Source organism: Talpa occidentalis, unplaced genomic scaffold (assembly GCF_014898055.3).
Source record: "Talpa occidentalis isolate TD23 unplaced genomic scaffold, MPIMG_talOcc4v2.1 talOcc4.15, whole genome shotgun sequence".
Classification (NCBI taxonomy): domain Eukaryota; kingdom Metazoa; phylum Chordata; class Mammalia; order Eulipotyphla; family Talpidae; genus Talpa; species Talpa occidentalis.
The window spans coordinates 10518449-10655778 of record NW_023601543.1 but is presented as its reverse complement, the minus strand read 5'-3'; the positions used below and the strand labels follow the sequence as shown (position 1 = coordinate 10655778).

General features: G+C 42.3%; 2 protein-coding genes and 1 non-coding gene across 3 annotated transcripts; 2 read left to right on the top strand and 1 right to left on the bottom strand.

Moving 5' to 3' along the window:
* Window positions 1-16079: 16079 nt before the first annotated feature.
* On the top strand, window positions 16080-96512 carry ADGRG4 (adhesion G protein-coupled receptor G4). The gene is made up of 21 exons (XM_037512802.1): window positions 16080-16194; window positions 19256-19870; window positions 34042-40008; window positions 44562-44656; window positions 46724-46788; window positions 54023-54171; window positions 55563-55695; window positions 57556-57674; window positions 64291-64507; window positions 65679-65841; window positions 70766-70900; window positions 75586-75705; window positions 76842-76887; window positions 79134-79237; window positions 81815-81936; window positions 84146-84414; window positions 86224-86302; window positions 88542-88819; window positions 93214-93315; window positions 94223-94390; window positions 96385-96512. Exons 1-21 carry the CDS (start codon window positions 16080-16082, stop codon window positions 96510-96512), a joined length of 9189 nt encoding a protein of 3062 aa, XP_037368699.1.
* A 14653-nt stretch (window positions 96513-111165) lies between these two features.
* LOC119246805 (U6 spliceosomal RNA) lies at window positions 111166-111272 on the bottom strand. Its single transcript, XR_005125560.1, has one exon. It is a non-coding gene; the product is annotated as a U6 spliceosomal RNA (small nuclear RNA).
* Window positions 111273-130040: 18768 nt separating this feature from the next.
* On the top strand, window positions 130041-134290 carry BRS3 (bombesin receptor subtype 3). Its single transcript, XM_037512884.1, has 3 exons — window positions 130041-130623; window positions 132214-132565; window positions 133819-134290. Exons 1-3 carry the CDS (start codon window positions 130187-130189, stop codon window positions 134230-134232), a joined length of 1203 nt encoding a protein of 400 aa, XP_037368781.1. The 5' UTR covers window positions 130041-130186; the 3' UTR covers window positions 134233-134290.
* The last annotated feature ends 3040 nt before the right edge of the window (window positions 134291-137330 follow it).

Here is a 137330-nt window from a genome sequence, read left to right as displayed (position 1 = left end):
AGAGGATTCACTAGAGACAGTGGGGAACAGAATAGGCAGATCGACTGAAATACACTGCTGAGGGGAGCAGCAGGGAGACAGGAGAGGTCGGCTGCACCATGTGTGTTAGCTCCCTGCCTGGGGATGGAACTCATGTTGCAGTGGCTGGCAACAGCTTGATAGCACTGTGTCTTTAACCCCTGCGCCACCAGGGAGGCCCCCAGCACTCTTTTTTGTGCCTTTACTCTTGTAATGTTGCCTATTCTTCTACTTTGATGCCCTTTCGAACACTAATGTGATGTCCTTTATCTCCATCCGATTGTCTTTGTCTCCTTATGCTTCCCTCTACCACTTAAGAAAAAACCAGACTCTCTTATGTGCTTTTTTCCCGTAAGCACTGCTCGGAGTTTCACTGGCTGCTGTACCTGTTACCCCCTACCTAACTCAGCTGACAAAAATTTAATAGCTGTTCCTTTAAACACTTCAGGAGGTAGATTCCCTTTTACAGGTCGCTTCTGGTACTTGTTTCCCTCACAGCATTCACCCCAACCCTTAGTCTTGTAAAAATTGGACCTCAGCTTCACATCAGCAAAATGTTTCTGCTAAAGTCATTATAATCCCGTCAGCAAGGCCTGGTCATCAGAAGTGGACTTTAATATGGGGAATATCTTAGTTGCAATGATCTCCTCGACCTGCTTAGTGGGTACTGTTTAACCCCACTAAAGGGATTTGTCCATTTGAGAGACATAAATAAGCCCACTCTTACTGTTGTAGATGAGTTATACTCTTGATACTTGAGTACTAGTTCTCATGTGGACAGCAGCCTTAGGGGACTAAGAAGGACACCCAGAAGACTCCAAAATAAAGTAGACACAGGTGATTCAAGAGAACTTCCCGGGAGACGACTGATTTCTTCTTTATGCCTACACTGTGAGCGGTGATTCCTATAACACGGACAATCACGTAGCCCTTGATTTCCTCTTAGCCAGCCAAGGGACAGTGTGCGTGGCACAGCAAATACTACTTGTTGCACTTATGTAAATACTGCAGGACAAGCTGAAGAGTTCATGATTAGGCTAAAAGTGTGGAGGGTGTGTCCCTCTGTCAGGACTGCTCTTTCCTCAGGTATCCCCACAACTCACCCCCTGGTTTCCTTAGGTCTCTATTCAGTTATCACTTTATCAGTGATCACCCTATTTAAAATTGCTTTCCCCTCCTCCTTGTAGAAAGGCTATATCCCTTTCCCACTTCATTTTTCCCTATGGCCTTCGTCACCTAATATATTGTATGCTTTACTTATTTTTCTTGTTTTGGCCTGGCTACTCCCATTGGAAGTAGACTTTATGAAGAGGGAGAGAGAGAGAGTTCAGCGTGGCTCACTGGTGAATACTCAGCATCTTAGAATTCCCAATGTTTCTTTTATTATTATTTTTTTATTTTTTAAATTTTTAAAAGATTTATTTATTTATTTATACAAGCACAGGGTACAGTCAGAAGCGCGGGAGGATGAGAGAATTCACCAGAGCCAGAGCGGGGACTAGAACAGGCAGACTGATGAAATACACTGCTGAGGGGAGCAGCAGGCGCGGCAGGAGAGGTCTGTTGTGCCATGTGGGACACTCGCCGGTGGCTGGGGATCGAACTGGCACTGCAGAGGCTCCGAGCAGCTTCGCAGCCCAGCGCTCAACCGCTGCACCACCAGGGGAGGCCCTCCCAATGTTTCTTGATTACATGAATACAGTAGAGCTTGAAAAATAAGTTGTAGTAGAATAGCAGATACTAGCTCACACTTGCACATTTATTATATACCAAGCAGTATTTGGAGTGCTTTACATTATTATCTCACTTAGGCCATAAAATCCCTTGAGGAGAATATCATCATCATCCCCATTTTGCACATGAAGAGGCAGAGGCAGTGAGACATGAGGGTTTCAGAGTCTATTTTATTAGCGATCCTGTGGGATATACCTTTAATACCATGTTTGAAAATGTGCACTTTTATGTGATGTTTAAAAATATGTACAAGATAATGCTCATGATGCTTAGGGACGCCTGCATATGTAACAAAAATGTGAAGGTCTGCATGGGGCTGATGACCAGCAGGGATTCAGTGGCATAGTAGTGCTAAAGGTGGCAATCAAACATAATCAAAACTGTCCTTGAAACTCTCCTAGGAGTCACCAACACAGATGACTTTTACTCCAACATTAGACCCTTTTGCTGTTTCTATGGCCAAGCCCCGAATTCAATAGTGGCCTTGCAGCTGGGAAATCAACAGACTCCTGACAAGCTTGGGGGGACGTTTGCAGCAGGCCGGGGAGGAGGGAACAATGACAGCCCAGACCTTCAGCAGATAGCGGGTCTCAGTGTCAGAAATGGGAGCAGAGTCTCAGCAAACTCAGCTCCTCTGTCTCTGGGAGGACACGTAAATGAGCAGAGCCATATGGCTATCTAGACCTTCGAGTTTCTAGGGATGGATGGCGCATGACTTCCTATGATAGCCTTTTCTGGTGGTTATCAACTCCTATCATCAATAATGGCTAATTTATGTTTGTCTCCCATGCAATTTCAGTCCATTTCTTATTACTCTGTAGATACAGAGAACAGATGGTGAGCATTCTCCTTATGACCTTCTAGAGAATGGAAGACAGCCTTTCCTTCCTCCTTCCTCAGCTGGTTTTGTTCTCTTTGACCAGAGTTCCAACCTCTTCATTTTTCTACACAAGTTTCATTTTTAGTCAATTATTTTATTTGCATTACACTGGATTTTTAACCAAATAAATAGTACTTTTCTTGGCAAAAGGAACACATGCAGGTAGTTAAGATTCTAACAGTACAAAAACACATGTGGTTTTCCTTCCATCCAAGATTTCTCAGGCACTATCTCTTGATTCAGCTCTTCTCTCGCCAGCAGGTTTTTCCAGAGCATTTTCTTAACATGTCCAAGTATAGAAGAATATATTTTCTTCTACATCCATCTTCAATTCAACACATTCATTAAGGACCTGCTATGTGCCAGGTACTGTGCCACTCCTGCGCCGGGCCACACACAGAAGAGATGCGTCTCCCTGTCCTCTGTGCATGCGCTTCTGGGAGACAAAGGAGAAAGGCAGAGCCACTCATTCATCAAAGGCTGGTTCATCGAGCGCTTGCTATGTGTCAGGCAGTGCAGAAATCACCGAATAACAGGAGTTCTTGCCCTTCCAGATCTTGTAGCCTTATGGGTGGGAGGACAGACTAATGAGCTGGCATGCTGTGAAATGTCAACCAATGCCAGGGAAATGCCAAGATGACCCTTGACAATTGTCCTAGATCTTATAAGTTGCATGGCCTCATGTGGGAAGCAGTCACCAAGGTCAAGTCCTGTGCCTAGTGGAAGGGGGGAAACATGGCAGGAACAGCAGCTCCAAATCCAGTGGCAGGCCCCGAGCTGAGCACTTTCCACACACTCTTACAGGTGTGCTTGGGAGGTACGAGGTGAGTGCTATTATCCACATCTAACAGGTGAGGATTACGGGGCTCCACGGATGTTAGGAAACTGACCCCAGAGCACAAAAATGAAATTCAAATTAAAGTGTCTTTCTGCAAAGCCACCTTCCTGATCACTGTTTCTGGGCATGGGTGTGAAGGGTGGGTGATTCTGATGCTCCTCCTGCCCTCGTGGAGAGCTACTGGACTACACATAAAAGGTTGACTCAGTCTCTCACTAGACTGGCTTTTTTCAATATAAGCTGTGAAATGCAGAGGAAGATTCACTGGTCTAGGAGTCAGGAGATCCTGGTTCTGTTCCTGCTCTACCTCTCACAAGCTCCATGTTCTTGAGCAAGACATTCTACCCTCTGGACCCCAAGATCCTGATCTAGGAAATGCAGTGGCTGGTGGGGTCACCTCTGTATGCTTGATGGGCTTTGATGATATTTTGATCTTCCTCAAAGGCTGTAATGATGCCTTCTGGGGCAAAATCTGCATTTCCCCCTGGAGAATGACACCCAACTAGTTCAGTCGATCTGTTTCTTTTCAAGGCGATTTGAGGACTCTGCGGTGATCACCTTACTGAGCGTGCTGTGTGTGAACGTGCTAGTAATACGTCCTTGGCCTCTGCTGTTGCTCGTAGTTCTGAACACTATCTTCCCCCCACCTTTTTTCTCCATAAAGAGGAAGGAGCCTTAGTTAAGTGAGCAAGTACCCATTTAATATAGCCAGCTTAATTAAAGTGACAATCAACCAGCAACAGGAGATAATCCATAGGGAAACTGGGAAAGCGCCCCCAAAGTGATGACTGATTGCAGGTATGTAATAACCTGAGAACTTTGCTCTCGCTGATTTCATGCTTGGGAGAGCAGCCCCATGACGTGCTGTAAGCCACAAAAAGAGGATCTGCCCTGGTCAATAAGCCCCATAAAGCTCAGGGGAGAGAGGCTGGTGTGATCCAGAAAAGAAGGTGGCCAAGGCACGGCCAGCAGATAACAAGTCTCTGGGTTTTTGCTCCTTTTATTTCACATGAAACGTGGGTATTTAGAAACCAGATCTGGTCATTTGTAAAGCAGACGGTTTCAGACTCCCACAGTGAAGTCAAAGGAGCCCCTCCGTTCCTCGGTAAGTGTCTCCCTCTCTTCTTCCCTCCTTTCCTTCTTAAAAAACTTAATTATAAAAATAATACAGTCATAACAGTACTTAATACCTATCATGAGGTGAAATATATAAAAGTCCTTAAACCCCAACCTCTCTTTCTCACTTCCTCTTTCCCTTCTTTCCTTTTGTCTTTCATTTAAAAAAAATTATTATCTTTTTTAGATTTATTTATTTTTATGCAAGAGCTGGGGTACAGGCCAGAGGCGCAGGAGAGTGAGAAAATTCACCAGAGGCAGAGCAGGGAGAAGAGCAGGCAGAGGACAGAAATACACTGCTGAGGGGAGCAGCGGGCAAGACAGGAGAGGTCTGCGCGCCATGTGGGACCCTCACCGGCTGGCTGGGATCGAACCCACACTGCAGAGGCTGCTGACAGCTTCGCAGCGCGGTGCTCAACCTGCTGCGCCATGGGGGAGGCCCTAAAAAAATTATTAAAATAATGCATGCTCATTATTAAAAACAGCACAGAATGGCTGTTTTTAGGTATAAAGGAAACCTCTTTCTTCCTTCATATTTCTTTTCTTCTTTGCTGTCTTCCCTCTCTCCTTTCCTCCAATTATAAAAATGATATAAGTAACATAATGATAATTGCAAAAGAATCAAGCAGTACAGAGCTGTATGTTATATGAAGGAACAGTCCTGTGTCCCCACCCCCCAAACCCCTCTTTTCATGCCTGACAGACATATGGACTTGCCTTATTCCTTTAAATGGCTGCATAGTGTTCTGTCTTGGCACCTGTTTACCAAGCAAGTTTCTGAACCGTAGCAGTTCTTGTCCCAAGATTGTCCTCCTGCGTCTATGCAGGTGCCTTCTTCTCCTTTTTTCTTTTTCCTAATAAACCTGTTCTTTTACAATGCAAAAAAAAAAGTTTTTGAAACCTACCATGGAATTATTATGCAAGCTTAGAGGAAATGCAAGAAAGATATTGTTTGCTGTTGAAAATGCCATTTTCTAAAGAGCGATCACATCCATTTCTATAGCACTTGATACCTTGAAAATTGCCCTCAAAATATCACCTCATTTGGTTTTCTTCTAGAACAGCTCTGGGAAATAGGCAGATTTTTATCTCCATTTTTACAGATAAGGAAACTGAGGCCCAGAGAAATGAAGGAACAGCAATATAGTCCACAGCTAGTTACAGATGCTCAGCCTGGTCCTCTTGTAGCAATGCCAAATTAAGCTGCATTTCATCTTGCAAGCCATAAAAAATTTAGACACCCCCTTACTTCTAATTAGGCACACAGTTTAGAAAATGCATCCAAACCATACAAATTCCCTTATTATCTTAATGAGAATGGCAGTAGCATACTTGGTAAATATGAAGAGCCTTATTAATGGCTGGCACTCATTGCAAGCCCAAGTTCATTTGGTTTCCTAATTGGCTTCTGTTACTTTAAATGTAAAGTGAGTCTATTCATGCCAAATCCCACTTAGAAGTGGAGAGAAATATAATATATCGCAATAACCTATAGGAAAAAAATTATAAATCATTTGAAAGTATGTTTTATTTAAAGAAGAACATGCCCATCATGTTACTATCAAGCTTCTGTAATATGTTTCTGCAGGATTTGTAGTTTTAATACCATTTTGGGGGGAGAAAGGATTTCCAGTGATTCCCAAATAGGCAACTTTAGTTCTGATTACTGCAGGAGAGAAGCCGGGTGACTATAACGGGATGTTCAAGTTTCTGTTGACAAATCTACTTAAAAAATACAAATGGGGGGCCACCCCGGTGGCGCAGCGGTTGAGCGCTGGGTTGCGAGGCTGCCCGCAGCCTCTGCAGCACCGGTTCGATCCCCGGCTGCTCCCCGGCCACCGGAGGAGGGTCCCACATGGCGCGCAGACCTCTCCTGCCGCCCGCTGCTCCCCTCAGCATTGTACTTGGGTCCTTCTGCCTGCTCTGCTCCCCGCTCTGGCTCTGGTGAATTCTCTCACCCTCCCGCACCTCTGACTGTACCCAGTGCTTTTACAAATAAATAAATAAATAACTCTTAAAAAAAAATACAAATGATTTGATGAATTGCTCTTGGCCCTCCCCCCTTCTTACAGAGCTTCCTTCAAAAAGTTTAGGATCATTAAAACTGCAAGTTGTTTGGTTGAAGTTGTGTGCATTAAGGTTGTAGTTAAGGTTAGTTACATTTTCTATTTATGCATTTAATGTCCGTCTTTCCTGCTGAGCTAACTGACCCATGAATGGAGAGACCGCTCTCTGTCTTTCCTTCTCAAGTCTCATTTGCAGTGTGTAACACAGTGTCTGGCACATAGTAGGCACTCTGTACAATTTGTTGAACTGATAGCTAGAGAAATCAACTGGTGAGGTTTCAGCCAGGCTGCATAAGTCTATCTGGCTGATATGGCTTTAAGCAATAAGAAAGACCCTTGTGTGGGGTATGAGGAAGAAGTGGGGTCACACACTCAGATGCTGTTTGTTCTGAACCTGAGTTGGCATATTTCTGACTTTTTTGAACACAGGTTTCAACAATGAAAGAACACATCGTTTACCAGAGGCTTTATGGATTGATTCTCATGTCCGGTTTTATCTCTTTCTCAGGTGAGAAAATGTATTATTATCTCTTTCAGTGTCTCATATACAGTAGATTATAGAAATAAGCCATTTGAAAACTTGCTGGGCTATCTCTCAATGGCTTCCTTTTGGCCAATATGCTCTAGGATGAGCTGGAGCTTCAGTAAATGCATCCATTCATTCAGAATCATGTATGACCGATGGAGAACTGGCCTCAAGTAGACAGTAGCCTACTGTCTTTGACATTTCTTAATGCAACTCTGAAATGCCATTTGGCAGCTAATGCACACCTAACAGAAGCTTTAGATTTTCTTTTGGGCTGTTTTCTCTCAAGCATAATGCTTTATTTCAAGCTCCCTGGAGCATTCTGATATCTTTCTGTCTCCATTATATGTATATGGCAACAATCATAGAATTGAAACGGGGAAACTGAGGTATGCCCAAAACTGGTAACTGATTCACAGTGACAAGCAGCCTCAGACACAAAACCATTATTTTAGTTTCAGGTGCACAACATAATCATTCAGCATTTGTTTATGTTGTAAAATAATCATCTCAGTAAGTCTATTTACCATCTTTTCTTAGCAGCTTTCAAATTTGCAACATCATGTCATTAGAGTCCCCATGTTATACGTTACATCACCTTGACTTACTCATTTTATAACTATAACTAAAAGTTTGTACCTCCTGCTACCTGCTACTGTTCACCCATTTTGCCCACCTCCCCTCCCAACTCTCCTCTCCCCTGGAGATAGATTGTTTTCTGCTATTTTGTAGCCAATTGATGATTAAGACAGTACAAGCGAAGTAGCTGGTAATTTGGAGACTTAAGGAAAAGGTTATCTTGGAATACTATCATCTTGTCCATATTAAATAAATGTAGTTGATAGCATTGCTCATTTAGTGCATCAGTCTAGCTAAAAGGTCATACATGCCAGTGACTGACAATTCCCAATGAAATAGACCTCAGGTTTAATTTGAACAGCCCTCAGATTTGAGAGCTAATCTTCTGGAAAAATACCAAATCATCATCACCATCAACAACAAACACTGGTTTCCTGTTGTGTGCAGAGCCTGACGGGAAATCATATTTCTTATAATAAAGGTTGCAATGGGACCTATGGGGCACAGTGACAATTCTGTCGCCTGGCCTTGACTACCTGCTAAGATGTTGATTTATCTTTTCCCAACCTGTTTCCTCAAACACAAGAAGCTGTGCTTTTCTATTTCTTTCTCCAAAACATCCAACACAGAGTTTGACGCTTGGTTAGGCACTCAGTACTTATCTGTTGATTTAATAAATTAATGCAACTTGAAAGGATAAAAGTTAGAACACCCGTATTGTGGTGGTGGGTTTTTGGTGAGGGGTCATAGAACATGGACTAGAGGGAGCTAGGAAGAGAAGGAGCTGAGGGTCTCTAGTGCAGACAAGGAAGAAAAAGTGGAAGTGTGTGGCACTGGAGAGTTCAAGTGGATTTTGTGAGGAATGTCAGTTGGTCAATGAAAATAATGATAGATGCGAAGATTTTAAATCTGCACAGGTCACTTTAAAACAGCCATGGGGGGCCTCCCCGGTGGCGCAGCGGTTGAGCGCTGGGTTGCGAAGCTGCGCGCGGCCTCTGTGGCGCCGGTTCGATCCCCAGCTGCTCCCCGGACACCGGAGGAGGGTCCCGCATGGCGCGCAGACCTCTCCTGCCGCCCGCTGCTCCCCTCAGCAGTGTACTTCGGTCCTTCTGCCTGCTCTGCTCCCCGCTCTGGCTCTGGTGAATTCTCTCACCCTCCCGCGCTTCTGACTGTACCCAGTGCATGTATAAACAAAACAAACAAAAACAAACCAGCAAACAAATAAATAAAAAGCATGCCTCTATTAAAAAAAAAAATAAAATAAAACAGCCATGGGGTTTTCCAGACTGTTTGAAATCCATGAGTCAAGGTTATGATTCTTTTCGGATTGTCAAACAATGAGGTACAATTGTTCTTCAACTGGTGAGAAAGTCATTATCTTCTTCCTGGGACTAAAAGGCTCTGTCCTTGAAACAATGTATAACTAAGATTTGGGGCCCTTTAGGTTCCAGAAGAGTCACCAGCCTCCCAACTGGGGAGAGAGTTGGGACCAGATCAGGTAAAGGGTGACTCAGAGGCTCTAACTGAAAAAGAAAGAGATGGATGGGGTTACTGTGTCCATGCAAGATACCAAAGGTCAAGAACACAAAAAAATCTGTCAGAAGGTTTGAGGGGTGAGATCAGGACCAGCAAGAAGAGATGAAGACTGAGGTCAGGAGTTGAATAGTTGCAGAATGGAGCAGGGAGGAATAAAGCAGAGATGAGAGAGGAGGGCCCAGGACATATTCCTACTCAGAGCTTTTTTTTTTTTTTTTTAAGATTTATTTATTTACACAAGAACTGGGGTATAGACCAGATATGCAGGAGGGTGAGAGGATTCACCAGAGACAGAGCAGGGAACAGAACAGGCAGACTGATGAAATACACTGCTGAGGGGAGCAGCGGGCGAGACAGGAGAGGTCTGCCTGCCATGTGGGACCCTCGCTGGCTGGCCTGGATCGAAACAGCACTGCAGAGGCTGCGGACAGCTTCACAGCGTGGCACTCAACCCCCTGCGCCACCAGGGGAGGCCCCCCTGCTCAGAGCTTTTGACCTGAAAAATTATACCTGTCAGACTCTAAAGCATACATTTCTTTGAAATAATTGTCAGGTATATATTTCCCTGAGTTGTCATAGCCAAGGTGCTTTTATAGCCAGTGTAGGACAAATTAGAAAAGCTCAAATGATATTTTTTTAAGATTTATTTTACTTATGCATGCACACAAGAACTGGGGTGCAGGCCAGAGGTGTGGGGGGTGTGTGTGAGTGTGTGTGCGTGTGTGTGTGAAGATTCACCAGAGACAGAGTGGGGAGCAGAACAAGCGGATCTGCTGAAATACACTGCTGAGGGGAGCAGCTGGCGGCACAGGAGAGGTCTACTGCGCCATGTGGGTTAGCTCCCAGCCAGGGGATCGAACTCATGCTGCAGTGACTGGCAATAGCTTGAGAGTGCTGAGACTTTAACCCCTGCACCACCAGGGAGGCCCTGTTACTTGTTTATTGACTGTGTTTCTCTCTGGGACATAAGCTGACTAAAACCAGGGACCCAGTGAGCTATGGAACTCAAGGTACTACAATGGCTGTGAGAGCTGAACCTCCTTTTGTTAACTACTCCCAAGACAGTGTGGGGCAGTGCCCCTAGACTTGCAAAATGACTGTATTGATTGCTGTTGGGAGTCTGATAGGGGTGGGAATCCCTTTTGATCTTTTGTCAAACGTTCTCTTAACCAGTGGGGTAGGGCACAGTTTCACTCTGCAGTTCAGAACTTCTCATTCTGTGCCAGATGCTTCACCCATATTCCTGATACCTTCACCCAAGACATAGTCCTCCATCTGTTCACCCATTGACCTCTAACTTGGAGCCATAAGCCAAGGCACAATCATTTATTCACTAAATAGCTATAAAGGACCCATTATGTGCCAACCATTATGCTGGGCAATGGCAACTGACTGTAGGAGCCAAGGCTCTGGTGATGCCACTGCCCTGCAAAATCAGATAATATAAAAGTTGCAGCATTCTGGGAAAAAATTGCTCAATGAATTCAATTTGGCTTAAACAGGTAGCACCAGGAAAAGACATTGTCTGCAGGCAGCTTGAGAATCTAGGAAAAATCAAAATAAAAGTACATGTTGAGTAATCACCATAGAAGAGATTTATTTTCTCCCAGGCACTGCCAGAGTACCATCTTTTATTCTTTAAAAAAAAAGATTTATTTTATTTATTTATGCATGTAAGAGCTGAGTTGTAGGCCAGAGGTGCGGGGGTAGGGGTGTGTGTGAGAGGATTCACCAGAGACAGAGTGGGGAACAGAACAGGCAGAGCTACTGAAATACACTGCTGAGGGGAGCAGCAGGTGAGACAGGAGAGGTCCGCTGCACCATGTGGGTCACCTCCCTGGCTGGGGATGGGATCTAACTCATTAACTCATGCTGAAGTGGCTGGCGATAGCTTGATAGTGCCCAGACTTTAACCCCTGCACCACCAGGGAGGCCCCTTTTGTTCTATCAGTTTGCTAGAAAGTTAAAAAATGGTAGCTGGCAGACAAAGACATCACACTAAAAGAAAACTACAGCCGTATATCCATTATGAATATAGATGCAGAAATTCTCACCACACACTAGCAAACCAAATTCAGCCTCCTATTAAGAAAATTATATACCCTGACCAAGTGGAATTTATTCCAGGAATACAAAGTAGCTCAACATGTAAAAAGTGATCAATCAATTATAATATACCACATTAATAGATTGATGGGGAAAAATTCACATGATTATCTCAATTGATGCATAAGAAACATTTGACAAAACCCAGTATCATTTCCTTATAAAAACACACCAGAAGTAGAAGGGAACTTCCTCAATCTGATAAAGGGCAGCATGAAAAACCTACAGCTAACATCATACAAAATGCTAGATGACAAAATATTTTCCCCTAAGATCAGGAACAAGATAAAGATGCCCACTTTTGGGCCTCCCTGGTGGCACAAGGGGTTAAGTCTCAGCACTGTGAAGCTATGGCCAGCCACTGGAGCACGAGTTTGATCCATGTGACCCACATGGCCCAGTAGACCTCACCTGCCTCACCTGCTGCTCCCCTCAGCAGTGTATTTCAGACCATTTGCCTGTTCTGCTCCCCACTCTGTCTCTGGAGAATCCTCTCACCCCCCTGTACCTCTGGCCTACACCCCAGCTTTTGTATGCATGAATAAATAAATCTTAAAAAAAAATGCTCGCGTTCACTGCTTCTATTCAACACTGTACTGAAAGTCCTCACCGGGTAAATTGGGGTAGAAAAAGAAATAAAACGCATCCAAAATGGAAAGAAAAAATAAAACTAGATTCACAGATGATATGCCCTTATATGTAGGACATCCTAAATGAGTCACCAAAAAGCTTTTCAAGGTAATAAATTCAGCAAAGATGCAGGACACAAGATCAACACACAAACATTAGTGGGATATCTATGAATTAGCTTGAACAACCTGAAAGTTAAAAATATTCATTTATCTAGCATTTAAAGAATTTAAAAAAAAGAATTAAAAACCTAGGAATAAATTCAGCCAAATAGATGGAAGATTTCTACAGGAAAACTATGAGCATTTCTGAAATAAATTAAAGAAGATATAAATAAATGGAAAAGACCCAATGTTAATGGATTCAATATTTAATGTTAACATATCAATACTCCCCAAAGAGATCTACAGATTTAATGCAAACACTATCAGAATTCCAGTAGCCTTTTTTTTTTTACAGACATGGAAAAACTGATCCTACAATTCATATGAAATTGTCAAGGACCCTGAATAACCAAAACAATCTTGAAAGAGGACCATATCGGAAGACTCGTACATCCCAATTTCAAGACTTACTAAGTTGCAATAATCACTGTTATTAGCACAAAGATAGACATAGCTGAATGGAACAGAAATGAGAGTCTAGAAAATCGACAATATATGTATTGTCAATTAATTTTCCACAAGGGTCCCAAGACCATTCTATGACAAAAAATGGTCTCTTTAACAAATGGTGCTGGGACAACTGGAGATGTAAGCACACACATGTATATATGTATGTATATAAACAAACATGTAAAAGAATGAAGTTGGACTCACTTCATACCACATACAAAAAATTAATTTAAAATGGATTAATGACCTAAGTGTAAGAACTACAACTGGGCCTCCCTGGCGGTGCGGGGGTTAAAGTCTCAGCACCATCAAGCTATCACCAGCCACTGCAACAGGAGTTGTACCCCTGGCCAGGGAGCTACCCCCATAGTGCAGCAGACCTCTCCTGACTCGCCCACTGCTCCCCTCAGTAGCGCATTTCAGTCAATCTGTCTGTTCTGTTCCCTACTCTGTCTTTGGTGAATCCTTTCACTCCCCATACCTCTGGCCTGTACCTCGGTTCTTGTATGCATAGATAAATAAACCTTAAAAAAAAGTGAAAATTTTTGTGTCAAAGGACACTGTCAAGAGAGTGAAAGGATGACCTCAGAATGGGAGAAAATATTTGCAGGTAGTATGGCTCATAAAATCCTAGTATCCAAAATATAAAAAGAATGCTTGCATCTCAACAGCAAAATGATGAACAGCCCAATTAAATGGGCAAAGGAAATACTCAAATAGCTATTTCTCCAAAGAGGTTATGCAAATGGCCAACAAACACATGAAAAAATGCTTAACATTGTTAGTCATTAAGGAAATAAAAACAAGGCCATCATGAAAGACCTCTCCACACTCTTCAGGATGTTCTAATACTAATCGAAAAGCAAGTGTTATCATGAAGATAGAGAAATTGGAACTCTCAGACATTGCTGGTGGGAATGTAACATGGGACAGCTAGTGTGGAAACAGTTTGGCTGTTGCACAAAAAGTTAAAGATAAAATAGTTTGCCTCCCTGGTGGTGCAGGGGGTTAAGCACCACACTATGAAGCAATCCGCAGCCTCTGCAGCATGAGTTCGATACCCGGCCAGCTAGGGAGCAACCCACATGGCAAGGCAGACCTCTCCTGTCTTGCCTGCTGCTCCCCTCATCAGTGTACTTCAGTCAGTCTGCCTGTTCTGTTCTCCACTCTGTCTCTGGTGAATCCTCTTGCTCCCTGCATCTCTGGCCTGTACCCCAGTTCTTGTATGCATAAATAAATCTTTAAAAAAAAGAAGATAGAAAAGTTTATGACCTACTTCTGGGTATATACCCCAAAGAAATGGAAACATGTTCTAACAAAGTGAATGGCCTGATTATTCAGCAATAGTGTTCACAATAGCCAAAAGGTAGAAGCAGCACAAGCGTCCATCAACAGAATGAATAAACAAAAAAAAGGGGGGGGAGAATGAATAAACAAAATGGGGTCTGTCCATCCAACGGAATATTATTCAGTCATAAAAAAGAATGAAGTTCTCTCTCAGACTGCAACATGGATGGACCTTGAAAACACATGCTAAGTGAAAGGTTATATATTTTTTGTGATTTCATGTATGTGAAATTTCAGAATTAGCAAATCCACAGAGGCAAAAAGCAGATTATTGGCTGCCAGTGACTAGGGGAGGGCCAAATGGAAAGGGGCTGCTTAATGGGTATGGGGTTTTCTTTAGGGAGATGAAGATGTTCTGGAACAAGATAATGATGATGATTGCACACCCCCGTGAATGTACTAAATGTCACTGCATCATGTACTGTAAAATGTTTAAAATGGTGAATTTTATGTTGTGAATTTCTCATTACAATAAAAATGGTTCATATGGGTGGGGTTGGAGCAGGTAGAGGGGTTGATTGGATAGTGGTGGATGGCAACTAGACCTTTGGTGGTGGGCAGGTGTGGTACACAGTCGTGTCACTTTCATCAAGTGACAAGGACACTTTCTGAGAAATGCATTGCCATGGTGCGAATTTCAGGGTGCACTTACACCATCTAGATGGCGTGGCCTCTTGTGCCTAGGCTGTGTGTAGGAACCACTGTCGTAACTGCAGTGCGTCACTGACACAAGAACCTATGCAGAGGTGATGAGATGCTAGGCACCCTAAATGTAGCCCATCTTGTAAACTTCGGTTACCTCAATTGAAAAAAAAGTATTTTAAAAGATGCCTGGCACTCCCGGGGCTGTGGCAAGTTATCTAATTGTTTATGCTGTCTTGGACTTAGTGAAAGAATTTAATGGTGGCCAGAGTAACAGGTGGGAGGGAGGCAGATGGAGTAAGGACACAGGTGGTTTGGTGGAGGGCAAGAGGAACATGTGTGCATATGGAAGAATAAAAAAGTAACCCCCAAATTAGAATCAATCAATAAAAAATAAATAAATAAATAAAAAGAAATGTTCAGGGTAAGTTTTTCTTTTCTTTTTTTAAAAAAATGTATTTATTTATGCATACAGGAACTGGGGTACTGGCCAGAGATGCAGGGGGTGAGAGGATTCACCAGAGACAGAGTGGGGAACAGAACAGGCAGACTGACTGAAATACACTGCTGAGGGGAGCAGTGGGCGAGACAGAAGAGGTCTGCTGCGCCATGTGGGTTGCTCCCTGGCAGGCTGGGGATCGAATTCGTGCTGCAGAGTCTGCAGATTGCTTCATAGTGCAGTGCTTAACCCCTTGCACCACCAGGGAGGACCCACGGTAAGTTTTTCTAACACGGAGACTACTTGGGTTCCAGTGTAAAGTGAGAAAAAGTGGGCTACCTGCTTTTCCTTTACAAAGTAATCTCAGTCACATAGAAACAAGCAAATCCTGTGCACAGGGGTGGGGTGGGGGGATGGGGGAACTCCAAGGGATATACATCAAAATGTTTCTCTGGATGGTGGCACTCTGGCTGACTTTGTTCTCAGTTTTTAACCTCCTAATAGTGATAATTTTCAATTTTTCTTTTAAAAAGTTCCTATGGCATCATATTTATAATAGAAAAAATATAAATATATAAAAATATAAAAATATAATTGAAAATAAAAGGAAACGGAGGATAGAGGCAAAGAGACGGGGGATGGGGGGCAAAACAAGAGAGCACATGCTTCAGGGGAGCAATCACGCAATCTAGACTTGGAAATTGCTAAGAGACAGATGGCAGCGGCCAAGCAGATACCTGCCATGGATAGTTGAATGATATGCAGAGACACACGTGGCCTTTGGAGCAGGCCCTCGAGAGGCCCTGGAGAGGCCCTGGAGAGGCCCCGCTCGCCCAGCCAAACAGAAGGACAAGGCCCCTGGCCCCACCTTGCTGTGTTGGCACATGGGGCCCCTGAGTCCCCTGGGAGCCTGGAGGCTGTGGCAGGGCCCAAGGCAGAAGTGCTTGCATGTGGGGAGGATGTGAAAGAGGTTGTGGGAGAAGAGAGAGGCACCTAATAATGACGATAATGACAATGGCAACCACGGCCGCTGACATTTACAGGGGCTTCACCGTTTATAGAGATGCTCATACACGTGCAGAAGTGGTAATGACTGCTTCGCCCTTCTTAGTGACCCGGCGAGGTGGATAATTCTTATTCCCCTCTTACCATGGAGGAGTGTGGCATAGAGAGTTTGCATGAGTTTACTTATGTAACATCCACATAGGACTCACTCTGTGCCCAGACGTTGTCCTAAAAGCTTGCACCTGCATTAACTGCCCGCGTTCATACGGCTAGTGAGGCGTGCAACTGGGACTCAAATCTGGCTTTTTAGACTCTACTCCGCACCACACTTCTGCTCTGAGCTAAACAGAATTCATCTCGACAGAATCTCAAATACACTCACAGTGGCTCCCTCTTCCGCTCCATTCATCCATCTTCATTTTCTGATTAAAATGTAAGACACGATTGTGTTAAAAAAAATATGTCAATATTATAGAGCTAAATAATGTGGAAAGTAAAGGTCCCCCAAATTTCACACCTGACAATACTATCTTACCTGTTTGATGTGTGCTCTTCCGGATTTTTTTCTCTGTGTCTGCTAACACATGTGTTTTTCTCCTATTTTTCTAAAAGAGTAAGTCTATACCTACACTTATCTACTTGCTCTTTCAGACAATATTAAGACTTGGAAATCTCTCTATGACTAAATAGATGTACTGGTTTGTCTTAATATCTCACTATATAGAGGTTCTAATTTGTGCTTTGAAAATAGGCAGGGGCTATCTTTATATAGCATCGGCTTCTGTGGTTCTGGTTTTGTAAGTTGAGCATTGATGTCCTTTGACACCTGGCTTCATATGAGTATATTGCAGAGGAGAGGCCCTTGTAGACCATATGAGATTATGAAACATCCTCTTTTGAGGGACAGGTAAGCCTTGGAGATTTATGCTCACAATAATCGTTCTTAAATGTTATATTTGACGTCATTTTGGATGGTTGAACAGAAAAACAATGTTCACCAGCCATAATAAAGACTTGGCAATTTCATAGTGATTATCACTTTGTAGGGTGATCCCTTAATTTCTCAGCTGCATGAAAGATGATAAGATAATCACATGAATCAGGGACAGACAAGCATTTGCTCATCCGCCACGGACAGTTCAGAAATAGCTGCCTGGTTCGTGAATGGTGTGTATTCTGGCACATGGGTGTGTGTATGTTTTGCACACATGGGCAGACATGTACTTGTTTGCTTTTGTAAGATATTCTGCAGAGGATTGGGAAGAAGGAATACTGTGGAGCTAGAAAATATCTAGAAGTTTCCAGAAGCAAGGAAGTAGTCACTTCTGGCCAGCCTCTATAGTGTGTTGTTAGTGTTTTAGAGTGGATGGTCTCATGCTACAGCTATAATTCAGGGAGAATTATGCTTTGTCTTGGACTGTGCTGGGACTAGAATAAGTTTGTTGTTTGGCAATCTTCAGATATCTTCCTAGTGGCTTGGGAGATATCACCACTCATCAAGTTTCCTATGAATCACAGGGAACAGTCAATTACCATTTCCATAAATATTCCCAAATTGCCCACCCAAAGACTGTGCTCATGGACATTTCCTTTGGCCTTATGAGAGGGCTCTGCACGCATCATCTCACTCATCTTCAAGCCATCTTGCAAAGTCAGCAGTCGGGGGTGTTTATCTGGCATAAACTCTCATGTAAATGGTGGCCCTCGGAGTTGCACAGATACAACATCATGGCCCTGAACACCCATTTTACTGAAGCAAACACTGAGACATTGGGAGGTGAAGTTACTTGTTTGAAGTTGCAAAGCTGATGAGAGTCCGAGCAGAGCTTGCAGCCCAGGCTTGTCTGACTTCAGAGCCAATGTAACTGGGTCCATGGCCTCTTAAATCTGTCACGGCCTCCTCGGGGCGGAGACAGAGGAGGGAATCAGAATACATGCAGGGACCTGCTTTTTCTCCACTTCCTGAATGTGAGCAGAACTCCTGGGTCTTCAGTATTGTCCAGCTGGTCATCCTTCAGGCCTCTGTCAGGGCTTTCACTGAGAAGCAATCTTCAAAGAGAAAATCAGGCCATTTGGCTCAGGAAAGACATTGGAGAAATAAATTGCTGTTGCACCATGAATAGAATAAGGCAGTTAAGTTGATGGAAATAGTTATTTTTTTTTTTTTATTTTATAGAGGCATGTTTATTTATTTGTTTGTTTGTTTGTTTTGTTTATACATGCACTGGGTACAGTCAGAAGCGCGGGAGGGTGAGAGAATTCACCAGAGCCAGAGCGGGGAGCAAAGCAGGCAGAAGGACCGAAGTACACTGCTGAGGGGAGCAGCGGGCGGCAGGAGAGGTCTGTGCACCATGTGGGACCCTCCTCCGGTGGCTGGGGAGCAGCTGGGGATCAAACCGGCGCAGCAGAGGCTGCTGGCAGGTTCGCAACCCAGCGCTCAACTGCTGCGCCACCGGGGAGGCCCGGAAATAGTTATCTTTTGATTATACAGGTGAGGATTATGTGCAGCAAATTTTAAGTCCAAGCTGCCTTTTTGTTGGCTTCTTCCCTTTCTCCCCACTAGCCACACACTTTTTTTTTTTTAAAAAAAAGATCTATTTATTTATGCATACAAGACCTGGGGTACAGGCCAGAGGTGTGGCAGGGGCGGGTGGTGGTGAGATGATTCACCAGAGACAGATTGGGGAACAGAACAGGCAGATCTGCTGAAATACACTGCTGAGGGGAGCAGCGGATGAGACAGGAGAGGTCTGCTGTGCCACGTGGGTAACTTCCTGGCCAGCCTGAGATTGAATTTGTGCTGCAGAAGCTGCGGATAGCTCCACAATGCTGTGCTTAACCCATTGCACTACCAGGGAGGCCCTAGCCACACACCTTTAACTGCCTCCCTAAACTGTCCAGCTGGTGTGCGTTCTGCAAACACTAATGTAACTTTTCACATTAACCCAAGCAAAGTATAATTAGGAAGACATAATTTTCTTTCAAGAAATGTCACATGCCAATGTCAAATAGAGATGATTTTTGTATATCCACTATTATAGCTTATTTGCATCAGTATTGACTCTCAATAGTATAGTGCAGTCTGGATTTGATGATATGTCTAAAGCAGATTATAAAATTGACTTTTTGTGAACTGAGATTTCCTTTTTTCTTCTTTTCCCTTCCCAAAATTTGCACAGATGGACTTTCACTCAAGGGAAGAAGACTGGATTTTTATGGAAGAGCTGACACCTACGTTAGCCTGACCAGTACTGTTCCTGAACTGAGTCGATTCACAACATGCATTGACCTGGCATTCACAGATGATAACCCAAGTGATTGGATGGCTTTCTCCTATATTACTAATAACACCTTCTTGGGCAGAGAAGACATTGACCTTGGACTTGCAGGAGACCATCAACAGCTAATATTATACAAGATGGGCAAGATCTTTTATATCCATTACCACCTGACTCCATTACACTGGCATACAATATGCTTGATATGGGATGGCGTGAAAGGCAAATTAGAACTCTTCCTGAATAAAGAAAGGATACTGGTAATTATAGATCAACCACAAAACCTGGCACCTAATGGGACTCTGATTCTAGGACACTTGCTCAAGAAGCGGGACAGCCAGATTAAAAGTGTCATACCAGCCTTCAGTGGCAGCTTGTACTACTTTCAACTCTGGGACCACATCCTGGAAATTGAGGAGTTTATGAAGTGTTTGGATGGAAACATAGTTAGTTGGGAAGAAGATGTTTGGCTCATCAACAACCTCATTCCCACTGTTGACACGAGGCTGCGCTGCTGTGAGTAGCTTGTGAATTGTCTGCCGTAGTGAGGGGAGCGATGATGCTGTATACCCCAGACCACTTGTAGGCCAGGTTCTGTCTTCCTCTGAGGGACCCACAGTTGTCACAGTTTTGTCATCTGCTTGTTGATGTAGAGCAAATACCATTGTCTTTTATCTTTCATTTTGATAATTTCAACCTTACAGAAAAATTGCAAGAATGGGACAAAGAACTTCTATATACACTCTACCCAGATTTAATAATTGTTAACATTTCCCCCATGTTTTATCATTCTCCCTCTTTTTCCTTCTCCCTCCCTACACACACACACACACGCACACACACACACAGTTTCCTAATCATTTGAGATTAAGTTGCAGATATAATGCCTCATTACCCCTAAAATCTCAGTGTGTATTTCTGCTTCTGTAGCCACAGCACGACTATGAAAAACAGGAAATTTAACATTGATACACTACTAATATCTAAACCATAGTCCATGTCCAACCTTTGCCAATTATCCTAATAATTTCTTTTATGGATCCTTTGCTTGGTCCAGAACCCAGTTCAGGACCGCACATTTACATTTAGTTAGAATGTCTCTTCAAATTCTCATCTGGAGCAGGTCCTTAGTCTTTCTCATCTTTCGCGATACCAATTTGTCCCATTACTGCTGATGATAACTTAGATCATTTTAAAAATGATTTATCTGGGGCCTCCCCGGTGGCACAGCGGTTGAGCGCTGGGTTACGAAGCTGCCTGCGGCCTCTGCGGCGCCGGTTCGATCCCCGGCTGCTCCCCGGCCACCTGAGGAGGGTCCCACATGGCGCGCAGACCTCTCCTGCCGCCCGCTGCTCCCCTCAGCAGTGTACCTCGGTCCTTCTGCCTGCTCTGCTCCCCGCTCTGGCTCTGGTGAATTCTCTCACCCTCCCGCGCTTCTGACTGCACCCAGTGCATGTGTAAACAGAACAAACAAACAAAACAAATAAATAAAGAAATAAACATGCCTCTATAAAAAAAAAAATATTTAAAAAAAAAAAATGATTTATCTGTTTATGCATTTAAGAATTGGGGTATAGGCCAGAGGTGTGGGGAGTGAGAGGATTCACCAGAGACAGAGTGGGGAGCAGAACAGGCAGATTGACTGAAATACACTGCTACACTGCTGAGGGGAGCAGCGGGCAAGACAGGAGAGGTCTGCTGTGCCATGTGGGTCAGCACCCTAGCCAGGGATCAAACTTGTGCTGCAGTGGCTGCTATAGCTTCCTAGTGCTGAGACTTAACCCCTTGCACCACCAGGGAGGCCTGATAACTTAGATCAATTGATTCTGGTGATGTCTGCTAGATTTCTCCACAGTAAAGTCACTATTCTTTCCTTTGTTATAATTAATAAGCAATTTCTGGGGAGATATTTGAAGGTTGTGTACGTATCTTGTTCTTATCAAATATTTACCCAGTTGTACTTCATCTGTAGATGATTCTTGCCCACCTAACTCATTACTACCTATGATGGCTGCAAAATGATTTTAAAGACTCTTATTTTTCTACATTTATTAGTATTCTATTATAAGGAAAAATGTTCTCTTCTTCCCCACATAACTTATTTATTCCTTCATTTGTTTTTGTGTTTATATTAGCATGAACTCATGGATTCTTTTATTCAATGGGTTATAATCTGTCGCTCACTTCCTTTGTTGCTCAAGTTGGCCCAGATTTGGCTGGTGGGAGTCCTTCAGTTTGGTTCTTGTGTCCTTTTTACACGTCCCCATAATTTTTGGAGCACTTTACTTTCTAGCACTACAAGATATTACAGGCTCATCTTGTACTGTCCCTGCTCAGCTTAAGAATCAGTTGTTTCTCCAAAGAGACTGGGTTCCTTTTTTTTTCAATTTTTTTTCAATTTTTTTAAAAGATTTTATTTATACAAGAGCCGGGGTACAGGCCAGATGTGCAGGAGGGTGAGAGGATTCACTAGAGACAGAGTGGGGAACAGAACAGGCAGACTAACGAAATACACTGCTGAAGGGAGCAACGGATGAGACAGGAGAGGTCTGCTTGCCATATGGGACCCTGTCCGGTGGCCAGGGATCGAACCGGCGCTGCAGAGGCTGCAGACAGCTTCACAGCGCTGCGCTCAACCACCTGCACCACCAGGGAGGCCCGAGACTGGGTTCCATTTAGTGGAGAATGAATGGTATTAATATTTATAAAGCCAATTCATTTTTGAGAGCAGTGATGATGTGGGAAAAATGCTTGGAATAGAATTCTTATAAGAGAACTTGCCTTTTGGAGTTACACATGCATTTTCCTTCTCTTTTCATTTTTAGAAGGAAATATAGGATTGTTTTTCTCTGTATAACATCCTTTTCCCCTCAAATCTTAGCTTATCCACCATCATCAGCAACAGTCCTGAAGGTGGTTAAAGTCCATGATAACAGTATCAAAATACGATTTTTTTCTCTTTTCCTGAAATGTTCACTTATTCTTAGAAGACCATTATTTATTGTTCTTACGGATTTGGGGGGGTGGTGGTTAGAGAGGGGATGGGCTAGATCCCTGCCTTGGAGGGCTCTCACAGACTATGGAGGTATGTTTTCACCAAGTGTCTGAAAGGGGTTTGAGTTCAAGGTAGAGGCACATTCCAGGCAGTTTCTGTGTTTCTTTGAGATTAGACTCATGCAAAGGAACTGGAAAGCTGTTCCTTTGAGCTACTACCTAAAGGTAGTTTCCTCTTTTCTGAAGCTTGAAAATAAAAGAGAAAAGTCCTAGCTGGCTCTGATCACAAAGCAGAGTCAGGAACCAGTAGGTTATGCCTGAACAGCTCACCCAAAGCAGTTTAAAGTCACTTTGTCTTTCTTCTATGCAACTGGAAGAATGACTTGATTAAATCTGTAGGCTTAGCAGTTGTCTTTGAAAACCTAATCTGTCCAGTGAATTGCCAAGGCCTTTCCTACCACTTGGCTGGTAAATAACTAACCCTAACTGATGTGTTCAAGTGCTCGAAAACCCTCATAAATTTGCTCTTTTGTACACTTTTTTTTCTTTTTTTCCCATTGCTTCCCCACTCCTGCCCCCTTGCCACACTCCCATCTCCTTACCCCTACCAAGTCTGTACACTTTTTATTTTTTTTAAAGATTTATTTATTTATGCATACAAGAACTGGGGTACAGGCCAGAAGTGCAGGAGGTGAGAGGATTCACCAGAGACAGAGTGGAGAACAGAACAGGCAGACTGACTGAAATACACTGCTGAGGGGAGCAGCGGGCGTGACAGGAGAGGTCTGCTGTGCCATGTGGGTTGCTCCCTGGCCGAGGATTGAACTTGTGCTTGCAGTGACTGCGGATAGCTTCATAGGTTGTGTCTTATCCTCTTGCGCCAGCAGGGAGGCCCTGTACACTTTTTAATGTACAACCCATCCTCTTTGTCTGATTAAGTCCTGGGGTGGCAATATATATAACTAATCCAACATAGCAAATAAACAAATAAAACAACCTAACATGGCAATGAAGCAAAATCAGTGGAAAATGTTATTTCTAGCATTCAGGCTTCTTTAAGTGTTTTTTCCAAACCTTAAACCAGGGAGTCCAGAATGGCCTTGATGGGCCAGAAAAGTCCTTGACATTGTATGCAATGTGCTAAAAATACAATGTGGAATTTTAAATGACAAAGCCTACAGTTTCTATCACATCCTAAAATAATCTGTAATTACTGTCTTTTACGAGGCTCTTACCATGAGCCAGGATTTTATACATGAGAAAAAAGAGTCTTAGACGGCCTCCCTGGTGGCACAAGGGGTTAAGTCTCAGCACTATGAAGCTGCAGCATGAGTTCAAATCCCGACCAAGGAGCTGACCCCTATGGCGCAGTAGACCTCTCCTGTCTCGCCTGCCGTTCCCCTCAGCAGTGTATTTCAGTCTGTCTGCCTATTCTGCTCCCCACTCTGTCTCTGCTGAATCCTCTCACCCCCACACCTCTGGCCTACACCCAAGCTCTTGTATGCATAAATATATAAAATAAATCTCAAAAAAAAGAGAGGCTTAGACAGGTTCAGTAAATTGCTTAAGGTCACCCATCAAATAAATAGTGGAGCTGGAATTTGAACATAGATTGGTCTGGCTGCAAAGCCCATGCTCTTTTCACCCCCACAGCATGTCTCACATATTATGCAGGGTGATCTTAAGGGGTAAGTGACTCCCAAAGGTTGTGAACCGCTATTTTAGTAGCTTCTTTAAAGGGAGCTGCTGGTGCTGATAACCACCATCTGAGGAAATAGACTGTTAGCCGCAGTCACTGCCTGCTCACTGTTGAAGGAGCTGTAACACCACAGAATTTCTTCTACCTGGTCATATGCCATCTGGGGGGAGGGGGGCAATTATATGAATAAATAGGAGTGATTACAACATGTCTAGCTTCAGCTTTTGCCTAATAAATTGGTATTTATGGTCCATAGAAGGATTATGACCTTTAAAAAATAAATTTTAATGAGCACATTGCTAGGTTACAAATCTCAATAAATCTATTTACACATGAATTATATATGTATATATTTATATATTCATGAGAACAAGGCTTTTGGGGAACATTTGCTGAAAACCGTGAACCCTACCTGGGTTTAATAAACTAGTATGCACTATAGTTGGAGATGTCACAGGAATATTTAAACAGTGCAGTGATAAATGCTAATAACAGTAAAGTTGTTAGCATTAGTAATTTAGTTTTGGAGTAGTTTTTAAGCATCTTTTCTTGATTTTTAAGTATTACAAATGCAATACACAATGGTTGCAAATACAATAATCTCAAACATTGTAAAAGTGCATGAAGTAATAAAGTAAAACCTGTCCTGTGTGCTCTCCACAGACATGTCTATATTCTCTGGATCTGTAAGTGTGTGAATATGTAGAGTTTTAGAAAACAAAAATAATACATGCATGCATTTGTTCTACAATTTGATTTATTTTTAGCTTAATATTATCATGGACACATTAGTACATTTAGATCGACCTTATCTAGTCTCAAGGCTGCATATATCCTTTCTATAGCTGTATTATACATTAATTCGCTATTGATGGACATTTAAATTATTTCCAATTTTTTGCAGTTACAAATCATACTCTAATAAATTTCTTTTTTAAAAAGATTTACTTATTTATGCATATAAGAGCTGGGGTGTAGGCCAGAGGTGTAGGGGGTGAGAGGATTCACCAGAGACAGAACGGGGAGCAGAACAGACAGATTGAAATACACTGCTGAGGGGAGCAATAGGTGAGTCAGGAGAGGTCTGCTGTGCCATGTGGGTCACTTCCCTGGCTGGGGATCAAACTCATGCTGCAGTGGCTTCATAGTGCTGAGACTTAACCCCTTGTGCCGCCAGGGAGACCCACTAATAAATTTCTTTGTATATTTATTTTGGTTAATGTGAGCTTACTAGAAGTAGAATTTCAAGACAGGAGAATATAAGCAAAAAATAATTTGTTAATCTAATTCTAGACTATATAAATCTATATGATGAGATTATATAAATAATCTTAGGATATCTAAAATAATCAAATATTAATAATAATTTCAAGAGAATATAAACTTTTACAATGTAAATTGATTTACCATTTTTGTCATTTCATTAATTTAGCTATTCATTAAAATTATTTTATTTTTGTGGTGAAAAGGGGAGAGTGGGGGTCCAATGAATTGGGGGTGGGAGGTGCACTGCCTAGTGCAATAGAACAGGAACACCATCTGATTTATTCAATGAACTCCCTTGATAGAATGAAGTTGTTTCCAGTTCTTAGCTGTGACAAAAGTCTACAGTGTTTTGAAAAGGAATGGATGGTGTCAGGAATTTCTTAAAGTCGCTATTAGGGGTTCATCACAAGCTGAAGTTTCTTTCCAGCTGTGGTGAGCATAATTTCCTGATCTCAGCCCAGATGTGTGCCCCAACAAAGGACTTGTTCTGACTTATGAATGTATGAAGATGAAGAGTTTTCCTAAAGGTCTGCAGATTAAATTACTCTTAGTTATGCATTTAAGAAAACCCTTCTTCGAAAAGAATGAGATAACATGAATTAAGCCCATCTTGGGACTCTATATGGTACCAAAACATAGGCTAAGCCCTGTATCTGTGGTGTTGTTCATTTGCTAAGATTTATTGATTGATCTAATGCTCCAGTTGCTTTGAATTAGTTTATGAACTGATCATTCTTAAAATATGCAGAGCTTGATTATATAGTTTGTAGACTTTCTTGGCCCACTGTTAAGCCCCCTGTGTAGCTCTGATGGGAAAGTCTCCATAGTGTTGGGCACTACAAGCTAAAAGGCAATTTGGTTTTGCCCTTGTACATCAATTCCCTGTTTTTCATCATGAGAAATAAGCAGGACCTGTTTGTAGTTCACTCAAACCTCCTTATTTGTATTCTCCTGCACAGGGTGACATCCTCCTATAGATTCAGAGATGGAAACTCTAGCCTATTTCTCTCCCTATTGCAGAATTCATTTTTCATGTCCTTGCCTGGAAAGTGAATACAGACATCATTTTGAAAAAAATTTTTCCATCCCCTTAAAGATGCTCATTTCATATTTTTTCTACCCTACAAGCAAATCTGTCGATGGCAGTTTCTGGTCACCATTATCTCTCACAAATCTAATAAACACACTCTGAATTATATTTACAGGGTCGTGATTGAAGGAAAAACCAGATGGGATATGTGGACTAGAAAAACACAAAGATTTAATATGAGGTGATATACCCAAATCACAAGCAGAATTTGGCACCTTAGCAAATGTTCTACTTAATATTCTGTTGGCAGGTACATCTGCAACAAAATGCCTCATAAATATTCAGCTACTCTATACCTCTGTTCTCCAGCTCGCAGTGATTACAATAATACAATTTTGTCTATAGTGAAGGAGCAAATGGCAATTAAACCCACAGGCCTCTGTGAATTAGCCTGGATTATCCCCACTTTCAAATACAGAGACAGCGAAGCTCATGCAAACCATTTGTCAGTGATGAAGTGTTCACGAGTGGGAAAAGAGTGAAGGTGGCAACATATCCTTGCAAACCCTTCGAAGTTGGAGGCCAAACTCCATGTCTTCTGTAGTCCCTCCAGTACTAACAAACGTCCAGTTATGGCTCAACTACCTGTGCAGTGCGGGTTTTTGCATTTGCTCTTCTTTTTAATTTTTTTTTTAATAGAGGCATGCTTTATTTATTTATTTGTTTGTTTGTTTGTTTGTTTTGTTTATACATGCACTGGGTACAGTCAGAAGTGCGGGAGGGTGAGAGAATTCACCAGAGCCAGAGCGGGGAGCCGAGCAGGCAGAAGGACCGAAGTACACTGCTGAGGGGAGCAGCGGGCGGCAGGAGAGGTCTGTGCACCATGTGGGACCCTCCTCCGGTGGCCGGGGAGCAGCCAGGGATCGAACCAGCGCTGCAGAGGCCGCTGGCAGCTTCGCAACCCAGCGCTCAACCGCTGCGCCACCGGGGAGGCCGGCATTTGCTCTTCTAAATTGGATTATTCGAGATAATTATAGATTCACATGCAACTGGAGATTGTATACTTTGGCCAGTTTTTCTCCATAGTAACACTTTGCAAAGCTGTTGTATGACAACCAGCATATTGACATTGATATACTCCACTAGTTATATTCAGATTTCTCTAGTTTTACCTTGTACTCATTTGTGTGCATGTATTCAGTTCTCTACAGTTTTTTTTTTTAAAGATTTATTTATGCATGCAAGCACTGGGGTACAGGCCAGAGGTGTGAGGGGTGAGAGGATTCATCAGAGACAGATTGGGGAGCAGAACAGGTAAATCTACTGAAATAGGGGAGCAGTAGGCAAGACAGGAGAGGTCTGCTGCACCATATGGGTCAGCTCCCTGGCTGGGGATCGAACTCATGCTGCAGTGGATCTTTTAGGCAGAGTCTATTTCTCCTGACTATGTCAGTGTGAAATTGAAGACATGCACTTAGGGGGCCTAGACAATCGAAGCAATGCCATATTCCTCTACACATTTTACCTGTGGAAACCCCATTTCCTGAACACTGGGCCTTTCTGGGCCTCATCTCTAAATGCAGGGATTAAATACAATCTCCAAAACCTGGTTCAAAAAGTCTGTGATTTTATTTTATTTATTTATTTTTAAAGATTTATTTATGCATACAAGAGCTGGGGTACAGGCCAGAGATTCGGGGGGGCTGGGCGGTGAGAGGATTCACCAGAGACAGAGTGGAGAACAGAACAGACAGATTGACTGAAGTACACTGCTGAGGGGAGCAGCGGGCGAGTCAGGAGAGGTCTGCTGCGCCCTGTGGGCTGCTCCCTAGTCATTCGGGGTTCGACCTCGTGCTATAGAGGCTGCAGATTGCTTCATAGTGCGTTGCTTAACCCCTTGCACCACCAGGGAAGCCCTAAAGTCTGTGATTTTAATTAAGAAAAAGTTGAGTATCTATTAAAAAAGACTTTAATTAAGAAAAAGTTGAGTCTTTATTAAAATAGACTTTACAGGGAAAACTTGGTGCTTTAATTCCTCTGGGGAAAAAAACACCACCACCTTTTATTGGAAAGATTCAATGATAAGGTTGCTGAAATACACAAACCCAGGCTTCAGGTTCAAATGAAGCAATGTGAATTGTCATATCCTGAGAGATAGTGGGGCCTTAAAATGCCACCTGCTTGTCTATTTTGTTCAACTCATTTTTTCTAAATCTTATGCTTCTTTTTGAGATGGTTACTGGAAGTGTTAACAACAATTAACATCTATAGCTCAGCCCTCTCTAGATAAAAATATCATTCCTAGCTCCCATCCTCTGTGTTCTGAAAGTACTCCCACTAGTTACTATGGATTCCTCTAATTGTGCTCTTTTTTTTTTTTTTTAAAGTTTTATTTATTTTTTTTGAGGCATGTTTTATTTACTTATTTATTTGTTTGTTTTGTTTGTACAAGCACTGGGTACAGTCAGAAGCACGGGAGGGTGAGAGAATTCACCAGAGCCAGAGCGGGGAGCAGAGCAGGCAGAAGGACCGAAGTACACTGCTGAGGGAAGCAGCGGGCGGCAGGAGAGATCTGTGCGCCATGTGGGACCCTCCTCCGGTGGCCGGGGAGCAGCCGGGGATCGAACCGGCGCCACAGAGGCCGCGGGCAGCTTCGCAACCCAGCGCTCAACCGCTGCGCCACCGGGGAGGCCCTAATTGTGCTCTTTAGGGATGCTGCATTATGGATAACTTAGGCTTCTGTGGTATTAGCGTTTTATTGTTTTCCTAAAAAGTGAATGCAGCTCAATCATTAATCATTTGTAAAGAAGTGGGAAGTGTGAACTCTTCTCTCAACAATTAGTGCATTCCTAGAGCGACTCAGGCTCTGCGATGTCACACTTCTCAAATGTGATGTAAGTGACACTTTAACAGGTTTGCTAAGCCAATTGGCTATGATAAAGCAATTTGCAAAAATGGAAACCAAGATCCTGGCAATTCTCCTTTTATTTGGAATTATGGACAAATTTGAAAGCAGAGAGCTATTTTTTTTAGAAAGCTTGAAATAAATACTGTGTTGCTAAAATAGAGCAGTTTTTTTAAATAAGGCCCAACAGAATGTGAATCTCTGATAATTAAAACAATTTTGTAAAGTGAAGAACTATTTCTTAACTTTGATTTTCCTCCTTATAAATGTGTGTACATTTGTCAATTCATCTATACAGTCTGATTGACACCCAATTTATTTACTAATGACTGTAAAGTCCTAAAGAAATCCTACATACATCTCAGGATTTCCAGACATACAAATTAAAAAGAATTTGATGTTTAAGACAGTGAAACAAGTTACTAGATTGTCTACCATCATAATTACTCCTCCACGGTTCTTAATATGCTTCTCAGGTGCTTACATTCAAAATGCTAATTTCCCAACAATAAGCATGCATGATTTAATTTTAGGTGATTTGATCTGGAGTAAATTATGACTCAGTCTTGAATTTTACTATGTATCTTTTTTTTTTTAATAGAGGCATGTTTTATTTATTTATTTATTTGCTTGTTTTGTTTTTGTTTATACAAGCACTGGGTACAGTCAGAAGCGCGGGAGGGTGAGAGAATTCACCAGAGCCAGAGCGGGGAGCAGAGCAGGCAGAAGGACCGAAGTACACAGCTGAGTGGAGCAGTGGGCGGCAGGAGAGGTCTGCGCGCCATGTGGGACCCTCCTCCGGTGGCCGGGGAGCAGCCGGGGATCGAACTGGCGCTGCAGAGGCTGCGGGCAGCTTCGCAACCCAGCGCTCAACCGCTGCGCCACCAGGGAGGCCCTATGTATCATTTTTACTTGCATGTTCCACCATCACCCCAAATTCCACTTATCCAGTTTTTCACCGGGTATTTTTCTTCAGGGAAGGAGTCATGCCGTAAGCTATACACATTTGCCACAGAACCTAGACTGGTATTCACAATACTTGTTAAATTTCACTGACTTGAATTGAAGCATAAACTAGGCTCTAATGGTCTTCAAACTGGGGCGCCGTTCCAGGGGGTATGCAGACAATTCTTTAGAGTGCAGGAAGAAAATATCGTAACTTGTATTTATATTTATTTTGATAATATACTTTTGACATTTCTGCTTTTTGTGTATTTTACCTTATAAATGCGTTCCAGAGTAATCCCATGGGAAATTGGGGTGACCTGCATGTGAGTCCTCACCAGCACTTAAGAATTCAAGACAAGGGGCCTCCCCTGGTGGTGCAGCGGTTGAGCGCTGGGTTACGAAGCTGCCCGCAGCCTCTGCAGCGCCAGTTCGATCCCCGGCCGCAGGCGAGGGTCCCACCAAAAAAAAAAGGAAAAAAAAAAAAAGAATTCAAGACGAACCCAAAAGCTGACATGCAGAGAGAAATGAAGGGAAAAAGAAAAAGGTTTATTTGCAAAGGCAGTTAGAGAGGAAGCAGGGGGGGGAGAGAGAGCGAGCGAGCGAGCGCACAGAAGCACAGAGACTCTGGTCTCTCGTGCATTCAGTTATACACCAAGCATGGCTGCTTGACCCTGCCCCTAGTTCCCTGCTCAGGAAATCCTTTTAGGTATTCCAGGCCTTGTGGTTCTGTTATAGGGCAGCCCCGATATTGAACGGGTTGCCTGGCTGTGGGTCCTCACCCGCGCACTTAGAAGGGACTTATGAATACTCCACTACAGGCACACACAAAAGGTTCATGAAAGGTTTATTTACAAGGGAAAAGGAAATAAGGAAAATGTACAACTCAGGGAGAAACTAGGGAAATAAAGTCTTTCATGCGTCCTACCCGATCCGCCGACCTGGAAACCCAAAGGCACTCTCGGAGCGGCCGGAAGCTGCGAGCTGGCGGGGAGCCAAAATGGGGAACCCCCCCCCAAAGCCCACGTGTCTGGCTTTCTACCAACCTGGCTGCTGAACCCCACCCTCAGGTCCCAGCCACCTTCCCTTGGGTGGGGATGGGATTTGGAGTTCCCAGTGTCTTTGGCTTTGGCCTGGGGTGGGGGTGGAGTCCACGAAGCCTGTATGGAATTAGCTTTAGGACAGCCTTTCCCCCTAACAGTTCAAGATGGCTGTATGTAAGTGGGGCGGGGAACATGGTACCTCCCCTAACAATCATACATGATGCAAATTGAACATTGGGGTTGCAGATCATATTTTCAATCAGTAGGGTTTAGATGATTAGTGACAATTTGACCAATTGAAAGCCTTTATTAACAACAGTTTATTATTTTACTGTGTTCTAGGTATTATGCTGATTGTTTTATATATATTAACTCAATTATCAAAGCAATTCTATAAAGTAGATGTTATTATCTCACATTACAGAGGAGAAAATTGAAGCACGGAGAGATTAAGTAATGAGTTTACAATGAGTAAGTGATGGAAGTGGAATTTAAAACCACATCTATTTGGATCCAAAGATAGTCTTCCTTTCTGGGAGATTCCAACTACACAATCCAACTGCCTCTATACACTGAGGACTATTTAAGTTATCTGTTTCTTCTTCTTCTTTTTTTAAAGATTTATTTATTTTTATTTTTATTTTTTATGAATTATTTTATTTTATATAATTCGTACATCATTTTTCATTTTTGCATAATGTATACATTTTCAATTTGGTTATATTCCCCATACAATTCCCACCCCCTTTTTCTGACCCTAATCCCTCTTCTCCTCCCCTCACACTCCACTGTAGTGTGTCTCTGGTCTATAGTTGCTTGTTGATTTTGATTTTTACTTTATTGCAATTAGTCTTTTTCCTGGTCCCTTATTTAAGTTTTCTAGATTCCTGCTATGAGTGAGACCATCTGGTATTTTCCTTTTTCTTTCTGGCTTATTTCGCTGAGCATGATCCCTTCCAGCTCCATCCGTGTTGCTGCAAATTGCATGAGTTTATCTTTTTGAATGCTGAGTAATATTCCATGGTATATATGTACCACATCTTCTTGATCCAGTCATCTATTTTTGGGCATTTGGGTTGTTTCCAAGGCTTAGCTATTGTAAATAGTGCTGTATAAACATAGGGGTGCAGGTGCCCTTTTGAATTAATGTTTCTGTGTCCTTTGGGTAAATACCTAGGAGTGGAATTGCTGGATCATATGGAAGCTCTATGTTTAGTAGGTCCAGAAATCTCCACACAGCTCTCCATAGTGGTTGGACCAGTTTGCACTCCCACCAGCAGTGCAGGAGAGTTCCTTTTTCTCCACATCTTGGCCAACATTTGGTGTTGCTAGTTTTTTTCATATGTGCCATTCTCACTGGTGTAAGATGGTGTCTCATGGTAGTTTTGATTTGCATTTCCCTGATTACAAATGATGCTGATCATTTTTTCATATGCCTGTTGGCCATTTGCATTTCCTCTTCGGAGAAATTTCTTTTTAGCTCTTCTGCCCATTTTTTTTTTTTATTAAAGATTTATTTTATTTTATTATTTATTTATTTATTTATTTATTTATACAAGCACTGGGTACAGTCAGAAGTGCGGGAGGGTGAGAGAATCCACCAGAGCCAGAACGGGGAGCAGAGCAGGCAGAAGGACCAAGATTCACTGCTGAGGGGAGCAGCGGGCGGCAGGAGAGGTCTGCGCGCCATGCGGGACCCTCCTTCAGTGGCCGGGGAGCAGCCGGGGATCGAACCTGCGCCGCAGAGGCTGTGGGCAGCTTTGCAACCCAGCGATCAACTGCTGCGCCACCGGGGAGGCCCATTCTGCCCATTTTTTGACTGGGTTATTTGCTTTGTTTTTGTTGAGTCTCATCAGCTCTTTGTAGATTTTTGTGATCAGTCCGTTATCATTAGTGTTGTGTGCAAAAATGTTCTCCCAGTCGGTGGGGTTTCTCTTTGTTTTTGTTATTATCCTTTTTGCTGTACGGAAGCTCTTTAATTTGATGTAGTCCCAGCTGTTTATCTTTGCCTTCACTATTACTGCTTTGGGTGATGTGTCTGTAAAGATGTCTTTGAGGCGCATGTCATATAGCGTTTCACCTATATTTCCTTCTATATAGTTTATGGTTTCAGGTCTTATGTCTAGTTCTTTAATCCGTTTTGAGTTGGTTGATTTATTTATTTTTATACAAGAAGCGGGGTACAGACCAGATACACGGGAGGGTGACAGGATCCACTGGAGGGTGAGAGGATCCACTGGAGAGAGAGCAAGGAGCAGAACAGGCAGACTGAAGAAATACACTGTTGAGGGGAGCAGCGGGCGAGAGAGGAGAGGTCTGCCATGCCATGTGGGATTCTCGCTGGCCGGTCGGGGTCGCACCTGCGCTGCAGAGGCTGCGGACATCTTCACAGTGCTGCGCTCAACTGCCTGCCTCACCAGGGAGGCCCTATCTGTTTCTTCTTAAGTGAATTTTGATAACTTTTGTTTTTTTCAGGAAATTGGTCCATTTCCCAAATGAATCCTCTTAATCAGTGCACTATTTTATCATGCACCCCTCTTTGGGGTATGCCTTTTTTTATTTTATGGAGATACTGTGAAATGGATGTCCTCCTACTTGTTAATCAGGGTATTTTGAGAACCATGTAGAGATTTTAGAAAGTAGAAAATCACTTTAAGAAAAACCAAGTAGTCAAAAGACTTGATTATATCTGGTACTTATTTCCTCTTAAAAATTATGATAAAAACATTATAGAGCTCTTTCCTAAAGAATTGTCTCTGATGTCTACAGCTGAATCCAAGTAACACATGCTTTTTAACTTTTCAGTTGTTTCTGAAGATATAACTATTCAAACAACTCTTTCACAACAAGTAGATTTGACAACTCCATCTCAAATTACTGGACTAAAACCTGAAAAGACTGCATATGCCACAGCAATGTCTAAAAGCGTGCCTGTATTTGCAACTGATTATACAACCATATCATATTTCAATACAACATCTTTATTTCTGAAAACAACAACTACACCCATTTTGTTAAAGACATCGACAACTGGCACAGTTACATCCGCAGCAGGCATTTTGTCTACTTCGACAGCCATTGCTCTGCCTACCCATTCCATGAAAATAACTAAATCCCCAAGGACAACAAAAATGGCCAAAACCATTGCTACTAAGATCTTTCATCCAACTACAATGACTAATTTTCTACACACATCAAGATTTACCAAGAATTCAATTGCATCCAAACCTTCAGTGACTGGATCTCAGTCAGCTGCTGTGAAGACAACATTTTTATTTTCATCTAAGGAGTCATCTTTCAAGTCTACAACATCTTGGCCCAAACACAGTTCCACAGATACGGGAGCACTCCCTATTCCTACCACTAGCCAGGAGTTTCTTGCATCTACAGCTGCTGGAACTGTATGTTGTTCTATGGTGGAACAGACTTCAGCTACAACTACTCACATTGGGGCAACATCAGTAACATCATCTGAACTTGTGCTCACCTCGACAGCTCCAGGGGATTCCATATTTCCTAGAAATCAGTCAGCATCTACATTGGCAACAACAGATAAGAAAGTAGCATTTACAGCTCATCCAATGACACTCCCAGCCAGGCCTATTGAGATGACACCTGCATTAAGAACAGCTGAAACAGAATCGACTTCTGTGAATTTCCAGGATGTCTCTTCACACAGCTTGGAGGATACAGTAACTACTTTCATGCCAGAAGAGACCTCTTCTATGTCCCTTTCTTTCAGTACATCCTCTCCATTTGTCAGAACTCAGAGTGTGCAGACAGGGATTCATGCTGACACTACAACTACACGTGCAACCTTTGCTCCTGGAATCACACTTGCACCTACAGTGGCTGAAACTACGCTTTCCCTCGCAATCACTGGGCTAGTATCTACTGAGAATACACCTACAGGTGATGAAAACATGCTTCCTTTGCTTTCCACTATATCAGCTTCCATATCCAAAGTAGCTGGGTCTGGCCCCACATCTGTAACTGATAATGGTGCCCAACTATTCTCCACCAGTGAGAACACTTGGACTTCCAGGCCAGACCAGACCCTGTTGACATCAGCTTTCCATGGGAGTACTTCTAATTCAGAACATTCCTCCACAACTACTCATCTTATCACTCCAGCAGAAGCATTCACAGACAGCAAGGCTACCACTGCCATGGATGTTACTATTACTGCTGATGCTGCTGCAGACAGATATACAACAGTCTTATCCAAATTGACATCTCCATGGTTTGCTAATTTCTCCACAGTTTCTGAAACCACATCTGTAACCAAACTGCCTGAGTGTAAACGTACCACCTTACTACTAAAAACCACCCCTATGGCCACAGTAGCTGAACATGAACTTCTTTCAACACCAAAGGAGACAGTTGTTCCTCCAGTAGATATAATATCTACCCTTTCTGACAATGAACTACATTTTTCTACTGAGAGTGCTTCTGAGACCACACAAACAGAAACAAGGGGTACAGTTGCATTTGGAGAGACAACAGCCCTGGCACCAGAGTCTGCAACACAAAGATTCAACACTACTGTGACAAAGAAAGAAACAACTTCCCATTATCTTAATGGGAAATTGACTGCAGCAGCGACATCTGAGATTTGGCCATCTGCAACAAGGATGGAAGCAACAGATGAACCAGCACAGGTGATGACGACATCTGTCCCTGTTTCCCTCTTTCCTGATACAGAAAACTTGAGTACCTCATTGGATAATGCAATTGCTACAACTGAGGCAAGAGGAAGTTGGCTTTCCACAAAAGCAATGAAAACCACATCCAAGAGTTTATACAATGGAACTACAGAAACTTTTATTTCCACACACACCTACACAGCACATTGGACTTCAGAGACTCCACCTAAGGGTAATTTGACACCATCTCCCACGTCTGGGAACACACGGACATTCCCTGAACCCCTGAATGCTTCCACTGCAAAGCTATCAGGGACCAGTTTTGCCACTAACCCTGCAAGCAGGACAGCTATGTCCTTGTCTGCTGGTACCTCATCTCCACAGCCTGCAGCTACCGATTCCTCAGCAACCCCTTGGCCTGTAGCCCATATGTCCTCGCTGCCAGTTAATAATTCTGCTGTCACTTCTGTGGGGGCATCTAAGGAGACTAACTTTACCATGCCCGAACCTTCTACACTGCCCAGGGCTTCCTCTACATCTGTGCTCTCAGATGTCTCAATTCTGTCACCAGCTACAGCTCATGCAACCTTGGTGCCACCATCAGATCAGACTTCTTCCATAACCAGCAAGACCGTGCCTACACACAGAGACTCAGGTGGCACCACTTCAGAGGTCACAGTGATCTCTGTCAGGATGACACCTACGGCAGTTTCCTCTTTGGCAGAAGCTTCAGGCCCCTCTCTGACACCTCCCACACCTATGGCAACGAAGACTGAGACCACCCTTCTCTCCACCTCAGTTGACATTGTAACACCATCTACACATACTCCTGCTGCATCTAAATCTCTCCCTGTCACTACTCCTGTTGTCTCCTCCACTAAGGTCATCTCGCATATGCCTACACCAGTAGCAACCCAACCCATATCTCAAGTGGAGGAGATGTCTGCCCATGCTGTCAGTTTTCCATATACTTTCAGTGGTGGTGCAGATGTTGTTAGTTTGGCCACTGACACTACAGAAACTTCTGTTGATGAGAACATCACCTCACACAGCTCTGCCAACAAGCTTACTACTTCAGTGGATGGTCACATTTCTCAATCTTCCACACATCTTTTTAGCCTACCTGTCCCCACCCTATTAGAGACTGGTATCTCTACCTTATCTTCTGGCAAAGAACAGAGTGTTTCCTCTTTAGGAAACACTGGAAACACTCTTAAAACTATGAAGGTGACAGAAGCATCCCCATCAAAGAATCCTTTTATTTCAAATTCTCACAGTACTTTGCTTTTGGAAATGACAGATACTGGATTTGTTGAAACCACAACAATTTCCAGTCACCAAAGTCATGCACCTCCAGAGATTCCACTTGTAACATCATCTAATGGGATTTCAATTTCATCTACCACTTCTGGAAGTACACAGATTACACCAACCTTGACCTTGAGTCACAAAGTAGATGTTCATAGTTCAGAAGAACCTACTAGTCTTGGGAAAACAGCTGTCCCTACACATGCTCTGACCATCACCACATTTTCATCTCCTGAAAATGAAAGCACGTGGACTCTTTCAGTAAACACTCCCAGGACTGAGAAAATGACAATAAGCACCAACTCTACGACTCACCCTGTCTCTTACCGCCAGGATACTTCATTTGTAGATGCCTCTACTTCAAGAACAAATAAAATATCAAATCCTGTAAACATCAGCCCAACTGTTTCACACTTGCTTTCACCTAGAACTCAACCTGAGGTGACTTCAATTGCCTCTCCAATTTCTGAAAACAAACAAACTTCCTCTGAGTCCCTGTCTCCTTTTACAATGGGACTATCTAGTGTCAATTTTACAATGATGTCTACTGACAGACCCAGTACAGCACTTTCTGCACAAAATGTCCCTACAGCACTTGTTGAGAAAACCTCTATGATCACATCTATCCCTACCAACCAGATGTCCTCGTTGCCAGTTAATGTTACTGTCTTCACCTCCAAAAGAGTTTCTGACACTCCCACAATACAAATGACTAAGTCTTCTAAAACAGCACAGCCAGATTACTTGAAAAGTCCCTTTGTAGCCACTTCTGGGTCTACGTCTGAGACGTCCTCAATACCAGTTAGTGACTCTGCTTTCTCACCTCCAGCTGACACTTCCACACCAGTTGGGTCATTCTCTACTTCATTGTCTTCGGTTGCCCCTAAGACTACTATGACTATCCAAGCATCCACATTGGATGTCATACCTGGGAAATACACTGGGCCTTCTTCAAAAAGCACAGTGGTTTCCTCTGTTTTCACTACTTCAGAAATGAGAGACGTGTCCTCCAGGATCATACCTACATCCTTTTCCTTTCCAACAGAGCCAACTTTCCCCTCTCTGAAAACCATCCCAACCACTATCGTGACTGGGATATTGACTCCATTCTTAGACACCACTCCCTCCTCTCTACTCAGTTCTAAGAACACAGAAGTTATTTCTTCCATTCCAAAGAGCACATTTTTGTCATTTCTATCAACAACAGAACAATCATCACAAGGAGATGAGGCTACAACTCTGGGCATATTACCTGGGATTACTAACAGCTCCCTATCTACTGTAAGAAGTGGTGGAGTGACAGTTCTCACAAATCCTTATTCCAGAACTGTTGCTCCTGAAAGTGCGCTTTCATCTACTCCTTCAAGTCTTCTCCATTCTTCCTTGAGTACACAAGTTTTCCCATCTTTGACTAGCTTCAAGAGCACTCCTGGACCCACAAGTCTAAAAGCCACTATTTACCATTCTTCAAATACAGAAAAGATGACTTCCTTGTCAGAAAATACTTTGACAACTGAACTAACAAAGAGTGCCACTTCTGTGAATACACCTGTTTCATATCCTCCATGGAATCCATCTAGTGCAACTCCATCCTCTTTGATGTCATTTCTTTCTTCCCCTCGCAGTACCAAAGCTGAGTTCTCTACTTCAAAGACTTTGCTTCCTCCTACATCCCAAATGGCTGAATTGCCAGCTCTGGGAATAAGAACCACATCTAGTAATGCCCAGTCTCTGTATATGACTTCTTGGAACACACCCACAGCTAAAGATTCTCAATTTCCAATTTCTACCACTACTCATGTGCCTACACCCGATAAGACAGAAACAGAAACTCCATACTCTCTTCCTGAGTCTTTGACAACATTTACTACCTCTCAGACTGGTCTTGTATCTGGAGATGTTATGGAAATGTCATCAATTTCCTCATCAGGAATTCTTTCTACCTTGGGAATGTCTGAGAACCCTTCAGTATCAACATCTTTAAGATCTATCCCTACCACTTTGACTGACATTAAGCACACATTTGAGAAGACTACCATACCCAAAACTCTTGGACTCACACTCCCATTGAATCCTTCTGGATCTCTGACCTCAAAGACTGCTACTTCCCCCATGCTAGCTTGGCTCGTATCTAGTCTCCATTCAGGTTCCCCTCTGGTAACTAAATCCAATACACCTCACATTACAACTTCCTCTGTAGTAGAGGTGTCCAAATCCACATTTCTGACTTCTGACATGACAGCAACACACCTGTTCACTAATTTCACAACACTTCCCTTTCCTGTAAGCACAATACTTACTAAAATCACTCCTACATCTGCAGTGGGAGGTATCACTACTGGCTTTCCAGCTTCTCCCTCTATGTCTGTAAGAATCACAGATGACAGTGTATACATTTCCAAATCCCCTGAGGCATCTTCCAGAACCACTGTGACTGCCAACTCCAGGACAGTGTCTCAAACTCCATCCTTTGGCATAATGAGTGAGTCACCTCCTACAATTGATCACACCTCACCTATTGGTTCCATGCCTCTAACTAATCCTACAACAACCCCTGCATGGAGCAGAATACCAGTTGCATCAGTATCCCTTACTTTAGCTCTTCCTAAACCCACGGGGGACTCCCTTCCAAAAATAACCACCACTACATCCATGTCTACTGGAACCTCATTTCTACGCATATCCACTGGAGTGACACATCCTTCTACAGCAACTGTTTCTTCACTACTCTCTTCCTCTCTTCCAACCTGGCTAGACCCCAGACCCTCCTTTCTATCTACAGAAACATTGACTTCACCTGTTGCAGCTGAATCCACAGGTATGTTTCATAATTTGTGTGGCATATCACTAACAGAATGCATGCTCAACAAGCTGTGTGTTCTCAGAGGTGGCCAGTTCTCAAAGGATTAAGAAGGGCACTGGCATTTCTTTTTCCCTTCAGACAGTGGGTACGGTGTGTACATTGTAGTCATCTTGCTTCCCTTTGTTTTATTGAAATATATTTCAAATATATCTTTTCATTCAATATGACATTTTATTTTTTTTTAAATTTATTTATTTATTTATTTTTATTGATTGATTGATTTATACATACATGCATACAAGCACTGGGTACGGTCAGAAGTGCGGGAGGGTGAGAGAATTCACCAGAGCCAGAGCGGGGAGCAGAACAGGCAGAAGGACCGAAGTACACTGCTGAGGGGAGCAGCGGGTGGCAGGAGAGGTCTGCGCGCCATGTGGGACCCTCCTCCGGTGGCCGGGGAGCAGCCGGGGATCGAACCGGCGCTGCAGAGGCTGCGGGCAGCTTCGCAACCCAGCGCTCAACCGCTGCGCCACCGGGGAGGCCCTCAATATGACATTTTAAAGCCTCCTTTCTACCCATCAGGAACCTCACCCCTTTCTCAGTGAGTGGATTCTATGGTCTTAGGTCTGACATGTTATCCAACACCAGAAAACACCAGAATATATTTTAGCCTGACTTTAAAAGTTTTTCTTATACAGGTCTCAGTCTTCTCCAGTCTCCACTTCTAACTAGCTAGGAATGTTTATCCATGGCCAGCGAGTATTTGGCTTCCATATTGTTCAAATTATGGATGTTCCTTCGGCTATTAACATTACAAAATTGAAATTTGATAGGCTAGACAAGAGAAAGAGGGAAATAAAAGGAGAAAAATCTGAAGTAGAAAAAAAGTCTTAGGAAGAAATAAATATTTTCTCAGTACAAATGATCTTGGGAGATAATGCTCACCTTGGCCATTGTTGCAAGTGGCAAGATTTCATCTCTTTTTATAGTTGAGCAGTATTCCATTGTGTATATATGCCATGTCTTCTTCTTTTTTTGTTTTTCATTAGATGTGATTTTCCACCTTCCTTTTTTTAAAAATAAGTTTTATTTTTATATTCCCCATACAATTGCAACCCCGATTTTGACCCCAATCCCTCCTACCCCCCCCCACCAAAGAGTGTGTCTGGTTCATAGTTGTTTGTTGATTTTGATTTTTTCCTTTCTTATTCTTTTTCCTGGTCCATATTTAGGTTTTCTAGATTCCTGTTATGAGTGAGACCATCCGGTATTTTTCTTTTTCTTTCTGGCTTATTTCGCTGAGCATGATCCCTTCCAGCGCCATCCATGTTGCTGCAAATTGCATGTGCTTATCTTTTTTGAATGCTGAGTAATATTCCATGGTATATATGTACCACATCTTCTTGATCCAGTCATCTATTTTTGGGCATTTGGGTTGTTTCCAAAGCTTAGCTATTGTAAATAGTGCTGCTATAAACATAGGGGTGCAGGTGCTCTTTGGAATTGATGTTTCTGTGTCCTTTGGGTAAATACCTAGGAGTGGAATTGCTGGATCATATGGAAGCTCTATGTTTAGTAGGTCCAGAAATCTCCACACAGCTCTCCATAGTGGTTGGACCAGTTTGCACTCCCACCAGCAGTGCAGAAGAGTTCCTTTTTCTCCACATCTTGGCCAACATTTGTTGTTGCTACTTTTTTTCATATGTGCCATTCTCACTGGTGTAAGATGGTATCTCATGGTAGTTTTGATTTGCATTTCCCTGATTACAACTGATGTTGAACATTTTTTCATATGCCTGTTGGCCATTTGCATTTCCTCTTTGGAGAAGTTTCTTTTTAGCTCTTCTGCCCATTTTTTGACAGGATTATTTTCTTTGTTGTTGTTGAGTCTCATCAGCTCATTGCAGATTTTTGTGATCAGTCCTTTATCATTTGTGTTGTGTGCAAAAATGTTCTCCCAGTCGGTGGGGTTTCTCTTTGTTTTTGTTATTATCTCTTTTGCTGTGATATGCCATGTCTTCTTAATCCATTCATCTACTGTTGGACGCTTAGGCTGTGTCCAAAATTTGGCTATTGTAAATAGAACTGCAATGAAGATAGAAGTGTTTATATCCCTTCAAGTGTTTTGGGGTGGATTTCCAGAGTGAGATTGCTAGGTTGTATGGTAGGTCTATTTTTAATAATTTGAGAAACTTCCATACTGATTTCCATAGGGGTGGGACCAGTCTACATTCTCACCAGTGTACAAGGTTCCCTTTTATCCATCCACACCCTCAACAACACTTGTGTTTCTGTTTTTTTGACCTGGGCCATTCTCACAGGAGTTAGATTATATCTCATTGTGATTTTGATTTGCATTTCCCTGATGGCAAGTGATGATGAACATTTTTTCATGTGCCTGTCGGGCATTTTGTGTATCTTCTTTGGAAAAGTGTCTATTTAGTTATTCTACCCATTTTTAAATTGGGCTATTTGTTTTCTTGTTGAGTTGTACGAATTCTTTGTAGATTTTGGATATTAGCCCTTTGTCAGATGCATGATGTGTGAATATTTTTTCCCATTATCATTTATAGGATAGTTTACTTTGTTGTGCAGAAACTTTTAATTTTAATTTTAGTCCAATTTTTTATTTTTGCTTTTGTTTCCCTTGCTGTTGGAGTCCAGTCCCAAATGCATCACTAAAAACAATGTTGCAGTGTTTTGCTTATATTTTTTCTCTATGTATTTTATGGTTGCAAGTCCTACAGCCAAGTCTTTAATACATTTTGAGTTAATTTTTGTATGTGGTGTGAGATAGTGGTCTGATTTCATCCTTTTGCCTGTGGTTCAGTTTTTCTAACATGACTTATTGAAAAGACTTTCCTTTTTCTTCGGCTCCTTTGTCATAGGTAAACTGTCCATGTAAGTGTGGGTTCATTTCTCAGCTCTCAATTCTATTTCATTGATCAATGTATCTATCTTTATTCCAATACCATATTGTTTTAATCACTATAGTTTTGAGTGTAATCTGATGTCTGGGATTGATACCGTCATTCTTTCTTGTCAGGATTGCTTTGGCTATTTTGGGGTCTTTTGTGGTTCCATATGCATTTCAGCAATTTTTCCTCTGTTTCTTTGAAGAATGCTGTTGAAATTGTGAAAGGATTTGCATTGAATCTGCATATTGCTTTGAGTAAGATGATTACTTTGATAATAGTAATTCTTGCAATCTATGTACAAGGAATTTCTTCTTCTTCTCCTTCTTCTCCTTCTTCTCCTTCTTCTCCTTCTCCTTCTTCTTCTTCTTCTCCTTCTCCTTCTTCTCCTTCTTCTCCTTCTTCTCCTTCTTCTCCTTCTTCTCCTTCTTCTCCTTCTTCTTCTTCTTCTTCTTCTTTTCTTCTTCTTCTTCTTCTTCTTCTTCTTCTTCTTCTTCTTCTTCTTCTTCTTCTTCTTCTTCTTCTTCTTCTTTCTTCTTCTTCTTTATAGTTAATGTTGTAAAGATCTTTTACTTCCTTTGTTAAGTTTATTCCTAGGTGTTTATTTATTTATTTATTTTTAAAAAGATTTATTTATTTATTTATACAAGCACTGGGTACAGTCAGAAGCACGGGAGGGTGAGAGAATTCACCAGAGCCAGAGCGGGGAGCAGAGCAGGCAGAAGGACCGAAGTACACTGCTGAGGGGAGCAGCGGGTGGCAGGAGAGGTCTGCGCACCATGCGGGACCCTCCTCCAGTGGCTGGGGAGCAGCCAGGGATCGAACCGGCGCTGCAGAGGCTGTGGGCAGCTTGGCAACCCAGCGCTCAACCGCTGCACCACCTGGGAGGCCCTATTCTTAGGTGTTTAATTCTTTTTGATGCAATTGTAAATGGGATTGTTTTCTTGATTTCTTTCTCTTCTAGTTCATTGTATGTTTTGTTTAACTTTTCAAAGAACGAGTTATTGGTTTCATTGATCTTTTGTGCTCTCTTTTCAGTTTAATTCATTTATTTCTGTTCTAATTTATATTATTTCCTTCCTTCTGTGGGTTTTGTTTTCATTTGCTGATGTTTTTCTAGGTTCTTAAGGTATAAAGTTATAATTTATTTGAGTTTTTTCTAGTTTGCTGATATGGGCCTATATTGCTATAACCTTCCCTTCTGGCTCTATCTTTGCTGCATCTCATAGGTTCTAATACCATGTATCTTTATTTTCATTAGTTTCCAATTATTCAAAAATTTCTTCTTTGATTTCCTTATTAACCCAAAAGTCATTCAGTAGCATGTGGTTTAGTCTCCATATATTTGAGCTTCTTCTTGTTTTCTTTCTGTGGTTGATTTCTATTTTCATGACATTGTGGTCAGTGAAGATACTTGAAATAATTTTAAACTTCATGAATTTATTGACACTTGTTTTGTGCCCCAGTGTCTTGGGAATGTTCCATATGTATAATAGTGCTACTTCTTGACCTTGGTGTTAAATTAAGCAAAGTTTAGCAATGTGACTTCATTGTTTGGTTTCTTTAAAGTAAAGAACATGTTTGACAAAATTTATGGAAGCTAAATTTCGTGAACTAAATAGATGAAATAAATCTATTTATTTTTAATTACAGTTTCCTTCTATGATATTAAAATGAGCTTCTCTGTCTTTGATGAAGAGTCAAGTATCCTTGTTACCAGTGTTCTAGAAGAATTTTCAGAAAATTGGGTAAAATGATCTTCTGATTATTTATGATACAGTAAGATATGTGAATGTATATATATATATGACAAAAACTGAGTAGATTAAAGCTAATCTTTACTTTTTTTCTACCTGGAATGTGTTCCACAGCTGCAAATCTATCCTCTCTATAAGAAACACTGTAATGATACATGCGGTCTCTCTTTCACAGTGCCAATGCTGAAAGCTTTTATGGAATGTTATTATTTTAATTTGTTTAGAACTGTACATTTTCCTTCACTGACACAAATTCCAAATCTTTGCCAAATTTTCTTATCTACGAAACTAGAAAAGCAGTGATAACAAAGTCTATGCCATTGTATTTAAGCATTTTTGTTTTCTTTAATTCTTTCCTCCCTCTTACACAACAAATATTTTATTTACCATTATACTTTCCTGATAATAAGACTAAAATATATGCTAAGATTAATACATACCAAAATCTGAAAGCCAGAAAGTAAATGTTCTCTCTAATACTACTCTTTGTGTTATCTTCTCTTAACAGTTTGAGGTTTAGTCTTTTAGACTTTTCTCTATAAAGATAATAATATTGATACATGTATATTATTTTATAGGAATAATCGGAATCAAAAATAATGCTGTTCTGTAACTTGTTCCCCCCTCCTCGCACACACATAACCATTTATCTTTGAGCATATTCATACTGGTCAATATAGATCTACCTCACACATTTGAACAGATGCCTAAGATTTTATTAGATGGTTATAATGTAGTGTTTTTTCTAAATTCAGGTGAACAATCTATCCATTGGTGGATACTTAGGTCGCTTCTATTTTTTTCCTTTATTTGGAAGCAATGCTCATAAAAAATGCCCTTGCAAAAAATTTGGGGGGGGGGGTTACTTCAACATTTCTATAAGATAAATTCCTAGATTGGAATTGATAGATCAAAAGATGTGAATATTTCACATTATTTATTTATTTATTTATTTATTATTTTTTAAAGATTTATTTATTTATGCATACAAGAGCTGCAGTATAGGCCAGAGATGTGGGGGGTGAGAGGATTCACCAGAGACAGAGTGGGAAAAAGAACAGGCAGACTGACTGAAGTACACTGCTGAGGGGAGCAGCGGGTGAGACAGGAGAGGTCTGCTGCACCATGTGGGTTGCTCCCTGGCTGGCTGGGGATCGAACTTCTGCTGCAGAGGCTGCGGATTTCTTCATAGTCCAGTGCTTAACCCCTTGCGCCACCAGAGAGGCCCCACATTTCACGTTTTAAATGTTATCACAAAGGGGCTGTCCAGATAGGAGAGAACTCGCACCCCCACCAACAGTTGTTGTTCATGTCTGTTTCCCCTTTCTCCCCATCAGCATTTATTTGCAAGTATAAATGATGTGATTACAAGTGCTTGAAAAGGGATGGGTGTATTTGTCCACTTAGGCTGCCATAATAAAATACCACAACCTAGGAGATTTAAACAATGGATATCTATTTTCTCACAATTTTGGAGGTTGGAGTTCTGAGATGAAGGTGTTTGTAAAATTGGTTTCTAGTGAAACCTCTCTCCTTGACTTGCAGGTGCCTCCTTCCCTCGTTATGGTCCTCAAATGGCCTTTTCTGCATCTGTAAATCTGTAAATGGGTAGAGGTAGTGGGGTGATAGAAGGATAGAGAGGGGGGAAGAGAGAGATAGAGAGAGAGAGAAGAGAGAGAGAGAGAGAGAGAGAGAGAGAGAGAGAGAGAGAGAGAGAGAGAGAGAGAATCTTGTTCTCTTATAAGGACACCTGTCCTATTTGGTTAAGGCTTCACCCCTATGAGCTCATTTAACTGTAATTACCTCCTTAGAGGGCCCATCTCAAAATACAGTCACATTGGGGATTTGGGCTTCAACATATGAATTTGGGGGTGGGGACACAATTCAGCCCATAAAGTAGGTAAAATGAAAATTTAAAAAACTGAGTGGAGCAGATGGAAATGTTGGAGCAACTGAAATAATGAATGCAGCTTAACGATGACATCATCTCAGGTAACTTTGCTGGGTTAAGGTAGAGGAGCGGAATACTAAAACTGATCTTTTTTTTGTCTTTTATAGTTGAATTCTATATTTCAGGACAGTGAATTTGCTCTTGCTAATTTGGCTGTTCAAATTAAAAGCAGGTATGCTAATGTCATTCACTGGGGTTTAAGGGCAGTTTGAGAACCTTCTGAGACTCTTCCTGTTTTGAGGGGATTTTCTTTTCTCCTTCTTTTCATTGAGGTAACTAACATTAGTTTACAACACTGTATAGGCTTCAGGTGTACAGTTTCTCACCTCAGCACCTATTTATCATACCATGTGCCTCTCCCAGATGCCCCAAATGTCCCCCAAATCCACCACCAGTTGGTTCACCACCATCCTGTTGGGTTTTTTTTTTTTTGTTTGTGCCATTGCTCTTGCCTGAGATGTAAGGGCTGCTGTGTTTTGAGTTGCATCTTCCCTTCTGGGTGTAGGTTATCTTCAGAATGAGGAAGAAATGTGTTTCATTGCTTTAGAGTATAAAGTCACTGGGAGAACAAATCAGAAGAACATAATAAGGGAAACAGCAGAAATCAACTGAGTTACGTCGAATGCTGTTTTCAGCTTAAAAATACCATGCTTCTGTGACTTAGAAAAAAAATCATCCCTTAAAAGGATGAGAGACTAAGGATGGCCATTGCTTAAGGATTTACAAAGCCTTTTATTTTTTGGACAATGCATTTTCAGGAATTAGAAATTCCAATGGGAACTTGAAGTTTTTATTTATTTATTTATTTATTTATTTATTATTTATTTATTTGGAACTTGAAGTGTTTAAAGTGAGGAATGCGGACAAGTTCAACACTGTTCAGGCTACAAATTTGGTGAGGTGATGGTGGTAAATTTGGCGGGCACTGAGCAGTATCAAGGAGACCATGACAAGGGCAATGGGTCATCTAAGAAATATTTCCTCTGCTCTTACCCTGCGCATATCCTAGTCTTGTGTTAAAGAAATGTCCAGAAGAATCTCTTTGAAAAATAAGTATGACTCTGGTGTTCCATGGTAAATTGATTTTTAAAATATTAAATGTGACTATCTTCCATATCTTGAGATTTTGTTTTCTCTTACACATTCAGATAAATAGGTTCCAGAACGTTCATAGGAAGTAATAGGAATAAATCCATGTAAGTCATTAAAATAGTGAATGTCTGGAGTATACAACATTCTTTAAAAATTGTGTTTACTATTTTTCCTTATTACAAAAGTAATGTGTGGCCATTATAAAGTCTTAAGGGTTTGTAGGAATATATAACACAGATAGCAAAAATGCCCAGAAACCTGCCTTCCTTCACCTTGTCCCAGAACTTTTGTTAATAGCTTATTTTATATATTCTTCTAGATTTGTTGCTATGCATTTATAAAGAGAATGGGCTCTTACTCTACAAGCTATTTTACAACTTTCTTTTCTTTCTTTAGAATACATCATGTACATCTTTTCAGGCCAATGCATACAGATTTGGCTTATTCATTTTAACGACTGCATAAAATTCTTTTGTGGGGGTGTGTATGGTTTATTCATCCAATTACCTAGTGATGGATGGCTCAGTTACTTACACCTTTGTACCTATAGTTTTTATGTACCCTTGCTGGTATTTTTCTGGGTTAGATTGTTGGAGGTGGGATTGTGCAGTCAAAGACTTACCACCATTTTGATATGTAAATAATGACCAAGCTCTTTTGAAGAATCTCCTAGGAGCTCTAATATTACCTGATGGTTTCATTCATTTGTAGAAAATAAATAACCAGAGAAAACAAATTGGCAAAAAAAAAACGAGAATAATTTTTAGACTCTGGAAAAAATATACTTGTTATCAAAAGGAATGAGGGTAGGGAGGAGGGTGTAGGGGAGGGGATGTGACAGGATTGTGGCACTGGAGGCTTGGTGGAGGGTGAGTGGGGCATGTGTACAAATGGAGGAGTGAATATGTTCTCTCTAAATTATATAGTTATGTAAACAATTGGCAATCAATAAAATTTGAGAGGAGAAAAAAAAAGAAATCTAAAAGCCAAGATTGATAATGATTCTAAGGCCCGAACACTATGGCTATATTACTTTTATATAATAATTTTAGTAATGAGTGACCAAAAGGTCACTGTCTCTTCCAGCTAAAAGAAAAGAAAAATGTAAAACTCAAACAGTATGTACTAAAAACTTCCATGGCCTCCCAGATTTGGAAATGTCTATTTAAATTATAAAGGTTTTATTTTGTGGTATAAATGATCTCATTTATATTTATTTATTTATCTTTGGGTTGTTTACGTGTCTATATTACTTTGGGGTTAAGTTTTTACTCCTTCATATATTTACATGCTTTGAAAAGTTAAGGTATAGGCTAGAGAAATTACTTGGAATTACACATCCAACTAAAAACTGGTATCTCAAATATGCAAGGACCTTTAAAAGTTTCATAAGACAAAAATAATCTAATTAGAACATGGGCAAAAGATATGAGGAGCATTTTACTGAAGAATATATATCTTTGACAAATAAACACATACAAAGATCCTCACCATGAACCATTGCTGTAATGTAAATAAAAACTATCAGAAAGGCTAAAGTAAAAATAGTGACAAAACCAAATGCTGATGAGGATAAGAAGTAATTTGCACACACATAAATTGCTGGTGGGAGTGTAAAATGATATAGCCCACTTTGGAGAATGGCTGATTTTCCTTAAAAAAAAAAACAGTCAAAAAGCATAATCATGCAACTAACATACACCCTAGCCACTGTGCTCCTGGTCATTTATCCTAAAAAAAAAAAAAAAAGAAAAAAAAAAGAAATTCCAGTTGGGGGATTCTACTGTTCTGTTCTTGGATTTGTTGCTCCCTGACCTTGTGTCTCCATGTGTTTGCTGCTATATTTCATTTTTCTATAATTTTGTGATGCTTTTTTTCACAGAGAAACTCCTGAGGAAGAAATAAACAAGCAAGGAGATTTTGTAAGTAATTTTGCAAAACAAACCTGCTCGTAACCCATCATTTACCTGATTAGATTTCAGTAAATAACTTCCACCCGCATGTACGTTATCAGGCAAAGCTCAATTCTGATAATTAGGGGTCAAATTACAATATTTTCTTTGGGGTCTGCACAAGAACCTATCAAGAAGCTCATTCTCTGCCTTTATTTTTTTTTCTTTTTCTTTTTTGAGGTACCATTGTGTTAAGGCATGACAAAGGGGCCCCCAGCAACCCCAAACTGTTAAGGGGTGCATGCTGTAACAGGGATTCTGCCATCTGCTGCACAAAGACAAAAGAAGCAGACTTTTAGTGTGATAGAATTATTGTGTGTATGTATACATACATACATACATACACATACATATGGAGGGGGGAGGGAGAGACACAGAAAGAGACAGAGAGAGAAGAAAGGCTATTCCTAATAATAGTTTCCCAATAAAACCCGCAAAATTGTCTCTCCCCTCATGGACAAATGTCCAGCCAAACAAGATCAGTCTGAAGCAGACCCACAAACTTGGCACAAGTCTAAGGCACCTTCTGGCAGGGAACAGTGAGAAAGTGGTAAGGCAGGTTCCAGAAAGCTAGGACAAAAGGAGAAAATGCAAAATCAAAGTCCAAATCAAGAACAGGGTCTCTGCCAAGGGCTAGGAGCTGCCTCTCCGCGTGTCTCCCATCTGCCTGTCTCTTTCATGTGTCTCTACATGTCTTTCCTGCACATGTCTCCTTCCAAGTCCCACAGAGTTCCTGGGTGCAAGTCAAAGCCGGAGAAGCAAGAGTCCTCCAAAGGACGCACCTGCCTTCCATGCAGTATAGCACCTGATTACTCGGCTCCACCCCTAGTTCCCCTGATCAAGAAGTCCATTTCATGGCACACTGGGGCCTGTAAAACAAGGTGGTTACGTACAAGTGGGGATGGGGAAAATGGCACCTCCCCGTCATGGAGGTGCCTCTGTACAACTGCATTATAACATTATATATAAATTTCAGGCTTTCATTGTTGAAAATCAGCATGTGTGTCTACTACAGTAATGTCATCTCTAAAGGTTCAGATCTATCTTTCGCCAAACCACGGTCCCCTTTTAAACCATTTACTCTCTGTTTTTCTGAACGACTTAGCAGTGTTTTGAGGCACATTTTGTGGGCTATGGAAATGTGGAATGACTTGGGGATTGTAAATGGTAAATGGAAAGTCTTGCTCGTAGACATCTTGCAAAACACCCTGGCTCTTCCAAGAGTGACACATTGCTTGCAAGACTGGCATTCACATAATAAATATATCCTCTATTTGTACAGATTTGAAATCAGAGTAAGACAAGCTTGCTTCCCATCATCCTGGCCCCAATTCTCAGTATTTATTCCAGTGCTTTAAAGTTTTAATTTTTGATTTGGAAATGATTAGTAAGCACAGAAATTTTAAGGTATTTTATGAGCTAAATCTTTTGGCTATACAAAATACAATCAAATCTATAATATTTTGCAAGTTATCTGTTGTCATTTAAGAAGCTTCTGGTAAATAGTTGAGGCAGAATTTTTAAATTCTAGCCCTTGAGATAACATGACATGATTTAAATTCTTCTCAAACAATAGGGGTAAAGACCTTTTGGCAATAATGTGGTTTTCAGAGGCAAGCCTGCTTTGGAATCCCTGGGCAACTCCATTAACCTGTCTGTGCCTGCTTCCTCATCTGTTAAATGGCAATAACAACAGCGCCGCTCTGCACAGGGCTTATGACAAGGTGGAGTGGGCTAATGTATGGGAATTGCTTAGCACAGGGTAGAAGGCATAGAAATGCTTGGAAGTGTTTATAGTTGTTAGAATCCAGATCCAGAAGACTCATTTTCTGTCATTCTTTAGCAGTGTGATGCTGGGTGGATCATTTAACTTCATGAGACTTAGCTTCCTCATCTAGAAAATGGGAGGGTAATTCTTTTGTTGTCCTACAGGGTTGGTGGGAGAACTACCAGCATTGATGTTTTCAAGGTGATCTGCAGATAGTAATGGGTTACGCAAATGGAAAGTATAATTATGCTTGTTTTTGTTAACAATAACTCCTGTACTTGATTGGGACATTTGTTTAAATATTTTTGTGATTATAATTCTTTTCTTTTGCATTATTTGAAACAGAAAGAAGGGCAAGGAATGGCTATAATTTCCCGGGTACTACACAGGTAGGAGCTGAGTTTATTCATAGCTGGTACATTTGGTTCTGATTTTCCTTCCATTTAATTCTGTATGTGCAGCCTGTTGGTCAGAGTTGTCAGAAGGAGATCAAAGTACTGGTGGTTATTTTACAGATGCTGTAATTGGGCTCTTGCCTTCATGAAATAAGTTGTTTCAGTTGGTCACGGCACAGCCTAGCAGCCTGCCTGCTGCCTCTTTGTAGTGAAGAGAAAATGGGGTCCAAAGTGGTCATAATTTGGGGATGGGGGAATAAAGTGTTTGTTGTCATCAAAAAAGTTCACAAAATACTGAGCAGGGAAATTGAGAACAACACCTTGGAAAGCAGCCTGGGTCTTGTTCAGACTCACGGTCCAGCTCCTCCCAATCATCAACTACTGTTGGCCAGACTGAGGAAGGTCATGGAGGACATAGAGCCAAAGAAGGGCTGGTGGGAAGGCCCCTGGAATGTTCAGGGTGCTAAGGGTCTCTCACAGCAAGAGGAAAGGCAGAAGAAAGAAGAATCCTCTCAAGACTGGAAAGCTGAGAGCTGAGAAGAGCTGGGCTGCGAATGGACTGGGTAGCAGGAGCAGAGATGTCACCAATGCGGGTGACTGGGGCGAGGTGGGGGGAGGCATGGCTCGGCCGGGACAGAGAGAGAAATGTGGAGTGAATGCAGGTGCATCTCACCTTTAACAGCGGACAGGACCCCTGAGAATGATGTATCAAAAAGATGTATCAACAAATGCCAACAGGGAAATGGTATAGATAAGTTTGGGGATCTGTTATGTGCTCCGTCTTAGAATATTAGAGGAACTTAAAATGTTTGAGGACCTTGCTACAGAGGTTGAGGTCAAGGACTACCTTATTCTCTCATAATATATCCTTTAGTGGCCAGAATATTTAGAAATGGAATACTATGTGATTATGACCTTGGGAAACACCATCTCCAAGACTCTGTTTTCTCATCTGTAGGATGGGGATGATAATAGCACTACCCCCAGAAGGTTGCTGCAATGTTAACATGAACCAAAGCATTGGAACAAGAGTGCTACAAATGTTGCTCATGGTCATTATCATTACCACTATTGCAGAGATAAACCTTTTGCAGAACACATCTTTTTTTTTTTTTAAAGATTTATTTATTTATGCATACAAGACCTAGGGTGTAGGCCAGAGGTGCAGGGAGGGAGAGGGTTCACTGTAGACAGAGTGGGGAGCAAAACAGGCAGATTGACTGAGATACACTGCTGAGGGGAGCAGCGGGCGAGACAGGAGATGTCTGCTGCGCCATGTGGGTCACCTCCCTGGCTGGGGATGGAACTCGAGCTGCAGTAGCTGCAGATAGCTTCATAGTACTGCGTCTTAACCCCTTGCGCCACCAGGGAGGCCCCTGCAGAACACATATATTTTTTTAAAGATTTATTTATTTATGCATACAAGAACTGGGGTACAGGCCAGATGCGCAGGAGGATGAGAGGATTCACCAGAGACAGAGAGGGGAACAGAACAGGCAGACTGAAGAAATATACTGCTGAGGGGAGCAGCGGGCGAGACAGGAGAGGCCTGCTTCGCCATGTGGGACCCTCGCCTGCTGGCTGAGATTGAACCGGCGCTGCAGAGGCTGCGGACAGTTTCACAGCGTGGTGCTCTACCACCTGCGCCACTAGGGGTGGCCCAGAACACATCTTTATAAACAAGTTGAGCATGGGTCTACTTGCCTTGCTTCAGTAATGATGGATAAACCGGAAACTGGAAGGATGAAAGGGTTTCTTTGAAGTAATAAATTCTTAGTATTTTTTCTCCATTGATTATCACAAACTTTTGGAGAAATCGCAAGGCTAGTCAATTTCAACCCAGTGCAAAGGTTGCTGACCATTCTTTTGAAAATAGGTTTTGACTTGTTTGTCTTGGATACAAGAAAATTTATCACAAGATTTTGACATGTGTCTTCCATCATTTCTTAAGATTTGCCGTTAATAGCTAAATAGGTTAAATCGGTTTTGACTTGTCTTGGATACAAGAAAATTTATCACAAGATTTTGATATGTTGCCTTCCATCAATTTCTTAAGATATGTCATTAAATAGCTATAAAATGCTTGCTATTTTTGGATTACCAATTAAGTCATCTGTGCAGAATTTCAGCACCACAGGCCAAGTTGCACTCTGTTGATATAACTGCAAAATCTGGCTCTTTTTCTGCTTTGCATTTCAGGTGTGTTTGTCAGGTCATCATTAAGGCCAACTCTTCTTTACCATCCACCGAATTGATTAGCAAGATCAAAAGTAAAATACATGGCAACTTCACACAAGATCAACTGACATTATCAATAAGGTCTGAACACGTCGCAGTTGAAAAACTCGGTAAATGGTGGTGGTGGGGGTGCCGGTATTTCCATATGAGTTCTCTCCCCTGAGTATAAAGCTCATGGTGCAAACATACTTATGGGGTCCTGAGTTCACAGGGGAGAGAGGTTGTCTTCACCTTGCTTTCCACATCCTCAGTGCCCACTTGCTCTGACACCTTAAAGAGTTCATAAAAATCAGTACCCCGGGGGTTATCAGAGATCCCAGCTCAGCTCTGGAGTGGGAGAACGTTCTCTCTTGCATAAATACCCAGAGACCTGGAGAGCTTCCTCATTACACACCAGAGACCTGGAGAGCTTCCTCATTACACAGAATAGCTGCCCAATGGGTCGGTGCTAATTTATTGATTGATTTGCTCAGTCTGTTCCTCTTAGAAAGTGATTGCGGAACAGTCCAGAATCTCTCTTGTGGACATTGTCTGCTCCCATCAGCAAGGTTTCAGTGGTAAAGGAGAGTCGCATCAGTTCCCCTCCCTCCCATTGCTGCCAATTTTCTTTCTTGTCCCAGAAGAGTGAGGTCAAAATTCTCTGAGCTAACAAAGATAACACATGAGACATTAGAAGGCCCAGCCTTGGCAACAGGTGAGTTAAATGGCAGATGGCAGGCAGTGAGAGTAAAAGGGTGAGCGTGAGAGGAAAGGAACGAAAGTGTGGAGGCCCCAGGCAGAGGCCACCACTCAAATGACAATAATGATCACTTCCTGAGAGTGAGAGCAAGGTAGGTGTCATCTTCATTCAGAGAGGAGACTGGAATGGCAGGGCCACTCTGTCAACACCTGAGGACGTGATCTCCACAATCAGGCACTTAACCCCAGTGCATGGTAAAAACTTAACATGCGAATCTGGCCCAGGTCCCATCTCCTTTCTTGTGGCAACACTTGGCAGCCAGACCTCGGCCTCAGCACCAACATCAGAACGGAAGTCCCCTGACCCTGTGGGTGATGGCAGATGTGTTGAGTTGACTAAAGCCAATTCCACCCGACTCCAAGAAGTACAAACCATTCAGAAAGAGAAGTCAGGAAAGCCACATCTTCACAGCGTGAACCTCAGAGGAGGCAATCGCAGTGGAGACTCTGGGTTTTTACTCTACACCCCAGTGGGCTTCAGTTTTTCGTGATGTATGTATATCATTTTGAAAAACAAAAACAAAAGCAAAAAAACTGTCCTGTCAGCTGGTGGTTTGCATGAACAGGACTAAATGTGAGGTTGTCCTGGGAGACTTAAAGAAAAAAGACTCCATTTAATGCTCTTTTTAGTGAAGCCTGGCAGAAAAAGTTTCCTCTCGCTGGTATTTATGTGTAGGGTAATAAATGATGGGTCATAATGGATGTTCTTGACACCTTTAAGTGCCTTTTGCCCTTTAAAAGGTGCGTACATTTTTCTCTATAGAGCCAGGAAAGTGCAAAGCCGATGAAACAGCCTCTAAATACAAAGGGACGTATAAATGGCTCTTAACCAACCCCACCGAGACTGCCCAAACCAGATGCATAAAAAATGAGGATGGAAATGCTACGAGGACCTGGTATGTCCGGCCAACTTCTAATTGCTAGCTCACACACCCACAGACCTGCTGCACTGGCATGTTCCCATGTCTGCACAGGCCCCTCCTTCCACCTGTCTGGCTGTCTTTCTTTAACCTTCAGACCTACTTAAATATACACATGCAACATAAATAATATGCAGAAAAAATGTGCAGAACAAAAGAGAAGAAAGTCACCCATCGTGCTCCCCACCTGAGCATAGCTCTTTTTAGGTCAGTGCAGTTTTCCTTCAAGCCTTTTCCTGTCTGCCTTTACGTTTTCTGTAGCGGTAATTACTGTCCTCCAAGCAATCATGTAATTGACCCTTCCTCTCCATGCTTTACCAAACATTTTCCATGTTTTACATTCAGCTTCTGTAATGACCATTTTGAAAAACTGCCTCCAAAGCTACCTCATGGATGGGCCATAATAATTTACTAAATCACTCTTTTATTGTTGGCTTGATCATTTTCCTTTTTAAAATCAGCAGCCCCTTTTTCTTACTCTTGGCTGTTCATGGTTTATGCCATTAACTTAAGTGGTAGCCCAGAGAGGCAGCAGTTTTGACAGAGGCTTAAAAGCTGGCATTTGGAAGGTGACCTCTTAGACCCTATCCTACCACTTCCTCCCTACTTCTAGTCTGCTAGCAAGTCCTGCAGCTTTTAAGGTCACAGTCAGGGCTCACATTTAGCCTTTCCTTTCCAGCCACGCTGCACCTACCTGGGGCGGGCCCGTACTGTCTCTTCCCTGCTACTGGCCTGCTACTGCCTTCTGACTGTCAACCACCCCCAAATACACATTGCTGTCAGTGGCTTTTCCTCATCAATCAAGTCCAAACCCCAAAATACAGTACTGAAGACCCGTAGACTCCTTTACTGTATAGGGCAGCCAAAAGGGCACCACTGTTCTGGAACCAGGGGTTGTTTCCCTTGTGTCCCCTGTGTATGCTCTTGGCTCCACCCCTTTCCAGGTGGGTGGGGACGTGGCAGGAGTTTCTCCATCTCTGTCCTTTCAGTGCACAGCACAGTTCAAAAGTTTTAAAGAAGTTCTCCTTGCTTGCTTTTTTTTTTTTAAAAAGATTTATTTATTCATGCATATAAGAACTGGGGTACAGGCCAGATGAGCAGGAGGATGAGAGGATTCACCAGAGACAGAGTGGGGAACGGAACAGGCAGGTTGACTGAAATACACTGCTGAGGGGAGCAGCGGGCGAGTCAGGAGAGGTCTGCTGCGCCACGTGGATAACTTCCTGGCTGGGGATCGAACTTGTGCTGCAGAGGCTGCGGATAGCTTCACAGTGCTGTGCTTAACCCCTTGTGCCGCCAGGGAGGCCTCTCCTTGCTTGTTGGTTTGATGTGTATACTAGTCTTTCACCTTATAGCTTGCCTACTAAATCCGGTCACACTTGCAGTCTCAAACCACCAAGTTCTAAGCTCTTCAAGGCACAAGTCCCTGACCAGATTGCCTGCACTACCTACATTCATCCTTAGAATACAGTGGGAGCTCAATAAGTGTGTTCCTGGCTTGAACTGAGTGGAATTGGAAGAATCCAAGGGGAGGGGAGATGATGATAAACAATGAGCTATAGAGGGCGCTATACTAATTGCCTTGACTAAATCAAAATGCTGAGATAGAGACCATGTTCTAACTGGAATGTTCCCTTTTAGTCGGGATAGAAGGGAAAGGGAGGATTCAGAGTCGTGTTCACTGCAGGAACACCTCTGGTAGACCCTTGGTCGCTGGACGTTATGATGCCCCAGGCCAGATGGCTTGCCTGTTTATACCTCCTGCCTGGGAACCGTGACAAAAAAAGCAGGTGCAAGAAACAACAACTTTTTATTCCTCTCCCCTCTCTTTTCCAGCTCAATCAGTATCAAAAGTGGCAAATCTCAGTGGGAAAAACCCAAGTTTAAACAGTGCAAATTGCTCCAAGGACTTCCAGATAGGATTATGGATCTCGCTAATATTACTATAAGTGATGGTAAGACTGGTTTTGGCCACATTAGAGAAAAAGTGAAACTCGGGTTAATTTGTCTACTCTGACCTGAGACAAGAAAGTAGACAGTCAAAGCTCAGGTAGGAAAATCTACCTTACAACAATGCAGTTTCAGAAACTCCGGAGTTAATGGTGGTGGTGAGGCATGAAAACTTAAGACTCTTCGTGGTTTTATTTGTTTTAGAATTTTTTTGATTTTATAATGTTTAGACAAGTATTCTTTTTCATTTTATTTTAATGTTTAAAAAGTTTTAATAGATAACACTTCATATACTTCAATATTAAAAATAAGTGCCCAAAGATAGAGGACTGGATAGGAAGATGTGGTCTATATACACGATGGAATACTACTTGGCTCTAAGCAAGAAAAGTTCTTAGCATTTGAAACAACGTGAATGAAACTGGAGGGAATGGCACTAAGGGAAATAAGTCAGAAAGACAAATACTGGATGGTGTCAGTTATAGGTGGAATATAGAGGAACAAAACAAAGGGTGGATAAAACCAAAGCAAAAACAAACCCTAGAAATCTGTAGAACCGATGCTGCCACTAGAGGTGTGTGTGTGTGTGGGGGGGGGGAGGCGTGAGAGGGGAGAACAAAACAGGGAAGGAGCACAGTGGAATATGATGGAGGACTGTGGGTGTCTGGGTGGTAGGTGTTGGATGGTAACAACACCTGAAGGGGGTGATCCTATCCCTCTAACTCGTATAGAATATTGTAAACCAATGTTACCTTAATATAAAAATAAATAATTAAAAGGAAAAACATTAAATCAACAGAGAAGAGAATAAAAGGACAAACAGTGAAACCACTCCTCACCACTGCTGACCCAGCCATTCAGTTCCTATGCACAGAGATATTTATGCATCTACAAGGAGCTATAGATTTTAGAAATATATTATATATACATATATATTTTCTCCCTTTTTGTACACAAAGTGAAACATGCTATACATGCTGTTTTGTTCATTTAGTAGTACAGTATAGAAATTATATTTTTATATAAAGAGCTTCATCATTTGGGCCTCCCCGGTGGCGCAGTGGTTGAGCGCTGGGTTGCGAAGCTGCCGGCGACCTCTGCGGCGCCGGTTCGATCCCCGGCTGCTCCCCGGACACCGGAGGAGGGTCCCACATGGCGCGCAGACCTCTCCTGCCGCCCGCTGCTCCCCTCAGCGGTGTGCTTCGGTCCTTCTGCCTGCTCTGCTCCCCGCTCTGGCTCTGGTGAATTCTCTCGCCCTCCCGCGCTTCTGACTGTACCCAGTGCATGTATAAACAAAACAAACAAACAAATAAAATAAATAAATAAAACATGCCTCTATTAAAAAAAAAAAAAAAAAGAGCTTCATCATTCTTTTTTCCACTGCATTGTATAATACTGCATGGGAGTGCCATAATTTATTTCTTTAGCCTGATTCCTATGGATGGGTATTTAAGTTGTTGATAACATTTTGTTTTAAAAAAACTGTTGTAATGGATAGGGTACACATGTCATTTATACTTGAAGCATAAATTCCTAAGAGTGGAATTGCTGCATCAGTCCTGCTTTTGATGGTGTCAGAATGCTCTCTGTAATCATTGCCCCAATTTATACTCCCACTTTGCAAGGTATGAAAGTGCCGGTTTCTGAACACATTCATCAACACAGCATGTTATCAGACATTTGGATCTTTGGTGATTTGATAAGCAGAAATTGATATCTAAATGTAGTTTGAAATTTTGTACAGAGATATTCACACATCATTAAATCCACTCATTTAATGTATACATTTCCGTGGCTTTAGTATGCTCACGAGGTTGTACAACCATCATCACAAATTCAGGAACATTTTAATTATTTCAGAAAGAAACCCCTTACACATTAGCAGTCACTCTCCATTCGTTTGTCTCCCCAACCCCTGGAAACCTCTAATCTACCTTCTTTTCATAATTTTGTCTTATTGTAGTAAGAGGACTTATTGTAGTAAGAGTTCTACTGTCTTGACAATTTTTTAGTAATACATTACTATTGAGTCGAGGTACTCAATATTGTAAGCAGATCTCTAGAACTTACTCATATTGTTTACCCAAAGCTTTATGGTGTTGATAAGTAACTCCCCCAGTCCCTGGCAACAATCTTTCATTCTGTGCCTCTGTACATTTGATTATTTTAGATACCATGTTCTGTGTGAGATCATGTAGTATTTATCTTCGTGTGTCTGGTTTATTTCACTTAGCATAATGCTCCCAGGTGCATTCATGTTCTTGCAAATGGCAGGATTTTCTTCTTTTTAAAGGCTGAATAATATTTCATTGTGTGTGTATGTATGTATATCTATTATATGTATCATTTTTGTTAGCTATTCCTAATCATCTCTCCATAGACACTTAGGTTGTTTCCGTATCTTCACCATTAGGAATAATGCTGCAATGAACATCAGAGTGTAGATTCTTATTCAATATAGTGTTTTTATTTACTTTGGTTATACACCCACAGTTGAGATTCTACATCCTATGGTAGCTCTATATTTAAATTTTTTGAGGAACCTCCATATTGTTGTCTATAATGGCTCTATCAATTTACATTTCCCCCACAGTCACAAGGGTGACTCTACCAATTTACATTTCCTCCACAGTCAAAAGGGTTCCCTTTTCTCCACACCCTTGCCAGCTCTTGTAATCTCTTGATTTCTGTTCATGGCCATCATGCTAGTTATAAACTGATAGCTCATGGTTTTGGTTTCCAGCTCCCTGATGATTACTGATTTTGGCCACCTTTTCATATATTTATTGACCTCATGTGTATCTTTTTTTGATAAATGTCTGTTTAAGTCCTTGGCCCTCCCTCCTTTTTTTTTTTTGTTATTGAGTTGTAGGAGTTCTTTGCATATCTGGAAATTAGCCCCTTATCAGATTTATAGTTTGAAAATATTTTCTTCTGTTGTCTTTCGCTCTGTTAATTGTTCCTTTTGCTGTAAGAAGTTTTTTTGTTTGTTTTTTGATGTAGTCCTACTTGTTTATTTTTGTTCTTGCTGCTTATGCTTTTGGTGTCATATCCATGAAACCATTGCCAAGATCAATGTCATGAAGCTTTTCTCCTATATTTTCTTCTAGGAGTTTAAGAGTTTCGGGTCTTAGATTTCAGTCTTAAGTCCATTTTGAGTTGATTTTTGTATATGGTGTAAGGGTATGATTTCACTCTTTTGCATATGACTATCCAATTTTTCCACCACCATTTGTTGAAGAAACTATCCTTTCCCCTTGGTACTTTTGCCAAAGGTCTGTTGATGGTATATGTGTGGATTTATTTCTGGGCTCTCTGCTTTGTTCCATTGGTTTATATGTTTTTCTTCATACCAGTACCACATTGTTTTGATTACTGTAGCTTTGTAATACACCTCAATATCAAGGCTTCTGATGTCTCTGTTCTTTTTTGAGGCAGTTTTAGCTATCCAAGGTCTTTTGTGTTTGCCACATGAATTTTAGAATTGTTTGTTCTATGTATATAAAATTACCAAGACTAGTTCAGTGGTTAGGCTAGTTTACTGAAGTCTATTTCCCCTACAATATAAATCCTCTGAAGCTACTTCTTAGAAGATGCTACCTTGGGCATGGGCATATTTTCCCTGACCACCAAGGATGTCTGTGGTCCTAGCTGGGTTCTCTCTGATTATCTTTTTCTTCTGATCTGTCTGCTAAGCTTCTGGCTGGTCTGCCTCTGTTGGTATCACTCCCAGCTCTTAGCCTCCTAATTGCCAGTTGATTGTTTTGCCATTTTTGAAAAAAGTGCTCTATAGTCTTGTCCAATTACTATCTGCCCCCTAGCCAGGGGCAGGATATTGCCAATATTTGAATCTTTCTCTGAGCAGAATATCTGTCCTATGATGCATGAGCTTAGTGGGTGGTGATGGTGGTGAATATGCTCTTCACCAGGGTCTTCGCTATGGAGGAGGAGCTGGGTGTGTATTTGGCGAGAGGGAGGACTTATTGCTGGCCCGCAGTTGCTGCCACTGCTCAGTGTGAACATTGATTTGATAGCTCAGAGTTAGAAAGATGGAAACTGTGAAAGTCCACTGGCTCTCAAATTCACCCGAAGAGTTCTTCTACCTCAGGGACTTGGGGGAGATGGTAACTGCCACTGGGTTGTCTATAGTGATGGAACAATTCTTCCAGCAGGCAGAGCTGTGAGGGATAGGCAGACTTCCTAGCTCAAATATAATGGCTTTCTACACAACTTACCAAGGTTTTGTAGATTTTGTTGAATAAATGTGTCTCAATTTATTGTTAACCCTCCCATCCATCATCTCCTGAGACGTTCAATGATTGTGTCTGTTAATTTTGACCGGTGTGGTAGGTTTCATTCTTGGTGAACTTTCCCCCATGTCCCTCCTCACAGCACTGCTCTGAAAGTCTAGTCCCTCCTTATTAGTACTTTTTAAAGTACACATAAGGTTTTCCTCATCAAATTTCAGTTCATGCACATGCTGTCAGACATGGCTTTACTGCACAAAATGGGTCCCCGTCATCATGCAAAATTGGAAAGTGAGGTACAGGGGTTCCAGTGCCTTCTAGAACAGCCAGGGAATTGCCTTGAGGTCATGAACTTTTCAGACTTGTCTTCCTTGCAGAAGATGTAACTTTCAGATCCTTGCAAAGGAATAACTAAGAATAATTGGAACAATAAGCACATGCTTGATGGCTTCTAGATCTGAAATCATGATCCAGGGCAACTGAAGATGTTGCAGCTTGAAGCGAGTGGGAGCAAGACAGAGAGGCCGGTGCTTCATGTTGACCTTCCTGAGTGACATATATTTTTTTAAGACATGCTAATAAATTTTTCTCTGTGGAAGAAAAAATTAACAAACAACTATGACAACAACAAAAACACTGCACTGGCTTAGGGTTTTTAGAAAATTAACTGTCAGGAGTCATTAATTAGAAACAAATCTACCGCACAGGAAGAGATCTGTTAGATGGTGACTGTAGTGCATATAACTGGATCCCTGTAAACAGTTCTGGATCTCCCATTTACAACATAACCAGAACAATTTATTAAGAACAGAGGAAAGATCTGTGAAAGAGAACACTACATTTTTCTTCCATCCCTAATCTTACTGTTTTCTTGGTTTCTTTAACTGACCAGAGGTAGATGTACAGAGGACAGAATATTATTTTAGAAGTAATTCCAACCCAGTTCAATCTCCCCCGTTTGTCCATCTCTTCCTTCCATATCCAGTCTGCCCCCCTCTATTCTTCCTGGAGAGAATTCTCTTGGCTGACTTGATGGTTAGGTAAGACCTGGTTGGGCAGATTGGGGTAATGACATTGCCAAGGACAGAAGTGTTAAACAAAAATTAACCTGTGCAGACTCTATTGGGGGTGAAGTTGTGGAGGGCTTGGGAAAGAAGAGACAGATTTGGGGGGAGTTGTTGCCAACTGGAGAGGACATTGAAGGAGAGGGAGAAGTACAGGCAGGGTGGGTGGAGAGAAGTTCATGCTGAATTGTTTTGTTTTCCCAAACAGAAGTGGTTATTTATAATGTAACGGGGGAAGTGTGTTATAAGTGGGCTCTCTTTGGAAAATTTTCAACAGATTGTATTTTTCAATTATTTTCCATTCTGTTTTGGTTATTGAACTTGAATGTGAGTGCTTTACACTTAGGAGGGCACCACAGGGGTACTCAGCTTTATATAGGTCATTTGAGCTAAAATTTTATTTGTGTTATATTTAGTTACAAAGCTCTGAATTATGAAAGTGGGTGAAGATTCAAATAATGTATTTAAAAAAAAAGCACTTATAAGACAAGAAAATTTGAACACTGGATAGTTGATGGCTTTGAATATTATTGCTAACTTGTAAAAATAAGATATCATCTGTGGTTATGACAGAGGTTTTTTTGTTTTAGAGATACATACTGAAGTATTTTTGGGTGAGATGATATGATGTCTGGGGTTTGCTTTAAAATAATCTGGGGTTAGGGAAGGTGGGTGGGAGTGTAGATAAAATAAGATTATCTCTTCATTGACACTTGTTGAAGCTGTGATTCATGAGGTACATGGGGATTCATTATACTATTCTTTCTACTTTTGTGCATGTTTGAAAATTTCCATAATAAAAGTGAGGAAAAAGTGGGCGAGCTAATATCTATTGTTCTTACTCTACAAAAATCTAAAGTAAGTTCCTTTTTATCGTTCATCCATATTTGCTTTTTCCCCCCATGAACTGCTAGTACTTGACAGAAAAACATGATCACCACCCTGGATTCAGAAAACATAGACTGAATGTTTGCTGATATTTGAGTATAGGTGGGATCTACTTAACTCAATACACTGCTCAAAAGTCTTAACTCAATTAGAATCTAATTGCAAGATAATTCTTCAGTGACAAAAAGGTTCCCTGGTGTATTTAATTTTTTTTTTGTAATGAATAAAAACTTGACTTATGTGCTACTTTACGGTGCTCCATCTATTGTAGAAATGCTGAGGCCCAGCATTTTTCTTTTGCAAACTTTGTTACCTTGGTATATTTTTCTATTTCATTGCCTTTACTTTTTAAAGGGAAGGAAGCAGCAGCAAGGTCCAAAGCTGAATAATGCAGGTTTTATATTTCAATTTTGTTTCCTCAGAGAATGCGGAAGAGGTTGCAGAGCACATTTTAAATTTGATAAATGAATCCCCCCCTCTGGATAAAGACGAAATAAAGATTATTGTTTCTAAAGTATCTGACATTTCATACTGTGATGAGATAAGTATGAACCTAACCCAGACTATATTGCAAATAATCAGTGCTTCTTTGGGAGAGCAGCACGGTTCTGCATCTGAGCTGCACGAAGTAAGCAATGAGTAAGTACTAATGCTTTGGAAAAATAATTTCATAAAATTAAAAAATATGCATTATTAATTCCTTTCCATACAGTCTCCACCAATATTAAAGGTATGGCACTGTACTTATTTTTAATTCCTTAAATATTCCTGGAATCCAACCACTTCTCCCCAGCTCCACTGCTGCCACCCTAGTCCTAGGCCCATTTCTGTCACCTGACCTTCCACAGTAACCTCCTGTCTGCCTCTGCCCTTGCCTTTCTGTGGTCCGTCTTCTACACAGCAGACACAATTGACTTTTTTTAAAAAAAAGATTTATTTATTTATGCATACAAGAACTGGGGTATAAGCCAGAGGTGTGGGGGGTGGTGTGAGAGGATTCACCAGAGACAAAGTGGGGAACAAAACAGGCAGATTGACCAAAGTACACTGCTAAGGGGAGCAACGGGCGAGTCAGTAGGTCCACTGCGCCTTGTGGGTAGCTCTCTGGCCGGCTGGGGATCGAGCTTGTGCTACAGAAGCTGCAGACAGCTTCATAGGTTATGTCTTAACCCGTTGTGCCACCAGAGGGCCAAAAATGACCTTTTATTGCACACAGCAAGTCCGCAATGTCAACAGGTTTTTGGAACTGCTACTCTGACTGAAACAACATCTAACAAGAGCAGGTCCTCTATTAATGCTGTTTGCTTAACGTCTGTTGGGATTGTTTTTTCTCATTGATGTTATAATGAAATGACACTGAACAAAACAATGTTATTCGAGGCCCTGCAGTGTATTGGATCATGTTATTTGCTTGCTTTTAAAACCACTCAGTGGCTTTCTGTTACATGGCGAATGAAATCCAAATTTCTTGTCCTGTGAGGTCCTGCAGTATCTTGCTTTACAGACAACACTTTTTCTTAATCTTTAAACAATCTTTGGAGACAAGGGCTAGTATTATCTATGACCTTACAGGTGAGGAAACTGAAGCTCAAAGAGATTTTTTTCATCTCCTTTGGAGTTAGAAATTAGAGGGGCTAAGACTTAGACCTCAGCCTATCTGACTTCAAAGCCAGTGCTCTTACCTCATCATTCTAAACAATACGCACATAGTGATTATAACTTAGTCTTACATTGAGGAAATCTTCGAAGGAAGATGAGCTTTTCATTAAAAAGGTGAAAAATATTCTTCTCTGTCTGTGGTTCCTTGCAGGATCCTGAGGATAATCGAGCGCGTAGGTCACAAGATGGAGTTTGTTGGGAGGTCGGCAAACCTGACAGTGGCCAGGCTAGCCTTGGCTGTCCTGCGGGTGGACCACACCTTTGAAGGCATGGCTTTCAGCATTCGCTCCTACGAAGAAGGCACAGACCCTGAGGTGAGTCTGCACTCCCCTGGGAAGTGAGAGTCAGCCAAGACTGCCCCAAGTCTTCATTTATTTCCCCTTGGGGAGTTTTCCCTTCCCTGGAACTTTGGAGTAGCCGGATTGCCACACATCAGTGATGGAAGCAGCATATATCTTGTTTTGGGAAGCAATTCCCTGAGTCTGTTCACTTACCACATGGTTTATCAAGGTTGAAAGTTGGGCAGAAGCTCTGATTTCTCTTTAAGTGGTAATGCCTTATACCAGCTTTCCCCAAAATAACCTGGGTACTTATTGTCAAAGTTGATCCTGTGGTGATGCCTGCCCCCACTACCATGACTCTGGGGTGCTTCCGGTACTTGTCTGCAGAAATATAGAGTGACGTAGACTTGACCATGGCTCAAGTGGCCCTGAAGTTTTCTGGTCTTCTTCTGTCTGGATGGCGTGTTAGCAGCCAGGTGAAAGAAAATTGTTTTGCTTTTTAGATGCCTTTATTTGATTGAGGAGGTTACTTTCTGTTTCTAGTTTGCTGAAAAATATTATTGTGGATGGTTGTTGATTTTGCCGAATCTTTTTGTGTCTTGTGAAGTAATGATTTGATTTTTCTCTTCCATTTTTCTATTATGATGAAATATGTTGATTTCAGAACCAACCTTGCATTTCTTGAAGAAACCCTAGCAGTCATGACGTATTATCATTCTTATATATTGTTATTTTAACTTGGTTATATTTTGCTAAGCATTTTTGCACTTATGTACATGAAAGATGTTGGACTGAAATTGTCTTTGCTTCTAATTTCTTTATCAGACTTGAAAGTTTTGCCGACTTCATAAAAGCGAGCTGGGACACAGTCGTTTGTGTAATGTTACTTCTTCATGAAGTGCTTGATAATGCTCACTAGGAAACTCTGGGTCTGGAATTCTTTGTGGGAAGCATTTTGACAACAAATCCAATTTAGTTAATGGATATAGAGCCATTCAGATGTTCTGATTCATCTTGTGTCTGTTTTGGTTGGTTATATTTTTCTAAGAATTTATTCCATCTAACTTGTCAAGTAGGTTAGCAATAGTTGTTCATAATATTTATTTTTAATGTATGTAGGATTTATAGGTGTGGTCAGCAAACTTTTTCTCTATAAGTCGGATACTAAATATTTTAGGCTTTGTAAGTCGCAGGTGGTCTCTGTTGCATGCTCTTATTTTCTGTTATTTTTTTTCCTCCTTTGTCTTTCTTTTTGCCTTCCTTCCCTCTTTTTTCTTCCTTGCTTGCTTTCTTTTTCGTCACATCCTTTTTTTTAATTTTTTAAAAGATTTATTTATTATTTTATGCAAGCACTGGGTACAATCAGAAGCGTGGAAGGGTGAGAGAATTCACCAGAGTCAGAGCGGGGAGCAGAGCAGGCAGACTGACGAAATACACTGCTGAAGGGAGCAGTGGCAGGAGAGGTCTTTTGCGCCATATGGGGCCCTCACCGGCAGCCGGGGATCGAACTGGCACTGCAGAGGCTGCAGGCAGCTTTGCAGCCCAGTGCTCAACCGCTGCGCCATCAGGGAGGCCCTCGTCACACCCTTTTTAAATGGAGATGCAAAAAAGTCTTTGCTAGCTCAAGGCATAGGACTTTGGTAGGACTTGGCCTACTAACCAGTTTGCCAGTCTATGATCTGTAGTGATAATCTTTCTTTCATTCTTGATACTGGTCATTCCTTTTTTTTCCTGATCAATGTAGTTAGGGGTTTTTAAAATTTATTGATCCTTTCCAACAACCAACATTGGCTTTGTTACTTTATTGTTTGTTTTTATGTCTTTGTTGATATCTGCGCTTATCTTTATTTCCTTCTTCGGGTTTACTTTGTTTTTCTTTAGCTAGCTTCTTCTTTTTTCTTTTTTTTAAAGTTCTTTTTTTTTTTAAAGATTTATTTATTTTTATACAAGAGCTGGGGTACAGGCCAGAGGTGTGGGAGGGTGAGAAGATTCACCAGAGACAGAGCGGGGAGCAGAACAGGCAGACGACAGAAATACACTGGTGAGGGGAGCAGTGGGCGAGACAGGAGAGGTCTGCCGCGCCATGTGGGATTCTCGCCAGCTTGGCTGGGATCGAACCTGCACTGCCTAGGCTGTGGACAGCTTCACACACAGCGCTCAACCCACTGCGCCACTGGGGAGGCCCTAGCTAGCTTCTTGAGGTGGATGCATAGGTCATTGATTTTAGACCATTCTTCTTTTCTGATATAATCATAAAAAAATATAAATCTCCCTGTAAGCATTGCCTTAGTTGCAGTCCACAAACTTCAATGTGTTGCATTTTCATGATTAGTCACTTCAAAATGTTTTCTACTTTCCTTTCTGACCTGGCAGTATTTTCTTTATATCCCAAATATTTTTTTGGGCAGGTGGGGTGGAATTTAAGATATTTTATTTTTATTGATTTCTTGTTTATTTCATTTTGGCCACAGAAAATACTCAGTATAATTTCAGTCCATTTAAATTTATTCAGACTTGTTTTATCATCCAGTGTATGATCTATTTTGATATTTTATTTTTTATTTCTTTTTAAATAAATTGGCATCCTTAGGCAACTTATTCAGTTCTCTTTTTTTTAATTAATTAATTTATTTATACAAGCACTGGGTACAGTCAGAAGCGCGGGAGGGTGAGAGATTTCACCAGAGCCAGAGTGGGGAATAGAACAAGGAAGTACACTGCTGAGGGGAGCAGCGGGCGGCAGGAGAGGTCTGCGCGCCATGTGGGACCCTTGCCCTGTGGCCGGGGATTGTACCGGTGCTGCAGAGGCTGCGGGCAGCTTTGCAACCCAGCGCTCAACCACTGCGCCACCAGGGAGGCCCTCTATTTTGATATTTTATATACTTGAGAAACTTGGTATCTCATGTGCTCTTGAAAAAATGTGCATTGTACCATTGTTGAATATGTTGAACTATAAATGTTAATTAAGTCTCAAGGTGGTTGATAAGGGTCTCAGATTTTAGTTTACAGGATTGTTAAAGTCTCTAACTTTGTGAAATTATCTATTTCTCTATAGTCCTGTTAAATTTTGCCTTTTTTTATTTTGGGAGCTCTATTATTAAGTAAATACACATTTATGTTGCTATGTCCTTTTAATACTAACTCTTATCTTAACCTACTTATCATTTTGAAAAAGCCCTCTTTGTTTCTGGTATTTGTTTCTCTTTGTCTTGCAGTATGTTTATCCAATTTTGATATGTCATTCTGGTCCTCTTATGCTTAGTGTTTAATATATATATATATATATATATCTCAGTACTTTATAATTATCTGTGTCTTCTTACTCAAAGTGCACTTCTTTTAGATAGCTTATAGTTTGTATTTCACCTTTTATCCATCCTCTAAATGTTATGATCATTGTTTTTTAAAGTTCTATGAAATTGAGATAAAATTAGTCCTTTATGTTTACCTAGATATTTATCATTTTCAATGCTCTTCATTCCATCCTGAAGGTCAGCTTCCATCTGATAACATTTCCTTTCAACTTCAAGAGCTTCATTTAGCAATTTTTATAGTATAAGTTCTGGTGGTGATACAATTTCTTTTCACATATCTGAAAATGTCTTTATTTTGCCTTTATTATTGGAGGATATTTTTGTTTATTATAGAATTGACAGTGTTTTCCCCAACATTTAAAATATGGTATTCTAGTCTTTTCTGACTTCTGTGTTTTCAGAGGAGAAATCAATAATCATTATTATTTGAATTTTTGTTTCTGCTTGTGATGTGTAGTACATAATTTTCCTCTGTTGGCTTTAAGTGTTTTCTTTGTGTGTGGTTTTCTTATCTTTTTTTTTTTTAAAGATTTATTTATTCATACAAGAACTGGGGTACAGGCCAGAGGTGTGGGGGGTGAGAGGACTCACCAGAGGTAGAGTGGGGAACAGAACAGGCAGACTGACTGAAATACACTGCTGAGGGGAGCAGCAGGCAAGTCAGGAGAGGTCTGCTGCACCATGTGGGCAGCTCCCTGTCCAGCCGGGGGGTAGAACTCTTGCTGCAGTGGCTGCTGCTAGCGTCATAGGATGTGTTGTGTCTTAACCCCTTGCGCCACCAGGGAGGCCCGGTTTTCTTTGCAGTTTGACTTTTTTCTTTTTCTTTCTTTCCACCCCCCCAACCAGTTTGACTGTTATTATGTGCCTAGGCATGTTTTTCTTTGTATTTATCCTCCTTGAGCTTTGTTGAGCATCTTGCATCAATGAATTTATGTTTTTTTTGCCAAATTTGGGAAGATTTCTACCATTATTTCTTCACATATTGCTTCTTCTCTATTCTTTCCTCTTCTTTTGGGACTCTAATGATATGTATGTAAGATTTTTGGTACTGCTTCATAGGATCCTGAAACTCTGCCCATGTTTTTAATCATTTTGCTATCTATTCTTCTGACAGCATAATTTTTTAAAGATTTATTTTTATTTATTTATGCATAGAAGAACTGGGGTGTAGGCCAGAAGTGCAGGGGTGGAGAGGATTCACCAGTGACAGAGTGGGGAGCAGAACAGGCAGATCTACTGAAGACTGGCCTTTATTTCTGAGCATCATGACAAATCACCTAACCTGTCATTCCCCTTTCCACCTTTCTGAACATCCAGGTGGAAGCAAATCAAAGGGAGAGGAAGTCAAGGACTGGTTTAGAAAGGAAAAGCTGGTGTGTGTGTGTGTGTGTGTGTGTCTATTGCATCAGGTTCAGGTGTGATTTTTACTCTGTGCGAGTGTGTGTATGTCTGTTGCATCAGGGTCAGTGTGATTTTTTACTCTGTGTCTGTGTGTATAAAGGTGCAGCATGTGGAGCTGGTCTTCCATCTTTAGCCTCCATGTGACACTCCTGGGCTGAGACTGGGACTTGGGTGGGAGATGGGACAGACTTCAGCGTGACAGGTGGCGATCCCAGTTTTCATTTCCTGGTTTTTCTTGGCAGATTTACCTAGGCGATGTCCCTCTGGAGAGGGTTTTGGCATCCATATACTTGCCTAAATCACTGAAAAAGAGAATTCCTCTTAGCAACTTACGGACCATCTTATTTAATTTCTTTGGTCAAACTTCACTCTTTAAGGTAAGTTCTTGCTTCTGGTAACTGTCGTGGACTGAAATATGGTGACTCATTGTAATTGTGATCTCTTGCCATTTTCATGATGTTCTATTTATTTTAGAATATGCTTTCTGGTTTCTTCCACAAGTCTCTCAGCACAACCCCTGGCCCTCAACATGAATCAACGTTTACTTTAATTATGCTCCACCGTTTTTAATTTTCACAGCTTCTCAGCTTTGGAAGGGACATTAAGGATTGTCTGGTGACCAACAGAGGTCTCAAGATGTTTTAAAATCATAAAAGAACAGTGAGTTCTGATGAAATGCCATTCAGCACGTCAGCTTTTTTTTTTCCTGAATCTCTCCAGGCTCCTCAAAGCCTATGTGCCCACTCTCAGGGGCCAATTTATTTGCAGCTGAGTGATATTCAGTAGGACACTGACCTACAAGCATTTGCTGCTCCTTCCCACCGCCTCCACAGAAACTTCCCTGATGTGCCCAGTCCTCACCCACTGTTGCGACAGGGAGGCAGTGTGATGTGAGTGAGGAGACAGCGTTTAAAGCTTGCTTTGCCATTGTGTGAGCTTGGGAAAGTCCCTCACACTCCATGCACCTTGGTTTCCTCCTGTATGAAATAGGGCTGTTGAAGGGTGAAAGGAGTTAACATGTAGAAAGTGATTAGAATACCTGGCACATAAGTATCATGTGACTATGCATTGCTATTATTCTCCCACCCGGAGGCTTTGCCTAACAAAGGCTCAGTCGTTCTGGGCCTCCCCGGTGGTGCAGCGGTTGAGCGCTGGGCTGCGAAGCTGCCCACAGCCTCTGCAGCGCCAGTTCAATCCCCGGCCGCCAGCAAGGGTCCCACATGGAGCGCAGACCTCTCCTGCCGCACCTGCTGTTCCCCTCAGCAGTGTACTTCGGTCCTTCTGCCTGTTTTGCTCCCTGCTCTGGCTCTGGTGAATTCTCTCACCCTCCCGCGCTTCTGACTGTACCCAGTGCTTGTATAAATAAATAGATAAATCTTTAAAAAACAAAACAAAAAAACAAAACAAAGGCTTAGTCCTTCAGCCCTGTCCCACTGAGCTGTTGGCAAGACAGTGATCAGAGTTTGCATAAAGTTGTAGATGGTGATTGTTAGTGATTGTTAATATTTGTATTTACCTTATTTGTTTCTCATGAGAAACCAAGACTCAAAGAGTTTGATATTGGAGTGTTTGTGTTCCCCTAAAATTCATGCGGTGAAATTTTCACTCCCAAGGTGATGATTTTTGGAGGTGGGGTCTTAGGGAGGTAATTAGGTCATGGAGGTAGAACTCTCATGAGTGGGATCAGTGCCTTATAAATGAGACCCCAGAGAACTTACTTTCTTTCCACCACATGAGGACACAGCAAGAAGGCACCACCTATGAACCAAAAAGCAGGCCTTCACCAGAACATGACCATATGGGTACCCTGACCTTAGACTTCTAGCCTCCAGGACTGTGAGAAGTAAATTTCTGTTGTTTATGAGCTATCCAGTCTATGGTATTTTGTTACAACAGCCTGAAAACCCTAAGACAAAGAGGTTAAGTGACTTTGCCCATGATCAAAGAGTTAGGAATTAGAATAGCTTGGGTCAAACCCAGGCTCTTTGACTCTAAAGTTTCAGTGTTTGAGAGATCAGTACATTAACTTGTCTGAACGTGTTTGTATGTTCTAAAGAGACTGTCCAAAGGAATGAACTTCTAATGGTCAAATATTCGGAGTTATTTTGGGGGAGGTGATACTGGGCCAACTTAAATATATGACATATCCTCCCAGCATACCAAACTCAAATATACCACATTATCTCTAGCTGTGTCTATAGCACATTCTATTCTCTAGCTACTGCCTCATCCATGTATCTCTCTCTCTCTCTCTCTCTCTCTCTCTCTCTCTCTCTCTATCTAAATTCTATTTGTTACTATGGATTTAACTCCCATCCCACCCAGGAAGCCTGCCTGGAGTCTGTAGTCCTTGTCCTCTTCCCCATCCCCTGCTTGTATTCTTTTCTTACACCTTTGCCTAGTTTGTAGACTGCTCTCCCCAAATGGGTTGTGGCCTATGTCTCAGCTCAGTCATGTTTTACTTTCACCACACCCAGCACAGGGCTGGGTACCCATCAAGTTTTCAGTAGGTGTGTACTTAATAGACTCCTTTTTATGGAGAAAATTAGGTTGGGAACAATAATTTTAATAAAAATTAACAATGTGATTCATAGTAGCAGAGCGTTTTGGTAGGCTTATTTCTCTGCATCATCTGAGATGTCATTATTTTGGTCTCAATCTCTCACCTTTCTTCTGAGACCTGCATTTGTCTCATAAAATAAAAGATAAACTTGTTTTGCATAGATTTCACACATAATAAGTAATTTTTATTCACTAACATCTTCCACTGAAAGGGATTAAAGATCTTGCCAAAATTAGACTACAGACGTCATAGCGCCAGATGAAGAACTAGACTGCCATCAAGTTCAGAGACAGAAAGGTCCTCGTAACTTGTATTGTCCCATCACCTCATTTTACCAGTAAGGAAATTGAGACCCATAGAAAGGAAGGAACATACTGGAGGTGATACAGTTTATCCATTTATTCATGCAGCTATTTATTCATTCAGCAAATACTGATTGAACTCCTACTGTGTGTCCTTGGCCGGGGTGCCGGGTGTTGGGCATCTGAGAGTGAGCAGGAGGGAACTTGCAATCTGATGGGAGAGAACAGAGACCTCAAATTTCTAACTTTGGAGGGGGATGACTTGAGGTTGGGGCCTGTGCCACTGGTTGTTGGGGAGTGAGGGCTTTAATGAGATGTCACCCTTCAACAACCTCCCCTGCCACCAGTCCCGAGTCTCACAGCCTGGCTTTCACGTGACACCCTTGAACATCTTTTGATCAAAATTTTAGCTATCATTACAACATATTCCTTCAAAATCCTTGACAGGACGCGTCTCTTTGAAAACACTTACCTCCTTCTCCACCCCTCCGCTAGAGACACTTCTCAGGGAGAAGGACAAACACTTGGCAGGGGGCATGTGGCACAGGGAACTCAGAGCGTCCTCGTCTGGGAGATCAGGAAAACACAGCATGACAGAGGTGTCTGCCGACACCCCAGACAGTAAGAGCTAGAAGAAGGAAAAGAGTGAGAAGAGAAGAGTTTTCCAGGCAGGCAGGGCAGCTTCTGTAAAGGTTTAGAGGTGAAATAGATACAATTCAAACCTAGAGAGCAAAGGGTAGAGGAGTGAGAAATGATTTAGTTCCTGTCCCTGCACGGCCACCATTTTGTGGGAAAGAAAAATAAAGCCAGAAAACAGTTTAATCAAGTCCTGGGTCACTGTGTTTCTCCTCCTTTGGCGTTTCCATTCCAGAAAATCGTCTTTTAGACTCAGTTCTGAGGGTTGTTAGATATCATCTGATCCACCTTCCATCATGTCCAGTAACCCAGAAAGCAGAGGGAAGGGACTTTCAGGGAACAAAAAGGCTCGGATTTGCGCTTGGTCTTTTGACTGTCAGCCTGGGCCGTTTCCATCATGTCTTGCTATAGTTGGTCAGGAACAGGCCGTGAGTAGCTTGGTGAAGCCCCAGGTTGCATTCACAATCACCCACTTCTCAGCAGCTACACACTGAGGTGGGGTAGGGAGTGGAAGCTGTGCACTGTTCTTTCAAAAATAAGGTGGTGTGGCATGTTCTGGAAGTGACGGGCAGGTTCCACTAGGACATCATCTGGGCTCACTGTGACCTCTGGGGTTTCTTGGCAAGTCCTCAGAGTATTTGCTTTGTCTCCTTCCTGTCTTATACCTGCCTCATCTCTTGTCTCTTCCTGGGCACCCAAAGAGGCAGTCTCCTGGTTGGCATGCCTCCTGGAACCTTGACCTGTGGCATTTTGACCATGTTAATCAGGAAACTCTTGATGGCTGCTTTTTCGTTTGTTTCCTTCAAACCAACATTTCTTAAGTATCCCTGCTCTATCATTTACTAGTTGGGTGAACTTTGTCCAAATTTTTGAGCTTCTCCAAGCTTTAGTTTATCTGGAAAAGGCCTATATTATTTCAGTGAGGACTGAAGATAGTGTATGTGGAAAGCACTTAACAAAGCAACTGGGTACAAGATAAGATTCCTCATGCGTGCTAGGCCATGGGGGTGACATCAGGGTACGCAATGTCTGGGCTTTGATCTCAGAGTTCATGGTCTCTGAAGGAGACAGCTGTCCTCAGAGACTTGTTCTAAGCTGGTTGTTGAGCACCTTGCTTCCATCTCCAGTGAGGAAGGCACAGGAAGTGGCTTATAACTAACCCATGACCAATTCATGTTCCTTATAAGGAGGGCCTTGAGGGTCAGACCTGGGATAGGCTTGAGTTGTCTGGGTCCAGAGGGTAATCAATGTAGGAATTAGCTTCACTTTGTTCCTAGTGTGGCGCTGAGTAGTAGGTACAAAATCAATGCTTGTTGGATAGGTATTTGGATATATATGAATAAATGGATTGTTCTGGCTTGGTGTATTTGAGACCTATTTTGAAGACCGGAGATGAGCTAAATGGCTTCTCAAAAGTCCGTCTCAGTTTGTGATTTTGTGTTCCATATTTCTGGAACTAATGCTGTACAGCAGTACTTCAGAATTCTAGCTTCATTATGAACATGTAAGAAATTAGAAATTTTGGATGTGAATTCCTCTTCCTTGTGTATTTCATCTACAGGTCAACAATGCCATGAAAGCATTAACCACCTATGTTGTGAGTGCCAGCATTTCCAATATGTCCATTCAAAACTTGGCCGACCCGGTGGTGGTCACTCTGCAGCACATTGGAGGGAACCGGGTAACATATCCATTGTCATCTCAGAATAAAAAGGCCTCAGAACAATCCTCCATGATTTTCTTGTTAAAAATAATTGGCTAGTTTACAGATATAATTCTAAAACCTAATGAAGATTGTCCTCTTCCAGGTAGCAGAGATGTGTTGTAATTGGGGCCTTCCAGAAATAATGCTTTATCCTAAAGTGATAACTAATGGTGAGCTTCTAGCTCTGTGACAAATTGGCAGGGAAGGAGTGCCCGCAGGCAGGTAGATCTTGAGGTGGTCCTATCACAGTAAATGGTATTTAATTCCATTAATTTTGTAGTGAGACTAACAACTTTCAAAATAATTGAACATTTTTGTTATTTGAATTTCCAGGAAGAGCATTAAAATGTATATTATCACCAAAGGATTAAAACTATAGTCATATGGTATAACATAAGGTCTATGTTACTAAATGATCAAATTTAGCCGTGGTATAAGAGTGAACTATTCCACTTTTTGATGTGATGTATGACCAGTGTGAAGTCTTAAGACCTTCTTCTTTGATTTCCAATTTAAAAGACCATATGGTACAGCATATTTTTCACAGGTCTTAATTCTAGAAGGGAAGAAGGGAAAGTGGGAGAGGGAATTAAAAGAAAACACAGACACTAAATGAAGCATGTTAGATGGTTAAGATTTCTCAGCTTGGACTTGGACCACAGCTCTCCAAGCATAACTCAGTAAGCAATTTCTTGTTGCCTCCAGTTCCCTGGAGATTGTAGGAGCTGGGGAAGCCTCCAGAATATTCAGTAGGCCAAATGAGGGGGAGTTCAACCTAGTATCCTTAGGACTGGTCTCGGCTGTGAGCCCCAAATTCCAAAGTTCCACCACGAGCACATCATACCTGCACTGACCATCCACAGCCCCCTCCCAGGCCTCACACCAGGAGTGCATGGCAAATTCCTATGTCCCCAAATATTTTCACCAGGTCACCATGTGGTAACATTTGTTTTCTCACTTGTAAACCCAGAGTTAGTTTTACAACATCTCACAAATTGTTCAAGTGTGTATATCCACTGTTTGAAAATACATCAAAAATAAGAACACTGTGTTAGTTATTGTGTGGTAACTCACAAGGAAGGGCGTTTACCTCAGATTTTTCTCTTTTCTAGAGTTATGGTCAAGTTCACTGTGCCTTTTGGGATTTTGGGAATAACAGTAAGTATTTTTCTTTGCTTTTCACTCTCAATGAAACTTTGCCCCTCGTTATTTTCCTGCTTTCCAGTTGGATGAGAGGGAGTGGTACTGATGCCACAGTCTTATTACCCCTACAGAGGACTCTGACCAAGATATAAAATATGAGTTTTATTTCTAATTAGGGTATATGAATTTAAAGAACCCTTCTTTTGGGTAAGGGACTTATTTGGGAAGGCAGAAAAATCCCACAACTCTGGGGTGAGCAAAGGAAGTGAGAAGACCTACTTCAGAGTCGTCACCAGCTGTTTGGGGCAAGTTGAGGGATGAGCTCTTGGCTCTTTATCTGTGCTTTTGCACAGAGGTTTGGGATGCTACTCTCTTCTTCCATTTTCTCATCTCTTCTAGACTGTATGACTGTGGGTAGTCCATTTACCCTCTTGGGACCCCTATCTTTTTTTTTTTTTTTTGCATTTTATTTTTTATTTATTTATTTTTTTTTAATAATAAATTTTATTTTTATATTCCCCCATACAATTGCAAACGCCCCATTCTGACCCCAATCCTTCCCCTCCTGCCCCCCACCCCCCAAAAAGTGTCTCTGGTTCATAGTTTTTTGTTGATTTTGATTTTCACTTTCTTGTATTCATTTTCCTGGTCCCTTATTTAAGTTTTCTAGATTCCTGCTATGAGTGAGACCATCCGGTATTTTTCTTTTTCTTTTTGGCTTATTTCGCTGAGCATGATCCCTTCCAGCGCCATCCATGTTGCTGCAAACTGCATGAGTTTATCTTTTTTGAATGCTGAGTAATATTCCATGGTATATATGTACCATATCTTCTTGATCCAGTCATCTATTTTTGGGCATTTGGGTTGTTTCCAAAGCTTAGCTATTGTAAACAGTGCTGCTATAAACATAGGGGTGCAGGTGCTCTTTGGAATTGATGTTTCTGTTTCCTTTGGGTAAATACCTAGGAGTGGAATTGCTGGATCATATGGAAGCTCTATGTTTAGTAGGTGGGACCCCTATCTTTTTATCTTTTCACTGAGGAGGTAAGAGTTTCCTGTTGGTCTTGAAGGTTCTTTGCCTGCTGGTTGAGGAAGCAACTGGTTGAGGGGCAGTAAGAGAAGAACTTGGGGATGGGGATTGCTGAGATCCTCCCAGCCTTGCCCTCTCCTTTGGAACCTCCAGGGAGACCACCAGACCTCAGAGAATTCTCACACAGAACGCCAGGGGCGGCCCTGTGACCAGTCCCTCTCCCCATGCACTTGCTGCCTGGAAACTTTGCCTTTTTCAGTATCCTTGGAATTATGGAATGAAAGGGAAATTCTCTTCCCATTCAGCTCCCTGCGGTGTAGGAATACTGCTCCTTTCTAACAGCGGAAATGGCCTTGCCCATGTCCTCCAGGTCTCCTGGGATGAGATCCCTGTCACTGGCAGAGTTAAGTTGATCTTTGTTCATTCATGCCAGTTGCCGGGCTTCTGCCTGGTCACCCTTTGCCCTCACCCTTCTGCCCATAGATCCAGAACTTCTGGAATCTATGGAGTTGTCCTGGATGGACACATTTTGACCATGCTTGGCTGCCTGCCCAAGGATAACTCCTCTGATAGAGTGCCACCCTGGAGCTTCTACTCCAACTCTGGTTCATTACCCGAGATTTACAGGTCATGGAGATCTGAGAGTTGGTTCTATAACCCCGATATTCTCAGGAGTGAGAAACTAGGTAGGTAATAAATAAATAGACTAGAGGTTTTAATTGGCTCTAAGAAGCTTAAACCATGAGCTGTGTATTGAGTACAAAGCACCTGAGACCATTTGAGTTCTGGATTGAACTAGTTGTTTCAGATGTTTGTTCCAGTCGTACCAAGTGGACCTGAGAGTCAGCCTTATGTTCCGTAGCTTCATGTCCTGCATAAAGTTCTAGATCTACCTGTTTCCTGTTTGTTGGCGACTTCTACAACAAGCCTTGCTCTGCCACTCCAGCACGGGATGGGATCGTTGCTCGCGATTTGCGTCTATCCTGAAGTGGGAAAGGCTGAGATAAGAACGGGAAAAGTGAAAGCCAAAAAGTTAGGGCATTTACCAAGTCCCCAAAAAGTCAATTTAGCCTATTAGGCTTAATTTAATTTCAGTGTTCAATTATACCTATCTTAGTGTCTTAACAAACAATACTAATTATAACACACGTTCAGAAGGTGCATATAATGAAAAGTTAAACATTTCTGAGAAAAACAAAATTGGTTTGAAATTCCCTTCTGTCTCCTGCAGATGGGCGAGGTGGATGGAATTCATCAGGCTGTAAAGTAAAGGAAACAAACGTAAATCACACAGTCTGTCAGTGTGACCACCTCACCCACTTTGGAGTCTTAATGGTGAGTTGTGTCTTAATCATTCCTTGATATAATCTTGACAACTTTTATTAGATTAAAGACCAAGGATATATATGTAGACTAAATTGTGGGAAAGTGGTGAGTGGAAAAAAAAATGCTCTCTTTTGTTCACCCAAAGTAGAGTAGATTGAACCAAATATTTACTTTTCTTAGAAAATGAATGCCTGCCGAAAACACCAACATTACAAAAAGAGTCCCATAATTCCTCTCCCAAGAGATCACCACCTTTTACACTTATATGCATTCTTTAAGATTCTTTTCCTGTATTTATATTAATAGATGCTTTTGTTTAGAAAATAATTTACAGTGGTTTTACTGCTTGCTTTTCTTTTCACCTAACAATATATATTGTATGCCTTTCAGGCAAACGCGTATCCATCTGATTCAATTTTTTAAAACTACCTTCATAGTATTCCACTGTGTGGATTTAACACAATGAATTTTACCAATCCCATACTTCAGTTGTTACTGTTTTTCCTCCATTATGAACAAATACTGTAATATACATTCTTATCATTTCTTTTCTAACACTGGTATATTTCTGTAGGATCTATTAATGGAAGTAGAATTCCTGGGTTACAGGGTATGATCATTAAATTTTTTACATTTAATGGTGTATTTTTTTAAGATTTATTTATCTATGCATACAAGAGCTGGGGTACAGGCTAGAGATGAGGGGGGTGAGAGGATCCACCAGAGACAGAGCGGGGAACAGAACAGGCAGATTGACCGAAATACACTGCTGAGGGGAGCAGCGGGTGAGACAGGAGAGGTCTGCCACGCCATGTGGGTTTCTCCCTGGCCGGCCGGGGATCGAACTCGTGCTGCAGAGGCTGCGGATTGCTTCATAGTGTGGTACTTAACCCCTTGCGCCACAGGGAGGCCCTAATGGTGTATTTTTTAAAAGGATATTTGAAGTACTTAACCTAATAAGAGTTATCTGATCAATTTACATCTCCAGGTTTAGCGCCTCAGAGTCACCATTAACTTCTGTAGCTCCTGCAGTCCCTGTGATCCTCCCCAACGTCAGGACTTGCTGTGTTTTCCTTCAAAATGGCTCTGAAATGTGTCCATCTTCTCTACCCACCCCTTTGTACTTCCTTTCTTTTTTTTTAAAGATTTATTTTTATTTATTTATGCATACAAGAACTGTGGTGTAGGCCAGAGGTGCGGGGGCTGAGAGGATTCACCAGAGACAGAGTGGGGAGCAGAGCAGGCGGATCTACTGAAAAACACTGCTGAGGGGAGTGGCAGGTGAGACAGGAGAGGTCTGCTGTGCCATGTGGGTAGCTCCCTGGCTGGGGATTAAACTCATGCCACATGGCTGGTGATAGCTTGATAGCACTGAGACTTAACCCCCACGCCACCAGGGCGGCCTCCTCCGTGAGTACTTTCTTAGTTTTCTTGAGTCACTTCATTGTGTAGGAACATACTGTATACTGTCATCTGAGTATGTCGTGTATGAGCTGTTTCTCCTACTAATGGTAAACTCCTCATGGGCTGAGTGTCTGTATTTCTTATCTTCTCTTCTTTTTAACACATCTACCCAGCAAATAAGAATTGCTCAATTGATACTTATGGAATTATAAGAATTTTGTTTATCCCTTCCAAGAGAACATTGCCCTAGGCACCCTAAGGCTCCTGTCCCAGCTCTGTCACTACCTATCTGGGGTCTTGGTCAGGTTGTTCCATTTATTTGAACCTTGGGTTTTTCTTCTGAAATATGAAAGAGTGGAGTAAACCAGGATTTCCCAATCTTGGCACTCTTGATATTCTGGGTCAAAGAAGTGTTTGTTGTGGGGAGCTTTTCTGTGCACTGTAGGATGTTTAGTAGCATCCCTAGCCTCTGCCCACAAGATGCCAGGAGTGTCCTTCCACATTGTGACAACCAGAATGTTTCCAGATATTGCCAAATGTCCCTGGGTGAGGGGCAAAATCCCTCTTTGTGGAGGAATACCAGAGTAGATCAGCACTTCTTAACCTTTTATGAGTCATGAATCTCCATAATCGTCTGATAAAAGCTATGGACTTTCTTTCTAGAATAATGCACACATATATTCAAATAATTTTTCCTGCCATTTCAGGTCTTTTATGGTCCTCGGCAAGAAATTGCTGGACTGTGTGACTGCTAAGTCTATTTTGTGTCTTAATTTTATGAAAGAATTTTAAGGGCTAAGGAAAAGGAACATTTTTTTAAATGTTCTTGTAGTATTTTGGGACGCTCAGTTCAGAGAATGATTCACTTTGCATCCCAAATTCACTTCTATTAGTTTGGTTATATTTTAAGTATGGAACATGTTAATGACAATAAAACCAAGGACAAAATGTTCTTCCAGTGCTGTTGATGGCTCTTCATGCCTGTACATAGTAAGTTGCACTAGGCATACTCAACAAAAAACATCCAGTCTTATCATATATCCAAGCATGTACTCTGGTTTTATAAGGACTATAGCAGATAAACCATACATCCTGGGAACCTCGTATTAGTGAGCCCTGGAAGAGTTTTGCCATAAACTTGCTCTGGCAAACATATAAACCTCAACACATTATGTTCCCTAGGATTTATCCAGGTCTGGAATGGATGCAGTGAACGAACGGATACTTACACTTATAACATACACTGGATGTGGCATCTCCTCCATTTTCCTGGGAGTTGTGATGGTGACATACATAGCTTTTCAGTAAGTTGATAGTCTTGCTCTGAGTAAGCTGAATTTGGTTTGATGGATACTGTTGTCATTGTAACCTTGTTAATTCCATGTTAATTCCATAAAAGGTTCCTATTCATCACAATAGGAAGAGGTCAGATCCATTAGATTATGAAGTGGACAGGTTAAAAAAAAACAACCGAGGCTCCTTTAAAAAAAATTGTAATTGGATTTTTTTAAAAAGCAACAGGGTTGGGATAGGAAGAGATTTCTCTAACAGGATACAAAAACACTAATCATAAAAGAAAAAGTGGATAAATTGAACTTCATTAAAATTAAGAACTTCTTTCATCAAAGGACACTGTGAAGTAGTGAAAAGGCAAACCACAGACCGGCTGAAGAGATTTGTAATGTATATATTTGACAAAGTCCTTCAATGCAGACACATTAACAATTCCTAGAAATAAAAAGCAAAACACAAACAATACAATTAAAAAATGGGCAAAAAACTTGAATAGGTACCTCACAATGGAGTATCAAGGCCTAGTCCTAACTCTCATTCAAATGTCTAGTATGCACATGACATTGTTGTCAAGATAATTTCTTATCAGAGAAATGCTAATTAAAACCACAGTGATACTTCTGTTCACCCACTAGGATGGCTAAAATTAAAAATGCTGATAATAACAAGTGTCAACAAGGATGTGGAACAAATAGAACAAAATGGCATAGACACTGGAAAATTCTTTGGTAATAACTACTAAAGATAAATATACTTCTAGCGGTAGACCCAGAAATTTCTCTTTGAGAGAGAAATGCATGTGTCCGTTGAAAGAGATGTACAAGAATATCCACAGCAACTTCATTCATGATGGTGAAAAACTGGAAGCAACCTGAATGTATAGTGACCATTGTCTGGTTGAATAAATTGTGATACAGTCATAAAATGGAATGCTTCAGAGCCATAAAAAAAGAATAAACTATTTCTCTACAATAGTATATCTAAATCTCATAGACATAAAATTGAGGAAAGGAAGCCAGAGAAAGAACAGAACGTATGTATGTTTCAATTTATGTGAAGTTCCAAGTACTAGCAATGCTAAATCTATGGGAATAGAATACTGGTTACCTCTAGTGGGAGATATTGAATGAGAGTAGCCATGAAGGAGCCTTCTGAGATGCTGAAAATTTCCTACCCCTTGATCTGTGTGGAGGTTCCTCAGATCTATTCATATGTAAATGTTCATTGAGTTGCATTCTTAAGATTTGTGCTTTTTATTACTTACCTCAATTTTTAAAAAAACATGAAAATCACAAAATCCAAATAATACATATTAAGTAGAAGTGAAAATGCTATATGAAAACATCTATACTTTTTTAATTTGGAAAATGCCAGGTCAGTTTCCACAAGGTGAAATTGTGATCACTTAGCGAAGCATAGGGCCATGCTTCTGTGATACCAAACATTTGGATCTTTGGGGCTCTCCGTGTAACTTGCTGAAATGTTTCCACATCAGGCTGCTAGTTGGTCTTTGTAAATCCAGCCTTGAGTCTACAGAAAGAGTGATGATAGAATCAGTTTCTACAAAACTTTCCTTCTCTCCAAAAGAGAAAAGGAAAAAAGAAGACTGCCTAGCTGAGGGAGGCCACTGTGATTCCTGTTAGGGAAGGTCACTCTACTTAGGATACTTTGATTCTATCTGGAAAGAGAATGAGAGAACTCTATAATGCAGTACCTGTCAGGTAATATGAGTTTTTATTTAATAGTCAGTTCTTTTATTCTTTTACTTTTTGTGCAGCTAAGATATGGCGGTGCTTGACTGAAACCCTAACTATCATAAATGGAATTTTAAAAAAGTAAGAGGGATGGGATAGAAAATGTTTCTCTAACAGGAAATAACACACTAACCATAAAAGAAAAAGTAGATCAACTCGATTTCATTTATGTTTTCTTTTCTTTAAAGATTTATTTATGCATACAAGAGCTGGGGTACAGGTCAGAGGTGTGGGGGGTGAGAGGATTCACTAGAGACAGAGTGGGAAGCAGAACAGGCAGATCTACTGAAATACACTGCTGAGGGGAGCAGCAGGGGAGACAGGAGAGGACTGCTGCACCATGTGGGTGACCTCCCTGGCCAGCTGGGGATCGAGCTCATGCTGCAGAGGCTGCAGATAGCTTCATAGTGCTGTGCTTAACCACTTGTGCCACCAGGGAGGCCCCCTATTGTGTGTTTTCTTATAGCAAACTTCGAAGAGATCATCCTTCCAAAATCCTGATCAACCTGTGCACCGCACTACTGATGCTCAACCTGGTATTTCTGGTCAATTCTTGGTCATCATCACTCCAGAAGGCAGGACTTTGCATCACCGCTGCTGTGGTGCTTCACTACTCGCTGCTGGTTTCTATCACTTGGATGGGCCTGGAGGCAGTCCACATGTATTTTGCTCTAATCAAAGTCTTCAACATATACATCCCACATTATATGCTGAAATTTTGTCTAGTTGGCTGGGGTGAGTATAGCTGCCATTGTCCTTGGGCTGTCTGTGATCAACCTGTGTGTCTTAATTCTAGCCCCATTGGGCAAATCATTGGCGACCCAATTCCTTCATGATTAAGGCAAGGAATTAAGGATTCCTGGTGTTGGGTGTGCATCTCTTTTTCTGCATGGATAACTCTGTAAATTCAATTTCTAGCCATTTTGGTAGGGAATTGGTCCACAAATATTTACTGAACACCCATTTGAGTACTGTGCCTGCTGTGTCTGCTGTAGTGAATGATTCCGATGCTGCAATTGCAACTTACACTTGCTGATGTAACAGCCAACACTCAGGCAGCTCCTCCATGGAGCAGAAGCTGTTCTTGGTGCTGCATGGTGTTCACTTGGCCTTCATAGTATCTAGGTTCCATCATTATTCCATTTAATAGATGAGGAACTGAGGCACAGACTGTGGTGGCGGACTATGGGTGCCTTGACGGCAGGTGTGGTGTGGTAACACACCTGGAGGGTGTGACACTGTGCCTCTGAGTCAAATACAGTGTTGTAAAGCAATGTGAATAAATAGGCTATATTAAAAAAAAAATCACAAAAGCATGGATCTTTTTTCCTTTAATTATTTTTTTTTTTTTGGCATGTTTTATTTATTTATTTATTTGTTTGTTTGTTTTGTTTATACATGCACTGGGTACAATCAGAAGCACGGGAGGGTGAGAGAATTCATCAGAGCGGGGAGCAGAACAGGCAGAAGGACCGAAGTACACTGCTGAGGGGAGCAGCGGGTGGCAGGAGAGGTCTGCGCGCCATGTGGGACCCTCCTCCAGTGGCCGGGGAGCAGCCGGGGATTGAACCGGCGCCGCAGAGGCCGCGGGCAGCTTCGCAACCCAGCGCTCAACCGCTGCGCCACCGGGGAGGCCCTTTCCTTTAATTATTGAGTTGCAAACAGTCTCCAAAATGTGAGTGCTCCCTTCAGCTCCCCGGCCTCGAGCAGGTATTCTGCTGAGCATCTACCTTGCAGGGGGCAACACGCTGGGTGTGTGAGACACAGGTTGATAGGAATCATCCTTTTCATCACAGAATAGGACAACAGAGGGCTTTTCCAGATGCTTGGCACTCGGGGATTTGAGACAGCTTTGAAACAGTGTGATGCTCCTCGTTTAGGAAAAATGCATTGTTAGAAACAAAGACGTCAGTTAAGTTTTGCAAATGTACATGGGATTGGATTTTGAAACCCTGTGTCTAAACTCACGTCACGTTTGACCACTTTGACTGAACTGATTGCTTTATTATTGTCTGACTGAATTGACTGGTTGTTAACTGGTCGATCTAGTCAAAATGTCAAACTAGTAACGAGGGTGGAAACAGCTCCTCTGTCAGAAAAGCACTGAAGGCTGCAGCTGATTGCCCGTGCCCTTCCTCCAAGGTGACCTGTGCAGGAAGAGCCTTGCAGTGGAAGGAGCTGCTTGGATGGGGAGGTAAAAATTGGCGTCCCATCATCTGAGAAGAAATGCTTGATGTGAATGTGCATTCCTGTGAACTAGATTCTTCCATTGCCAAGTTGAATTTTTGGCACTTGAGCTATTTTTAATAACCAGTGGGCGTTGTATTGGAGCCACCGGCATGCTGTTTAGTTTAGCAGATTGGAGAACTCTTAGAAATGTTTAACTTGGAAGAATTTGAAAACATTTTGCAAACAATGGTATTTTGATGCCCGCACAGCTGTGGCTCGTTTAAACAGTGTCTCAATGTCTCAGCACCCACAGTCAATGATCAACTCCCTCCCGGTTCCCTAATGGGAGGCCTCTGGCTTGCTTCTCCACTTTAGGAATTCCGGCGATCATCGTGACAATCACACTCATTGTGAACAAAGATGTGTATGGAACTCTGGGCTCCACGAAGCTATTGTAAGTACTGGCATCGCTGCTTCATCAGGCGGTCATGCTCTTACCTGCTTGGGGCTTGGCCTTGACGCTGGCTTTGGGGAGGGCTCAGTCTCAATCTCTCTGGCCTAAACATAGTCATGACTACACTCTGTAGAATGGTTAGGTGCTGGACTCTGCAAGACCTTGGGGAAGTGACCTTACCTCTTACTGCCACATCCTCTTCTGGAAAATGGGGATAATAATGTCTGCTCTCAGTGTCATGTGCAAATTAAAAAGATGCCTTGGATGTAAAGTGCTCAGCTGGTAGCCTGTTCCACGGTAAGACCTGTGTAACTGGTAGCTCTTCTGACAAGCAAGTTCGCAGAACTGGGAAGGAGTTGGAGCAGCCACTAAGAGGACATACTGAGTATTTTGGGAAAGATGTTGTAACTTTCACCAACAAGATATTCCCTGAAGAAGACTCCAACTTTGTTGTCCTGTTGTTTTTTTTTTCTTCTTTTGATTTATAAGTTCATCTCTTTGGTTCTCTCATCCATGGCCACGAGAGAGTAGCCATTCACTTCGTTCTACCCTTTCAGAGCCTTCTTTCACAAGTCTGTAGGTAGTTACTGTATTGTGCTTTAGGCTACACAATCTCATTTGAGACTTCTGATTGTTTTTTACTTAACCATCTCCATTCTGCTTATTTTCATTATAGATTTCCTCTCCCACTGAATGGGAATCAAATACGGGAGATCTTGCCCCTGAGACTCCTCTGTCTTTCATATTGAGATGACACTTTCCAGAAGGTCAAAATTATATTGCCCTTTCTATCAGATGCCTTCTAATTAAAATTCCTTCTTAGCCTTTCTTTCTCTCCCTTTTCTCTTCCCTTCCTTCTCATCTCCTCTTCAAGGATCCCCACTGTCTAACTAATGGTGGTGATGCTTCTTCAAAGATCAAAAGCAAAAGCAAAATCAGGACAGACTCAAGTCCACCTGAAAAGAGTCCTTTCATATGTGAATTGGCTAGTAAGAGAGGCTGACAGCTCTAAGAGGTTTTAAAAAATGCATTATATTTTGAAGAGGTAATACATACACATGGCACAGAATTCAAAAGTACAAAAGGGTAAAGGATGGAAAGTAAGCTCCACTCTCAACCCCCAACTACCCGGTTTTTCTTCCTTCCTGCAACTATTGTTACTGAAAATCAAATTTGTACAGAGATTCTCTTGCACCCTGTTACCCAAAAGGTAGCCAGACACTATTTGGTACTTAACAGTATGTCTTGGAGATGATTCCGTCTCCAAATATATACTACTGCCTCTTTGTAAGAATTTTCTATAACCTCCTTCAAGGCCAAGGAGGATATTCAGGGACCCTTAATATTCAATTCTATTATGGAAATGAAGTGCTTCCTCCCCTAATCCCTTGCAACACCCACCAGCTCACACATGCATGAAAAGTAGCACCCTAACATGAACAATACAACCAGGAGAGATTTTCCTATTTCTAGAAAAGAGGTCTTGGCTAAGTTCACGTACAGTTAAATTGGGGAAGTTTGTCTGTGTCCAAAAATCAGAGGAAATGCCTCCAGTAATTGCAAATGTTATTAAGTAAAGTATCTATTCATATGAATCACCATTATTTCTTCTTTAATGGAAACTATTGCACCACTAATGAATCCAGTGGCCAACTTTGCCTTTTGTAGTCCAAACCTGCACCTGCAGTGGGAGGTTTCAAAGACACATCACATGTAAGGCAGTACGAGTAGAGCTCCCTTCCCATTGCATTTTCACGACCACGGGTCATCTTCCCCTCGTTTGAGACAGTCTTCAGAGCAGTCCACCGTTGCTGTTTGCTTTTACTGTGATGCTCATCATGCAAAGCAGAATTTCTCCTCCAAATAAAGTTCAGAAATAAAGTGGGAAATTTGGGGAAACCACTTTGGGGGGAAATACATCATTTGGCTTTCTGTAGTTGAGGAACAAAATCATCTCCTAGGGAATTAGACTGAGAGGTTTCTGCATATGTATGCAGAAATAGCTGTGAGGATTTCTGACTTGGTGCTGGACAGACCCCTGGAGTGGGGCTCAGGGGATTGGGGTTCTAGTCCCAATTCTGCCCCCAGTGGATGTGAATGAAATCTGTCTTGTCAGTTTGTCTCTCTAGGCCTGGGAGTCCACGGGTGAAGTGAAACTGACCAGGGGAAGTCCAGAGCCTCACTGCAGAATATAGGTTTGTGTTTCTGCACCTCACAACGGTCTTCTCTTCTCTTACAGTTGTTGGATTAAGGACGACTCTGCCTTTTACGTCTCAGTTGTCGCTTATTTTTGCCTCATCTTTCTCATGAATCTCTCCACGTTCTGTACTGTTCTTGCTCAGCTGAATTCTATGAAATCGCAAAACCAGAAGACTCGGCAAAAGATAATCCACGATCTCAGAGGCACCATGAGCCTCACATTCTTACTTGGCCTCACCTGGGGCTTTGCCTTTTTTGCCTGGGGACCTGCGAGGATCCTGTTCTCGTATCTTTTTGCCATTTCTAACACATTACAAGGTAACTGCTGTCTGTTATTCTTTCTGCTGCCAGCTAGACCTCCTTCAAAGCATTTGTTACTTTGGAAAATAATCTCACTCTCAAGGCCACAAAGGAGGGAAAGATACTCCAAGAGATCTTGCTGTCAATGAGTTGACAGGCAGTCGGAACAATAGCTAGATGTTAGGCTTCATGACATGAATACACAGTCCTCTCTCTCACTCAGGATGTAGGGAGAAGGCCAGATAGCTAACTCAATGCCAGCTAGTTGGCAAGGTCTTCATCAAACACTGACTGGCATTACTTCCTACAGTCTTCATTGCACCAACATTGCTCATAAGTGTAGAGATTCACACTTATGTTGACATTTTGAAGGCACAATTCAGTTGAACATAGCAATTATTGGACAGTAGAAACATGAAATATTTGACTCCATAGACTGGCTACATCAGATACTCTAATCTAATAATATTCTAGTATCTATTCTAATAGTGGGAAGAAGCCAGGCTAGAAAATTGCAGTCATAAAAGAATAAAGGTGAAGAGCAGAATCATGGGTTCAAGGTTGTAGTCTTGGTTTTGCTACAAATTGACCTTGAAAAAGGTCAGGACAACTGGTTGAATTGATAACCCTAAACCAATGACTCTAAAACTCTTTAATCTCATTTCTATATTCTGGTGAAAGGAGCACATGATCAACAAAGTTATTAAATGGTAGGCCAAAGAGGACATTTGAAATAAGAGCTTGGGATTTGGTCAATATGCCTCTGAGTAATTGTAGAGGTTCATTTTAACCTGATTTTACCTATTAAAAAATCTTGGAAGAGAGAGGCATGAAGAAAGCTCTTATTCTCAAGTTTGGCCCAGTTCACATGGGCCACATAAGCGGGTCGTTCATCAACTCGAATAGTCTGTTGAATTTGGGTCTCCCTTACTGCTCTTAATTATTCATTCAATAAACCTTTATACCAAACAGTCCTTTGGGATGCTCCAGTGGAGGGGGGGAGTTATTTATGGTCAAAGAAATTTGTCAAATGTGGCAATTTTTTTTAATATCATTTTTCCGGTACTATTTTTTTTTAAGATTTATTTATTTATTTATACAAGCACTGGGTACAGTCAGAAGCGCAGGAGGGTGAGAGAATTCACCAGAGCCAGAGCAGGGAGCAGAACAGGCAGAAGAACCGAAGTACACTGCCGAGGGAAGCAGCAGGCGGCAGGAGAGGTCTGCGCGCCATGTGGGACCCTCCTCCAGTGGCCGGGGAGCAGCTGGGGATCGAACCGGCGCTGCAGAGGCTGTGGGCAGCTTCGCAACCCAGCACTCAACCGCTGCGCCACCGGGGAGGCCCCAAATGTGGCAAATTTTATCTCTCCCTCCCTCCCCCTTTCTTGAAATGGTACAATGTATGTTAGCGTGGTCAACATTCTGAGAAATTCTTCTGGGGGGGAAAAAGTTAAAAATTTGTTTTAACCCAGATTTTTCAAGACCTCAGAACCCTTTGGCATTGTGGCTGTCATTGTGGACAATACGGATCGATACGCATGAAGCCACTACCTGCCAGCACTTGCAAGGCACTGCAGGATGAAGGGGGAGCAATCTAACACACCACATGGTTTTGGCCCTCATGTCTTATGATCTAAGAAACCATCTCATTTGGGAGTCATGAAATATAGCAACTGGAACCTTCTGTCCCACCAGATTTTGCCCCCCTTCTACAGTCATGTTCTGATTGGAATGTCAGAAGACACAAAATTTGTTCTTCCTCCACATGCCATTTGTATTCCTCTAGTAGCAGAGAGAATATTCTAGGAGCACTGCACACCCCTCGCTTTTGGTTTCTTTAAAAGCTGACTGAGGCCCTGATGACAGTTCTTCACGCCTTGACAGCACTCTCTGGCCATTAGCACCTTGCCTGATGAAGCAGCCTTAGTGTAGCACATTCCTAGAAGTGATTAGGAACCAGGCCCCTGTGCAAATTTCTTCCTCAGCAATAATTCTGAGCTTCTCTTTGGCTCACAAATTCTGAGGAGGAATGGGCTCACACCATGGAAAGAGGGGTGAAATTGAAAGCTGACAAAAGAACAAGAAAGCAGAGCAGTTTAGAGCTTAAAAGGGACAGGTAAGGACAGTTTTCAAAAGAGCAAGTGTTCCATCCCCATGGTGGAGAGGGGAAGTGGTATCTATGCAGGAAGCTTATGTGGGTAGGAGAAATCCAGTTGGGGACTCTCCTGAGGATGGAAACCAAAGCCCCAGAGATCCAGCATCAACAGTGCCAAAGCTGTCTCTGTCAGACATGCTTGATGCCAATCAAGTACCAAACAGTCTCATTTCCTAGACTTGACTACAAGATAGGAGATGCCATCTTGTAGAGGGTGATTCCGGAGCCCTGGGTTTCGAACTCACGTTATACACACACACTCACACATGACTCACATACGGCAAGAATGAAATACAACAAGAAAATAAATAAGCCATTTAAAAGACAGATGGCGAGCTGGCAATTCTGACTGAAGGGGGTTGCCCTGTGGCCAGGTGTGAAAAAATTATGCTCACAATGAGCCATTTCGGCAGGAGGGAGGCACAAATAAACATGCATGTGACAAAAACCCTGACATCGTTCCTCATGCCCATGTTCCAGTGAGTAAGCGGATCAAGCTGTTATTGGAAAGACGAAGGCAGGTGGCAGAGAGGGAGCGCTGGCAGCAGCTCATTGGAATTCACAGAATAACCTTTAAGCCTGGGAACCACCTCAAGTCCCTAAGGACAGCAGAGCGGCACGAGGGGCTCGCTGCCGTCCCTGTTGCTCCTGGTTGGCGCTGCCGCTGGAGGACAGTGCCTGTTCTGAGGCGGGCTTCGCTCTCCTCAGGGCCTGAACCACCTTGCAGGTGGCTGCTACTCAGAAAAAAAAAAATGAAGGCTGCTTGGATTCATCAGCATAGTTGTTTGGTTACGAAATGGAGAGAAAACCCTGGAGAGAAAACCCTGAGTTAGTGGGATTTGTCGCTACGTTTAGCCTCCAGATTGCTGCCTCCCACCTGGAATCGGAGATCCTCACAGGGCTAGGGCAGGGAACAAAGATCTTCCCGTTCTGGCTTCCCATCCAGTGACAGCAAGTCTAGTGCTTCTGCTTGAAACTTCCCAGAGACAGAGCTCACCGTTCCATAAAGCAGAGCCTGCTTCTCTTTCCACTAAGATCTATTTGACAGCTAACGTCGATTTGAGGTGGACAACATGATATGACACGTTGATAGAGTATAGTGCGATTGCCATGGCACCTGTGTACCTTACTTGGGGGGCACCCTCCCCTGAGTGGGGGCTAATGCAGTGTGTAAGCCTCTGGGCTCTGCAGTCAATCTACCCAAGTTCAGTTCTGACGCTGCCAGCTCAATGTTAGCCCTGTGACTGGGGTCAAGTTTACTAGGCTTCTTGGATGCTGACGTCTCTCATGTATAAAATGGAGACTGACGGTGCAATGCTTGTCACAGGGTCAGTGCGTGGTAAACACTGGCCAGGGTGTGTTATCACAGAGCCGTTCCGCAACCTCCTCCCGTCACTCCCGGTTTTAAGTTGACAACCACACAGAACAAGACTGCTTTGTGCTTGTCACGAAAGTCCTTTCAGATCTGTGACTATAGTTCTCATCTCTCTCTCCCCCCTGAAGTCCCCACTCCAAGTTTTCTCTTATCCAAATACGGCATCCCAGTTATTTCACTCTCTCCTCAGCCCACCCCCATTCATGTTCGCTTTTTTCAATAACTCTGAGTGTGGTGCCTGCAGGAAGAGGACCAAGCCAGGACAGGATGGTGGGAGAGTCGCCTGTCTCTGTCAGGGCTCTTTGCTCCCATGAGAGCCCCAGCTGAAAGGCGCTCCGCGGGCATGTCCTACTCGCTTGTGCTCAACTTCAGTGAGTTAAGACCACTCTGATCCAGCACCATGTAGGCCTCTCCACAGGATGCTCAGGGCGTCCTCCAGACATGACAATTGGCTCTTTGGACAGAGAGAGAAGAGAGAGAGATTAATTTTATTTTCTAACCTTATCTTGCGAGCAGCATGGTCACTTACCACTGCCTCTGTCATATTCTATTGCTTCAATGTGGGAGGAAATTACACAAGGACATGAAGGCCAGGATGAGGGGGTCATTGAGAGCATCTGAGAGACCAGCTACAATCGCAAACTGGTCTCTCCTGGTCTGGGATGGACAGCAGCCCAGGGGGAAGCTGTGATTCACACAGACCTTCCTTGTCACCATCTCCGCCTTTGGAAGGGAGACTAGAAAGGTGAGCTCAGAAAGCCAGCAACGGCCCTGGTGTTCCTTAGAGGGGAGTATGAATGGTGATGAGACTTGGCCCGCATCTGGGCCCTGCTGAGGGCTGCTGAAAGAAGCGGAGAACACTGACCTTCTTCTCTGGTTTAGGATTCTTCATCTTTGTGTTTCACTGTGTGATGAAGGAGAGCGTGCGGGAGCAGTGGCAGATACACCTATATTGCAGGTGGTTGCGACTAGATAACTCTTCTGGTAAGACACTAGTTTGCATATGATTTTGAATTTTACAGGCTTTATGAAACTGATCAGATTAGCTTGTCTCCTGACTTGAGTTGGAAAAGCATCAGCATCAAAATGGAGGCTGTTTCCACATCATGAAGATGATTTGTGCTGGTGTGTGGAGATGAATGAAGTCAAGTGAAGAATGTGACTTGGGCCATATTTTAACTTGCTGAACCTTCTCTCTTAGTCCAGATTCCTTGGATTGTTTATCCTCCCTGTCACCTCCTCTCAATTCAATTTAAAGAACATTGATTGAGTGCCTCCTATGTTCTAGGCACAAAGGTTTTCTGCTCCATAGTCAATAGTGGGTTGAGTGAAGTGATGTGCAGCTGGAGAGAACTTACTAGAACATTTAAAGATGCCCTGCTGGTGTGTCACCAGCAGTGGCACATGCTGCACAGTGGGAGGGGCAGTGGACTCTGATGTTGCCTCTGAGAATGGCTCCATGCAAGGCAAACCAATATTCTGTGTATTAACAGACTCTTTCAATTAATTCAGGCAACTTGTCTCAGTCTCTTGGCTAAGCCCAGTCTATTTCCTTTAGGGAAGGCAAGGCTTGAACTTGAAGCTTCTCTAAATATCACAGAGATCCCCTCCTTTACTCCGGGTGTGCCAGTAACCAGCCGGTCACTGCACTGGGCTCTTGGGAAAGCAGGCCTCCTTTGCAAGAGTTGACTCTGCCTGTGGCTCACATTTCAGCTTAAATGTAATTCTCCAAGTTTTGTAGAAAAGTTGACTCCTTGAGGTACCTAGAAAAAACACTGTGCATCAAACTTTATATTTCCAAAGAGGATTGTGGGGGTTCAATTTATATATCATAAGATTTACCCATTTTATGTGTAGGACTTGATGTATTTTAGGTTTTTGTTCCTTTCAGATGGTAATAGCAGACATGGGCTAAATGTGGTGTATCAGCAGGAGAGACTGAAGAAAACCTTCCAGCACAAATTGTTGACACCATCCCTCAGGTCAACGGCAACTAGTTCTACCTTCAAAACCTTAGGCTCCGCCCAAGGCGCACCTTCAGAAATAAGCTTCCCAAATGGTGAGAGAAAAAGTCATGTCTCCATTTAAATTCCAGAGACAGTGAATTATCATGAAGCACAGAGGTGGTCTTGGGAAACACTCCCTCCTCTAAACTGACTGCACATGTACATGTTTATAGCTGGACTCATTCTTGACCAGGAAGGGTGTGTAGAAGCACACAGTGAGCTCAGTGCTTGCTGGGTTATTCGACTCACAGAGAGAATGTTAAAATAAAAATCATCATGGGTAATTAAAAACAATTGTCACAGTTCATTAGAACCAGAAGGTAACTCAGGCGTTGCCTAGTGCAGTCATCTCATTTTACAGATGAGGAAGCTTCCAGAGGAAGCAGAACATGTGTCATGGAGAGTCCCTCAGCCCAGCAGCACCAGAACTGGGGCCAGAACTCAGGTCTCCAGGGGAGTCTCATCACACCCCACAAAGATGTGGGTACCCGCTGGGTAGCTGCTGAGCTGCACACCTTCCCAGATGCTCATCCTCTCGCACAGGAAGCTGCATGTGAAGGCACAGAGACAGATGTTGAGATGGAGCTGAGTATTGGGAAGAAGAGAATAGGGAAAGGATTGGCTGAAAGTCTGAAGTGAAGAGAAAGGCAAAGAGAACAAAAACTGGAGAAGTTCAAGTTGGTTCTGTGATGATTCTGTGTTCTGTGCTCCCAGTTGGACCCTGGGGCCTTTGGTGTCTTTTCTGACCAAAATAGACAAAGTAGATTGTACACACACACACACACACACACACACAGCTTTGATGGCCTGGCTTGCGTCATTCTCTCACCTTCTTGGTGCTGGAGGTAAAGCTGTCTCATCCACTTGCAGTTTTCATTATATTGGCTCTGCTCAACAGCTCTTTTTCTAAGGGTGGCAGCCAAACAGGAAACAGCATGGAGGGGAGAAAAAAAAAGCACTAAATTTGCAGCCAGAAGGCTTCAGCTTAAGTCACTCATGCTGTGACCTTAGGCACATGATTTTCCTGCTCACAGAACATTCATTCTGCCTTCGACATGAAGGGACTAGAATAGCAAATCTCCAAGGTGCCTACTGGGACCAGGTGAGGACACACCATTTTCCCCTTAGGCCGGTAGCCTCGTCCAAGAGTCCCACTCTCCATTTCTGTATGGGAAAATTGGCACATGTGAAAAAAGTCTTTCTCAGGCCACAGGTGCCCAAACTCTGGCCAGCCACCTTGCAAGTATGTTCATGTGGTGCTCGTCTGATGCCCTAGGGGGCTAGGACACACAGAGGGCAGGGCTTGTGGAAGCTTCCGGTAGACAGCAGTTGGGCTCGTTGGGAAATACCATTGCTGCAAAGGGTTCATTAGCACTGGCTTCCCTGCTGTCCCTGGGGGATATGTGTTCATCAACAATTACACAAATGTACCTATGGCGGGGAGGCAAGCAGTAGCCAATGCTGGGTCCAAGCTACCAGAGAGCCAGGGGCCGGTGGCTGGCATCGAGGTGCTTCTCACTGTGACAATAGTTCAGCCAGCGGGGCAGGGAGTGCAGCCTCTTGGGTCATGGGTTCTAAAACTGCCACCTGTCATTCAACTTGGGGTAGCGAGCAGCTCAATTCCATAAAAACAGAGGGAAACATCACGCCCTTGGCACTCTCGGGCTTGAGAAACAGCCAAACCTCCCCAGAATGTCAAATTCATGGGGGATATAGATGCGTGTTTATTGCCATTTTCCAAGGTCTCTTCCCAACAGCCTCCAAGGCTAGTCCATGGATATCCTGTCCTGGGCTGAGTTTCTGGGTTGATGCTGCCTTTTGTTCACAGCACAGGGAGAACACCAGCACTGCCACGGCCTGAACGGTGCTGTCAGAACGAAGGCGTGTGTCCACTATGTGTAGTAAACTATCCCAAGGAAGCGCAGCTTCCCTTTCCTTTCTATCTCCTCTATTTAATCCTTCATCCCATGAAAACTTCTTATGCTTCTACTATTTTCAAAGTCCCCCAAGCCACAGCTGAAAGTGTTCTTTTCTTCCTTCAATGCAGCTGACTTTGATGAAGATCCCTACTGCTTCTCTCCCTTGAGTTGTGAAGTTGTGCCTAACTGTGTGAGAAGAATATTACCTGTGGAAATCAAAATTAATTCCATTCACAAACAAAGATTTCTTCAATAACTCCCCATAAAAAAACCTTCACCCCAGATTATGGAAAATATGGGGTGTGTGAAGCTTCCTGCTCCAACTACATATTCAAAATATTTTGGAAGGGGCCAATGAGGTAGCATTTGGTGACTATTAAATCCAGAATAATTCTACTCATTGTTACAATTGTTTCTTTTCGACACTTGAAGGGGGTAATCCTATAACTCTAAATCATATACAATGTTGTAAACTAATGTTACCTCAAAAAATTAAATAAAATTTGCACCTATACTTATGATTTATCAAGGAATAAATGTCTACAACATTAGAGATTTTGTTTCAAAAACTCTTAGTATCCACATTCTTCCCTGTGAAATTCTGTCCTGAGAAAATCCCACTTCCCCTGTTCCCCATAGTGCTTTATGTGTACTTTTTTTAAATGTGTACTTTTTTTTTTTTTGCAGGGAAGGTGATTGTCTGTGTGTGTGTATAAAGGACTAACATAAATGATGCACCAAGTATCATGTTAGAAACTGTCTTTGAATTGACGATATTTTAGTCACATTCATTCAAAAACAGATTTAGGGACAATCCTTGGGCATAATTAGCGAATCTACAAGTATGTGCATTCTATGAATGCTTTGATTTGGGTGATCATTTGCCTGTAAATGTGGCCGTGATTATATTTATTTTCAGCAATTAGTAGGTTTCTGACTGTCTTGCAGGAGTGATGAAAGTCTAGTCTGTCTCTAATGACCTGACACGCTGTCAAGAACAAAAACGCTGTTTTATAGAAAAGTTCATGCTTCCTGTCACCACTCCTCCTGTTAATTAGTAAAACATGGGTTTTCTGCAAATTAGATGGCAGTTTGAAACTGTTGGGAAAACACCGATTAACCATTTTTCAGGCATCCTTTGGTTTGCTCTTCCTGGGCCAACACAATGGCAGATACTTTGTGTGAAGATAGCACAAGTGACTATGAAAAGAGACCCACTACCCTCTGGACTGCCTTCAGTCAGCAGTCAACCCCCTAGTATTTATTGAGTCCTGACGTGGAAAGAAATGTACAGACCTTCATACTTAGACCACTATCTCCAGCAGCTTACTGCTGGCCAGAACTTTCTCATAAGGGCACCACTACCGAGAAAAATAAACAGTAATTTCTTCTGTCTTCATGTTACCAGCTTAACATTCAGAGTTTTACGAGACTGCTTCTGATCCACTACGCTTATTTTTTGTGCTGTACTGAATGGTGAGAGGAGCGCTGTAGCAGAAGGAAATTTTAACCCCTTGATTGCAATAGTGGTAAGACAGGAGTTTAGATTTACCGTCCCACGAAAAATAAACAAAACTGGGGAGAAGTCATTCTTCAAAAATAAATTTCAGTGTTTGTAGAAATGAACATGTATGGGGGAAATTACCCCCACATGCCCACAACACTCAATATAGGATCAAATGTATTTCGGTTGAATGAACAGCTTATTCAGTAACATACTTCAATGAGGGGGCAGTAGACCTCAGATGAGGAGGTCTTTCCCCCACTCCCATGCCTCTTTCAGGTATTCACTTGTTTTTTTTTTTTTTTTTAAGATTTATTTATTTATTCATACAAGCACTTGGTACAGTCAGAAGCGCGGGAGGGTAAGAGGATTCACCAGAGCCCGAGCGGGGAACAGAACAGGCAGACTGATGAAACACACTGCTGAGGGGAGCAGCGGGCATGGCAGGAGAGGTCTGCTGCACCATGTGGGACTCTTGCCAGCGGCCGGGGATCAAACTGGCGCTGCAGAGGCTGCAGGCAGCTTCACAGCCCAGCACTCAACCGCTGCGCCTCCGGGGAGGCCCCACTTGTTTTTTTTTTTTTTTTTTTTTTTTCTAAAGACAAGGTATATCAGGATGTGTTGAGAGAGCTGAAGAGTTCAGGACAAGCATCCCGGAATGGTAGAGAAGAATGCTGTTAACAAAAGGGTGACCTCTGTGTAAGGAAAGTCAGAAGTTTTATTATTTGTCTATGGTGTTACCACATTTCTCCAGAGGAGTTAACAACTGATTATATTCCTTTGTGAAGGTACTCACCATCCAGCTTTCCATAATTTCCCCCAAATATCTGAAAATATATTTTGATCCCAACTTTGAGGACCCTTCCGATCTGATTAGAGAGGGCTCAGTTTCCTGAGATGGAAATCGAAGAAGAATGATGGTAACATTCTCCATTTTACATGCTAATGGCAAGATATTCACAAAGTGAGATGCACAGAAAAGGGGGAGGCATGTGGCATTCAGGGCCCTGCACTGGGGAGATGCTGGTGTGAGTATAAAGCATAGACCCAAAACATAGACCCGAAAGAAATCAACAATGAGTGGTAACTTCAAATATTGAAAAAAATTAATCTCATATAAGCACATAAGAAAATTATAGCTGTTTCTTTAACATGTGAGTTCGTATGCAAATGACTATGTAAATTAAATAAAAGGTTGGAGCTGGCAAGTTTCCAAGATTTACTTTTGTTAACCTGGTATTCATCACAGAAACAAGGTTGAGGATTTTTGCTTATACCCCATGTCACTTGGCTGTGAGGGGAGGCGAGACTGAAGGATATGCTACATTAATAGGATGAAGGCACTCAAATCACAGGACATGCTAGATAGATAGTGGAGGGATAGATGGTTTTCACCTTCAAAATGTTAGCTGGCTCATCCATCATGCTTAGTTGGTTGTGGGCAGCTATGGGACTAGAAATGGAAATGAATCTGAGTTGCAGTGAATTTTGATGAAGGCCTAGTTCATGCAAGAAAGATTCTTTTGAAACAAATCCACAGCCCACAAATTCCCAGAGGAGTGGAAAACTTTAGAGGCAGTTACAAAGGAAGAATAAAGACCCAGTGAAACAGGCTCCTCCATCAAATCTTTAGACACTGGCCCTTTCAGGGGTGGGACATAAGGGTCTACTTTATGGTGGGTCAGACTTCCCCAGGCAGCATCATAAGAGCCTTTGGTGGACCTAAAAATCGGGTTATGAAGTGTGACAGTGAGCTGGACTAGACACCAGCTGTCTTCCATCCAGGGACGTATTCTTCCCAGTCCCTCTCCCCCTCCGCTATTAACCTCAAGTGGTAGTGTAATACTAGACTCTTCTGCACCTTGAGTTTTTGTTATTGCTGTTGTTTTACATTTACCATTGCATCAGGACATGAAGAGTGTCCTGCTGCGATGTGTTGAAGGTGGTCAGTGTCAATATCTAAAGCATAAGCTGGGCAGGTGCTTGGGCAGGGAATTGCTGCAGAGAGGATGCAGATTGCAGCATTAAATATGGCAGTGAGGGTAGGTCTTGTTGACAAGATGATATTTAAGAAAAGATGAAAGGGAATTACCCACATAGCTTACTGCAGTTGACAAAAGTATTTCTGATGACATCAAGGACAGGTAGCAGTGGAAGGAAGAGGACTGATTCTGAGCACGTGTTGAAGGTGGACACATCGTGACTTCTTGACACATTGGGTGTGCTGATTGAGAAGAAGAAAGATATCAGAATTGACTCCAAGGTTTTTGGCCTGAACCAGCAGAAGGACGGATGGAGATACCGTCACATCTAAATGCAGGGCAGAGTTTGGAGCAGGTTTTCCTTCTGTGTTCCTTTCTGCTGTAGGGACAGATTGGCGGCAGTGCTCTAGACATGTCAAGGTGTCTCTTAGCAATTCCAGTAGAGACGATGTTGACTAGGAAGTTGCAACATGGATGGAGCTTGAGGGCATTATACTAAGTGAAGTGAGCCAGAGAGAGAGGGAGAATACCTCATGGAATTTATATGTGGAGCCCAAAACGTTATACTCGTGGGAACAAAGAGTAGATTGGTAGTTGTCAAAGGCTGGAGAGTAGGAGAAAGAGGGCAAGGTTCAGTTCCAGGGTGAATAAGTTCTGAGGATCTAATATAAAGCATGATGACTATATATGCTAACACTGTGTTGTATAATTGAATTTTGCTAAGAAAGTAGAATATAAATGTTCTCACACACAGGATAAATATGTGAGGTGATGGATGTTAATTAACTAGATGGAGGAAATTATTTCACAATGCATAGGTATAGCAACCCTGATGATGTATATTTCATCTTGCAATTTTATATGTCAATTATACCTCAATAAAGCTGAGATTTAAAAGGAAAGGAAGGGAGGGAGGGAGGAGGGGAAAAGGGAGGGAGGGAGGGAAGGAGGAAGAGAGAGAAAGCGAGAAAGTTGGATACACAAGTCTGAAGTTCAAGGGCGACGTCTGGGCTGGAGGTGTAAATCTGGGAGTCCTAGGTGGACAGGTGGCCTATAGAGCCTTGGGACTTGATGAGATCACCCCAGGAGTGAGCGGAGATAGAGCAGTGTTCCCAGGACTGATCTGAAGCCCCCAATATTGAGCAGTCGAGAGGAGGCCAACCAGCAGAGACTGAGTGGCTAGTAAAGATGGAGGAAAACCAAGTGTCCTGAAAGCTACAGGAAGGAAGTGCGTCCAGGAGAAGGAGTGACCCACTGTCTCAAGTGCTGGGTCAAAGAGACTTGACCCAGGGATGAAAACAAGGAGGTTATTGGTGACTTCGCTGGAGCAGGTTTGGATGGGTGGTGGGGACAAGAGCCTGAGTGGAGGGGCCCCTCGACAAAGCCTCCCTGACGTGCACTGTAAACAGGAACAAATCAATGGCTGGTGGGGGCAGATGAAGCCTTATTAGCTCCCTCCTCTGTAAATGGGACTGCTAGTATTGTCTATTTCTCAGGGTCATAGAAAAAATTAAAAGAGATTCAAATTAAACTTTTTTGAGTACAGAGAATCATACGTGTAACGTGTCCATGACAAACTACGTGCTCAATCAACAGCAGTTAATCTTTTTATAATGTTCCTACTAGAATTAAAAGCATATTCCAATACCCCATTTTTTGAGACATTGGGTGATTATTTACAGCAGGGAGCTTACTCTGACTAACACAGACATAAGGAGTTTTTTCAAAATCAATTACATTGCTTCAAAGCTCACCCCCAAACTTTCCGATGATCATTTAACTTCCCACAAAGCCTGTAACTACCTACTTTCCCCTGCTATCAGGAAAGGTGAGACTCAGTCCGCTCCTGGCGTGACTTTAAGGATAAATGAGTGGTATTTTACTTATTTTTCCTTTGAAACATGTAGATATCGTAATATGCTTGTATACCTTTATAAATCACACAGGTTTTCATCTTAGAGCAACAGATGAGTCACTGGGTGAGGGAACAAAACATCTCAGAGTAAGTTTTGCTAGAATGCACATCAAACCAAGTCTGAGCAGATGACCCCCAAAGAAACACCTGCTGGGTTTTCATCACATTCGTGTTCCCTGGGATGTAGTAATTATATGTAACTACCAGAGGCCTGGGAAGAAAGCTTCTTTCAGAAGCACAATCTTCTCTCAAAATGGGACAAGCCTCTCCATTAGCAGGCATAGCTTTTGAGCCTGATGAGACCGTGAAGTTTTCCTTTTTTCCTGCAGATCCATTTTTTTTCCCTCTCTCATCTCATAATTGCCAAGTTAAATGTCACAGAAGTAAACGAACATCTGAGAATTTTCTCCCGTCCAAACCAGTGCTCCTTCAAATATCTTTTTTGAAATGGTGAACAAACAATATTACACCAGCTACAAGTTGGGAAGACTGAGCTGACCTGAAGAGTCCAGTTATGGAAGAAAATAAAACCAAAAGTGAAGTTTGCCTGACCAGCACATGCTGGCGTGCTCAGCTGTCAGGGTGCCATGCTCATTAGGCGGAAGTGGTGAGCCGTTGGCAGGAGTGATTCCAGTGAGTTACTTCTCTAGACAGACCACACGAATGGCATCTTTCCTCTTGGCTGGTTTTTCGGGCACTAATACTTCCATTAATGATGAAGATGCTTTCCAAAACACCACATACTATCAGGTTTGCTTATTTGTTAATGCCTTCCTGTTTTCCAGGAAAGGGGTTCTTCCTTTCTATACCACATGCCTCCATCACCTCCTGAGGGAGCTACCCCCTTCAACACCCTTTTCGCCATTACCCAAAAGTGTGGGTCCTGCTTACAATACCCAAATCTGTCTTTTTTTAAAGAAATATTTATTTTTTAGTTTATTTATGCATACAAGAGCTGGGGTACAGGCCAGAGGTGTGTGTGTGTGGGGGGGGGTGACAGGATTCACCAGAGACAGAGTGGGGAACAGAACAAGCAGACTGATTGAAATACACTGCTGAGGGGAGCAGCGGGAGAGGCAGATTTATCTCTGCTGTATCATGTGGGTTGCTCCCTGGCTGGGGATCAAACTCATGCTGCAGTGGCTGCAGATAGCTTCATAGTGCTGAGACTTTAGCCCCCGCACCACCAGGGAGGCCCAACAATACCAAACCTTCTGAGCCCTGCTCCTCCTCAGGCCTCCACCCCACTCTCCTCCCTCCAACACCAAACCTCTCCTGGGCTCCAGTTTGTCATTGGCAGGCATTCTGGCCCCGCCACCCAGCTCCTTCCTCCCCTGCTCCCCGGCAACTCCTCTGGCAAACATCACCAAGGACCTACTAATTGACTAATCTGATGATTTCCTTTCCACCCTTATCTTCTTACCCTCCTGTAGCGTTCCAAGCTGTTGACCACCCCTCCGTCCTGCAAACTTTGTCTTTGATTTTTAAGGAACTTATTTTTATAGCAGTAATGTTGGTTTACAACACTGTGCATGATTTAGAGGAATAGGCTCACGGCTCCTCAGACGTATGTCCCCACCCCACCCCATCACCAAAGCACCCAAAATCTAATCCCAGATCATGGGGCCTCCCTTTGCTCCCCAGCCACACCCTTCCTCTCTGAGACTTTGTCTCCCCTCAGCTTCCTTGACACCATTCTGCTCTTGGCTCTTGTTGGATTTTTCCAAGTTTCTCTCCCCTGTCTCCTCTTCTTCTTGCTTTGTGTGTATTCTCCCTGGGAGAGAGAATTCACTTCTTTAGCTTTTGTCATCAATCATATGCTTGTGACTTCACCTCTGTGTCTGCCCCAAACCTCTCCGCTGAACTCCAGCCCTGTATTCCCAGCTCTAATTGGACATCCGCACCAAAGTGACTCATGGACACGTCAAGTGCAGTGTGTTCACCCTCAAACTCATTATCTTCATCCTCTCTCCTCAGCCTTCGCTATCACCCAAACTAGAAATCTAGGGGGTCAGTCACTATCAATTCTCCCCTATATCTGGCCACCTGCATTCAATTTGCTCCCCAACTCCAAAATGCCTCTGGAATCCTAGTCCCCTTTTCTTTCCCAGGCACCATGGGCTCGGTTCAAGGTTTTTTTTTTTGTGTGTGTGTGTGTGGGACCCTCGCCCCGGCGGCTGCTGGGGATCAAACCGGTACTGCAGAGGCTGCGGGCAGCCACGCAACCCAGCGCTCAACCGCTGCACCACCAGGGGAGGCCCTCGGTTCAGGGTCTTTGCATGTTTTACGCTCCCTCCCTGTCCTCACTGACTCTGAGGACTTATGACACACCTTCCCTGAATGCCCCATAATCTTTCTACGCCAAGAAGCAGAATCCAAGCTGCAGTTCTGAAATCTAAGCCTTATATTGTAGAAAATGCCATCTGTGTTCCACCTACGATATTTGCAGGCTCCAAGCCAATTATGCTACAGAACTGAATATTCAGTGCAAGGAAGCTCTGGGGCTGCCAGGCTGCTGTGTGCTTTGTTGCAGTAACAGAGCCCAGATGAGCCCCTTTGGGTCCCTGGTTCGCTGGCGTGCGAGCCCCCTCCCTCTGTCCCTCTCTGGAAGGACTATGCAGATGATAAAAGATAGAGTAATGACTGGGTTTCATTCTGGGGCCTCCTGCCTTGTTCTGTGCAATGGAGATCTGTAAAAGGAAAATGTCCATTCTCTCACCCCAAGCCAAATGGAACCCCACAGTGAGCTGGAAAAAGCGAGCCTAATTCCCGGCTGCTGCCTTTCCCAGTGCCCTCCACTCAGCCCATTCGGAGAGAATGGATCTGATTGTGGTTCTCTCAGCTCATTGTGAAGGATTATTCAGATTTAACAAAGGTGTATTTTTAAAATGTCTCTGTCTCATTGTTATATTTTTTCATTCTGCCAAGCAGTCCCAGCATAGTACAGCATTTCTTAGATCTTCCCCCTTCTCTCCAGCCAGGGCCCACATGCGGATCTTAACCACATCATTCCTGGGCAATTAGAAGGTCTTTCCACCTCCTGCGTTAGTCCGCACGACCCCTCTCTCCCAGCCATTCACTCATTTATTCAGGCAGCCTGTCAGTTCATCAGTCAATTAAGAAGCAGCAATTGAGTAACAGCCGTGCATGGTCTCAGTGGTGGCTCCTAAAATGGGGGGAGGGCAGGGAGCTAGAAACTAAGCAGACCCCTACAAAAAGTCCATGATTCAGCAGGGGAGATGGACACGTCTGCCTGGAGGGACGCCCCCCTTCCTGCCTCTTCTCGGTGTAAGCAGTTGCTCAAATTTCTTTTTATTTGTGCATACAAGTACTGGGGTGTAGGCCTGAGGTGCAGGGTGGGGTGGGGGAGAAGATTCACCAGAGAGAGAGTGGGGAGCAGAACAGGAGGATTGACTGAAGTACATTGCTGAAGGGAGCAGCGGGCGAGTCAGGAGAGGTCTGCTGTGCCATGTGGGTAGCTCCCTGGCCAGCTGGGGATCGAACTCGTGCTGCAGAGGCTGGGGATAGCTTCATCGGTTGCGTCTTAAGCCCTTGCGCCACCAGAGAGGCCCAGTTCCTCAGATTTCAACACCCATCTCAGATCTCACAGGCGGAGGGATTTGCCGCTCCTCGGTGCTCTCCAGGGCCTTCGCCTCCATCTTCACCGGGCGCTTGCGCACTGGATGGAATATTCTCTCATCTCCGGACAGCGACCTCCTGGACACCAGGGGCTGCCACACTGAGCTGTCTACTTGGTGACTGAGCGCCCCACAGATGGTCCCGAGAACACTGAGTAAAACAAAAAGGGGAAGAGGAAACGTGGCTGCCAAATGGCGACCCACGCAGCGTGCGCTGTGATGGCGGGCAGGGCACTCGCCAGACAGCCTGCCAGACAGCCTGCCCGCCACTCCGCCAATCATCACTGACTGGCCCTTCTCCAGCCCCCGAAATCCCGTGCCTGGCTTTCCTCCTGTGTGTGGCCCAGGTCTTCGCCAACTGGAAGGGACACCTTACTCTCAGCAGGAGGCCTGGGAGCGGGCGAGCCTGCACGGAGAGACCCCCAGGGGACCCCCGAGCCACTGTTGCTCTCGGGAGAGCCACCGTCGAGGAGTGCGGCCTGGCTGGCTGCTGCAGGCTCAGGCCTCCTCGGCACTTCAGTCAGGACCACGGTGGTGACTGTGTGCCAATAAATGCCGCCTACAGGCAGCCGCCCAGGGGGACAGGCAGGGCTGGAATCTCCGCTCTGCTCACCAAGCCTGCTCCTTGCACTGGCCTCAGCCGCTGGGAGGAAGAGGGACCACTCGCCCCATCTCCCCCTTCGCGCAAAGGCTCTGCAGCCTTAGGCACCTCATCAGGCCTGAGCCCCTCGACGGGGCAGCAGCTGGAGGGCATGCTGGGAGTATCCGGGTGCTGAGGTGGTGGGAGTATCCGCTGTTCACCGAAACCTGCAGGGTTGGAAAGCAAGCGGCCCCAGTGGGCAAAGGTTACGTCATCTTTTGCCTTGAATCTCTATTTCTTTTTGACATTTCTCACCTATGTACTTTACCAGTTAGCTCTAGAAAGGAATAACAAAAAAGTGATGAAAAAGGACAACATGTGAGTTAGCATCCTGTGTATTCAAGCTCCCCCAACAACATTATTTTCTGAGCGTTGTGCTTCTGTTGAGACTGAAAATGGTATTTTGAAGATGTATTTTTATTTCCTGTTCTTTTAAATATATATTTGGATTGGGGCAAATATAAAATCAGGGGTGCCCCTGGGTGCTCCTGGGTGCTCCGACCACAGGCGTGCGCTTCCAGTTCTCTGTACAACGCCCCTGCCGCCTGCGAGCAACTCTTTGTGCGACCCTTGGAAGGAACTGCCTGTCGCCTATGCCATCAGCGTGCCGGGCCAGCAAGAGAAGGTCGGCGACGCAGTCACAGGATCCTTGGGAATTAGGCAGCATAGAAACAGCGAAGTGAAGACACCAAATTCCAAAGAGATGGTTTGAGGCTAATCTTTCTCTGATTTTTTTTTCCTCCAGATTTGGAGGTTGACTCACCTGTTTATATGCTAAAAAGAACCCCCTTATTTTGATTTCTGAATACTTTTTTCTCCTAGTAGTCAAACTTATTATGGAATAAAACATTTTGATAATTGCTTTTTAATATGATGAAAGGTTGGAACCTTTTCCAGTGACAAGGAAATGAGAGAATATAATGGAATGATGTCTTGTAATTTTTATAACTTCCAAATAGCAAATGAGAGAATCGTTCATTTATTCACTGAAGTTTCCTCCCAGAATCACAGAATTACTCCTACACAGCAATTAGAAGGGGAGATGAATGTTTAAGCATTAGCTGTAACTTGTCTTTCTGGGGAGGAGGGGACTGAGTTTAAGCTGTTGGCAATGGGAAAGTTAATTAACAAATAGAAAATTTTAGCTATTACTTCCTTGGATTCTGAACAGGTTTTCTAAGTTGTGAAGTTAAATAAACTGTCACTGTAATTTTCAAGGCTTTTCTTTAGAGAAGGAAGCAAGGGTAAATAATCAAAATGTTTGTATTGTGCTAGTCTTGGCTATAAAAATATGGTTTTTTGGGGGGAAGACTCGCTCTTTTTTTGAAGTAGCACTGCATTATAACACCATATAAGTTTGAGATGTGTGTCTTTCAAAATCAACATTCGGTCCACCACTAAGAGCCCAGAGCCATCCTTCACCTTCCGCTGTCTGGGGGATTTCTTATCTGTCACTTGCCAAAGTGCATGCATGAGTAGTCCCGTGCGGAGCAGCAGACAGCCCCTGTGGTTGGTCCTTTGCAGGCCTCTCAGCGTGCCTCCATCCCAAGGTCACAGCCAACGCGGCAGTGTGTGTCATGGCTCACAAAGGGCATTGGCCAAGAAAGTTTGGAGGGCTTCAGAGCTGTCATCAGTCCTGGAGAAAGAGCCCCCAGTGGATGATTTATTCTCAGCACCATCTTTTCTTTAGACAAGAAGAGATTTGGAGTCCATCATGAAGTATTTGCTTGATTGCCAGAAGGCCAGAATAACTTGGGCACTCAATTGCAATGACTTCTCAACCTTCGGTTCCTATTCCATTCATGATTCATGATCATCCTTTCCAGATGGAGTTGCTGATTTGTCCTTCTTATCTTTCCTTTAACTGAGCTGGGTATGTGCCCTCTCTTTCTCTTTCTATTTCTCTTTCTTGTTCTCTTTTTCTGTCTCTGTCTCTGTCTGTCTCTGTCTGTCTGTCTCTCCTAGAGTAAGCCCCTTCAAATCTTTAGAATTCGATGACTGTTAGATTTAAGGACAGCTGACTCACTTAACAGCATGGCCCAGTGGGCAAAGGTTACTTCATCTTTTGCCTTGAATCTCTATTTCTTTTTGACATTTCTCTTCTTCATCTCTACTTGACATTTCTTTTCTCACCTATGTACTTTACCAGTTAGCTCTAAAAAGGAATAACAAAAAAGTAATGAAAAAGGACAACATGTGAGTTAGTATCCTGTGTATTCAAGCTCCTCCAACAACATAATTTTCTGAGAGTTGTGCTTCTGTTGAAACTGAAAAAGCAGAAAATGGTATTTTGAAGATGTATTTTTATGTCTTGTTCTTTTAAACCAAGAGATTAGTTGTTATAACAAAATCACTCATTTGCTGCCTTTTCTTGCAATGTCCTGATTTTATATTTGCCCCAATCCAAATATGTGTAATTTTCTTTTTAAAAAAATTATTTATTTTCTGACATCATTCTTCATTTTTGTACAGTAATTTGTTTTCCTCTCAGGTGTTGTCCCCATTATTGTCCCACCACTATAGCACCCGTGAACCATCACCACTGTCCCTTGTGCTCTTCCCTGCTGTTCTGACCCCTCACTCTCCCTCTCCCGTGCTGTGGGCCTCAGATCCATGGTCAGCTTGCAAGTTAAATATATGTGATTTTCAAGTCACATCAAATCCATTTTGGAAAAAGATGGTGTGTAAATAAGATTTTTTTTTTTACTTTGTCTTTTTTCTTTAGTGTTTTAAATGGTTTGTCTTCATTCATTAATGGACTCACTATTCAATAGTCATTCATTCATTAAACATTTAGCAAGAATCTCATTTTGTGCCAGGTCTTTTGCCAGACGCTGGGACCCAAAAATAAATATGACAAAGATTTGAAAACTCTCTTTCCTCAAGAACTGGGTGTAAGGGCCAAACTTCCCCCATACAGCATTCTATATATATATAAGGGACAAGCCACACAGTCAGGTTCACAAATAGCTGCAATGTAACACTTCATTTACATGCTATAGTGCTTGGGGACCATGAGGGTAGAGAGCTGCTCCCTGAATACCTAAAAATCTCAGGAAAAATATATGTGCAACTTAAACATGAAGCACCTGTTTCATTGGTCAATTATTTAAATAACCTTTTAAGGCCCTATAATTTCAAGGGCACCCTCACTGTACCCTTGGATTTTGGCACAAAGGGTTAGTGCCAAACTATTATACTGTCATCTAAGAGCCCTGGAACTGACTTGGGTCAGATGTGATTTCTCCTCTGTGCCAGGGAAGACAATTTGTCTAGCCCAGGCAGTTGGTCCTTTGATAAAATTATAGAACCCTCCCATACTTGAAAATACCCATCTCTTAAATTCCAAACCACTGATAATGGAGCAAAGTAGAGGGTCACTTATTTAGCATGGTTACTTAGTCATATCTGGGTTATTTAGAAAGCCTTTCAAACTGAGGGACTAACTATACTATACTGTATTTTTTTTTTTTTTTTTTGCCAGCCGACCATCCCCCTTTAGCTTTTCCCAAGTAAATAAATACTGTAAAGCAATTGGCATTCTCTTCTATTTATTAGTAGTGTGGGCAAATAATGAGAGGTGCTTTTGCAAGATAGTCAGACACAGATTTCCCTACCATTCATGTCAATATCCTGAAAAGCACCAGATAAGAAATATGTTGACTTGTGCCATATTGGGTACTTCTCTAACCTTAGTATCATGAGTGCACTCACATTGCCAAGAATAAACTAAATTTACTTTTTAAAATGATCACTCTGGGGGCCTCCCTGGTGGCACAAGGGGTTGAGCACCGCACCGTGAGGCAGTCCGCAGCCTCTGCAGCATGAGTTCGATCCCCAGCCGGCCAGAGAGAAACCCACATGGCGCAGCAGACCTCTCCTGACTCTCCCACTGCTCCCCTCAGCAGTGTATTTCAGTCAGTCTGCCTGTTCTGTTCCCCACTCTTTCTCTGGTGAGTCCTCTCACCCCCCCACATCTCTGGCCTGTACCCCAGCTCTTGTATGCATAAATAAGTAAATCTTAAAAAAATGATCACTTTTACTACTCCTTAGGGAGTGGCTTGTAAAAGAATAAGAAGAGGAAGGAGACTTATGTGTTGGATCTGTGTTCTCCAGTCATATGAGGGAATCCAGTGGACAGGTGGAGGGTTTGGCCTCCAGTTTGTGGCAACTAAATTATATGGCAGAGATGCAGGTGCATTGGTGGATTTGGTGGCAGAAGCATACATAATTTTCTTCTGATTGTATCTATTGTTTCCATAAAATAAATAAAGTCATCTTTTGAGAGAGAGGAGAGTTTAGGGTTTGAGATCATGAACTTAAAGTGAAGGCAGGTGTGAAATGACCATCTGAAAGAGTAGGAGAGTGTATACAGTAGGCTCGTGAGCCATGCTGAGTGTGCACTTGAGGTACTGGCATAAAGGTTAAGCGAGACCAGTCAGCATGTTTGTGTGCTTTGCTGCAGACAGGTTTAGATACCCAGGAGCTGCCATAGGGTTGGTGGAGAGTTGAGATTTTGCCTGGCAAGTGTGTTAGAGGGAGAGAGAGGTCAGTCATTCAAGGGTACGAACCAGAGAATGGTCATAGTATTAGGTCATTGAGTCAGAGCTGGGCAAGGCAGGAAACAAAGACATGAGGGTTTCACTGGGTCAGTGAGAAAGTGGTAGGATTCACAGCTTGGAGGTCCAGATGAGAGTGAAAGAATGGTTACTGTAGGGGAGCCAGAAGTGATGTGGAAGGTTGGAGATGGTAGTCAGAGAAAGAGTAAGAGACTTGAAGTCAAAACTTTTCAGGTGGTTTTATTTTTCAAGGTGTTAACATATGACTATGGAGGTAACTGAACTGGGATGGAGGAAAAGATCACCAAAAGAGAGAAAGTCATGGATCTGACAGCCAGAGGAATGGAAGAATTCTACACTTAGGATTAAAGTTACCAAACATGTGAGTTTGGAAATAGAATATGGTAATTCAGGTATTGAAATCTTCAGTGACTGGAGAGATGATAGTTAACTGCAAAAAGGGGGGGATTCCAGCTTGATAGATTCTAATATCTCAAAGAAATAAAGTGAGGTCATTAGCTGGAAATGAGGAGCGTGGGAAGGAAGTTTCAGGAGAGACAGAAGATGTGAATTATTTTGGAGGGTGAGAAAATGTATTTATCAGGGAAATATACCAGGATTGCCTGACTATATTAAGTGTCGTGTGATATTTGTGATCATGAATTTATTTTTTTTAATATGAAAGCTTCATAAATTTGTTTATCATCCTCGCTCAGGGGCCATGCTAGTCTTGTCTATACTGTTCCAATTTTAGTATATGTGCTGCCAATGTGAGCACTGTGATGATGAATTTAAAGTGAAAGCAGACATGCCAGCTCCGACGGTGGAATCTTACTGGAACGTGCAGACCATGTAGTGGAGGTCAATGAAGGGGTCATTGATGGTAACAACATCTACTTTGCCAGAGTTAAAAGCAGCCCCGGGGACCAGGTGTCCGATTTGACCAAATCCATTCACTGCGACCTTCACCCATGGTGCCTGAGGGATGTGCTGGCCCTGCGCAAGGAGAGGCCGCTGTTTGTAGAACTGGGAGGAGCAGAGCCGATCCTGAGTCATTTGATCCTGAGTCATTTGATCTGGTCCTTTCGGTAAAGGACCAGACCCACTGTGTGGGTCAATCTCTGTACAGAGACTCAGCTCCACTGTAAAAGCAGTCACAGACCATACACAGACAAATGGGTGTTTCCGCTCAAACTTTCTCTGCACTACCAGGGGACTGGTCCACACCTCAGTCACAGCTTGCCAACTCCTGGTTTATAGAGTGGCAAGAGGTTTTGAAACAAAAATGAATAAAAGCAGTAAATCTAGTTAGGAATATATATGCAAATGAATTTTAAGCTTTTAATTTCCATTAAACTAATAAGCAGAGGTCATTAATGGTTTTAAAAAACCTTGCTTTTAATGAGCAGAGGTTTAAGTCTAACCTTTTCCATTAGATGTCGTCTGGATCTGTTTTACCCATATTGGTAAATGAATCAAGCAGCACAGACCCAAACAAAATTAATAAGGCACAAAATAGCGTGAGGGCGAAGAGGGCAGTGGTTCAACCTTAGTGCTTATTCTTTTTTAAAAAAAAAAAATTTCAATTTAATTTTTTATTGGTTTAGACAACAAATTAAGACAAGCAAAAGAAAACAGCAAAAACAATTTCGAGGATTGTCTTTACAATATGACTACATACAAGGAAAAAGAATTTTAATCTTATGGGAATATTATGATAATCACTGAGAGCTTTTAGCAGATTTGCTATGGATATAATAAATATAAAAATCCTTTTGTGTTTCTGTACATCACTACAACTTGTTTTTAAAATCACCATTTGTAATCACACACAGAGTACATGTAATCCTATACATATTACCCATATGTACACATATGTAGTATAGATAACAGATATTCATAGATATATAGATACATATGGATTACACAAATATAATCACATGTATGGCTATAATAACAAAGTTGCTTATTGCAGTATTTATTTTGTTTTATTTTTAAAAAGATTTTATTTATTTTTGTGTAGAAGAACTAGGGTGTAAGCCAGAGCCACAGGGAGTGAGAGGATTCACCAGGGACAGAGTGGGGAGCAGAACAGGCAGATCCACTGAATGAAATACACTGATGAGGAGAGCAGCAGGAGAGACAAGAAAGGTCTGCTGTGCCATGTGGGTCAGCTCCCTGATGGGGGGTTGAACTCCTGCTGCTGATAGCTTCATAGTGCTGAGACTTAACCCCTTGCGCCACCCGGGAGGCCCACTTGATTCATTTTGTGCACAGGTAGCTGCTGACCATATAACTTAAGGTCTAGTTGGTCAGTGGCTGGTCCTCTGCCTATTACTTCTCCCCCAAAGCCTATACAACTGTCTCTCAATATGCTTGCTTTTTAAAATGTGGCAGAAAACAGGGAGGGGGTGTTTATTCATTTAGCATCCAGCTAAACATCTTTTCTGACAATGTTTATGGAAACCTACAGGAAGACGTGGGAAGGATGAAAAACTGCACTTCTTTGGATTTTAAAATCACATGGTATATTACTTGGATACTGGAGACTTACATTGGATTTTGGGCAAGTTCAGACCTGGTAGCTAGGATAATAAAAGTTACTATGACTATAACCATTGTGGTGTGGTGATGGTGCACGGGTGAATTGGTGAAGGAAATTCTATGGGGACTGCATCTGAGGGGGGGCGGGAAGCAATCATTATTTAAAAATGAACAATGATGTGAAATATATATAAATAAAAAATTTTTTAAACCATTGGTTTTATATGCCTATGGATGTGCTTTTAACTAAATTTCAAGACCCAATACACTCAGAATAAATATTTTTTTTCCTCATTTGGTTGGCTTATGAATAGCCATTAACGAATCCAATTTGTCTGACATTTGTCTGGAAGGATAACAAAACAAAACTGACCCGGAGAACGGCAGAGCCCTTCATCTCTCAAGATCAATACTGGCCACACAGAACACACTGTAGAAAATCAGGCAGGAATATCACTTGTTATAAATATGTGTTGCCATTAACCCTTATCTGATAGATTTGGCGTAGGGAAATAATTGGAAGTTCTATTTATGGTCCTATTTACACTTCTACCACCAAAATTAATGATTCACTCTAAGTGAGAGTTTTGCCCATATTCATCACCCATCAGTGACTGTGACTAAATTAAAATGTGATTATATTTCCACAAACCTTGAATTTCATTGCAAAACCCAAGATTCAATTATTTTTGTGCTAACATTTATGGTCAATAGCCTACAGTCTTCCCTAAATTAGCAAATTCTTACCCTTCAAAATAGACATTTGTTTTTAAAAGGTGTTCTTTACCTACTGAATAGATATAAAAGAAATGCATGGGCCTCCCCTGGTGGCGCAGGCAGTTGAGCACAGCGCTGTGAAACTGTCCGCAGCCTCTGCAGTGCCGGTTAGATCCCCACTGGCCAGAGGTGAGAATCCCACATGGCGCAAAAGACCTCTCCTGTCTTGCCCGCTGCTCCCCTCAGCAGTGTATTTCAGTCAATCTGCCTGTTCTGTTCCTCGCTCTGTCTCTGATGAATCCTCTCGCCCTCCTGCGCATCTGGCCTGTACCCCGGTTCTTGTATGTATACATAAATAAATCTTTAAAAAAATTTTACAAAAGAATGTATTGAAAATTATACCATTTTTGCTCTCCCTAGTGGGTAAATTCCTCCCTAATCCTTTTTTATGCCTGCATAATATTCTATTATAGGGTTTAACATTATTTATTTGTGTTTTGGTTGTTTCTAATATTTTGCTTCTACAACGATTGCTGCAATGACTAATGTTGTATGTAAATCATTATATATATGTGTGAGTATATCAGTAGATATACTCATTTCTAGAAGTGGGTCTGGTCAAAAAGCATATACATTTTCATACAGAGAAAATATATGCTTCTACTAGCAATGCATCAGAGTGCTTCTTTTGCCATACTGTTGTCAGCGAAACATGTATTTAATCTTGTCAGTGTTATAGATGAAAAATGATATTATGGTGATGAATTAAATTTCATTTCAAAAATATTCCTGAAGCTAGACATCTTTTCAAATGCCAATAGTCAATGTCGTCGCTCTTCTGTGAACTGCTTGCTCACCTTTACCTATTTCTAAGGTAAAGGTTGGTCTTTTCCTATTGATTTGTAAAAGCTATTCATTTAAGGTTTTTCTTTACCTGGTATTAATCCTCCCCCCTTCAGCTGTCTTTTTACTTTGGTTAGGTGGTTTTTGGCATGCAGAAATTCATTACTGTGTAGTCAAACGTATCAATCTTTTCCTTTATAGCTTTTGTGTTTTCTGACATATTTGGCAATGTCTTCTTTACTCCCAGAATAAAAACAACAGACATTTAAACAGAATTGTGATTCATGAATCTTCAGGCTATAGAGTGTGAAGTCTGTTTTGCTGTAGCTTCTCTACATCTGACCTCCAGCATGAAGCATGGATTGGGCATGAAGAGTTCTGGGTGGTGACACCTCAGTCATGAAACCCAGTTGCTATGGAAATTTGATCCCATTCTACTGTTTACAAAACACTCATCGCTTGTCTATTATGAGTAAAACACTGTGCTAGGCACATTGTGGGATACAAAGAAGAAATAAAAAAATGGCTCCCTTTTCCCAAAGTGCCTACAACATAGTATGAGATAGGTATGTTCAAAATTGTGGGTCGGGGGAGTAAAGAGGAGACTGGTATGTAGGTGAGGGCTGAGGCTCTATGTAAGTTGAGTGTACACACAGTTGGCCTTTATCGGCCTCCATATTGGTTCACTGATGTTCTTATCATGCAGAACAGGGCTCAACAGGCATTATCTGTAAGGGACCAGATAGCAAATAGTTTCATCTTTCTAACTATTGTACTCAATTTTGCCTGAACAATGAGAGTGTCTGTGTTGCAATGAAATTTTATAGAAATGTGAATTTCATGTGCTGTGAAATATTATTTGTTTTTAACTTTTTTCAAACTAAAAATGGTAAGAAACGAAAACAAAAAACACTCCTGGCTTGAGGGCCATATAAAAACAGATAGCAGGTTAGATTTGGCCCACAGTCATAGTTTGCCAATCCATGATTATAGGGAACGACTGTGTAATTCTATCCCAGGAGCAAGGATGATTTTAGAAAAACTATCAATTGTCGAAAGCCTGAAAAATAACTTTAAAGTCATCACTTTAAGTTTTGCAAAAGGAATCTGGAAGCAATGAATGGGGAAGCAGTGAATATGTGACCTGCTGTTGCTCAGCTAAACACTGGAGAGGATGCAGTTCTTTGAATCAAATTCACCGATTCCTTCTGTTAAACTGCCTTTCACCTGATACTTCTGTCAGAGAATCTAGAAACTATGGTGATTGATGCCATAGAAACACACAGCGAGCGAGCAGGGTGATGAGCTTGTGGATTGTGGCATGGCTGAGAGGGAAAAAAAGCTTTTTAGCTGCCAATCTAGAGGTAAAGTAATGGAATAAAATGCAATGCAGCTAGCATGCAGGGAGCTTTATTATTTACAGAACACTTTTCACATATATTATAACCTTTAATTTTATTCAAACGCCACAATAGCCCTATGTGGTAAGTGTTTTTATAATTTTACAGATCTGGTTGCTTTCTGCCAACAATTTTCACATTGCTACTCTAAGTGTAAGGACCAGAAGCCCCTCCATGCTAAGCTTCAAGCCATAATTAGTAAATAATAATGATGAGGATAATGATAGTAAAATTATTCTAGTCACTGGATGTTGGTTACAGCCCAGTGAGGCCATTGACATAGGATATCTCATTTTGGTCTCACGACTGTCCAAGTATGGCATTGTTCTTTCCATCACAAGCCTTGGAGTCAGATAGAACTAAACTCATACCTTAGTTGTGCCACTTATTGCTCTGTGACCCAGAGTAAGTTACTGAACTTCTCTGATTTTGCATTTCCTGAGATTGAAAAAAAAGCAGATGACATAATAGTAGCTACTTCTGGCTATAGCATGGATCAAATGGGGTAATGAATGTAAAATGCTCAGCACATACTAAGCACTCAATAAACCTTTATTATTAGTACACAGAACTTATAATAACTCTCATAACCCTGCCAAAGAGGATTAAGATAATTTACTAAAATTCACATACCTGGCATTCAGACTTAAAAAAAAAAAAACTTTTACTTTGAAATAATTACAGACTCACATGAAATTGCAAAAATAGGAAAGAGATTTAAGTTCCCTGCACCCACCTTCCCCCAATGGTGACGTGTTATATGGCTGCAGCACAATTTCAAAATCAGAAACTGAGGTTGGTATACTACTGGTAGAGACAGAAAACCCTATTTTTAACCTGCATTCATTTATGTGTGTTTAGTTCTATACACTTTTACCCCAAGGATAGATTTGTGTAATCACCACCGCAATCAAGATGTGAAAATGTTTCCATTACTGATGCTCCCTCTTTGGATTTGCATACTTCTTTCTGTACCTGCCCCACCACCATCCTTGTCCCATGGCGACTATGAAGCAGTTCTCCATCTCTGAAGTTTTATCATTTCAAAAATGTTATATAAATGGAATCTTACATTGTGTAACCTTCGGAGATTGGTATTTTTTCCACTAAGCTTAAGGTCACTGATGTCCATCTAAGTTGTTGCCTGTATCATAGCTCATTGATTTAGTGCTGATTCCACCGCATGGCTACACTAGCGTTTGTGTGACCACCACCCATGCAAGACCATTTGGATATTTCCAATATCTGTTGCAAGTAAAGCTACAGGGCCTCCATGGTGGTGCAGGGGTTAAAGACACAGCGCTGTCAACCTGTTGCCAGCAGCGTGAGTTTGAGTTCGATCCCTGCAGGCCAGAGAGCCAACCCACCCACCCATGCAGCAGACCTCTCCTGTCCCCTCCTGCTGCTCCCCTCAGCAGTGTGTTTCAGTCAGTCTGCCTGATCTGCCCCCCACTCTGTCTCTGGTGAATCCTCTCACCCCCTGTATACCCCTGTATACCAGTATACCCCTGCCTGTACCCCAGTTCTTGTATGCATAAATAAATAAATCTTTAAAAAAACTATGGAGGAACCTTCAACAAACAAACAAACAAACAAGTAAAGCTGCAATTGACAAGAATAGGGTACATGTTTGTGTTTGCAGACATAAGTTTCCATTTCTTTGTGCTTGAGTGTGATCGCTAGGTCATATGGTAAGTGTATGTTTAAATTTATGAGAAATTGCCAAACTGTTTTTCAGAGTGGCCGTACATACCTAACAGCAGTGCATGAGGGATGTACTTTCTCCACATCCTCACCAACAGTTCGTATTATCACTAGTTGTTATTTTAGCTGTTCTAATATGCTTACAGTGATAATTCCTTGTGGTTTTAATTGTCTTGCCCTAGTGGCTAGTGGTGTCCAACAGTTTCTCCTGTGCTTATATGCCACACGTCTCCTCTTTGGTGAAATATCTGCTTGTGTCTTTCATCCATTTTCTAACTGGATGGTTTGTGGTTTTGCTCTTGTGTTTTTGAGGGTCCTTTGTATGTTATAGGTATAAGACCCTTGTTGGCTCTATGGTTTAGGTTGTGGGTTTAATAGTATGTCCCCAAAACATAGGTTCAAGTCTAAAACCCAGGTACCTATGGAGATGAACTTATTTGGAAATAAGGTCTTTGCAGATACAATCGAGTCAAGATGAGGACATACTGAGTTAGGATGGGCCTCACCCAGTGATTGGTGTTTTCATAAAGAGGGTAATCTGACTTTTGGCCTCCAGAGCTATGGAAGCAAATTGTTGTTTTAAGCCATCAAGTTTGTGTAATTCGTTATGGCGGTCCTTGGACATGAATTGAACTTATAAATCTTTTTTCCCCATCGCTACGTGGTCTTTTCACTCTACTTATAGGATCTTTTCAGAGAAAAGTTTTAATTTCTATGAGGTTTGAGCCAATTTTTTTCCTTATGGATCATGCTTTTTGTCTCATGTCTGAGTACTCTGCCTCGTTTTCGATGCCAAAGATTTTCTCCTACATTTTAAAATATTTTATACTATTTAAAGCCATTATCTATTTTGAATTACTTTTCATATAAAGGTGTGAGGTTTGGGTCGAGGCTTATTTGGTTTTGTGTATAAACCCAATTGTTCTAACACACTTTGTTGAAAACACTTGCTTTTCTATCTTTGTAAAAAAATCAATTGAGCATATTTATGTTCATGTAGTCTAGGATCCTTATTCTGTTCCATTGATCTATGTGTCTATTTCTCTGCTAAAATGCCACATTGTCTTAGTTGTTGTAGCTTGGCAATAGGTAGAGTGATTCCTTCCACTTTGTTCTTTTACAGAACTGATTTTGCTACCTTTCCGTTTATTTAAATCTTTGATTTCTTTGCATCAGCCTTGGTAATTCTCAGTCTAGAAATCCTATATATGTTTTGTTAGATTTATACCCAAGTACTAAATTCCCTTGACATGATTAAAATTGGTATTGTATTTTTAATTTCTATTCTACATCTGTTGCTACTATATTGGAGTATGATAAAATCTTGCAGGTTGATCTTGTAACATGCAACCTTGCTAACTCAATAATTTTACAAGCCTTTAGTTAATTCCAGACCTTTTTCACACACTGTGACCGAAACCATTTTTTTAGTAATCAAGATGCAGACTTGCCCAGGGCCTCCCAGGTGGCGCAGGGGGATGAGCGCAGCACTGTGAGGCTGTCTGCAGCCTCTGCAGAGCGGGTTTAATTCCCAGCCAGCCAAAGAGATACCCACATGGTGCAGCAGACCTCTCCTGTCTCACCTGCTGCTCCCCTCATCAGTGTATTTCACTCAGTCTGCCTAGTCTGTTCCCTGTTCTTTCTTTGGTGAAACCTCTCACCCTTCTGCACATCTGGCCTATACCCCGGTTCTTGTATGCATGAAAAAATAAATCTTTAACAAAAAAAAAAAAAGATGCAGACTTGCCCAGATCTCATGACACATGTTAAGGAGGCAATATCACAAGAATTGATGCTGCAGCTCAGTCTCACTTTCACCACTTCTTCACTCTAAGGGTGGCAGCACACATGAAAATTCATAGTGACAACAATTTATTTTATTTTTTTAATTTAATTTATTTATGCATACAAGTGCTAGGGTGTAGGCCAGAGGTATGTGTGGAGGGTGAGCGGATTCACCAGAGACAGAGTGGGGAGCAAAACAGGCGGATCCACTGAAATACACTGCTGAGGGGAGTAGCGGGCAAGACGGGAGAGGTCTGCTGTGCCATGTGGGTAGCTCCCTGGTGGGGGATCAAACTTGTGCTGCAGTGGCTGCTGATAGCTTCCTAGTGCTGAGACTTAACCCCTTGTGCCACCAGGGAGGCCCCTGACAACAATTTATTTTAAAGTTAACATTAACTCACTAAAATAAAAATAAGACAGTCCTCCCCTGGTGGCGCAGTGGTTGAGCACTGGGTTGCGAAGCTGCCCGCAGCCTCTGCAGTGCCGGTTCGATCCCCAGCCGCCGGGCGAGGGTCCTACATGGCGGCGCGCAGACCTCTCCTGCCACGCTCGCTGCTCCCCTCAGCAGTGTACTTCAGTTCTTCTGCCTGTTCTGCTCCCTGCTCTGGCTTTGGTGAGTTCTCTCACCCTCCCACGCTTCTGACTGTACCCAGTGCTTCTATAAATAAATAAATAAATTTCTTTAAAAAAATAAAGATAAGACACCTGCCTTCCATGTATACACTCCTAAACTAGAATATATCTTAGCAGCTAAGCTCAGTTCCACTGATCAGTGTGGGGAAACATGTTCATTTCATTCACTCATTCATTCAACAAATAATTACTGAGCAGTAGCTGTATAAGTCACTGGGATAGATGCTACAGACCTAGAAATAAACAAGACAGTCATATTCTCAAGTGTATTTGCCAAGCAACATCTTGAGCTCAAAGTAGAAATTTTTAAAGGATGTTTGTGTGGCTTCTAATTTCCTGAAGATTGAATTATTCATTCAATTAGCCAGTGAGTTTCCAAAGTATCTTATGATGTGGCATTTCCACTGGGAAAAGCATGAGAAAGAACACTGTGGTTATAGTTCTATTGATATAACGCTGTATCTTCACAAGCAAAAAGAAAAGGAAAATGGAACAGCTACCCACACAGTGGTAAGATCAATATGGTCACTTACGAGCCCCCCAGCCCTCCTTTTGCAGGCCCTGACCCGGTCCAAGGCAACGGTGACTTGAACTTGGCAATGCTAGCAATGTTAGCGGCATCCCTGGATGCTAACATTGGTCTCCCCCGTGCTGCGTGTTAGGAATCACCTTGTGAGATTTAAAGAAATGCAGATGCTCGGGATCTGTGCCAGACCAACTGATTCAGAGCCTCTGGGGCTGGCGCCTGCTCCAGATGATTCTGAGGCAGAGCGCCAACTAAGAATCACGGTGACTCCAGCCCAGTCTGCTGATCAGGGTTGCTTAAAGCCAGTCTGTGGACCAACTTATAGAACTTGATTTTGTCAAGGTTCCATTGACTATGTGTCTGGCACCTTAATGAGCATTTTGCACACATTATTTTGTTTTCTCTTCACAAAGTGTCTGACTGAAGAAGTGACTTGAGGGATGGGAGAAGGGGGCTTTTGCTTTCCTTCCCATCGCTATCAGATCCCTGAAAATAATTTCAAATAAATATACACATAATGAAAATTAAAACCATTCTTCTTGCTAGGTTATTCAACATAAACTCACCTTTGGCTTGTCTCAACCGACTAGGCTATGCCCAAGTCACTCCCATATGGAAAGCCAGAGGTAGAAATCCAGGGTGACTGAAAACCGTCCTGTGAGGTAGGAAACCAAGCCGCAAGGCACTTATTTACATGGGTCACCAGGACCACACAGGCAGGAGAGCAGAGGCCATTTCCATTCACCAACCACACGTGGGTAGCCTCAGCTGTGCTAGTCGTCACCGTACGCCCAGCACCGTATCCACTTGCGTGTAATCTTTAGATATTAGTTTAGTTTTGAAATGTTTATAGACTTTTATTAATTATCATGAAACCCACACAGCTGTGCCAAAAGATGAATGTTCAGGAAGTTTTATGCCCCCTTTTAGAAACCTCTAACAAAGAAACAAGTACCGTAGTTGGGAAATAGTGAGGTGTATTTTGCAGTCTATGTACTTCCGACATTATCACCTGACTGGAAATGTGGTCTTTGTTGTTCCAAGTAACAGAAAGCTCAACTCATAAAAAGGAATTAATTTGCTCTTGTGGCTGAACAGTGGAGGGCGTCTCTGCTGTTCCTCATCTGTCTGACTGCCTTCTTTCTCCCTCCTGTCCTATTTTATGAGAGTCAGTAAAACTCAAACCTGTCTAAAACGAGTGTATCAATGTGCAGAGAGAACATGTTTTCCTATTGCTGGGAAAACTTTTGGCCTCCACTCCTTTCCCCCTACCCTGCACCCTGCCCTTTCTGCCTCTAAGCCTACTCAGAAGGAGGCCAGGGGTGGGGAGGGGGCCCAGGGCGAGCCCTCCCTACGCCACACGCACTCCCTTCCAAGGGATCATCTTTGGGATTATGTGACTTTGCATATTGAGGTGCACTCAAACGTGTGTGTCTGTGAGAGAGATACCTATAAGACAGTTCATTTCATTACCCTTGTATAAAAATTGCTGGGGCAGGCTTCATGTATATTTGAAAAGACAGGAAGATTGGAGGTGGAGGGAATCTTGCTTTGGGTAGCCTCTTTCTCCTCCTGCCTCAGTTAACCAACCTCAAGTTCATCTGGGGATATTTGTTCCCCCAACCTCATGTCTACCATGGACACCTACTTAACGAGGGTGCTGTGAGACCAGGCTGGATCTAAGGCTTCATAAACAACCATCCTGGTAAGTAGCCTGGAACCCAGCACTTTCTCCCTAGGCTCATACTTTCTCCCTAGGCTCACCACTTCAAGGACCAGGCATGGTCAGCTCCTCTGAAGGTCTCCCAGACATACTTGAATCCTAAACAGGAAGAATGGAAACCTTGGTTTGTCTGCCAAATGGCTCTGGGAAGCCATCTCCCCCATGTGATTGGTTTTGGAGAAGTAAAGGCCAGTGGTGTGAGCTTGGGCCCTTCCTTACTGCCTCCTGCTGGTGCCAAGGCAACATCCTCACCTCTGGGGATAGAAAAGAGCAGGCCCCCCAACTTCTACACACTTTTCGCTGGCTGCTGCAGAGAGTTATTTACCACAGCACTCTGCTGGAGAGAAAGTGGATAGTGTGAAATCTGAGGGAATAGGATCTCAGAAGCAACAAAAAAGAAAATGTGAATTGAGACATAATTACCAATGCAGAATGCTACACTAATTTGTTTGGCTTGCCAGGAGTCCATCGTTCATTTCTTATTTTTCTGTGTGCATCTCCAGAGCTTCAATCTTTATTACTCAAGACTATTGTCTCAGCTCATCTACATGTTTATTTTCCTAGGATTTGGATTTGATTTGTCTCATGGTGGGAATAATTTTGTTATTCAGGTCTTCTGCATTTCTACTAAAAATGTGTTTTAGACGTCCAGGCAACACTGGGTAGTAAAAATGCCCTGGGCGCGGTTTATAGAGCCTTCTGGAAGTCTTTTTTTTTTTTTTAAAGAAAAAAAAAAAGATTTATCCATTTATGCATACAAGAGCTGGGGTACAGACTGGAGGTGTGGGGAGGGTGAGAGGAACCCTCCAGAGACAGAGTGGGGAGCAGAACAGGAGGACCCACTGAAATACACTGTTGAGGGAGACTTCTGCTGTGCCCTGCGGGCAGCTCCCTGGCAGGCTGGGCATCAAGCTTGTGTGAGGCAGCCAGCAGCCCCACAGCGCTGTACTTAACCCATTGCGCCTCCAGGGAGGCCCAAGAGAGGGATATTCTGGGGTAAACACTGCGGGGGGGGGGTCACTCTGTTCTTGCACCAGACCCTAAGGTACCCTAAATTCTTTCCTGATAACCTCAACTCTCCTCCAACTAAGTGTGCTCTCCTTTCCCTCCCAACCATGGTAAAATTGACTTTCTACCTCCCTTGGTCCTGGGTTCTAGCTTAAGCCTTGATCCTGGGCTTTGGAAATACTAAGCAATTTGATAAATTGGGGGAATAGAAGTGGGTCTCTGGGCCTCCAATGAGATAAATCCTCCTGAGGGGAGGAAATACCAAAGCATGACAAAGTTGACTCAAGCAGGAGCCCAAATCCGCAGTAGGAAGCAGAGGGGTGAACTACAGTATAATGGCTGCTCTCTGAACCTGCCCAGCCCAGTCTCCCTGGGTGCAGGCCTGTGTCCTGTCCAGGGACCTATTTGTGTCTGGAAGGATTCTGATATCAGCAAACAGAATGAGGTCCTGCCTCCCTGTTCCCAGCACAGTCCACTGAGGTTCAAAGGCATAAACAATATATAACAGTCTGGGATGGAGCCAGGTGAGGCTGAGTTGCAGTGAAGAAGCAACGGGAGCATGTGAGAGGAAGGAGACATGGAAAGAGAATGTCGGTGGGTGAACCACACTAAGAATCAAGAGTCCAGGTCGCTGAGGATCTGGGGTGGGGGTCTGGTTCAGGGCACGCAGTCATCCTGGACATCCTGCGGATGCTCTTCAAAGGAAGGCACCATAATGATACCACTAAACAATGAGAACCCTTGGGGACTCGGGTAGTTTTTTCCTGAGCACATTTCTGACCCAAGGCTGACAGCATAGAGATAACACCTTGAGGAAGCAATTTCATGAGGGTAGATCGAGTCAGTGTTCTATGCTAGAACCAGTTGAAGCTGGGGACGTGGCTGGTCAGGCCCACCTCTGATTAAGGGAGGTAGCGGTTAGGAGCGCAGACTCTGGGACCAGCTCCCTGGGTCAGCAGCTCTCTCATGTGTCAGTCAACTGACAGAAGCAATTGAAGTCCATGTCAAGAGGCAAGATCAAGATGCCAACAACCCCGTGGCCTGGAAGGAACAAATAAAGCAGAGGACTGATTCATGTGTCTGTGGAGGCAACACTAGAGGCTCTTGGGTCTAATTAAATAGGGGAACCATTCTAGAATTCTTTCTAGGAAAGACGTGGATATGTATGCAGTGGGGGTCTTGATGTTTGTAATTCAGCTATTGAAAGATAAAATCTTATTTTTAATTTACAGGCATATCACACCCTGTCATGTTGACATGCTCAGCAGAACAGTGCTGACCACAGGAGAAGGACTGCCGTGCTCGGTGGAACAGTGGAGAAGACTGTGTGGTCCGGACAAGTAACAAGGAGACCATGGGGCAGGGTGTGGGGCACCAGTGGAGCAGCAACAGTGCCTTTGGGAATGTACATGTTCGTGAGCAAAGGGAAGACCTGGTGAGAGACCTGGAAAGATGAAACAATTGCCACTCACACTAGCACAACTGTAGGTGAGACCTCCAGTGGCTGCCGGGAGAGCTTGAGTGGGTGGGCTTTGCAGGAAGTGAAAAATCCTGTGTGGGCAAGTCTGTGAAGGAGTCAGAGAAATTCAGGTTTCCCAGTGATTTGTGCCCTTATCTCTCTCATTAAGTTCCTGGAGGCGAGGTGCTGGTTCTCTATCTCCCCAAAGCACAAGTCTTCATCTGGATGTAGTCTGGTGCCCAGAGAGTGGCGCTGGTGAGGTTCCGTCTTCCCACATCCCAGGGGCTAGAAATGTCTGACTCATCTTTTTCCCCCAACAGCAGCCCACCCAGCGCTTATTATTTTCCCGCTTTCATGCATTATGATTTATATACCATAAATTCGCCTATTTGAAGTGTATAGTTTGAGTTTTAATCAATTTATACAATCATAGGCCATAATTTTAGAACACTCCCGTCATGCCCTGTGCTTCTTAGAAGCGCTTTCCCCATGCTTCTTAGCAGTTGTCCTTGTTCCAATCTCCGTACCCAGGCAACCACTGATGTACTTTCCACTGTTATACTTTTATTTTTTCTAGAAGTTTCATATTAAGGAATCATATGCCATTTTCAATTTCCACTATTTTTATTTGGGACGATTCCCACTACAAATTATAAATCATGAAAGGGATTCATGTTGGTAATGAAATAGCTACAAAATGGTAATTTATGGTATTTATGTTGCATACAAAATTGATAACCAATGAACTGTGTCTTAAAAATTAGCCTGCATTTGTCAGTGCTGAATACTATTCTATTCGAAGGGTAAGTCGCATTGGGTTTAACCAGCTTGCTGATGGTGAATATTTAGTTTGTTTCTAGATTGTTTTTATAAATAATGCTTCTGTGTACATTTGCATACAAATCTTTGTGTATACAATAGTTTTCGTTTATTTTGGATAGTTGCCTGAGAGAGGAATTGTGGGGCCATGTGGTAAAGGTATGGTCTTTATGGATTTGAAGTACGTAAGCAGGGATTAACCTCTCAGAGACTGAAAGGAAGCCCTGAGGGAACAGGATGCGTGATTATGGGCACATGGCAGGTTCTAGGAAAAAAGTGAAGTGTACTGAGAAGAAAGGTAAAAGGGCATTACAGGACAAACAACATCTACTTCATAGTTTGAACTTCAGTATTCAAGAAGCCAAAACATTTTATCTGATGGAAAACTGTCTCAATCCATTATAATTGTAGAAATTCACATTGACCATGGCATTCAGTGTTAGGCATATGTGGGTGGACAAATACAGGATCAGTGCCTCTATAAAGCCACCTGAATCTGAGCATGGTCTACATGGTTGTCCACTTTTAGGGAGCACATTAAGTTAAATCATAACAAGAAATTTGCTTTTAGCAGAAAAATTCCACTTAAAAGAGTCAGTTGGAATTTCTACTCTGTTCAACCTACCATTACATAGTTTATATTTGTTCTCTATCTGGTTTTTGCAGAGGCCATTGTGAATTGTAGTGTCACCCTGTAATATGAAATTTTACCAGTAAGGTTTTGGGGCTAGAGATTATGAGGGAGTACAAAGAACTTGGTGACAATAGGAATCACTATTATATAGATCCACATACACCCACAAGTTAAATTTTGTCCTCTTAAAATTGATCTTAGTACTAATGTACAACAAAGAACTCCGTTCTTTTTCCCAGCAAAAATTAAAAAAAAAAAGTTTGAGAATTCTGGTTATTCATTTTTTAGTTCTCAAGTATGCAAGCAGAATTTGTGTTTGAGCCATTGACAGAAAGTTTATCCACTTCATTTTCTCCCATTGAAAAGATCACACCTCTATTAGCCCCAGGGATTTGAGCATCGGCTCCCATGAGTTCAGCAGATCTGGCTTACCAGGAAAAGTCATGCTCTCTGGAACAACTAGATTCTTTGTATAGAAAAAATTGGGAGTGTGGACCCCAAATAGTAGCATCAGTATCACCTGGGCACTTGCTAGCCGTCCAGTGGTCAGAACCCACCCCATCCCTATCAGATTAGAAACTCCGGAGGTGAGACCCAGCAATCTGTCTTTTCATAAGTCTTTTTTTTTAGATTTTATTTATTTATACGAGAGCTGGGGTACAGGTCAGAGGTGTGGGAGGGTGAGAGGATTCACCAGAGACAGAGCGGGGAGCAGAACGGGCAAACGAACCGAAAGCACTGCTGAGGGGAACATCAGGGGAGACAGGAGAGGTCTGCTGCGCCATGAGGGTATCTCCCTGGCAGGCCAGGAATCGAACAATGCTGCAGAGGCTGCTCAACCCGCTGCACCACCGGGGAGGGCCTGTCTTTTGATAAGTCTTCCTGGTGATTCTGACACAAGCCAAAATTTGACAACCACAGTCCTATTCAACTGATGCCTGAGAACCTTCCAGCCAAATTAGCAACTATTTTCTAATTCCTTTCAGCACCCTGAGATTTAAGAGTGTTTGATAACACTAACTGAATTGGACTGATCCAGGAAACCCAACTTCAGAAAATTGGTGATTTATTTGCTCAATATCCAAAACTTGCTTAGAATTAAAAGGCTACATGAGGAATGTATTTCAATGGCTTAATCTATAATCAAGTAGTTGGTTTTGAAAAAATTGGATGTTTATACTAACCAATTTTGCACTAAAAAAATATAGGATTTCATCATTTTGTCTATGCTAAGTGTCTTACAAGAAACAATTGACTGGACATGGTTATGTTTGTGGGTGAATTATAAAGCAAAGGAAGTAACTATCAAAGCTGATACAGTTCAATTAGCTGTCATGAATTGCTAGATAGTCTGGAAATCTCTTGTTCCTTGGTTAATATTATAGGCAGAAAACCAAAGTCCACGGTACCAAATGAGCAAATAAGACTCATTGTCAGGGACTTAGTGTTTTCAGCTCTTCTTGTCACTGATTTTTTTTTTTTATATTAACCAATTGATTGCAGTCTCTGCAGCATGAGTTCGATCCCCGGCCGGACAGGGAGGTGACCCACATGGTGCAGCAGACCTCTCCTGACTTGCCCACTGCTCCCCTCAGCAGTATATTTCAGTCAGTCTGCCTGTTCTGTTCCCCACTTTGTCTCTGGTGAGTCCTCTCACCCCCCGCATCTCTGGCTTGTACCCCAGCTCTTGTGTGCATAAACAAATAAATCTTTTAAAAAATATATGGACCAATTGAATTTTGGAGATCACCTTCAGGGACAATTAATTGATTTTACTTGTCACTGATTTTTAACCTTTCAGAAGCCAGAGAGAACCTGTGTCCTTGCAGCACTGCTGCTGGATACTCTTGTGAGTTTGCACGAGATAATTTCCCCCTCTGAGCCTCATTTCTGCCTCTGGAAAATTAGAAGATTTTATTTCCTCTTCTCTAAGGTCGTTTCCATCTCAGCTATTCAGGGATTCTAGAGATGCAAGAACACCTCTGCTCCAGTAGCACCCCAAAATCGCTGCTCTCTCCTGACCTCTTGCGACCAGAAAGAAGAGGGAGATAGGCGCGCTGGTGACTGCAGATTGATGAAAGCGGCCTGAGATCTTTGGAATTCTGATAACTTTGGAAATCACACGCAAGGGTTTGTTTTTTACTGAATACCTGCTGTGTGGCCATCAGCCAGGGGAGTAAATTGGGAGATATTGTTTGCTCTTTGCTAAATGAGATGCAGGAATCCTGGAGAGATTTTTTCATCAGCTTTGGGAGAACAAGATATGAACCTTTTAGAGCTGTTTCTGTAGAGCCCATCTTAAAGAGGCAGCCCAGTGCATGAAATTACTTAAGTGTATATATTTAGAAGCTAAGGAATTGGAATCTATCCAAACTCCTCCCCCACCCCCCATCAAAAGCAGGTGTTTAGCTGAGTGATTCCTGTTATAAAGATCATTTCATAAAGGGTGGATTGTAGGTGTAGCTGAAGATGGGCTCAGATTCACCAGAAAATTAACTTAATTCATCCAATTCACATTCCCTATAGGGTGCAACCCACCTTTTTTGCCAGCATAAGGAACGATTTTGCTTTGCTCTTCCTGTGCTAGCCAAATACTTTGCTGTTTATTTTTTTTTCATTGCACTTCCCAGACTAATTCTAATAGGCATATATTTACAAACAGCTTACTACACAAAGTTTCTTCTAGCTTAGGGATTATCCTTTGGATGTAATCATTTCAGAGAATATTTCTTGACAGGTTATATTATTAAATATCTTCAAATGACTGGCTAGTTCCAAACCACACTCCACCACACAGCCACACATTTAAACCACAAACATAACATTTTCTGTACTGAAGGGGTTTTCTTGCAGGTGATGAAGTAATTGTATTAGTTCTCTGCTTCCCTATTTAATGTAAACATGATTTACATACCCTGCATTGCTGGAGTAACCTAAGGCTTTCCCTCATTTGCAAACAGTGATTTTCATTCTTACACCATCCTTTTGTGTCAAGACCTGGCATCAATGTTTTGTACTATTTTGTTTTGGAATCAGTAGGTTCCCTTTAACCCATTGTAAAGAGAGAGCTACTACCCTCAGCAACATTTTAAAAAATATATGGCATTAAAAGAGACAAGCCCCAGTAAAAACTGTTTTTTGGTTTTTTTAGGACATTCAGAGACAAAGCAACTGGTGGTTTGCCTGGTTTTCATCTGTTAAAGGTTTTCCCGTCTTCTGCAGCACAGCCCGTGTAATAGGCACTGAATCTGGAATTACCACGTGTCAGAGCTAGGTGATAAGCCCAGGTTACCTGAATTATTCCTCCTGCAAGTGCCATCAGCCCTGTCAAAGTGTGAAGGATTTGTTGCTTCAGCGCCTCTCTGCTATTAAATTTGGAGGAGTGGGGATTCGAGTTTGTGCTTCAAGGGACACACATATTTTTTATCATGTAAAAGGAAATGTATTAGACCATCTTCTAGTTGCAGAGGAAGAAATGAGTTCTAGATGAAAATTTGACAAAATTACATAAAACTTCGCGGTGGGGTAGGAAAACAGGGAGATGCTAATAAACAGTAAGTATTATTCAGAATATCTGGGTAGTCATAAGATTCCCCAACAGGGAAGAACAAGCAACTGCAGAGCATTTCCTGGACCCCCCTCTTTCTGCCATGGAAACGCCAATAAAACTCCTCCACCTCCCACTTTTCAGTGCCAGATCGGTAAGCATTTAGCCAAGCATGCTGGGAGACACAGAACAACTGAAGGAAAGGAGTATCTGGATGTCTTGGATTTGCTTGCCATTCTGCTCTGTTCTACCATCACGTTACCAGACTAGTAGACGTAGGCACTAGACGTGACAATCAACTCCATTTGAACTGAGCTGAAGAAACATTACAGGCATAGTCTTCAGAAGACATGTCTCAGAAACAGCCTCAGTCACCTAATCAGACTTTAATTTCAATCACAAATGACACAGAATCATCGTCAAGCCCTGCCGTTCCTAATGATACCACAAATAAAGGACGGACCGGAGACAACTCTCCAGGAATAGAAGTGCTGTGTGCCATCTACATTACTTATGCTGTGATCATTTCAGTGGGCATCCTTGGAAATGCTATTCTCATCAAAGTATTTTTCAAGACCAAGTCCATGCAAACGGTGCCAAATATTTTCATCACCAGCCTGGCTTTTGGAGATCTTTTACTTCTGCTAACTTGTGTGCCAGTGGATGCCACCCACTACCTTGCAGAAGGATGGCTGTTCGGAAGAATTGGCTGTAAGGTGCTCTCTTTTATCCGGCTCACTTCTGTTGGTGTATCAGTGTTCACGTTAACAATTCTCAGCGCTGACAGGTGGGTTTCTTTTCTCAGTAATATTTGCCATGGTGTGAAATTAGGCTAAAAGAAAGGAAAGCTTGTACTCAGCAATCGCTCGCTACTAATTCTGCTTTTCTCACATTCTGTAGCCTGGATGTGAAATTGGAAAACCGGGAGGGCATTTTAAATTAAAGTTAGTCTAAGAATGTTAAAATTCTAGTATTAGCCTGGGAGCAAGGTTGAAATTGTGTGCTTTAGAGCTAATTTATTCTATCAGATGTGTAATTGTTTGCTTGAAAGAATACTGAATGGTGGGGTTTTTTTCCCCCTAGTTTATTAAGTAAGGCAGATTGTTGCAGGTGTAAAAGAAAAACAATTCATGCTTTATACATTAGTGCAGCCTAGTGGTGCAATATTGTCAATATTAAAACATCGGCATTGGTGTGAAATTGACCACATATGCATTTACTGTCTCCCGGACGAAATATGAAAAGATACATGCATGTAATTTATTTGAAATTCATGAAATTAATTAATGGCAGAAAAACGGAGAGGCTTTCAGTTCCCTGGTAACTCAATGTAATGTCATCACTTAATTGTATTAGTTTTCTCTATAGGCATTCAACGACCTTCTCGTTACCAGAGAAACAAATTAATCCTGGTTGACTTTTAGCACTTACAGATAGTGTGTGTGAGCACCTCTGGCAGGGAAGGTGTTCGGACTCTGTCAGATTTTTTTTCCAATCTGAGTACTTTGCTTTTCCGTGTTCATATTGTAGAATAACTGTGAAGGTATGAAAAAAAGAAAAGAAATTAAGGCTCCGAATGTTAAAAATGGTGCTTTAAAAAGCCGGCAAGCAGCTTGTAAGTAATCAATTCCTGGCAATGCCAGAAGGAATAGCTACTTTAGATTCTGGAATCCAGGAGAAGAAAAAGCTTTGCCTGTATGCTTTATGGATTTTTGCTTTGACTGGTTTGATATTCTATTTGAGAGCAGATTCACTGAAAGGCTATAGATTTTAAGGTGGATTTGTCATAATAAGGAGGCATTTTTGCTGTGGCTCGGGGCTTCTGATTTCACCCTTGACTTACCCTAAATCTACCTACAGATTGGCTTGGGCAACAAATTAGCACTTAGGAACAGGGAAGAAATTAACCCTTTCCTCTTTACTGCATACATTCACTGAAGTCTTTTTTAGGAAGGTTAATAACTGCTCACACAAGAAGAAAGGAAAATCAGGTTAAACCTCAGTCATTTATACAAAAAGGAAGTCTTTTAGAACACTTAAGGTAATACACATGGAGTGAATTGCTCTCAATCACACACAAAATCATGCTGGAGACTATTCTAAACGGAGGATCTACACATAAAACTGTAAAATTGCAAACCCAGAGTATCTCATTTTAGTGACACAGGGGAAAGGCGATTAGCATAAATAAAAAATCCTAGTATGTATTATGTGTATTTGAAACTATAACCTATTCCACTTGGTTAATGTGGACTTGGTTATACACATGGACTCGTAACCTAAGCATAGGAGGTGGAACTGAATGACCACGAAGGTCACTTCTGAATCTGCCATTTGGTATTTGTTTTGACCTTTGCCTATGATTATGTGTTTCTAGGTACAAGGCAGTTGTGAAGCCACTGGAGCGACAGCCCTCCAATGCCATCCTGAAGACCTGTGCCAAAGCTGGTGGTGTCTGGATCGGGTCTATGATTATTGCTCTGCCAGAGGCTATATTTTCAAATGTGTACACTTTTCTAGATCCTAACAAAAATATGACATTTGAAGCCTGTGCCTCTTACCCTGTTTCCGAGAGGCTCCTGCAAGAGATACACTCTCTGCTGTGCTTCTTAGTGTTCTACATTATTCCTCTCACTATTATCTCTGTCTATTATTCTCTGATTGCTAAGACACTTTACAAAAGCACCTTGAACATGCCTACTGAAGAACAAAGCCATGCCCGCAAGCAGGTATGTGTTCACCAGAATTAGTGCAAGAATTTGGATGAGAAATTTCTACTTTGGCCCTTGTGGGCAATAAATAAATAGTAGTTAGAGTATGTTAGTTATGTTCCTGGGCTCTGGAGTCTTTCAGACCCAGGATTTAATATCTCCTCAATCACGTACTAGCTAAGCCTGATTCCTAATCTGTAAAATGAAGACATGTGAAATCTCTAGCATAGTTCCTGGCACACAGCAAACATTCAAGAAAGGGTAGAACTATTATTAGGGAGGGGACAGCTAAAGTTTGGGGGCAATCAAAAGTACTCACCCCATGGAATAGTGTAACAGAATGATAGGGTTTCACAGAGAGCTACACAGACCTGGCAGGAAGCCATAGGTTATTCAGTGCAAACTACATACACATGGTTGAGCAAACTGAGGTCTCAGGGGATAAGGTGCCAGTGCAAGAGAACACAGTGACTCATAGAAGCTTGATTAAGACCTTTGCAAAAGCCAGGTGTCCTCTCCTTACTGAATATGAACAGAATAAAAAGGTTGCTGAAACATTGTTCCATTTGATTAAAACAACACCAGGATTTTGGTCATTTTGGGGTGGGGAGAAATGATTCTATTTCCCTGTAAGTCAGTACCTGGACAATTCAGGGACTTTTGGGGAGCTAAAGTTGCATATCAAATACCCATGCTATCTTTGCTTGGTCTGTGATCACAAGGTCTTCCGTTAACCTGGCTTACTTCTCTTATAGCTAGGTAGGCAGGATTATTTCCCTATATGAAGAATGGCACTTTGGTTTTTATTTCTTTGACTATGTGGTGAGAATGACTGTACATTAAAAACCATTTTGGTACCAACTTGAGAATTTTCTTAAACCCAGAAGAATATTCCAACTTGGTTTCTGCTGAGGACGAAAACTGAAAGCAGTATTGGATGGCATCTACTTTTTCATAAAATTAAAATTTTGAGAATTCTGCAACCCTTCTTGAGATCATCGGACAGCTCCTGGTAAATTCCAGGAGGCGGGAGTCTCTGGATGACACCAAGGCCATGGATTGGGATCAGGAACTTGCTGTGTTCTGTCCACAGCCACAGGCTACCCCCCTCCCAGCCCGTTCAGTTATCCCCCAACACTCAAAGGGACACCAGCCTCTTAGCTGTAAATTTCTCTGTGACTCTAGAGAGCGGTTTTTAAAATCCCTGCCAGCAGAATGATTTTTTTTTGCCGTTTTTTTTTTCTCTCTCCTCCCCCTTCCTCCACCTGCAGATTGAATCCCGGAAGAGAATTGCCAAAACGGTCTTGGTGCTGGTGGCTCTGTTTGCGCTCTGCTGGCTTCCGAATCACCTCCTGTATCTCTACCGCTCCTTCACGTATCAAGCCTACGTAGACTCCTCTGCTGTTCATTTCATGGTCACCATTTTCTCTCGGGTTCTTGCTTTCAGCAATTCCTGTGTAAATCCCTTTGCTCTTTACTGGCTGAGCAAAACCTTCCAGCAGCATTTTAAAGCTCAGTTATTCTGTTGCAAGGCCGAGGTGTCTAATCCTCCTGCTGCTGACACCCCTCTTAACAACCTGGCCGTCATGGGCAGGGTCCCTGGCGCTGGGAGCTCGCAGGTGGCTGAGCTCAGCGTGAGCTTGTTCGCTGGGTGCAATGTGAGGCAGGAAGAGGACAGAGTTTAGCTTTTCGGTTAAAAGTGGGATTCTCCCTCCCGCTGTGTGTGTCTGATTTTGAGCTGTGCATAAGTGTATGATGTCAGAAGTCTTGTTGTTTGTGAATTGTGTTGAAATCTTAGGAGTGGAGGAGTCTTAGAAGTAAAAGACAAACCATGATTCTGTTCAATGTACAAACGTGAATGTTACTGGGCAGTCTCAATAAAATGAAGCTTCAGGGCGCTCTGGAGAGACATGTTGTGTATGTCAGTGGGTCCAAACAGGTGGTTGAGTAGGAGGGAAAGTGAAGTAAACAAGAAGATGCTTGAAATCTGATTTGTTTCCACCACTTCTCTGGTGCTTCTAATTTCTCATATATTCCTGTGATTTGCCTGAAACTGTATCTGCGTTTATTGTGTGGTGTAAATCTAGAGATTATGTTTTTCATATGAAAAGGGGATCAAAGAGAGAGAAAACATTTCTGCAGTTTTCTTGAAAAATAAAGTCCTAAAAAATAAACCTTCACAGAATGACTGTCCCTTTCCACTCATCGCTAATCCATTATAACAAAAGCTGTGCAATTGGCACGAAAATGTTTTAAGGACAGAGAGTATAAAGTATTGAGGAAGGATCCGGGCTAGGGTGCTTGCCTTACTGGGTCAACCCTTACTGGCTTAATGTCGTTCTACTTACAACTGTCTTTGATAATCGGACAAAGTTATCTTTGACAAATATTGTGATGAACATGTCTTATTTGCAGGCAGAATAAGTGGTCACGTTTACGGTATCATTTGAGGGCCCCAGGGAAGTTACCCTTGCTGAAAAATCTGCCAGCCCACTAGTGTCTGAACTTCTTCCTTGAAGGAAATTCCTATCTTTGTGGTCAGCAGTGCCCTCTTCCTGAAGAATGCAGAAATACCACATGAAATCCTTGTCACCTGAGTATGCTCCCGTAGATCACCCCCCTGCTTGGCTTCATTGAACCCAGTGGTGCCTAAGTCCTGTAAGAGTCTCACCTAACTCATCTCTGCCCTTGGAAATCAGATGGAAGGTTCTGATTTTCTATCCTCTGCTTCTACTTGCTAACGCCATAAGCTTGTTAATCGGTGTTGTTCCAAACAATTGTTGTCAATCGATGTGTCAGATTTAGATTTGTGGTCTCAGAAAATGTTTTATTGGAGCAAATTAAAGCCTATGTTTGGTACTATAGATAAATCTGTATTTTCAAAAACTTGATTTTGGTTGTGCTTTTGGTAGTTTTGAGCTTTCTTTAAATGGCTTATGTAGTTGTGAACTTTTGCTAATGATGTGACTCAAAAAGGGGATATAAACACACACACACACACACACACACACACACTCACACAAACACTAGGCTTTACACTGTAAAAGTGGTTTACTTACCGTGGGGGTGCCGATATTGTACTAGTATTGCTTTAATTGGACATTGTAACAAGTGGGGGGTGGGTGGGGCACGGGAAAACAAATAAAAAGAAATAAAATTTTAAATGACTTTGTGTAACTTTGTATTCTGAAAACAATACTCTGACAGAATATAACTGAGAATCCATTTTAATTCCACAATCTAAGTTCAAGTCACAAAACTCCAAAATGTTTTTTTACTATGTTCCTCACTCTAGGTAAAAAATTATCATTTAGAAATAAATGATAAAATTACCAGATTCCAAAAGCCACGAGAACCCTTTAGCAGCTGCTAAAACTAGAGCTCAAAGAACTTTCATTTTCTTCATTCTCAGTCACCCCTACGTGACTTAGGGAGCTGAGCTCACATAATACCCAAAATGGTTTTATAGGGAATTGGGATTCAATGTCCAGGCTTTGATTGTTTTCCCCAGGGCTGGTCTCTTGAACACATTATCCTTCTCAGAGCAAAGCTTACAGTCAGGTCCCAACTCCACGATGTCTTTCGTACTGTCTATTGTAATAGGTGGCAGAAAAGTTACTATGGAGGATTTCCTTTCTTGGGAGATGGTCCTAAATGGGCAGGGAGGTGGGACACATACAACGCAAATTTCACATTCCCAGTTTTGCACGGGATTGGCCCTCATCCAAGACTCAGAATAGTGGGTTGTAATAATAGACTACAGAGCAGGAAAACACAGTCACAAGCAGGGAGAATCAAAATATCCAGTGGGTAAGTCTTACCAGTGAAGCTGCAAGAGCTACAAGACAGTTACTCCTGGCACATGTGCTAAAGGTAGCCAATCTGGGTTTTGAGAATTTCTGCAGTTTGAACCATTTTAGCTCAGGGAACCATAAATTTTTTTGTCAGTAGTTACTTTTCCTTCCACTCAGTGTTGAGGTGACAGGAAATTGGGACACAGAGAGCTTGAGTGGAATAGTTTTTAAATCTCTACTTTGCAATTAAAATTAGTTTGGGGGTACAATCAAGTAAAATCACTGCCCAAAATAACAATATGTTAAAATATGGAACAATAACTGGTGGAGCAACAGGGGGGGAGGGGTTCAAGCTTTAAAACATTAGGAATATGAACCAGAAGTTCTTAGTAGAAACAAAAATAAAAATGACCTTAGCATATACTTTTGCTTGGAATTAATTTTTTAAAAACCTAGTAAGGTATAGTTCAGTCCTGAGAGAGTTCCTAGGCCAGGAAGGTGACCTCTGGCTAAGTGCTCTCCATTTTTGCATGTTGATACATATCTATCCCTGAAGGCCACAGTCCACTAGGCTCAAAGTACAGCACAAACCAACCCTTCCAGAGATCAAGGAGAAAAGATGAAGAAAGTTCAAAGAGAAGCTTCTGTCTGGGTTCTGTAACTGGTTCCTCTTCTTGGGTCGAGCAGCCCCTTACCTGGTCCATCTACATTAGGGCCCAGAATTTCAGGAGCTACCCACTATCTTTATATAGCTACCCACAATCTTTGTTGCCCCATACCGTCAGTATTTCTGTGACTTGCAAAAAACCTTGAAAAAGGTAGGTTCCAAAGGCAGAGATGCTTCCAGACTACCTGTTATTAGGTAGTTCATTCTGTGAACACTCAGGGAGACAACAACAGGAACCAGGTCTCGGTGGCAACATTGGCGTTATTTAAACCGCTCAGGTCTCACAGCCCAGTGGCATGACACTAGGGGTACATGGGTGCTT

Coding starts and splice junctions, on each gene's coding strand:
- BRS3 (XM_037512884.1), top strand. CDS start 130,187: ATGTCTCAGAAACAGCCTCAGTCACCTAATCAGACTTTAATTTCAATC. Junction 130,624..132,213: donor ACAATTCTCAGCGCTGACAG/GTGGGTTTCTTT, acceptor ATGTGTTTCTAG/GTACAAGGCAGTTGTGAAGC. Junction 132,566..133,818: donor AAAGCCATGCCCGCAAGCAG/GTATGTGTTCAC, acceptor CTCCACCTGCAG/ATTGAATCCCGGAAGAGAAT.
- ADGRG4 (XM_037512802.1), top strand. CDS start 16,080: ATGACAATGGCAACCACGGCCGCTGACATTTACAGGGGCTTCACCGTT. Junction 19,871..34,041: donor TGACACGAGGCTGCGCTGCT/GTGAGTAGCTTG, acceptor TTAACTTTTCAG/TTGTTTCTGAAGATATAACT. Junction 93,316..94,222: donor GCGACTAGATAACTCTTCTG/GTAAGACACTAG, acceptor TGTTCCTTTCAG/ATGGTAATAGCAGACATGGG.